General features: G+C 39.7%; 4 protein-coding genes across 10 annotated transcripts; 2 read left to right on the top strand and 2 right to left on the bottom strand.

Annotated features, from left to right (window-relative positions):
- Nucleotides 1-18,219: 18,219 nt before the first annotated feature.
- ddb1 (damage-specific DNA binding protein 1) lies at nucleotides 18,220-76,553 on the bottom strand. The gene is made up of 27 exons (XM_031290035.2): nucleotides 76,336-76,553; nucleotides 75,201-75,349; nucleotides 74,325-74,441; nucleotides 72,019-72,240; nucleotides 70,529-70,643; nucleotides 69,901-69,998; nucleotides 63,423-63,581; nucleotides 60,694-60,777; nucleotides 60,226-60,342; nucleotides 57,139-57,241; nucleotides 56,360-56,435; nucleotides 56,158-56,266; nucleotides 50,406-50,584; nucleotides 47,528-47,691; nucleotides 44,989-45,096; nucleotides 43,375-43,582; nucleotides 42,081-42,176; nucleotides 41,517-41,628; nucleotides 40,073-40,196; nucleotides 37,597-37,761; nucleotides 36,966-37,060; nucleotides 31,922-32,092; nucleotides 28,189-28,298; nucleotides 27,243-27,412; nucleotides 24,107-24,209; nucleotides 22,947-23,070; nucleotides 18,220-18,925 (listed from the first exon to the last, which is right to left on the bottom strand). Exons 1-27 carry the CDS (start codon nucleotides 76,394-76,396, stop codon nucleotides 18,842-18,844), a joined length of 3,423 nt encoding a protein of 1,140 aa, XP_031145895.1. The 5' UTR covers nucleotides 76,397-76,553; the 3' UTR covers nucleotides 18,220-18,841.
- An 893-nt stretch (nucleotides 76,554-77,446) lies between these two features.
- On the top strand, nucleotides 77,447-94,788 carry cfap70 (cilia and flagella associated protein 70). Of its 4 annotated transcripts, XR_004896928.1 has the most exons (28): nucleotides 77,447-77,629; nucleotides 78,686-78,872; nucleotides 79,624-79,719; nucleotides 79,866-79,930; nucleotides 80,503-80,589; nucleotides 81,041-81,232; nucleotides 81,527-81,709; nucleotides 82,081-82,175; nucleotides 82,582-82,666; nucleotides 82,914-83,051; nucleotides 83,242-83,397; nucleotides 83,612-83,701; nucleotides 83,953-84,044; nucleotides 84,743-84,803; nucleotides 85,426-85,608; nucleotides 85,812-85,943; nucleotides 86,061-86,189; nucleotides 86,719-86,852; nucleotides 87,388-87,503; nucleotides 87,780-87,992; nucleotides 89,016-89,161; nucleotides 89,530-89,682; nucleotides 90,125-90,286; nucleotides 90,759-90,848; nucleotides 91,606-91,707; nucleotides 92,851-92,898; nucleotides 94,004-94,154; nucleotides 94,195-94,788. XR_004896928.1 is itself a non-coding variant. In XM_031290086.2 (27 exons), exons 1-27 carry the CDS (start codon nucleotides 77,558-77,560, stop codon nucleotides 94,100-94,102), a joined length of 3,300 nt encoding a protein of 1,099 aa, XP_031145946.1. In that variant the 5' UTR covers nucleotides 77,447-77,557. The 4 variants fall into 4 exon arrangements, 3 of the variants coding, with proteins under 3 accessions (XP_031145946.1, XP_035855668.1, XP_035855669.1); XM_031290086.2 differs by lacking the exon at nucleotides 94,195-94,788 and having other exon boundaries at nucleotides 80,509-80,589; nucleotides 94,004-94,102; XM_035999775.1 differs by lacking the exons at nucleotides 80,503-80,589; nucleotides 94,195-94,788 and having other exon boundaries at nucleotides 94,004-94,102.
- Nucleotides 94,500-99,812, bottom strand: LOC116043433 (transmembrane protein 138-like). 4 transcript variants are annotated; one of them, XM_031290089.2, is made up of 5 exons: nucleotides 99,497-99,812; nucleotides 98,001-98,531; nucleotides 97,035-97,206; nucleotides 96,832-96,907; nucleotides 94,500-95,010 (listed from the first exon to the last, which is right to left on the bottom strand). In XM_031290089.2, exons 3-5 carry the CDS (start codon nucleotides 97,158-97,160, stop codon nucleotides 94,898-94,900), a joined length of 315 nt encoding a protein of 104 aa, XP_031145949.1. In that variant the 5' UTR covers nucleotides 97,161-97,206; nucleotides 98,001-98,531; nucleotides 99,497-99,812; the 3' UTR covers nucleotides 94,500-94,897. The 4 variants fall into 4 exon arrangements, with proteins under 4 accessions (XP_031145949.1, XP_035855672.1, XP_035855671.1 ...); XM_035999779.1 differs by lacking the exon at nucleotides 99,497-99,812 and adding an exon at nucleotides 98,669-98,950; XM_035999778.1 differs by lacking the exons at nucleotides 98,001-98,531; nucleotides 99,497-99,812 and having other exon boundaries at nucleotides 94,500-94,846; nucleotides 94,878-95,010; nucleotides 97,035-97,416.
- Nucleotides 99,813-102,947: 3,135 nt separating this feature from the next.
- Nucleotides 102,948-129,895, top strand: LOC116043429 (CD151 antigen-like). The gene is made up of 8 exons (XM_031290081.2): nucleotides 102,948-103,190; nucleotides 106,292-106,376; nucleotides 113,183-113,374; nucleotides 123,413-123,487; nucleotides 127,142-127,246; nucleotides 128,093-128,251; nucleotides 128,456-128,542; nucleotides 128,666-129,895. The coding sequence occupies exons 2-8, from the start codon at nucleotides 106,293-106,295 to the stop codon at nucleotides 128,723-128,725; spliced, it is 762 nt and encodes a 253-aa protein (XP_031145941.1). The 5' UTR covers nucleotides 102,948-103,190; nucleotide 106,292; the 3' UTR covers nucleotides 128,726-129,895.
- The last annotated feature ends 1,065 nt before the right edge of the window (nucleotides 129,896-130,960 follow it).

Raw genomic sequence — 130,960 nt, 5'->3', positions numbered from 1 at the left:
CTGAGTCATTCTCCACCAGAAATTACCAGCAGCATATTTCAACAACTGCCTCCATTTTTCTAGAACATGTTACACCAATGACCCTATGTGGAAACCTTACACATACTAGTATACACTGGGGCTCCAAGTTGTATTTGTCATATCTCAGGCATCAGTTTGGCTGACGGGCCTGAACCCTTTGACTTGCAACTGTGATAACAACAAGCTTATATTTTTTGCTTACAGATGTCCACAATGAAGTGTGATGAGATGTAGCCTAAAAATACAGACAGATGTAGGCTATTACCTCAGACCCCATTAAACCAAACCAAATACCTGCTATTTACACATTGATGTTGTGGTGTTTAGGTGTGTGTGTGTATATATGTATATCTCTATATATATATATATATATATATATATATATATATATATGTACAGATCCATATATATATATGGATCTGTACATCTGTTTTCATGCATCGCTTCAGCGTTCTTATTAGGAAATAACTCAAGTTGTCAAGTTTATGTGTACAACCTTCGAATGCAGTTACAGTTTCAAAAGGCTTCACTGAGCTGGGATTATGAAACACAAAATTAAAACGATAAATGAAAATGACAATCCACAATTTTCGGCCTTCATTGAGAGCTGAGAAGAAAAGACTCATTAAAACAAATGTGCTCAAGCTTTTCACATTATACAGTAGCATGTGCCAGCATCTAATGTTTAGAAACTGTGATTCTAGTACAACAGCTATGACATAGAAAATTACAAGCTATTGATGTGTTGATGTGACCTTTAAAACATGCTGGAATTTATTTATTGAGCATATGATGAAGTTGAAAAGTAAGGGTACACATTGGCCTGGATTAAGGTTTTTTTTATGTGTGTGTGGCATTTTAGGCCTTTATTGGATAGGACAGCTTAGACATGAAAGGGGAGAGAGAGGGGGAATGACACGCTGCAAAGGGCCGCAGGTCGGAAACCGAACCCACAGCCACTGCATTGAGGATATGGGCGCGCACTCCACCAGGCGAGCTAACCAGGCGCCCTAGATTAAGGTTTTAAGAAAAAAGCTTTAAATAAAAAGGGGGAGTCAGGGTCACATACAGATTACAGAATAGGCCTACCAGGCAGATGCTGTTTTTTTCTCTTTGATCAGCAGTTGATCAACTGACCTAAGAGAATGGGTTGGTGTACAAGGGTGCAAATGGATCCTAAAATGTATGGGTAGCCAGTGGAGTGAGGCTAAAATGGGAGAAATGTGCTTGTGTTTACGTGTGCCAGTTAAAAGAAGCGCAGCTGCGTTTTGTACCATCTTGAGATGGGTGACATAGGACCCACTAACCCCCACATACAGTGCACTACAGTAATTCAGCCGAGTGGTGACAAAGGCGTAGAGTGCTGCCTCCGAAGAATTAGCTTTATTTTGCCTCATTTGACTGCTATGATTGGACTGTTGAGCTTAAGGTCAGAGTGGATTTTAACCCCTAGGTTTGTGATGGTTGACTTGATGTACTGGGCCAAGGAACCCAAATATACATGGAGGGTCCCAGTAGAGCCACCAAAACCATCACTTCTGTCTTTCTTTCATTAAAACTTAAAAAGTTAAGAGCCATCCAGGCCTTTTGTCATCAAGACACTTGAGTAACGGTCTGACAGAGTATGTGTCATTCTTTTTAAGAGGCGCATAAATCTGGCTACCGTCCACATAACAGTGGAATGACATGCAATGTTTTACCAAGCGGGAGCAAATATAGAGAGAAGAGAAGAGGGCCTAAAACTGAGCCCTGTAGGACCCCAAAAAAGAGTGCAGCAGAGGAGGACACAGAGTCACCAGAGCTGATACAGAAAGTTCAATCTGCCAAGTAGGACCTGAACCATTTGGATGCTATACCCTAGATGTCCACCCATTGCTCCAATAGATAAAGATTTCATGGCCCATGTGTCCAATGCAGCAGTTAAAAGAAAGAAGCACAAGAATAGCACAGTCACCGGAGTCAGTAGCTAAAAGGATATCATTAAAAACTCTAAAAAGGAAAAAAAAGAGCTGATTCGGTGCTGTGCAGGGTTGACCACAAAATGACCACAAAGAGATGCAAAATGACCACAAAGAGATGCAAAATAATCACAAAATGATCACAACGAGATGAAAATGAGCACGAAGAGATGCATAACGACTATATAGAACCACGAGGTGCAGAACAACTACGAAGAGACACAAAACGACCATAAGCTGGTGCAAAATGACTAAAGGAATGCAAAACAACCTAAAACCGCATGTGATGAAAAAAGATGCAAAATGACCACTGAAAGAAGCAACCCGTTCTCACCATAGACAGTATATAAGAATGGACCAACAGATCCCGTTGCTCTGGACGGAGACCAGTGAAGGATATAAGAAGCACTTTTCCGGTGAGCGCTGAGCGTTACTGAGCAACCTCCAACTGAGAGAGACAACGTAAATGTGACGTGAGCAACCTGTCTGAAAGTTGTAAGTCTTCTGGTAGCTGTGCCAAGAGAAATCTCAATCATTCCCAATCTTGCAGAGACGGAGAGCGTAGGTATATGTAAGGAGATAACATAGGCACAGGCTAATTATTGCTAACTAAAATGCTAGTTAACATTAGTAATTAAACTTAAACAGCTAATGTAAGTCGAAATTGCCTGCAAGCTTCTCCTGTACTATACGGTAATTCCTCTACTATGCGACATTAAGTCGCGTGGTTATGACACTATCGTTAGCCTATTTTTATAAAAACGTCTGCTACGGAGCCATAACGTGAGGTACAAGGTAATGGAGCTTTTTATACATTGTCGTGTTTCTTTGAAATAAACAGTGGACAAAAAAAGTCTTTAAACGCTTTTCAGATGTAAAGTTATTCGCTGTCAAAGTGACGTCAAAATGAATGGCAGTCAATGGAATGCTAACGTCGGGTGATCGTTTGGTAGCATCAAAATGGCGCCATAGGAGGTTCGAGCTCTGAAGCGAAGCTTACCCCCTTGGTTCTCACTCCGAACACGTTTGCACAGTGGCTGTCAGCGTCTGAAGTGACGAAAAAAGCGCCCTTCATGTTTGTAGAATGTACCAGGGAGAGCAGCAGCTACACAACGACAAAGGCACCTGACCAAGCATCCATATTTTACGAGATGGGAGTGAAAATGTGTTGCAAAGAGACCCACAACAACCACAAGAGATGCCAAAATACCACGAAGAGACACCTGATGACAAAAAAGATGCAAAATGACCACTAAGAGAAGCCAAATTACCACAAAGGGACACATTACTACAAAAAGTTCCAAAACAACCACAAAATGACAGTTTTCTGACATTTTGTCATTTAGTGTTATTTCGCACAGCTTACACTCTGGGTGTCTGCTCTTAAATAGTTAGGATAGGGGGCCTGTCTGCAACAAGGGGCCTGTTATCTCGTAATCCATCCACAGTTAGAATGGAACACCCTGCATGGAAAGAAATGTGATTTATCAAGAGTGATCAAACCATTAACCTGTAATCAGCTTATCAACATGCAGACCTCTCACAGGTGTGTGCACTAGTTCAAACAAGCCTCAGATGCCTCGTTGACTCCATTAGTCTGGAAATGTAGTTGCTTACAACACAGACAACCCTCTCCAAATCTCTCCGTCCCCTCTCATCCCTCTGTTGCCTCTTGAATTCACCTCACCACTTCAGCAGATCTTTGTTTCCCTTCCACCCATCTAATGCATTATTCATTCTCATGTTCACGGCTTTCTCCCTTCTTGTGCCTGATCAATAAAACATACCTGTGTGCTTGCTCCCTCACCTCCCCATCCTCTTGTCTTTGTGCTGAAGCCAAACCATGAGACCATGCTGAGCTGATAAAACAGCATGGATAGATGGCCCTTTCAAACTGGTAGAAAATGACTACATTTCAGGCCATCTCTCATCTGCGTGAGTTGTGTCTCTTATTTGGGTAGTGAAAGGAAAGCGCTGTATATGTCACTCTCTTGACCCCCAACCCACCCCCCCCCCAAAACCAAATCCAGAAAAGGTGTCTTCTCAAAAAACGCTAGAAACATTTTTTTAATCGTCATTTAATATAGGTTACTGACATACAACCACATCGCGCAATGTAAAGTTATTTTATGAATGAAATAGACATATTACATACCTGAGGGCCTATTCAGGGACGTTTTTGAATAATTTACAATCCCATAATTGTCTCCATCTGTTGATAGCCTGACCGAGTGTGACTCGAATTTCGTCTTTTGCTTTCCCTTTAAGCTCTTTTTCTGTGATGGCCCTGCCCTAGTAAATATTTTTAGGCCTACATAAAGACATCTCCTGCTGCTTTTTACCTGCATACTCACTAACACAGGCTTTTTCCGGTGTTCAGCCGAAATCTGTGACCCGTCCGAATGTGTTACTGTAGCGCCATCTACCCGCCGTAAATCATTTTGCGACTTCGCAGGAAAAATCGGACCCGGGCAGAGGCATTAATAAAAAATATATAAATATAAAACTATATAAATATTTAAAAAAGCGTTCTTTTAACTGTTAGTCTCGTTTGCTGTTACAAGTCATTTATGATCATCAGGTGGAACATTTTACACTTTCAGAAACATTTAAAAGTTACAAATAGTCACTTTAATCTCAAATAGATTTAATTTCATTAAAACAGAATAGAACCACATATTCTGAACCACTCATAGTGGAGTCCACATGGTTTATACTCCACTTGAATGTCTGAAATCATTATATGGACTTTGTTGGAACAGGAAAGGGTCACTAATCACTGATAGTGGCTCTTATGATTAAACTTTATCGTGGCTTGGACTTAGAGCTTAGATCGGCCCAAAAAATCAAGCCCGAACCTGCCCGAGCACGTTGTGTCCGAGCCCGGCCCGGCCCGACACATTAACTGTAATTATGAGCCCGAGCCCGATTTAAACCCGACAATTTTTTAATACGTGGGCCGTTATAACTGACGTTCTCAACTACAATTCAGAGTTGTTTGAACTGCAGAAATCTGTTTAGAATTATACAACAAGGAGGAAGCATGTAAACTGCGCTGTTTGTTTAGAATGGAACGGATCGCAAGTGGATCCGAATGAAGAAACGTAAAAAAAAAAAAGAAGGGTCCGGCCCAGGCGCGGTCCGGCCCAGGTGCGGTCCGGCCCGGGCCCGAGGATGTGGCGGAAAATAACGGCCCGAGCCCGACCCAAGGTCCGGTCGGGCTCGGGTCGGGCTCGGGCCGAGAATCTAAACTCTACTTGGACTGATGAAAACCCTTGAACGTTGAAATTCCTCATTACTTTGATACAAAAGCAGAGACTTCAAATTGAAAAAAAAGCTACACTAACAGCTGCCTTGACTTGATCAGGGGCCTGTATACTCCACAAAAGTGTTTGGTTACTCAAACATTACAGCTGTATGTGATTGTTGAATATTAATTTCTAACACCCTCCACTCTCCTAGGAAAGCTTTTCAAGAGATTTTTGGCTGCAGGGATTTGCTTGATCTGGCTCAAGTCGACGTTCCAGTTTAGCCACTTTACTTGAGGAGGCCCAAAAAGGGAACATAATAGTAAGATAATCACAATGTAATGTCATCATTATCTACTACATAGTTCTCATTTTGGAGATAGTTCTCAATTAGGAGATATTCAGTATTGTAAAGTGTTTATTTATCTGCAGTCCAGTTCTATACTGTAAGTTTGAGTGGCAGCTGAGCTGTGGATTTCCACTTCACAATAACAGAACTCACAGTTGACCGGGTCAAATTTAGCAGATCCAGCAAACCTGCAGTAACTGATTTATTGGAAAGATAGCAACTTATGACGTTACGTTGACAGTTATTGAGCTTTTCAGCATGACCCATTCTTTAGCAAATGTGTCAATAGACCTTTTTCAAAGCAGACAGTTTGGCTTGTCATGTTAACAGCTGGTATTGTGCATGCTGGCTCACTGTTATGGCTTACTGAAACACTTGAGGGAACGGAGCCATCGTTCACATCGTTCACTTGAGCTTTTTCTGAAGAGGTAAAACTCCAGCAACACTTATAGTATGCAAAACAAAGTTGTTCAGACTTTTTTTTCCTTCTGCATGCACATTGGAAGTATAGTGAAGTTGTGCCAGAAGTCCTTACTCTACCTGTGCTTTTCCTGGTGTGACAAGCAAAACTGTCTGACTGTGAAGATGGTCTATAGAGGCCTATAGATGCTTGATTGCATGAATCTGTAAGAAATGGCAGAAGCCGAGGCAGCTGAACCTACTAATTACAACCAGCCATATGGTACACAACAGAATAACAGATTTAGGCTGTAGTTTACTAACTTAACCCTTGTGTTTTCCTCCCGTCGACCATGCACTTGTTGTTCTCCCGGGTCAAAATTGACCCGGTCTGTTTTGCCAGGTTATAAAGCATGAAGTATAAATTATCACCCAATTCTGTGTTACATCTTCTTAGCCAACTTCTTTCCAACCTATTACCACTAGTTTTACACTTATTGTTTTAATATATGGTCAACAAACCTAATCTATATAAAATTATACCTAATTTCTGAGTTAAAAAAAGATGAAATTATGAATTATTTTGACTAACAGTTGAGATCAACAGGAACATATGTTGATGGATTATCACAGACTGGTATAAGTCAAAGTTTAGTCAGGATAATGTTTTGAAACCATTTAAATTTTTTTAATGGCAGCCAATAATCACACTTGTTGTCCTCCCAGGTCAAAATTGACCCGGTCTGTTTTGGCTATTAATAAAGCATAAAGTATAAATTATCACCCAATTCTGTTTTACACCTTCTAGACAACTTCATTCCAACTCATTACCACTAGTTTTACACTTATTTTTGGAATTGATGGTGAATAAACTTCATTAACATGAAATAATACCTAATTTTGGGGTAAAATAAGCATAAATTATGAATTATTTTCATTATAGTTGAAATCAGATGAATGTATATTTGTGGATAATCACTGACTGGTATATGTTAGTGATTTGTCAGGATATGGTTTTGAAATAATTTTATTATTTTTAATGGCAGCCAATAATCACACCTGGTGTCTTCCCAGGTAAAAAGTGACTTGGTCTGCTTTGCTTGTTTATAAAGCATAGACAATTATACTTTATCACTCAATTCTGTGTTACAACTTTTATCTAACTTCATTCCAACTCATCACAACTAGGTTTACACTTATTCTTTTCTATTTATGGTCAACAGACCTCATTTACATGAAATTATATCATATTTCTGAGTAAAATGAGTTGAGATCATTAGTTGTTTTGGATTAATGGCTGGTATGTGACAATTATATTCCCAGGTTAAAATTACAGTTCTTTACAATCGCTATGACATTTTTTTCAATACTTTTAACAACTTTTCTAAACTCTTAACGCACCAACACACCTACAACACACAACTGGCAAAACAGTTAATTTCATGCTCAAAATCACACATTGAAAACTAAACTCCAACACTAATTTTCAAAATACAATAATACACTAATACAATACACTGTCTACCAAAACAATGCAAACATGTCTCAAAATCAAATAATTCTTCCAAAACACTAACACATGTTCTCTTCCAACAGGAACATTTAGTCAATCATAGAACAATATCATACAAAACACTAACATCACATGGAATTACAGAAACTGCATTATTTGATATGTGTCAGGTCTGCCCTTAAACAACAGACAATAGTATATTGTATTGACCATAGATTGTGTTTTGCACTGCAGTTTCTCTTGAAGCCTCTCAACATTTTTACATTTTTGTGTTTTACGTGTGTGTGTGTGTGTGTGCGTGTGTGTGTGTGTGTGTGTGTGTGTGTGTGTGTGTGTGTGTGTGTGTGTGTGTGTGTGTGTGTGTGTGTGTGTGTGTGTGTGTGTTTGGGTGCATTTCCATGTGCTGGAAAGCACAATAATGTGATCCATTACATGAGGTAGTTCTCAGCTGCTGTTTGTATGAATGTGTGTGTTTGTGGTGGGGGGGTTATGTCTGTGTGTGTGTGGGTGTTTGTGTGTCTCCGCTTGTGCATTTATGTGAGTGTGTGTGTGTTCATCTGTTGTAAAGCGCAATAGTGCCCCATTGCACCACCAGGTCAAAATTGACCCGGGAAGACCACAAATGCTATAAAATTATGTCCTGGCTCCCAAATGGTGGAACGAGCTCCCCATCGATATCAGGATGGCCGAAAGCCTACACATCTTCCGCCGAAGGCTAAAAACACATCTCTTCCGACTACACCTCGGATAAAAAAAAAATAAAATAAAAAAAAGATTCTTGAACATGCACTTTCGAACCTGCACTTTCATTTGTCTCTTTGTAGCTTTGCCTATTTAAAGCTACTGTATTTGCACTTACTACTTGTGGTCTGGAGTTTGAACCTTCACAGTTGAAAGCACTTAATTGTAAGTCGCTTTGGATAAAAGCGTCAGCTAAATGACATGTAATGTAATGTAATGTAATGTAATGTAATGTAATGTAATGTAAAACACCCAAAATTCAATGAAAGTAGTGATCATTAATTTTACTTGCGAAGAACATCATTGGGAACCACCCATGTTAATTTTGGTTAATTTGGTTGAAATAAACCCATATTTCTGATAAAGAAACTTTGAAACTGGGTCAAATTTCACCCGAAGACAACAAGAAGGTTAAAAAGAAAACCTCCCAGTTTTCAAGATGGTTTGGAAATTAGGGGATTACATATCTATCTGATAATCAATTCAAAGAAGTTTCCAGATCTTCCCCGGTGATTCTCTGTTCCAAAATAAAGTTTTACAGTGAAAACAAATGCGTGCTTGCTTGGTTTGACTTTGTACTGCTGACCATGTAAACTGGAAGGTCGCACTGCCTCTCCTGCATGTGGCCATCCATCAAACTCTGGCTGGGTTTGTTTAAATCTCCACCAATCAACTGCCACAACAAATTACAGCACAATTTGTCAGCAGCAGTAAATAATTTCTACCTGAATAAAGTTGTAAATTTTTCAGGATGAGAACTAGAAAACATAAATGACAAACTACAGTACTGACCATCTAAATACTCCTCTAATTGCTTTTCCACAATGTGGCGCTTTGTGTAACCACTGATTAACAATCCAAAACCATTAATTCTCTTTTCAGTGTGATGCCAACATTGATAACACTGTCCTGATACTGAGCTCAACAGGGCATGACTGCAGCCTGGCAAGAAGTGAATAGACATTGCTCCTTTGGCAAAACCTTGAAGTGTCAGTGGAGCTTCTCTTAATTAACAGATTTGTTTTACGAAGTATACTGTTACCTTATATTTTCCTAGGTTCTCCCGTGAAGTTCTGTTTTGTGCCCTAAACCATTCAAATCTTATGATTGAAAACAAATGGTAAGGCCAAATATAAAAGTTTTAGCCAACAAGTGAGGAGAAATGTTCTGTATTGTATCTTCTTTAACCTCACGTCTGATTGGTTGTGTTAATGCAATAAATTCTCAACAATCTACAAACAGTTTGTGTGATATCTTATGAAAAGTGATGCACACTCTTTGTTAATGTCAATGTTTGTTAGCTAGCTGTTAGCTTGCTGCTGTTGGCGTTAGTTAAGTACGTAAGTTACATAACCAGTTAAAAGTTGTTTTCTTTATCCTGGCTCGGAGGGCTTACAGTAGTTTTTACTTGCTGAAACTGGTGAAATTGTTTTACAGAAATTATAACATCCATTTTATATCACCTTAGGTAGTTGCCAGCCTTCCTTGTTAAAACACTACAAGCTTAAATATTAATCCACAAACAACAACAAGAAAGGTTGGCTGTCAGCTGAGGCAACAAGTCCTGTAAATTGGAAAAATGAATCATGCAATGAGGTGTGACGTAAGACTAAACATCACAATTAACCCAAATTATTTTGTCATGGGTCGTTAAAACATTTTTTAAACTACTTTGTGGCTTTAAATGTTGCTGTTGTCACAACTGTGTTTATTAGCTTGGAGATGTTTTATGCACAAGATCGGTAGACTCAGCATACCACAACATCACTAGTGTTGAATGATTTAAACTACCTCAAAAAAGTAGCTCAAATCACTTTAGAGAAACCAGCAGGATGTTTAATGACCCCCAGGTCCATGTCAGGGTGGAGTGCCGCCTCAGGTCTGACATTAATGTTTTAAAGACATCCTTGAGTTGAGGGCCTGTAGGCCATGTGACAGACTCACATGCACACTTAATGACCTGATTTTAAATATTTTATATATTCTTGAGCATGAAGGGCTCGTGGCTTTTGTTGCAACAAATAATAATATAATATGATAAAGCATGGTTAAAATTGTGCTTTTTTAAGCTTTAGTGCGTAACTATTTTATGTTAATGGATGTCCGTTACATTCAAGTCATTGCCAAATGAGTTAATAGAAAGCTTCACAAAACTCTCTCTGTATTACTTAGGCTATGGCTATGTTTACAAAATGGTGTAGTCCAGCGACTTTCGCACGCAGAAGCTCAAGTGAAGATGATTACCTCTTCTGAAGAGTCTATTATGTTTTTTTAATCCTCTGTGCCCTCCTTGGCTACAAGCAACTGCGTGGAGAAGGGGTGGGGGTGAAGCACGATCACGGAAGGCTTGTGTCATGTGGATGCAACGACAGTGTTGTTGTCATTACTTAGAATTCCTCATGGCGGGGGGGGGGGGGGCGACTGAAACTAAGCACAATAGCTTTAATAGTTTTCGGCCATGCAAGTGTCATGGCTCTAAGAATGTCAGTTGGTCAGTTTACCACTGTTGTTCAGACTGAAATATTTTAGCAACTGTTAGATAGATTAAGATTAAGACAAATTTCGCATAGATATTTATGTTCCCTAAAGGAAGAATCCTATTGATTTTGGTGATCCCTTGATTTTTCAACATGAGGTTGCCTTTTTGTTAAGTGCTTTTTATCAAATATTAGTACGCTAAGAAGCTAATCTAAGATGGGGAATATTGTAAACGTTATACATACTGTATACTGATGGACGATGTGTCTCCACCACTTCCTCCCCACTGTACAAAAGTGAAGCCAAAATATCCCAGATACTGCCATCTTGTAATTTTGGAGCCAGAGTCTGCACAGTAGAGATCAGAACCATATCATTCTTTATATACAGTCTATGGTGGTGATCCCTGCTGGTACCTGTTCTTATAATTCACTTCACTATTTGGTTTAGGCTACAGGTCGGTCATCAGTGCCTTCACTGGGCCCAGTGTTCCCAGCCTATAAGATCTGGAATCTGTTACTCACTCTCTTTTTCTCTCTCTTATCTCCCTGCAGGTGGTTATGTGGCAGCGTTAGTTCCTCCTTCGTTTTTTTGCATTTCATACACCATTCTCAACTTCAACGCACAATGCTGTGTAGTCTTGTTTCTATACATTTAAGTAGACAGAATTGATTTAGAAGATACATTTGATTATTATCATCATTACAAACTCCACCAGAGACAGCTGGGCACTTTCTCTGTTCAGATGCAAAAGATGCTACATCCTGAGCTCAGTGTTTTGTCTCTTTGTTGTTAACAAGCACTTTTAGCTACATGTTGTAATTAAACAACACAAGAAAATGTCGACATCCTCCCTCTGCAACATAATTATATGTTTGCACAACCAGATTAGCATCTTATCATGGCGATCAGAAAAATGCTGTGTTATCAGACAGTGTTATCGCCTCCAGTGTGCTAAAAGAAATTAAGATTCATTGCCTAATGTAGGACACCTCGATTTGAATATTTCATGCAGTATGCCCAAGCATCAAACCATTCCCATTTTACGTCTAAGCTAATGTGATTAGAGGTATTACATTATTAACACAATTGGGTGGAAATGATTCCAGAGAGTGTACATTATAAAACAGTTTTACATCATATTTTATCTTCACAATGAAGTGTGATTTCATGGAAGCTCTGGTCATTTCTGTGTCTACTTTTAAAGAGAGATGGCTGCTCTTCTTATCGCTTCTTCCTTTTCAGTCGGACCATCATGTGTTTCATGCATTTGAGTCAACCCTGAAATCTCCACATCACTGTCAGCGCTCACATTCATCTTCATCCTCCTGTGTTATTATGGACAATTATGGGATTGGAAAGGCAATAGATCCTTTAAGAAAAGCGACACTGCAATCTTCTAGTAATCCAATTTCACAATAGTTCTGCGGGGTGTTAAAGTCTAAATACATTACTGCAGATATTCTATCATCTTCTGAATGAAAAATTATCTTAATATTTTTCAAAATCTCTCAAAGTCCGAAGGGGGAGGAATGCATTTCATGAAAAAAGAAAATCCTGCAAAACTGGTAAGATCGGAAAAACACTTTAAGCAGAACAAACAAGACAAAAAACAAACAAAAAAACAGCCAGGACCAGATTTACATTGGCTGGCTCATAGACTTGCAGAAGGGTACAGCAACCGGGGCAAGGCTCCCCCTCAGCTGCTGCAGGATGGGAATGGCAGAAACAAATGATGTGCCAGAAAGTGGGGGACCCCTGCCAGGGCCGAATGCATTAGCCATGCTGTTTAGACTCCATAAAATAGTCCACTTCTATCCTGGGGCGAAAAAAATATGCAGTTTATCTGGGGACAATGTGGAGTTTCACTTGCTTGAATCAGAGACAAAGAGCTCAGGTTTTCTTTGGGGAGACAAGTGAATCCAATGAAACACACAAACACACTTTCAGTAAGTGCTGCAACTCTGAATGGGGAATCAGGAGCAGACAACCGGTGGAAAACACGGGACGTTTTCATATGAAAATTAAATGGCCATTTCATTTAGGCGGCCTAAAACTGGACTGGGTCTAATGCAGTGGTTCCAAACCCGGGTGTCGAGACTTCCAAGAGATCTTAAGATAAAGCTGAGGGGGTCGTCAGGTTCATGACAAGATAAGAAATTAGATTTTTGTTTATTTTTTAGAATTTGACCTCTAAAAACTATTTGAAGAAGTACTCCACTGATTTTACAAATCAAGATCAGTTTGCTTATCATGGTTAGTCCTACTGAACAGTTGTACTGTATAATGTCTTCTGTGGTCCTGTGGGGAGCTTTCATAATGTCTGATAATAATAAACAATAACTGTCTGCAGCATCAACTTTGACCAATAAAAAAAACTATAATAAATAGGAAACTAAACCAAATAATCAAGTTTTTTCTTGTATGCTGCGCAGTGTTAAGCCCTTTGAGGCAAATTTATGATCTGTGATATTGGGCTGCATGGATACATGGGACATTTCTTTTGGGGCTGAGTGCCACAAACAGGGTGGGAAAGTCAGAAGGTGTGAGACTGACTAACACATTGTTGGTTTGCACTTTTCATGGGATTTGTTGACAACAAGTAATATATATAATTATATCCCTTGCGGGTTCAATAAAGTATATCTTAATCTTGCTATATTATAAGGATAAGGCCAGCAAAATAATACTATATATTGTCAAGCTTGCCTACGCTGAGCAGTGTTCATTTACCTGGAAATATCTTCAGTAATATTAGAAACTTAAATTGTATCTGTACACCCTATGAAAAAATTTTAGGAAAATGAATCTCATCATGTCTTCTTCAGATAGGCCTAGAGACACTTCTGTTAATGAGCTGTGTCTTAATATCACTTTTAAAAACAATGCAGTGAAGTGCTTTTCTTAACATACACCATAAAACTGGCAGAAATTGATCAGACAGGAGTAACATCACACTAAAACAAGCACAGATAATAAAGAGAAAGACAAATTAAGAGAAAAAGAAATGGAATCAGAATACGACAGTGACTGTGGCTGCTGAAGCTCTCGGGGACAGGGTGTTTCAAAGCTCTGGGGCTCCAACATCAAAGACCCAATCACTTTTCGTGCTGGGAAACAGCCAGTAGGGTGCTCTGGCACCAGCTCGGTGGGATTAAAACATGTGAGAGATGTAGCTGGGAGCCAGATCAGGCTGAGGTGCACAAAAACACCTCTCAGTGAAACCAGTCAACCAGCCAAAACAGAGCTGACTCTCTGACACCTGTTTAGACTCAGTAGATAACCGCCCGTCAAACAATCTGAAGTGAAATTATTTGCTTCAGCCTCCCAGCTGCTCCGGTGAAGCTGCACGGTTTAATCAGTAGCCTGCAAGACTGTGGTTGGACATTTCCCAGATGTGGTTTTCCATGTTTGACCTTTCTTCTCCCCTTTGAAGTAAGATCCGCCCTGAGAGCCTCTTACATGGGAAGTTATTACCCATTAACTGTGATGTTCGGTGCCTTGCAGGGCATGTTTTAATTAGTTTTTTGGTGTATCCTGTTTGAATTGGCTTTTCCTTGTTATAATAAACTAATTAACTGATTTCCTACAGTATGTTTCACATTGTTGTAGTACTCGAGATCGGTCTTGGTCTCAAGACCAGTTTTTGAAGGTCTCAGTCTTGGAATTGACTGCATTTTTACTCGGTCTTGTCTCAGTCTCATATAAAGAGACTCTGGATTTTATTTCAAGACCGGTCAAGACCACAACTGCCTTTTGATTATTTTATCAAGGCATTTCTCATGATACACATATAGCAATACAAGAGGTGAATGAAGGGGAATCTTAATTTGTTTTCTGTGGGTGTTTTTTTTTGTTGGGAATGTGGATCTTTCAGATCAATTGAGGAGTGCCTATGGTTAGCACATGTCTTGACTACAATACTGATGTTTCAGGAGCAACCAGAGAAGATATCTGAACTTGTATCCTACTTTGGGTTATAGTACACAGTATGTGTAGGTGGAAATAGCTAATAAGTCACACAGCTAACTCCACATTCCCCTTTCTGTTGGCTGTTTTGAATTCGAGTGTACTGTACATGATGTATAATCTGAATAAATATAATTTGAGTTCACACAAAGGTCTTCTGCATAGAATATATATAATTTTTTGTATTTGCTCCAACATGACACAACTACTTGGAACACACAAACAATGCTTGGGCAAGGCAAGTCTCTGAATGCTTTACTTTATTTTTTTTAGCTCGGTTGTGTTTTTTGTAGTTGAAAGCACATTGCACAAGCACAATGTGCCATCGAACAGATCAGAAGGGAAAACAATGACCGCCCTACTTAGTGCTTGGACAGATTCATTTTAAAGGTTTTTCAATCCAAGAAATTGATATTAGAAATAATCAATGTTTCCATTATTGTCCATCCTCTGAGTCTGAAGGTGATGCAGACAGTGCTGTTTGGCAGAACACAAAAGCCCAGGTGTAAATAATAACACTATAACACTAATTATTGCTGTAATCCACTGATTGACAATCAGTGGGGCTCAGCCATCATTAATATCATTAGTTAAACCTGTCCTTTTCCTGCTAAGACAAGTCAAAGTCACTCCAGTGAGTTTTTTGCTATACATAACCATAGGAATGCTTAGGTGTTTTTGGCATGATTTACACTGTAATGTTGCTGCTTTGGTTTTGTTGAACTGTGGAAGTTTTTGTAGAAACTGGGGGAATTATTGGGGGCTTGATCAGATATATATTTGATCATTTAAATTACCTGTCTACTCATGTATATAAATAATAAGAAATAAGCATATTTATTTGTTTTTAAACTGATCATACTTGAAAATATAGTCTGTTTTAGTCCTGACTTTACAGACATTTCTGATGTTAACAAATCTCACAGTAAATGCCCTAAAAGGTCCTGACAACCTATTTCCCCCCGTTAGATTTCTATTATGAATAATTGAGTCTACATGGCCACAAACTTCTCTGCTGAACTTTTAATACTTTCGGTAATTTCAGTTTAGAAAACCTTTCACACCATTTTTTGAACTAGTACACATATTAAGTGTCTTTGAATCCCAACCTAACCACCCCAACACTGATGAAATTTGCTGAGTAACTTCGATTTTTGTATTTTTTTAGTCATTAATATTTAATGTCATAGAGAAATACATTTGAAACCAGGTTTTGAACAGCTTAAAACATTAAAGAATCCGAGTGTAGGGAGCAACAGCAGAATATCCACGTCGTGGATATAGACAAGGAGCAAAATGATGGGTCAAAACTCCAGAATCATCAAACTTGTTATTTTAAATCTGAAACAAATCTCTCAGCAACATTGCCTAGAAAAACAGGTGAATTCTTTTCTTTTACATATTACTGACATCAATGAAAAGATGAAGATTTGACTATTTCCTTCATTCACAGTCAGTCAAGTCACATTTACTGTTCATTCCATTTTGGTTTTCAGTCTTTATAAGTACAATATATTTATAGAATATAATGATGATTGGCTGTTTCACGTATAGCTGTTTTATTTATTTAATTAAAATGAGAACAGGTGTAAATATGATGAAGGGTGAGAATGCAAACAATCCAGTGTGAATGGGGAATTGGGTGAAGGGAAACCAGAGCACAACAAAGGCCTGTATGCCTCAGGGTGGTAGCAGGATAGAAATAGCTCAAGAGAACTGGCAGAGGACATCCACTGCCACTTTCTGTCCAGTTTGCTTCAACAACCTCAGTTAAAAACATTCAACGGTGTGGAGAATTCACCCTGCCAGTATTTCAGTCTGTCAAGACCTTTGATATATTTGACTGAAAGAGCTGGTATATCTTCTATTTCAACACTGTTTACTGTAGATGAAAAGAAATAGGAATACAACAGAAATTAATGAGGTGCTTGCCACACAAGCCACAGTAAAATCCAGCATTGTCGGCAGGTCTGACAAATAAACAAGAAGGAACACTGTGTGTTTAGCACAAAAACAGATTCACTGATGTCTAAAGATACAAATAGCAAGCACGGCTGCATTAACTGTAAACCAGACCCGAGATGCTGTTTTAATTTGATAAACGAGGTCAACAACAGCGATTGTGGACGGCATCTTGTGTTACACAGTCGTTATTAAAACGGTTATATATAAAAGCAGTAAATTGCTCAAATCTGCAGTCTAAATGCACACAGTTCAGCCTGAATAAAGAGGCTTTACATTCAGTTATTTCTATGGAAAGAGAAACACCAGCATTGGCTAACAATTTGCTTTGCCCATGGTCAAAATACCCCAAATATCTGGAGCAGTTCACATCAAACTCTGCTGCAAATACTCATTTTCGTTATCAAATAACCTGTCAACTATTTTCTTGACGAGTAGAAAATGTCAATCACAAATTCCCAAAGCTAAGGATGGCATATTCAAATTGCTTGCTTTGAATACCCAAAATGTATTTAGTTTAATACCTTAGTAGAACCTGCCAGAAAATATTCACATTAATAAACTGAATTAATAGGCCAATGGGAATTTCATATTGTATACATTTTCTTCTTTTGAAACCTAATGATGGGGATAGATGAAGATCAGGGGTTTAAAGTTAATACAAGTCATCCTCTGGGGACTGTGAATGTCTGCACCTAATTTCACGGCGATAAAATAACTGTGGGGACATTTACATTAATTGAAAAAAACAAAAATGATGCAAGGAAAAGTCAAGGAATCACCAAAGTAAGTAGGATTCTACAAAAGTTTAAGATAGTAGATATTGAAGATAAGATAGTTGCACAGTTGCACATCTTCACCTGCACTGCTTATCCGTTTACGCTCTTTTGCACTAATCCATCTGCCCTGGAATGCTCAACTGTTATTCTTCCCACCTTTATTGTCATACAATTTCTGCACATCTACTGATCTACTGCACTAACTAGACCACAATTTGCACTAACTGTATATTATGTATATTGACTCTTTACTACATTTCAACATTTATATAGTGTCTATTCATTTATAGTGTTATTACCATATCACTTTCAAATATCCTTCGACTTACTTATACCTCACTCTGCGCCGGCTTGTAATGCCTACTTAATCTGTATTTTATGTAGCCTATTGTATTTTGTATTTTTGTACTGTATTGAATGTAAAACTGTATGTTGTCTTGCACGTTTATGCTTTATTCTTGGCCAGGTCGCCGTTGCAAATGAGAACCTGTTCTCAACGGCCTACCTGGTTAAATGAAGGTTAAATAAAAAAAAATATATACATATATATTTCACAGATTTCGTGAAAACTTCTACCTGCTGGTGGCACTCGACTCTGAATACAGTAGCACAAACATTTCATGGCAATCAAAAACCAAAGTGGTAAACCGACCAACATTGCATACCTCGAGCCATGCTGCTAGCGTGGCTGAAAATGATGCAGATTAATTGTAAATAGTTGCCAATTATTTGTAATTGGCAACTATTTGTAATAACAGCAGGATCCTGATTTTGAATAGAGACAAACTGAGACACAGGCGTAAACAGTACTAAAGCAAAGTTTATTAGAATAAACAAAGAAAACATCACAAAGACAAAATAGCTATAAATCTATCATTTTACCCATTTTCTTTTTCATACAGCGTGTTTACTCCAGACTTCAATAATAAACTTGAAAAGTGTAAGCCAGTCACATTTAAACTGTGGGGTGTAGAGGATCTTCTTACTGCTTCGATCTGCCTGCAACGGTCACAAATATATCCCAGAGAATGTTTTTGGTGAGGAAAATCTCTCTTTTTTTTTTTTTTTTTTTTTCCTTTTTATAGTCACACGTTATTCCACACAGACGCAATCACACATGCCCACACACACTCAAACACACTCAGACCAATGTCTTTACTTTGGTCTTTTTATTGTCCAAACAGGATGCTACGCACTTCGCCCAGAGACTCTTGTCTAAATAAAGAATGCTACACTCATCGTGCAGCACCTTTAGGGCCTCAACGGTTGACAAATCATTGAAGTCTAAAGGACGAACATGCACAAACTGTTTATTTATAATTATTTACAAATCTGCAAAACCAAAACCCTTCCTCGGCGTTTGGACCATCGCTCCTCCTCGGGACGCTCCTCTCACTCAGCGGGCGTCCGGATGCCGGTCGGGGTTAGTGGATCCTCGTCAGCTCCTCCACAATCTTAATTACCTCGTCTACTGTGGCTTCACGTTTCATGCCGCTGCCGTCATCGATCTGAAATTGAGCGACAACCAAACAGTGAGCCTCCGCTGCCGAGAAAACCCCCACCTGTGCCACTTACGTCACACATTAGATGATGTACTGATGAACAGATAAACAGGTACATGGGTAGAGAGGAAGGCATGTGGTATTTTTCTCATTTTTTCATTCTCCACCATTTCCACCATTCCTCTTTTTGGCATTTTTTGCTTCAGTTGGTTTGAGGTAAGATTTTAGAAACTCCTGGGAATCTTTCATCTTGTTCGTTCTGATTATTGACGACATTATTCATCCCTGGTCTTTTAAAAAAAAAAAAAAAAATCAGTGTACTTTTGTATAACTTTTCTTCTGTATCTTAATGTGATGTTAATGAACTCAGCTAAAAAAACGTGACCATCATCAAGTTATTTTTTGTTTTTTTTTCTGCTGAACACCATGCCCCTTTTCAGTGGGGTTTTAAGGTTTACGTTTAAGGCTTTTTTGGTAGAGCTGCAAAAATAAGTCAATCAATCAGATTTAATTAATAAGCAATTACTCTGATAATGAATTCATAGTTTAAGCTTTTGTTATGCAGAAATGTCAAATGTCAATTTGACAGTTCCATGTTCTCCAATGTGAGAGTCTGCTGCATTTCTTTGTCTTATGACTATAAATAGTAAATTGAATCTCTTTAGATTTTGGGATCTTGGTCAGACAAAACAAGACATTTGATGGCATGGTCTTGGGCTCTTGGAAATTACGAGGGGCATTTCTCACTGTTTTCTGCAAGAGATAATGCAGAGCGAGCAAGTCATTATCAGGAATTAGAACCCCATGGGTGATGCAGGGGGTCTTGAATCAGCCCGAACTAGGCCTGCACAATAAATCGTTATAAAACCACGATCTCGATTCACCCTGTTCACGATTTAATTTTTAAATGACTTTGATTCAAATAAAAATGACAAAGCGCCTTTAAGTCACCTGTTTCACTCGTCAGTTCAGGGCTTCACCTTCAGCCAATGACAAAGCACCTTTTAGTCACGCGTTACACTCGTATGAGCGAGCGCGGTAGTTCGGAAATAAACCAAATGGATATTGATGAAAATCCAGGTACTAGTGACGAGAATCAGCCAACCACTCAAGTCTCAAACCGAACTCGTTCCGAAAAAAGGCTTGTATTCAGTGGTGTGGAAGTATTTTGGATTCAAGCAAGACGACAGGGGTCAGTCTGATGTGATTTACAAGGCATGCTTTGCCCTCATTGCAGCACCGCAAGGTTAATGCCACAAATCTTTACCAGCACCTCAAACGTCACCACAAATTTCAATATGATAAAGCCGTACAAGGCAAGAGGTCAGAAAGACGTTTCAATTAGCCTATTTACAGCCATGTTCAGGGCCATATTCAGCGCAATGCGTTAAACTTCTATTTTTGGTAACCTACTTCAATGGCCAGTTGAATGTTAATTCTATAAAAGCCAAGCAGTTAAAGAGTGTGCTAAGAAATCCTTCTGTTTTTAATACTGTTTTTAAATTGGCAAAAAGAGACTGAAGCTGTAGCATGTTGATTGACATGTTTTAATTATGTAAAGACATGTTCAAGGAGTTCAGATAGAGCCTGTATCCGTGCCATATTTAGTTCAATGTGTTACATGTCACTATTTTTGGTAGCCTACTGTACTTAAATGGCCAGTATGCACTTTATTTTCTTTATTCATTGAAGCCTCTATGTTTACAGGTTTGTGGTGATGCGTAACGTGCTATAGGTGCCAAAAGAAATATGTTTGGTACTGGCAATTTCTTTTGTTTTGTCATGGTTCATGTGTGCAATAAACAAATCGTGTCGGAGAATCGTGATATCAATTCTAAGCTAAAACATCGTGATTCATATTTTTCCCCGAATTGTGCAGGCCTAGTCTGAACTGCATATTTTCAGTTACAAAAGGATGCAAGTAAGCAACAGATGTTGTAAGATATTTTATTTTTAAGTAGAATCGTAGCTTTCAACAGGAGTTTCCTGGCAAAGAAATTGTCCAAATGTGTTGGACTGTCTTTATCAGCTGGTTTTATGAGGGAATCAGGGAATAGTCTGTTTGTGAGCCAACAGTGTGATCTTTTTTTAAGTACCATGAGAGTAAAGAGACACACAAAGCAGAACATGTTTATCTGCCAAAAGTGATTTTGCCACCTGTTCCTGCCATGGAAATGATTCCCAGTTGCCACTCACAAAGCACAGGAGCAAGTAATTAAATTGTCTAAAGGGTCTTTTTCTTCTCAACACTGCTTTAAGCCAAATACAGAAATGACTAGGGCTGAGTATGGCAAGAATCTGCCGATACAATATGTATCATGATACAGGGGTTACCATTCCATATATTGCGATATATTGTTACTGTAGGCAAGGTGATATATATTGTGATTTAAAAAAATATAATTTTAACAAAACTGTCATAGTGAACAGTGAGGTCAAGTCATTGTCTCACTACAATGAAATGACTACGATGGGGACAAACATTGTCACACATGAATACAATTGGGCTCATTGAATCCAAAAGAGTCTCTGCTTTCCAGTCAGACCCAATTTATGCAATTCCAAGACTGTTTAGGGACCCCATTATGCAGAAATATTCAAATACACCATTTTAGAATAGGTGAAAATAACACATGAATAAATAAACAATTTGCCCCACACTGCATGGGATTAGCATTAAGTTTGCATGTCTGAAAAGGGGAGACTCGTGGGCACCCACAGAAGCCATTTCTTTTCCTCTCGCCAAAATTTAGCCTAACTTTGGCGCATTATTTAGCCCGCTTCCCGACAAGCTAGCGTGACATGGTTATTAGGGCTGCACGATATGAGGAAAAGCTGCGATGTGCGATAACATTGTTGCGATAAATATTCAAATGTGAATGTTAGCTATACTGTTCCCATGTCTTAGTGCTTTAATAGGTTCTTTGCGAACCTAAACATTGAATAGCCTATTCCCACTGAATAAAGAAATCAAATAGATAATTTTTGACATGCTTTTTTTTGAACAAATTACACATAAATGAGGCATTATAACTATAAAGAAATTAACGTTCGACGGAAATCTTTTAAACGGACCTTTGTCGATCTGAAATAAAGACAGATTCAGCAACTGCACGGCCTATTTCTCGCTTAAAATGTTTTCAGAAACACGTTTCGGTGAACTATTTTAGTACAATGTGAGATCGTATTCTGAACGAGACGCCATGACAGTCTGGCTGTGAATTTCCGGAGAAAAAAGAACCACGTGACGCGTTCGTCCAATCAGCTGCCGGTTTTCATTTTCTGTGAAATAATCAGACTGTTAATGGAAACAATACAGAGCAGCACCGCCTGCTGCTATGGAGACGTATTACACTTCGCGTCGTCTCAGTTTGTAAACTGTTTTCCCTTATTCATTGTGTCAGGCTGTCTGTTGCGATGTGTTCATCGCGCTAGTTCATATCGCGATGACGATGAAAATTCGATGTATCGTTCAGCCCTAATGGTTATCTAGTTTCATATAATACATTACCTCTAGCCTTAAAACGAAGCCTGCTACAGCCTCTTAAAGACAGAAATGATGGCCCGGACTGCTGGCGATCTCGAATTAATTAAAAAAAATCAAATGAGTTTTTGAGAATTGATCCGGTATCACGAAACATAACATTGTGATACTCAAGTGTATCGATATTTTCTGTTAGAACAGAGGTCCAGGCTGCAACAACAATCTTATGTCACCGTGTTATTAAACTAACTTTCATATTTGGGTCTATTAATGGGTCACAATAAGCTGTGCTAACAGCCTGGCAATGATCAAGCTGTTGAATAAGCTTTATACCACAGTGCTTAATGTCCTTTAAGAGTATGAAGCATTCCAGTGTCTTCACAATAGTCCAAATATAATTTCTTTTTAAATTTATCTTTTTTTTTTCTTCATATATGAATGTAGGATAGTCAAAAGATGCACAGAAAAAGTAAGAAAGACATTTCATCTGGTTCAACGTATGAAACTGTAGAAGTGTAGATGTGGATGAAGATGAGCTCCTACCTGTAGAGTACTGACGACCTCCTGCATCTTGGCTCGACCCAGATCCAGGAAGCTCTCAATCAGATCCCCGTCGATGAATCCTGTGGCTTGCTCTGTCTTACGCTCCGTGTGGAAGGATCTCCAGGTGCCGCGGAGTCAAGGAAAATCAAAGCAAGGCTGCTGCCTCGGCTGAGGATCGCACTTTAGGTACAATATCACATATTTTAACTCAGGCACAGTCAATAATTACTCAGAATGATGTGTAGGAAGCACTGTTCAGAAGACCAGACAGATGGCCTTGTCAGTCAAGCAGAATCAAGTATTAGTACTGTAGAGAACTGGTATTTTAACTTTTTAAAAAGGATTTTAATATGGGATGTATAATACAAAACCCCCAGTGTATCTGGGTTGCAAGTGCAATCACCCTTGACTTTCCATTATTATATCAAATATCATTAAAATTACAGAATATCTGCAACACATGCTTCTGAAATTATATTTTTAAATCGCTACATTTTCGTGGCCGGGTAGAGCAGGCGCACATATACTGAGAGGTTTATGCCTCGACGCAGATGTCCAGGGTTCGAGTCCGACCTGTGACGATTTCCTGCATGTCTTCCCCCTCTCTCTCCCCTTTCCCACCTAGCTGTCCTGTCAATTAAAGGCAGAAAAGCCCAAAAAAATTATAAAAAATAAATACATGAATAAATCACTACATTTCATCACTACAGAGTTTTTTACTGGTCTGTACAAATAGAGCTGCGCCTAACAACTTCTATTAATAATTATTCTGACAATTGTTTTCTTGATGAATTGATGAACCGCTTAGCCTAAAAAAAGTGATGTCTTCAAATGTTCGGTTTTGTCTGACCAGCAGTCTCAATGCTATATATATATATATATATTTATTAAGTTCATTATTGTAAAAGACTAATGAAACCAGCAAACGTTCACATTGGAGAAGCTGGAACTAGTGGCATCAATCATTACATCATGATTATATCATCAGACCTTCCAGTGGAGTGGCCACATACAATCTATTCTATGCATTTGAAGCCAATTAAAAACAACTATTATCACTTTGTCACTTCACTCTCTGGGTTTACTGTCTACAGCCACACCGGTCAGTGCAGGTTGTGACAGATGGCAAGCGCACGTATGAACATGTAGAAGAAGGATATAAGCTGTGCTCGATCTTGCCCACGCTCTTGATGACCTTGTTGAGGCGGGTCTGCAGATCCAGGAGAAGGCTGTACCAGCCCTCAGACAGGGACGTCACCAGACCTAAACACACACACGTTTTTTGTTTTTTTTAAGGCGTAATATTCAAAACAGATTTGCACCTTATTGCGGCAGATGGTAAATACTTTTGATTTCTCACCAGCGAGAAGGAAGGAATGTTTTAGGACTGGATTCATAACAGGACTCATAAAAGCCTTACAATAAATGAATTAGAAGATCATTAGTGTGACTGCAATCCTCCTAATGCAGGTTTCATGCTGGTATGCTGGGACCATGTTGGGAGTAAAGTATTTTAATACTTTAATTTAAGACCATTTCCAAATTTCTTGAGAAATCGGAGAGTCGCAGAGCTTTGAGGGAGTAGCATGCTAAGTGTATTAACGTGATGCACTGTGTGAAAATGCAATGGAATTGACAGTATGCTAAAAATATGAAGTCATGAAAGTGTCGGAGTGTTGGGACAAACTGCAAGGAGCAGTTTGATTATTATTGATTATCTTCATTATCAACTAATGTGCTGATTGTTTTCTCGATTTTATGGATTTGTTTGTTTTGTCTAAAATGTCAGAAACTTGGGAAAAATACCTGTCACAAATGTTGGATCTTTCATATTACACCGGTCCATCATTAATGTGAACTCCTTTGTTTTTTCACATCTTTTTTAAAAATAAATTGTTTTGTCTGAGCAACAGTCAAAAACAGATGATTAATTCAAAAAGTGATACAAAACAGAGAAAAGCAGCAAAACATCACATTTGAGAAGCTGGAACTAAATGTTTGGTTAGTTTGATGTTTTTGCTTAGAAAGACGATTTAACCCTTATATTGTGTTAGGGTCAAATTTGACCCGTTTACAAGTTCAGATGTGTAAAAAACACCATTTACTTTTTTTTTTTTTTTTATTGGAACAAGACTTCATGATATCCCCAGACATCGCTTTTCTAACACAACAAACGATGTTGTGAGAATTTTAGTAAATTGTAAATTGTGTGTTGTTGTTGTCACTGCCAGAAGACACATTTTGTTCCAAATGAAGCTGGAGGAAGCAAAACAAAAAACACAGCTGGCTAAACTATTTAAAAATGGTGGGTTTGTTCAGGGAACCCCCCTCTGTCGCTTTCACGTCATCTTTTGGTATCGGCTCAGCTCGCTTGGAACCTCGACTGAGGTGGTACTAAAAAAAGTACCCGTTAGCAGGTACTTTACTTTACTTACTTTTTTTCGTAATGGAAAACCAAAAAAGACGAGTCGAGTCGAGCAGGTACCATGTAATGGAAAAGCGCCATTAGTAAATAGTAGCACCGTTGAAGCTTTTTTGAATACAACCAAGATGGCCACAGCTGATGTGGAACTTTCTGTTGAAGTACAATTTTAAATTTCTGATGGCAAAAACAGCAACTCACATGCTGAGGTTACTACATCACAGCTCATCTCTGCACACTGTAGTTTGTCTGTGTTGTTGTTGTTGCTGCTCAGTGCTACGTCACGTTTCGTTGTTCTGATTGGTTGTAGGTGCTATGCAAATGCAAATGTGAGATAAATGTGTAAATTACTGCTGTGTCCAAATGATGTGCACTTCCTATTTTTCATCTCTGACTCTGCATCTCTATAGCCAGCCTGAAAGTTCAAGTGTTCAAATGTGAGTAATGAGGTGTAAAACTATGATTTCTTCTCTCTTTCTGAAATGGAAACATTAGCGCTGTATAAATGGTTTTGACAAACGTTTGTGTCCTCCCTAACTGGTTTGAGGTATCCTTACGGCAGTCAGCTAATTATTGGAAAAACTGGAAACTGGTGGTGAACTATTAAACTATTCAAACTTAATGCTCATGCTGATGTTTACTTGTGAATTTACTGACTGAAAGTAACGTTTTTCTTGAGATTTTTTCAACAGGATTTTACCACCAAATATAAAAACATTGTTAAAATTGGTCAGTGGGAACTGTGAACTATTTTCTACCAAAAGTAACACACAAACTGCTCTCAGAGATGTCTGTGGATTACCTTGAGGAACAGGGACAGTGTTTCTGAAGGACATGCTGGAAACATAGGCTGTTTTTGTGATTTGACTGACCCTTTTTGGATAAAAAAAAGTGAATGAATTTAAAAGGTACAATTCGACATTTTGGGAAATACACTCATTGGCTTTCTTGCCGACAGTTAGATGAGAAGATTGAACCACTGTCATATCTCAGGCCCCGTTTACACGACAACGCTCACGGGTGAAAACAACAAAATATTTTATCAGATGTGCCTTTCGTTTAGACGGCGACGGCGTTTTTGGGGTTTAAAAATGCAAAAAAGTGGAACCACAGTCCAGAGTGGAAATCTTAAAAACGCTCCACTGTCGCATTCCCGTCTAAAGGCTAAAAACACAAAAGTCTGCTCCACACCAGGCTCTATTGTTGTGGTGGCTGGCGACCCACCCCATATTTCGTTACATAAATCAAAATATAGAGTGATTACTCGCCCATGGCCACTCCGCCGTTGGGTATCCACAGCCTGCCTAATTAACATGTTACATCTTGTTTGTTTAATCTGTACAAAAACCAAAGTGTAAAGAAGACAATTTAGGATTTATGGAGGGTGACATGCCAGACTATTTCTTGGCTCTGATCAATTACCAGGTAACCAGTAGAGACTCCAGGAAGTGATTGTTTTCCAGCCAAGAAATAGCCCAACAATTTAGCATTCCTATAAAACCCCAAAATCTTGTTTTTACACTTCGGTTTTTGTACAGATTAAACAAACAATTCACAAATATGTTTATTAGTGAGCTTTAAAAGGTGGTAGGAGGTGGATTGTGTGTTATCTTTCGACGGAGCCAAGCTAGCCATTTCCACCCTTTGAGCTAAGTTAAGTATTCGCAACATGTTGAAATATTCCATTTGAACAATTCGTCATTAAACGGGTCGTATTAAACCCTTTAAAAAAAAAAAAAATCAAAAACACATAATAAAAACATTTTTGTGGTTCATGAAAAGTTGATATTTAGTAGAGCACGGGTTTTACCTGCAGCAATATTTTGGTGTGTATGTGTGTGTAAATGCTTCTGTGAAATTGTCCGTGCACCTACCAATCATGCCGTTAACCGTGCCAAAGAGCACAGAGCCCTGGGTGGGTGTGGAGCTCTCGCCCAGGTTCTGCAGCACCAGCGAGCCGTGGCAGAAGACATTTACAAACTCCCCGAGGTGAAAGACCCCCACCTCCTGCAGGTGCTGCCGCTCCTCATCTGTGGTGGCCGCACTGACCGGAGAAAGGAAGGTAGTTGAGAATTACAAAGAGGGGAGGAGGGGGGATTACAAACATTAAAGGAAGGATAATGTGGGAGGTAGAGGGGTCAGGATAGGAGCAAATAGAAAGAGGAGCGATCAAAGAAAAGTGTTAAAAAATGTCAAAGGCAAAGTCAGAAACTTTGGAGGGCAAGCATGATCGATTAAGCAAACGAAAAACAAGAGGGGCAGAAATATCAGAAGTGTTGGAAAAGGTCAGAGAATGATAGCGCAGTAATGGATAAAAGGGTGAGGAAAAGTGGAGATGGCAACAGAAAAAGAGATGTGATACAAAAATAAAGGTCAAAAGCATTGAGTGGTCTGATCTGATGTATTAGGTGGATAATAAGTGGTGGCATAAATGTAACACACTCACTTTAAGACCACATCTTTCTTCCTTTCCCATGAAATCAACACTTGTCTAATAGAGAAAATGAGTAAAGTGGGAAATGAAGCCGAGCGGCTAAAAGCTCAGTGGCGAGATGACTCATAATTTCCAAAACAAATGCAACGACAATGCTGCTGCTCTAAAAAAAAGCATCACGGGACCCAGTGTAGAAAGAGCAGCCTCCTAATGACAATGTTGATTTCAGTGGAGAGAAGAAAAAAAAATGTTAGGTAATTAAAAACGTTTTGGTTAGAGAGGAGCAGCTCAGGGGACTATAGCGATTATTGGAGAGGTTAAAATTCATGTGCAGTAAATCTTACTGCACTTCATTTATATACAATAAGATTTGATGTTTTCCTCACCTGTCCTTCTGGCAGACAAACAGATTGAATGCATTCTCTGCCCCCAGGAAGTTGTCGTCGTCCAGGATTTCCACAGCACTCATCCAGTTAGGATTAAAGTCACGTGCAATCTGACCAACAACAAAAAAAAGCAAGATGTGTTAAGCCAAAAACAGTAAGGTTCTTGCCTCCGAGTAAATACATTATCTATGAGCAAGGAAGTGCTGACTGCACACAAGTGCTGAGATACAAACACAACACAAAACTGTATGTTGCAGTATAAGGGCAATAGACTCTTTAAATACCATTGAAGATGCTCACATACCAAAAAAGCAAGAAAATACAAAAAAAAACACCCAGAACACCTGTTCGATCTATGCAGACCTGCATATGCATGTGATGGATGCTCAACCACTCTGTGTTACCCCGCTATACCATGGTATGAAATTTGACGGTTGTCATATCACGTACATTTGCTTATCTACAATACTGAAACAAATATTTTATATATTTTCACAGTATGCAGGTTTTTACTAGCCTGGTTGACACCAGACCCTTCTCAGTTGTAACTGAGAGTGGGTCTTGAATGGGCTCTTGGCCAGACTGACTTGCAGAGCAAATCTCAAATTTGCCAGAAGTTCATCAGTTTTCCCAGGCTAGGTTTTTACACATAATTCCATTAAAATGGTTTCACTTTCAAATTATAAAAGAGTTTGTTCAATCAAAAAAAAAAACAACGTCTGTTTTCATTCCTTTAAGGGTCATTGTAACTGATAATGATAATTGTGTAATACCGTATACCTTGAAACCAGAATATTTTCTGAGACGGTTATCGAATTGTGAAAATCTCATACCATTGCAACTCTACTCTGTATTGTTATATTTAAAAATACTAAAAACTCTACTCTACTACTGTAGCTTATTGCCTCACATTACTGACAAAAAAACGACAGCGCCACCTAAATATATATATTGATGTGGTATCAATATTCTCATCTAGCTCTCGGCAAGAAACCTAATCCTTTAACTAGCTTTTTTCGTCCCTTAGGGGCACTGGAAACATGTTGTAAACACAACACATACTATCACCATATAAAGTTGTTACTGCAAACTTGTTAACAAACAGCTGTCTAGCATTTTGGGAAGTTATGTTCTTGACCACCGGATGAATATCCACTCTCTCTTTAAGCTCTGTTTTTGGTCTCTACCAACTCCTGAAGGAAATATCTGGCTTATTAGCAGTCAAATGCTTTACTATGTTCACCAGCTAGTCTCTAACTGTGACTGTCTGCCTTTTGGTGCTGAGCAGGTAGTGCACAGTGGACTTTTAGCGGAAATCAGCTGTCTGCTGCTTCTGGAAACCAAAACAGTAAATCTGCGGGCCGGAATACCAAAACAACAAGCTAACGGTTCTCCAATTTCCCCATAGAGCTGAGGGGAACGGAGTCGGGTGACAATATTCTGTGGGTTTGTCACTTTTTATGTGATCCACTGTTGATATACAAATATTCATTATTGCTACTTCAAGGAAAGATTTGATTTTTCAATAGTCACAAATTACTACTTTCAATCTAACATTTTGAGGTAAGTTGTTCTGTTCTGAATAAATTCAAGTCTCTCACACTTATTACACCGAGCACTGCACCACAGCATGCCTTCATAACAGTATGCGTGACTCATCCTCACATCTCTTCATCTTTCTACCACAAATCAATTTGAACACTCCATTCTTCAAAAGGCTGAGAGGTATATATCAGCTAGAATGCTTGGTAGAAAGAGAAAAGAAAACATTCATACACCAAAGAGACGTTAAAACATGCAAGTGTGGATAAACTGACACCAACCTCAACCCAGATTTGTATTTAAAAGAACGGAATAGGAAATACTCAATTGTCTACTTTTTTTGCATGACAAAAAGGCAGACAATTGTCTTTGGTTTGCATGTGCAAAATTGCTATTACAAAAGGGGTACATTAAAACACATCATCTCACATCCGGACAGGATACATTTAAACATGTTTACATAAAAACACAATACACAAAAGAAGATACACAGGAGCACCAGGCACTCGATAGTGAGGACTGAATCAAGGTTTAAAAGTGGCTGTTCTTACAAATTAAAAAGGGCGAACTATGCAGTTTTTTTAGCTTAATTTACCGTAACTGAACGGCTTCGAAGTCATTGGAATGGTTATATGACTTTTTTTTTAGTTGAATGGTGGCCGTCTCGCTTCCCCCTAGCACCTGTGAGTGGAAAAACCACCCTTGCAACTTTGGGCAGGCGGCCTCAGCGTCAGGAAGTATCGCGTGATTTCAGGTCTCGAGATGTAACAAATTGCTTTACGGCACTGCACACATACAGGAAGCGGCTAGCTATAAGAACAAGGTAGTGATGGAGTTTTTCACACTATCGTCATGGCTGAGCCGGCAAAAAAGAAGCAGAAAGCATTGTCGGAGGAACAGAGAAAGAGGAAGCGGCAGACTGACCGAGCGAGGAGTCAGACACGAGTAAACATCGGACCTGCGTTTTCAGAATGACGAGAACAGAGACAAACAGAAGCCTGCAAATCCGATGCTGACCTGGCGTTCTTGCTGTTGCACTTGTACGTATCTTTGGGATAAACTCTGTTTAATCTTTGTATTTCTTGTTATTGTGACCTCAGGATGTTTGCTATTGTCTGGAAAGGTTTTTATTACGATTGCTGTCTGTTACGGGCTTACTAGCTAGCTTACTAGCCTACCTCAGTGGACATGGCTCCGTGCGTTCGCCGGTTTCTTTGAAAACAAATGCACTTGACCAGAGGGAGAAGATGGGAGGGGGGAGAGTCGCCAACGAGTTTTTACAACAGTGTTGCCAAATATCTATTCCGAAGCTGTAGGGGGAGCTCTATAGAGAAACCTGCGAGCACAAAGTGAGAAAACAGCAAAGAAATTGCCAAAACTGCACAGCGCCCCTTTAACTCCGGATTTCCACAGGATGCAGAACGTCTGCGACCGGCTCCGCTGACGGACGGCTGCGTGCTCCGCCGTCCGTCAATACCACTAGGTCCGGATTTGTTGCGGCCGTTCCGCAGTCAGTGGAAATACACACATTGACTTTAATGGAAACCTAATGACTCTGCCGACGTTCCGGAGCGGATCCGCGGCTGTTACGCATCCAGTGGAAATTGCCGGTTAGATATGTTATGGCAACAGGGACCGAATAGCTGCAAGTAGGGTTGGGCATAATTTGGATTTTAACAATTCTGATTCCAATTCCGATTCTTCCTTTCAATTTCGGTTCTTATCGATTCTCGATTCCGATTCTTTGAGGGGTGGAGTTGAAATGGGTCACATGCCTATTTTCACAAATAAGAGGAACGCTTTATTTTGACTCAATGGTGGTTTGCAGTTTTACAGGGCCTTTTCAATGTAAAATAAAGCCAGACTGCTTACTGTGCTCCAAGGCTGCAACACAACAAGCGCCTGGCCGCCAAGGAAACCAAAACTTGTGCATATTAAATTGGGAAGCGATGATCGGATGTGAAACCAAATCCTCTAAACGATTCCAATAAAGAAACGATTCTACTGGAATTGTGATTTTTTAAACGATTCCAAGTAGGAATCGGTTCTCAATGCCCAATCCTAGCTGCAAGCCACAGGTCAGTGACAGCATCGCGCCCCCCGAATCAGACTCTTTTAGTACAACCACATACAATCCTAAACTAGTTTGCCCTTTAGCGTTCTTATGTTATCTTCTCAAAAGCGTTCTCACCTCTTCAAAGTTTCCCTCCATGGGTTTGTACGCCAGCAGCAGGACGGACCTCATCAGGTCTCCCACCAGGATGAAATCTCCTTTGGTCTTCAAGTAAAGAGCCATGATATTGTTGTAGTGGTTACACTCGGTCCTCAGCTCCTTCTCAGCCGTCCACTCGTACAGACGGACCTGAAACAAACAATCACGCTGAGTAATCCTTTGTTGTCACACAAGCTGCCAAAAGGTAGAGGATCGGCAATGAGCTCCAGCAGTATTTGATGAACTGGCTGACATTTTAGCTCAACGTTGCCATCACTCTGAATATGATGTGCCTCAGTAAGTGTTGATTAACGGTGTGCGTTATTAGCTGCCACATTACATGATCGGTTAACGGCTAATTACACCCACCATTAACACGATCTGCACCTTCTAAATGGTTTTGAGGTTAGGGATGGAGGGTTGGAGGAGTGTCTTTGGATGTAATTACCATTCCCTTGATGATGAGTGATGTTGAGAACACCTCCAAGAAGGTACTATGGCATCAAAGGTTTGGCTGCTGCGAGAGTTCAGAGCTCAGCAGGGTTTGAAATAATGGCATGGGTAATGTAGCTTTCATAAGTTATACTTTCTTCACATGGCTTTCACATTTTTATTCTTTGATTTTCTTACCACTCTCCCTCTCTCTCCTCCCCAAGTGGTTTTTTTTTAACCCTTTATCGTTTCCTTGTTTACTTTTGTGTCCGTTTTTCTTTGTTCTAACACTCTGAACACTTTGTTTCTTCATTTTCCTCCTTTTAATGTGAAGCACTTTAGGCTGAATATTTGCTTGAATGATGCTGCACAGAATAAATAGTTTTTTTTAACAAGTAAAAAAAGAGGGACAAATCCTCCTAATTTCACTGACTATTTATATTAATATATATATAAATCTACTAGCCTAGAAATCTAGACGCACCCTAGCAGCAGCAAATGTAATATGCAGCCAGGGTCAGTCTAGCAACTCTCCGTTGGCTTGCGAGCCAGAAAAAACAAATTCTGGTCAGGCCAATCACATTGTGTATAGAGTCGGTGGGCGGGCTTAACATAAGGACAGCAGAGTTGCGACGGTTCCGCGTGAATTGGCTGCAGCCTGGAGCGTCACATGTCAAACCGTCCCGTCTCATGCCGTTTCGTCTCATGCCGAGGCGTGTCCAACGGTAAGTTCAGAGGGTCAAAAATACGAAATCGAATTATTTTCCAGATGGAGATACGGGTAAGTTCATGGGCGTCAGTTTGGTTTGAAATGTGTTGGTGACAGAGACGCAAATTTGGAAGTACATTTCCAGAAGTGCTGGGTACAATGACGCATTAATTTTTTTTTTCTCTTTCGAGCAGGTCATGTTTGAAAGACGCTGTCCTGTAGCTAATGAATAAAAACGTGGTTTAATGTACGTAAACAATGATCAATGATTACCAAATTTCTCTCTCATATTGCTCCTCATAACCACTGAAAACTGTCAAAAAATCCAACCCAAAGTGCAATTATTATGGAAGTTATCTGACGTGTTTCTGCTTCACATTTTCAGCAGGGCAGTGGAGCGGCTGTGGGTTGACTCCCCACGGTTCTCATGGGCTTTATAAGTCATAACGTGTAAAAGCTTAACGTGGTTTAATGTACCTAAACAACGATCAATCATTACCACATTTCTGGTTAGATTTTTTGACAGTTTTCAGTGGTTATGAGGAGCAATATGAGAGAGACATTTGGTAATCATTGATCATTGTTTAGGTACAAGCTTTTTCCTCGCCATAGGCGCCAATGAAGAAAAAAATGTTAATGTGAGAACTTAATCGTTGGAATGTGAGAACTTAATCGTTGGATTTCGGTTTAGTTCTTTTGACAGGCTTAAGTGTTCATTATAAGATATGGCCATGAGAAATTTGGTGATGATTGATCGTTGTTTAGGTACATTAAACCACGTTAAGCAGAATGTCCCAACAGGCAGCGTTGTGAACAGAGATGCTTGCAGCCAGCGCAGCAGCAGAGTGTGTGTGTGTGTGTGTGTGTGTGTGTGTGTGTGTGTGTGTGTGTGTGTGTGTGTGTGTGTGTGTGTGTGTGTGTGTGTGTGTGTGTGTGTGTGTAGGTGCCTGTGTGTGCCTGCCCTGTGGGGATAGAGATTGCTCTGGATTTTTGGGCATCTGTCGCTCAAGAATTATATGTGTTATGGACTTTTTTTTTACCTAAATTGAGCTAGAGGTTTTCAAAAAAAAGTGGTGGGTACAAAATGACTCATGACGAAATCTGGTAGGTACGCGTCCCCACTGTCCCCACACCGAAATTGACGCCTATCAATTGAAAAACGTTTAAACTGTTAAAGTAACAATTTTAGCCATACATATAGTTTGCTGATTTCTGGATGTTATTGTTGTGTCCCTGATGTTAACGTACATTTGATGAAACCTGCATCAGCGTTGGTTGACATTGTTAGCGAATATTATAACTCTATACCTAGAGCAATTTATGGTTGCAGACAAAGATGGTTTCTTTCTGTGATTTTCCTTAAGGTACACTCAGTGTCTTTAAAAAATAAAGTATTAAAGTAGTAAAGTAATTTATTCCAGACGCCAGCTTTTATTTTGAAAAGTAGAAGCTCGGGGACGGCACCAGGCGGGACGGCATGAGATGGGACGCTCCAGGCTGCAGCCATACAGTCTTGTGGAATTCCCTGCTACTTGAAAACAAAGAAGATGGCTGCTGCTGGCAAACAGCGGTCTTTCGAATCGGCTTTGGCCGCGACTCTGGAAGACTTGGAGTTAAGCACTGAAGTCATTCTTAAAAAAGGAAGATGTGTTTGGAATTTTGCCGACCAAATACGGCAACAGTTTAATCTATCAATTAGTGCTGCTCTGGTTGGCTATGAGTGCAGAGGGAATTTGAAAGACAACCGTTTATCCCGCCCCTCGGATTGAGCCCTGCCAATGGGGAGTTCTCAGACCCAACACCTTGATGTGGGTCTGGCTTGTCAGGCTATCAATCTACCTCATCCAGTGACCGGCATTTAATCTATTATTACGCCTACGCCCCAGTTTGTCACTCCCAAACTGAAATGAATACAGTGTATTTCATCAGCCAATTTTAGCAGAGTCAACAGACTTGTGAAATCTAAAGCAGCAACTTCGGCTGGAAATGACGTTGTTGTGTAAAACTTCTTCATCTATTTGTTCTCCAGCTAGGGATTTTACAGACGAAGAAAAAAAAACATTTCACAACCGTCATATTAATGGGTACTGACATAAATATAAAGTTCTTGCAAGTGACAGTGATGAAGAGTTAACCATAACCACCAGCCAAGAAAATGTCAGAGGAAGGGAGAATAACACCCCAGTTGTCCAGTTGATGAAATTATTAAAAAAGTAATTTAAGAAGGCATTTCTCAGGCCGCTAAAGTCAGATCTTGTCACTAAGTTGTATTGTGTTCTGCTGAGGCTGCTATCAAAGGGGAAAATGATGAATTAGTCCTCAAGGACTGTTTACATTTGGTGTGTAATAGTGAGTTTAGAGGCAAACATTTGCTCTCTGATGCAGAGAACATAACATAAAATACACCATAGTTTGTGACTGATGTTCGAAATGAGATGAGTGAAACTGATTAAACTTTGATGTAGCTAAACCCAGAAATGCAAGGTTAAGTCAATAAAAGCCATTTTGAAATATTACTCAAGTAATTAAATAATTCAAATAATAATTGAATAAATAATTAAAAAACTCAAATTCTTTAAAGTCCAAGCGTTTTCTTTCTCACTGTATGTCAAGTGATTTCACAGAGAAATCCATATGGGATAAATCTATTTAGATATTTCACTTTAAAATCTTCCTGAACCGATCACAAGCTTTTAAACAAATCAAAGAAAAGGAAAGTAAATCTCATCCAGAGGTTGACTTGCTGGTGAAAATAAACAAGTGAGGTGTTCAACTGAACACAGTGAAGGTCTTCTGGACCAAACTGTTTTCTGATCTAGACAAATGTTAGAAATAACTGAAAATAGGTATCAAAGCTAGGTATCAAACCTCAATACTTTCATCGAACAACAGCATCAAATGCTTGGTCAGATTCTGTCATTTTGATAACTTTTAAAGCGACATTATGTAACTTTTTTTTTTTATCTTAAAATGACAGCTTCAAATCATGTTGATGATACTCTTACTTGTAAAAGGGAGAATGATGCTTATGTTACTCCTGCAAAGTTCTCGCTCTATCTAACTGGTTGGTCGGGTGCTATCTCTCGGGAGAAGTGCATGGCCCTTATGGCGCAACCACTGATTTTGGTGAAACTGGATCATATTTCATGAAGAAAATTATTCTGGTTTTTCTTTTGATGTCCTCCAACTGCTCTGCCTCGACTCTCTGTGATATACAGAGTTTCTTGATGGGCAGAAAGCTTTACTTGTTGCTAAAGTAACGCCAACTGCAGCTAACTGTAGCTGCTGTCAACTAGTCAGTCACTAGCCAGTTAGCCCGCTACGGACATCATGGCAGAGGCTATGAGACCGAAAAGAGAACAATGTAGGAGGAGAGCATTTGCAAAATAAAAGGCTGCAAGACAGATGGCGAGCTGGCTATCTTGCTGTTGGACTAGTAAATAATATTAGCGGGCTTATGTCTTGCTTGGTCAAGGAATTGAGTGATAGCCTCCCAATAGAGAAACTGGGCTTTAGCAACTGTAGAGTGTGTCCAGTTATATGTATCGACCTCCAGTGTAAACACAATCATATTACAACTGACAGTTCTCTTGACATACGGGCAGAAAACAGAAGCAGAATTGAGAGACGCTGGTAATAATCCCTTGGCCAGATAAGAGGCACTTGGTCAGCACCATCTTAGGGCCTGAGTCTTTTTGACAGTGAGTCTGAGGTAAAAATATAATCTGACAATTTTACTTATTACAAAGTGTACATGAAGCAAAGGTAATGTTCAAGCTACATTTTTCTGCAAGTCTCCAAACGTATTGTACATAAATTCAAGTGCATTTTTGCACCAAATGTCAAGTGCTTTGTATGTCTTCATCATCAAGCACCACTTACTGTGCTATTGATGCTGGCCAGCAGTTTGCCATTGAACTCCACCATAGAATAGACAGCTCCTTTCACCTCCTTCTCAGCCACAGTTTGCAGCTTACCTGCAAGAAAGAGAACAATGTCTGTCAGAGTGAAGTTAACATTATAAGTGTTACATGCTCAATGTCAACCTAAGCTAGCACCAACAAGATTTTTGTGAAGCTGATATAAACCGCTCAACAACTGTGAGAGATGTAGCAAAAAGTGAAAGAGTGGGTGAGACATTCACAATAAAGACGATGGTTAAATGAAAGCTAAAAGGAGGACACATGAAAGGCAAGCAATGCACCTTACGAGTAACAGAGTATGAAAGAAAATGAGGGGGGAATCAGTAGTGGTGAGAGGAGAAAAGTCTGATATGAAGTGATAAGAAAATGATTAAGTGAGGAGGGAAACAAGAGCATGGTAGGACAAAGTGTCCGTGAGTGGGAAAAAAAACCCAAACATGACAGAGGGCAGGGAGGAGAAAATTAAACCGGGGGGAAGGATAAAGAGAGCAAAATTATCTGGATGCGAAGACAAACACCAAGGTTGACAAACAAGAAAAGTGTTTGTTTTCTGGAAACGGCGAATGCTGAGGAAGAGCCTGGCTACTGACCGTCAGTGTAGTGGAAGACAATGATGCGTCCCTGCTTGGGCTCAGCCTCCTCTGGGTACACCATGGCGGTGCCGACGATAAAATACACTGACGGGTCTTTTCCCAGACGACATGACACCATGCTGAGAGCGTACTCGCTGGGGAGGAACTGATGGGCATGGAGGACTGATAGAGATACAGAACACAAATACCTTAGGAAACTGAGTGTGAGAGCAACGCAATACATCTCTCTTTAAAAGGATTTTACATGTATCTGTTCTTTTTTCATGACTGTCTGTCGGTATTAAGCTTTAAAAGTTTCAATTCAGTTGATTCTGGTTTATTACAACTGGAGCGTTATTTTCTGGGAACATGCTAACATGAAACAAGGGAAAGATTGAGTGGTTAGATACAGTTTAACCAGATTATCTAAAACACACAAACAAGTGAGCACACCTGACAATGTCCATTACAAACTGTGTACTTACACAACTGGCAAGTATGCTATGTGTAAGTGGAAGTTGAATCATGAACTTGGTTTGTAAACATGGGAGGTTTACTTACAACTTGTATGAGTGTCTGACTGCTCGTTTTTCTTGCCCCATTACACATCCTTTTAACATTATTTGCCACATTTACAGTTAACTTAGCAAGCACAATGATGGCCAAGTCTATGCATATAATGTAATAAACTGAAATTATCCATGTACCGCATACATAGTGCAAAGACACAGGGGTTTTCAGTTGCTGTATTTAGCCTATATAGATCTGCACAGAGTCATTATGTATTTATCTCCCTCACTCTCCTCTTGGTTTTATGCACCTTCAGGGAGGACAGCTTTCATATTTATCACCGGTCTTGCTCATTGTTCTTATCCCAAGCACCTGGGGCTTAACCTCTACCTAGTCAAATGCAATGGATCACATGCCCCATGACATCAAGAAATGCCGTTAAGTTATGCATCCATTAAGACATATTTGACACAGCTAATGTTGAGTCCACAGAATGCAAGGCATTGAAGTGGTGTGTGACTAGAGCAGGCAGCGCTCATTAGAGACCAACCCTAACAGAAATAACTGCAGATTTCAGTGGCGTAGCAGTAACTGAATAACTGATTACACTATGTATATGAACCCCACATTTCTTCTTAAATAACTGAGTACCAGTGCAGTTATATGCACCAATGGACTCAATGATTTATAGTGCACTTAAAAGATACGACACTACTGCATGACAATGTCTCCACATCAGATCGATGAAAATCTTGCATCAAAAATGAGCAGTTATCTGATCACATATTAATACACTGAAGTCAGCTGTGGACACTAAACAAGACCCTTATTTACATATCATTAACATATAACATACTCTAATGTATGCGGGTGTGGTCACTCTTGGGTTTTTAAAAAGGGAAGGCTTGGCGCAGTGAAATTTGCATTGCAAACCAGAATGGAGCAAAAAAAACTGGCATGACGCCCAACATGTTCAATCATCAGGTTATTCCATAAAGAGTGAGTGTGTGTGTGTGTGTGTGTGTGTGTGTGTGTGTGTGTGTGTGTGTGTGTGTGTGTGTGTGTGTGTTGGATATTGTTGGTAATAATAGCAAATCTATTGATAATGAGTAATAATAACAAAAATATAGTTCACGAGGCACCTTTCTCAACACCAAGTGTAAAAGAATACTATTCATTTAGGAGACAAGATATAATTAAAGATGACGACAATGTTGAAACTGATAAATACAAGCTTGATTGGTAAAATGAATGTGCACCTATTTTAAGATCAGATATGAGCATAAACAGGGTTTCTGCAGGTTTCACCAAGTCAAATTTAAGACTTTTTAAGACCATTATGAATGAAATGTTAAGAAGTATATCACAACATAAAAAAAGGCTGGAGACTTCAGATACTTGGCAGAACGGACTGGACTGATGGCTGTCGTTTGCTGGAGACCCTTCACAGCAGTACATCGTACACCCATCGTTCCCAAGCCAAGTATCCCTAAACTTGCACCTCCCCATAGCTGAAGAATAAAATCCGTTTAGGTCTGTTGTACAATCCGAAAGAGACTCGCACCAATAACACAAAAGCTGATTTGCTGCAATATAGTTGCACGCTCGCCTCATTTGGAGTCGTATAAAAAAAAAAAAAAAAAAACATTCTCCTGCGCTGCGGGAGCATTTCAATGAGCATTAAAAGTAGCGTTACATGGACGTAAGAAATTGTTTAATACCTAGAACACAATACGTCAGCGAATTTAAGAGTTTTTAAAGACTAAAATTTAGATTTTGAAATTTTAGACTTTTTAAGACCCTGTGGAAACCCTGATATAACAGCTCGATGAATGAGCGTCAGGATCAGGCTGTGGAAAGAGCTTCCTGCACTGACCTGGTTATTCTCCAAGCTGAGCACTATGTTTTACCATCAGAAGCTCCATATGAAAGCACCAGCTTTGTGAGATCAAATGGAAATGTATAGTACAGCCGGCTGTCTCACCTTCAAAGGTGTGCTGATCCACGACTAGCAGACTGTGAACCTCCACCTCCTCACCAAAAGAGGTCTCGTGGGGAGAAGTGCTGCTGGGGAAGAGCTTGCTGGAGCTCACGCTGCTGGAGAGAGCCTGGAAGGATGTAGATTTATGAGACGGGACAGGAAGACATGTAGACACAAGAGAAACCTAATAAAGGGTATACAGCTATTCAAATCTCTATTTCTGTGTGAGCTCAACAGCCCAGACTGTTGCCCATCTGTAGCACCAGATGTGCAGCATTTAAAATCAGGTAAACGTGTTTCTGGTCATCATGTGTAAGATGATCTGGCTCGGCTTTGTTTCCACAAAGTTCTGCGCTGCAGCAATAAATACAAGCACAAATAAAAGTACACACCTGTCCCCGTGGGGAAGCTATAGAGCCAGGCTGAGTGGACACCACACATGCTGTCACTGTGAATCTGGCTGAAAGGACGTTTTGATTAGCTCTCCAAGTACAAATCTCTTTTAAATCTTGGCCCTACTATTCTTTTTTCTTGGCAGCTGAATCACCATTGTCAGTATTCCTTGACAACAAATCAAACAAAAGACGATTGTATTTAATGTAGCTTAAACTTGTTTTGAACTCTTGCAACAGCTACATTTAGAGTAGGGGTGCACCGATCCGATATTAAGATCGGATATCGGTCCCGATATTGACAAAATAGCTGGATCGGGGATCGGAAAAATTAACAGATCCACGGGCCGATCCAGTTTTGGTAGTTTTTTTTCCCCTCTGTTGCACGTGTGTCGCATGCTGGAAGAGTTGAGTGTACAAATAAATAAGAAGTCAATACATTACATCTATGTTATTTTGTCTTAGTTAGGAAAGTCTGGTGCCTTTAGTTCCTTCCACATGGTGGAAAGGAAGGTATAAGGTGGAAGGTATACAGTTTATTATTAATTCAACAACGGTATGGGATCGGTATCGGGTATCAGCAGATACACAAAGCCCAGGCATCAGTACTGAAAAAGTCGGATCGGTGTATCCCTAATTTAGAGTTCACTTACAAAAAGGCCTACTGTCTTCATTCTTACTAACTACATGTCTCTGCAGCGGCGATGAAACCAAAAATGGAGAATATATGTTGATGAATTGTGATTATAATTAAATTTTTTAGAACAAATATTTTAAAGTGGCAAATTATCAACTAAAACAATTGGAGAGAAAAACCTGCAGGTAACAGCTTCAGTTATGCTACGATTACAATTCTTAGACTGTAAAGGTAAATTAATCAAATCAGAAGGCAACAACATTACGATTTAAATCCTGTTTTAACATTTGTTGTCCTGACAAGCTCCCAGTCTCACGTTATAAATAATGTTCTTAGTCAGCGCACCTGGTTAGATAAGAGTGCAAAACAAACAGCCCTTGGGTGTTTATTAGCCAAACATCACATAGAGCCACAGTACCTGAGTGCTGGCACTGGGGCGCACAGCAGATGTGGTGCCGCTCACATCCTGAATCTCCACCCTGCTGGATAGAACCCCGAAACACTGGGAAACCTCTTGGTAGCAGATCCGCCTGGCGGGGGGGGGGGACAGAGCGAGAGAGAGAGAGAGAGAGAGAGAGAGAGAGAGAGAGAGAGAGAGAGAGAGAGAGAGAGAGAGAGGGAGAGAGTGAGACAAGGAGAGTGAGACAAGGCAAAGAGGAGATGCTCGCTGGTAAACACGAAAAGAGCAAACAAGGGTAAGCTAAACAAAAATAGGTGGCCTGGGAGACTGCTTTCTGTTTTCTGACTGGATAACACAACAGTCAACTTTTAATAATTGATTTAACAACCTTGAGTCATAGTTGTTATTTAAACGTTTGAGCACAAAAGAGAGAACAAAAACATATTCTGCAGCTGTATAACAAAACCCGACAGGAGAATGTAGCTTGAATTAGAGCAAGCAGGCAAGGTCAGTGCAAACATTAGGAACACACAGCATATTTGTAAAGATGATGGATCTGAAATGTTCCATTTGAAGACTGACCTGGGAGACTCATAGAGGGGAACGGTGCGAATGTGGAGTTTCTGAATCTCGTCGATGGTACCGATGGTCAGAGTGCTGTTGTTGGCCAGAGCCAGGCTGTAAACAATAACGAGGTATAGCATTAGTAAAGGGGAGACAAGAAGAAATACACCTACTTCCTACAAATCAAAACCAAGTTTGACTGTATGCATTTCTGTAGTCAACAGAGAACCAAAGGTGGATTGTAACTAAGTACATTTACTCAAATACTGTACTTAAGTACACATTTGAGGTACTTATACTACTTTTCTTTTCATGCCACTTACTACTTCTACTCCGCTACATTTCAGAGGGAAATATTGTACTTTTTACTCCACTACATTAATCTGACAGTTTTAGTTACTAGTTACTTTATAAATTAAGATTTTTGCACGCCAAACACATGTAGTTTATGAAACACAATGTTTTATTATAAATTAAACTACCCAACAATATAACGGCCTACAAGGAGAGCTGAAATGATTAGACCATTAAACACTTAGTTGACTGACAGAACTGTTTTGATCGTTTCCAGTTCTCAAATGTGACTGAGTACTTTTACTTTTAATACTTGAAGAACATTTTCCTGATGATACTTAAATACTTTAAAGTAACATTTTCAATGCAGTACTTTTACTTGTAAAAGAGTATTTTTACAGTGTGGTGTTAGTACTTTTACTTAAAGCTACATTGTGTAAGAATTTCTCCCATCTAGCGGTAAAATTGTATATGACAACCAACTGAATATTACTTTCTAGCATTCCTCCTAGGGTGGCCGAACCCAAAATTAGCTCTCTCCATCGTTTACACGCAGCTGTTCTAGCCACTCCAATATTAACTTTGGTCTTTGCGGAGGTATGTCCCTCTTTGGCTACGGTATTTTAAAGATGGAGGCGCTACATGGCTGCCGTCATTCGAGCGAGTCGCTCGTATGTATTCTGAATGATTCTGAATATCAGTTTCTACGCTTACGAGAATACTTTAATTAGTTGGTGGAAGTAATTACACATGAATGAGCACATATTTGTGAAAGCACAAAAGGTTTTTTTGCTAAGCTAAAAAAAATAACACAATGTAGGTTTAAGTAAATGATCTGAATACTTCCACCACTGCAGAGAACACATTGGAGCCAACTTTGTTGCTCAATGATCAAAACAAAAGAAAGTGGAGTTTATGAACTCTTCAAAAGCACAGAGAAAAGAAAAGACAACAACAGTTTCCAATGAAGCTGCTGACTGTTAAAAAAAACCTGATTAGTAAAGGTTCTGCTGCTGACCTGTCGGGATAACCCTCCGAGTTGAGTGGGCACATATAGTTGACCTCCTTGAGGTTGACGTTGGAGAAGACCAGCTTGTGGTTGGAGGAGTAGATGACAGTGGGTCGGTCGGAGCAGGCGAAGACGTTGGAAGTGGACAGGGACCTGAAGGTCCTCAGCACGGTGGGCTGAGTGCCGAGCGTGACCTTCTTACGCTCGCTCAGGGCGCCTGGGGGAGGGAAGGAAGGATGGGAACACAAGTGTAAGTCCAGTTTGAAAGGTCGGTGTACCAATCGTTGTTTGGACTCACTTGCCAAGCGCCTTGAGCCAATAAAGTTCGTCCTTGTGTGCAGGATATCCATCTCCATTTTTTATGCTCATAAAAGAATTCAGTGAGGCCTTGAGCCTTGCATGGAAGCATCCGCCCTCTTTGTTTCTATCCACTCATTTATTCAGGTTTTTCCTTTAATTTGTGAACAACTAATAGTCCTAGTAGTAGTATGCATAGTTTGCATAGGCTTTAGCTTTTAATACTCTTGTATTTTTGTCCTCTGAACACCGTACTACATATGTTATGACTATGAGCTGATCAAAGACAAATTAATGAGGACATTTATATGCGCACTAGTATTCTAGTTAATCAAATTCAGAACAAGATAGATTAGGGAACATAGAATAAACTGATTATACTCATAGTCCTGTGTACATGATAATAACATCCAGGTTTCTTAACACTGTTTGCAGTTTGTTCAGGGGTTTCCTTCACTGCCATGGCACTGGTCAGTTAACGTATAATTATTCTGATACTATTTTCATAATTGATTTGTGGATTTTGTTCAAATATGTAAGTACTGGAATAAAAATAGCTTTAAAATCCACAGATTTTTGGAACATATAGCCTCATAAAGGTTGAATAAACAAGATTTTCCCCATCTATGCATCTATTCAAAGGTCAAAAGAGAGACCTTAAAGTCAGCTGTAGTTAGGCGAGCAGGCAGGCAGCCTTCAATAGTGCAGTGATTAAAGGGCTCTATACAGGGAGCACGACAGCCTGTAAAAACCGTAGCATTGTTTTCTGTGGCTCTTGATTTGCTTTTTTTGTATTACTTGAAATGTAATCCCTTGTGTGTCTTCACCCAGTCTCACACTTGGACTGAACACTTTTAACAGCAAGACCTTAACACAAACAGGGGGAGTGGACTCAAACAAAAGGCACTTTTAAGCTTTACCATAGAAAATGTAGGATCATGCATTTTTCGGAGCTTGACCCATTGACTAAAAGTCAGGACATCAGCCTCTGCTGCTTCCATCTTGACCAGCAATACAAGACCAATAACAGAGCTAAAAGAGAGTGAACACTGGCTTTATATTCGCCAGGGGGCTACAATCACCACTCCACATGAAGGAGAATAATGCTCCGTAACAGCTGGATGTGTGAATAAGCAAATGTTGGCTCACAAGTTTCTCCACCATTACACACAAATATAGTGCTGGCTTGGCAGTTATGTAATTCTCCGTGCAATTACATTCTAAAAATGTTTTCAGACAGCTGCCTGTGGCCCTGCCTGGAGGCCCTGGTCAGTCTGAGAAGCTCTCATCTAACAGTTGTAGTGATTTTTGGTGTGAAAGACCTACCAGTCTGCAGGTCCAGACCAAAGTAGAAGAGCGCTCCGTCTCCCAGCGCACACAGCAGGTAGTAGCTGCCTTCGAAGGTGGTCATTAGGATGGAGCGAGGGATGATCTCTGAGGACACACACAGACAATTTCATGGATGAACACCAAAGTGATAAATGTCTGCAAAAATGTCGTCAGAAAAATCAATATAGGGTTATCCGCCAGACTGGCTGGTTACTTTTGAGAAAAAAATTACTTTTGAATTCTGCAGGGTAAATATAAAGTCTTGTCTTTTCCGTTTACCAAACATCAGTTTCTCTGACTGTAGGCCAATTACATCAAAACAGCATTGGCTGTGATTAAATGCTTGTTGGATGACTCACAAAGCAGCAATGTTAAAAAAAAAAAAAAAAAAAAAGTCTGCACAATGTATCTACTTCAGAGGTTGCATGTTTCCATTGTAATGTACATCAACTATTTTAAGTTAGCGGGCCAAAATGTTAAAACACAAACACAGGGCTGTGTTTAATTTAACAGCTTAAATGCAACTATACAATGTTGCAGTGTTGAAATGCACTGCTTCCAAAGACATAATCATCATTAGAACAGCACATAAGCTTTTCATTTGAAAATGTCCTGTTCATAACTTAGTCTGCAGTCAGACTGTCCTTGTTAGGGGAGTCAGCGAGAGAGAACACTTTTTTTTTTTTTTTAGAGTTTGTGCATCGAGCAGCTGTCAATCAAACACACATGGAAAATAAAGTGTGACACTGCGGGGAAGAGTGTGGAATCATTCTTCATGGGTGAAGCATTCTAATTGGAAAGTAAGAGTCCTGCTTGTGCCGGTTTACCACGTTATGAAACTTTGTCTCCAGTGACTGCTGACTTTTTGATAAGTTTAACCAAAGAATTAGTCAAGTCCTCTCCTGCATACTGAAACATTCTAAGTTTAAATACTTTCTAAATGCGTTTAGAAATCGCTGCACGGAATGCACTTGGGTTGGCAGCATAGTTAATGTTCAAGTACTAAAAAAGGAAGTACTTAATGGGAGATGACATTTACATCTATTAATGAAACTGGAGATACAATCCATTTTAGCTACTACTACAATCTAGACCCATTCCTCGGACTTATTTTTTGGACCTACTAAAAAGGAATAGTTTTACAATCTGTCGACTCCAAAAGGTAAGAAAATCTGCTTATCGTCACCTCTAAACCTCACTAAAAACACGTTTGTTTAAGCGGCACAAAAAACCCTAAATGTCTCAACAACAATTCACTGTTTTACAGGGGGTTATGTCAGGACTATTTCTTGGCCGGGGGAACTCAGGGAATATACTGGTCCAAACAACAAACAAGATATAATATACATGAGCTTTGGAGGTGTTGGTAGTTGAAATTATTAACCTTTGAACAGCGCGATTCTGGCCGTTTCCCCCTATTTCCAGTATTTATGCTAAGCTAAGGCAGGTAGCTCTAGTTCCACATTTACCGCACAGACGTGGAAAAGGCATCTACCTTCTCGTCCAACTCTCCAGGATTAACTTCATTTGTAGTAGACCAATCACACTTCTGAGTTATTATCCCATTTTGTATTTCTACTACCTGTCACCACCATCTGTTTACTATTAGTAATTACCTTTTCCCCACCTTTAGCCATCTCTATTTAAATGTCCTCCACCAATGCAACTGCTTCTACCTCAAATGGTTCATGGATAGGTGGAATTGATTTTTTTTTTTTAAACTTATTTAATTACCAATTTATTTGTATATACTACTTTCAACAGTGTTAAACACAATTTCTTAACCTGTTCTCTTTAACATGTATTTTTTCGTTTATGTCCAGCCCAGGGTGTGAGGACTTGATTATTACCCAACATTAATTTTTCATTTTTATATGATTTCATGTAACAAATAACAGACTGATTGATAAGGACAAGGACATACCCAAAATTAAATGGTTACTATTATTGAAGTTTTTTTTTTTTTTAAAGGTGCTCTAAGCGATGCCACGCGTTTTTTAGGCTACAAACTTTTTGTCACATACAGCAAACATCTCCTCACTATCTGCTAGCTGCCTGTCCCCTGAACACATTGTAAAAAAACGCAGTCTCTGTAGACAGCCCAGGCTCCACAAACGCCAACAAAAACAAACTGTGCCAACCTGCACCACCAAACAGCGTTCCAGCCAATAACCGACAAGAAAGATTTAAGGGTGGGGGTTGTGGGGTTAGTGCGCGGAAGCACGGAAGGGAAGGAGAGAGGACGGGATGAGGAGGAGGGAGGGGCGAGCTAGCCTCGTTTTGTTTGAAAATACTTTGAACGTCAACAAGAAGTAACGTCACACAACATCGCTTAGAGCACCTTTAATTAAAGTCGGCTTTTGTGTATCTGTGAAACCCACTGAGGCATCGTATGTGCTATTGGGTTTTAAAAAAAAAAAAAATAGAAACTCCACTTGACGTGACATTATGTCTGTGTGTACCTATCTCTCTCCACAAGTCAGTGACAGCTTATCTTCTCTCCTGTCAGTTGCACCCTGCCCCTCTTTTCGCTTACCTCCGCCGAGCATTTCCTTGTGCAGGGCTGTAAAGCAGGGCAATTTGAGCACACGGGCTGAGATGTCGGTCCAGAGTCCCACAGCGCAGAGTGGTGACTCACCGCCACCCTCCCCCAGAGGTGTGATGTCCAGGCAGGCCACCTCGTGCTCCATCTCCGTGGTACTAAGGAAGGTGTAAAGTTTGTAAGACAAACAGTAGCAAGCTGCCCTCCACATTGTGTGAGTGGGGACTGTGCATGACAAAATTGGCCACACAGCGGAACACAAAGTTTTTCTCATGTAAAATGCAAATTGTCATCTGTGAGTGCAGGCTGTCTTAAGTTGCCAGGTGACCATTATTTTCCTATAAAGCTGTGGTGGGATCTCATACAATGTGACAGGCAACAAGATTTTTGTCCCCAAATTAGTTGACAGCTGGACTTTTTGGTCATTAACAGTCCCTCAGATTTTTGTGCAGGAATATCAGGTCTTAGGAACAATTTCTGAACAAACAGTTGCATCCATCAATAGGTCAGTGTTATTCTGGGAAATTGATCAGAGCAATCATATCTTTAATACTCTGGCTATCTGTCTTAACTCGTCAAAGCAGCACAAAATTAGCCAAGACTTCACAATTTGCCATTCTGTTCACAATGACGCTACTACAATGCACCTAACGCCTCGACATTTCAAATTTAGTTTGTGAGTCCATATGCTTGTTTGGGATATGAATTACATACAAAATCAATAAGAATACTGATTATTCTCAATTTATCTCATTATCACTCAATATACAGTATTTTAGAGTAGGGCGGCAATATCACAATACATACTGTGAGATGGTATAAATCTATGTCTAATGTCACATAGTTTGGTAGCTATCCTTATAAAGCTATCACATAGGCTAACATACTGTATCTGGTTGTATAAGGTCATTGTGGGCAATGTTGCAAATTATGGACTAAGAATATTTTATGGCAATATTGGATTTTTACATCAATATGACATGAAGTGTCTTGATTTGTCAGGTATTTAATTCACTAGATTAGGAAAGAACAGATATTTCTGCCAGGTTATTTTATCGACAAAATTTACAATATCATAAAATATATCAATATTACAATATAAAATGTATTACATTACATATACCGTAATAAAGGATCTTATCTATACTGCCCATATGCTTAATATGATAAAAAGAGTTAAAGGAATAATACAAATGAGCATGAATTGAATTGAATTTAAAAAAATAAATGTAATTAAACCCGCCTACTCAATAATGCAAATAAAATGTAAGGATAATCGCTGTTTGGTGTGCTGAGTACTTATGCTTTGACTGCATTACAGAAGAGCATTTCAGCCATGTAAACACCTTTCATTCAGCTATGACTATTTACAGATTTTTTTGCGACTCACAAAGCAAACCAGCAGCTTATTGATGTAGGCCAAACATTATTTCACAGCTCTGGTGAGACACTTCACTCTCTTTCACTGTTCCTTCTGTTAGAACACTCTCAGGGCTACAAACAAACACTTTGTGCTTCAAGCGGGCCTGGTGGCCATTTTTACAAGCTATGTGTCTTTCTATGAAAAAAAAAAATATCCTCTACTTTTTTTAAACTACTGTAAAAATAGTGACTCAAAGCAGTTTTATTGCAGTGGTGGCACAAAGTCGGCCACGAGGGTAAACCACAGCAGCAATGTGAAAGAATATTATAAAATGTATTGGGAAAAGGAAGGTTGCACCTCAACAAAGGGATTCTCAGTGGAGTGCTAAACCCAAAATCCAATGAGCATGTTCCAAATTCAAATATCCAAGTCGAGGAGGACAAAACACTCACATTTCACTTGTCTATTTGGCTATAATATGATAAAATGCAAGACCCTACAGTTCTACTGCAACATTGATTTCGGACTTTAAAAGGAGACGCAAATCCCTCATCACAAACATTTCCGCAGATCAGAAAAGAAGAAATAAAAATTACAGTAAGATAGTGCAGGAAAATAATAACATGTAACTGTGAGTCAGAGTTTGGTAAATTACTGGGAAAATAGCAAATTAATGTTTGATTAATTCAACTTCCAAACAGCAGCTCAGCATTGTGTATTTAGTGTATATATATGCAAGATTCCCTTCTGTTGTATCATATCAACTATTAATTTAACCTGCAACTCTATTAGTTTGACTAATTTGTTAATAATAGTAAGTTGGAGTACAAAATCTTGGATTGATGAAGAGCCTCTACAGTCGATTTTATTACCTAAAAATTAAGTTACTGGCACGCTAAAGGGCATCTTTATTAAGATCACAGCCAGGAGATAACTGAAGGATTTTTTTAATTATTATTTTTAAGCTTTTCTGAATTTGCAAGCTGACCCAGTTTGTAGGCATCTCACCATCAAACCCACACAGACAGACACGACGGGGTTTATAAGAATTGTTTGACATTTTGGGGAATAGGCTTATTCACCTTCCTGCCAAGACTTAGATAAGACGGCCGATACCACTCTTGTGTCTGTACGGTAAATATATAGGGTATATGAGTATACGGTTACCGGCTGCTAGTCTTCTTATCTAACTCTCACCAAGAAAGCGAATCAGTGTATTTCCCAAAATGTCAAGCGATTCCTTTAAAGCATGTGGTAGATGTTGATCTTTTTGTAATGTCATACCAGGAGATCTCCAGACATTCAGGAATGTAGGAATATGCAGTAGATGTATATATAATGTAGTGTAGATATTACAAAGAAGCAGCTCTGGGTATGATTCAAAGTGCTTATAGCATGGCAGTGATCAACTGTGTTTGTAGTAGAGGAGGTAAGGTGCATGTCAAATACCGCCTGAATATCAGTAAACTGACAATGGGTGTATCCCTTGTGTCTGTAGCCATGTCCTACCTGATCTGTTTGAGCTCTCCAGCCAGGATCTGCAGGTAGTAGAGAGCTCGGCCCACGGCGAGCACCACCTGAGTGTGGTTACAGGCAGCCACGCTGATGTTCCTGCCCTGTGGCTCCTTCCATTCACTCACTAATGCCTTGCTCTCCTGGAGCACCAGGCGCACAGAGCCCGACGTGATCTGCAGGCACACAGAGTGTTTCCCTTTTAAAATGTTATTTTGCACAGTATTTCTGGGAAGTGACAGGAAGGATGCTGTGGAGCCTAAATGTGAAGCACTTTCAAAGCAAATCTTGTTGTTTATACATGTGGTTATGTGCCATGTTTGTTACTGCACTTTTTTTTCAGTGACTGAAAAGAAATGATTAATTGCAAAGAGAACTTTTCTACGATTTACAAATGTGATGAGACTGTATTTTTGATGGTTGAGGGAAGATAAATTACTTTCCATTTAATCGTCTTGGGTTATTTAACATAAGGTGCATGTATCAGTTCCTTGAGTCCTGAGATGTTTAAAAACAAACACTCTCAGCAATTCTGATGGAGACACTACAGACGTTAAACAGAAAATGAAACGAAGGTTACAATGACATTTTGCCCACCATTATTTCAAGAATTATACTGTATTAATGGAAAATACAGCAGTTCAAACACAACACAAATGGAGTGAAAGGAATGAAGGATAAATGGCCAGCTTTTTTGATTACAGAAATCCCTTTCATAAAACATCAAAATAAGATGTTTGTGTTTTCAAGACCTAATACTAGAATTGTATTTGTATTAGGGCTGTCAGCATTAACGCATTATGTGATTAAGGGCCGAGCATAATGCGTTCATTTTATTTTATTTATTTATTTATTTATTTTTTATTTTTTAAATCGGATTAATCGCATGGCGCCATTTATTCATTTATTTTCACTTCACTCAGCTTTGCGTCGTGCCTAACAGGCTACTATTTTGCCGTACTTCCTAGTAACACATCCTGCTGCTGCAGGAATAGCAATGCGGATTTCGGTGCCTCATTCTGGTGCCACTGATATGTCTGCACTTCTCTCTGATGCTCTGAAACAGACGTTACAGGCAACAGAAACATCGCTGCACGTGACGCTAGTTAACACTATACTTGACAGCAGCTAACGTTAGCCTACCGCTAGATTAAACACAGTTACAATGCTTACAGCTAACACTAAACGGTGTAAAGTTTGTCTATATTTCACTGTAGAGGATTCAACACCGGGATGTAACAATCTGCAGCTGCTGTTGTCGGAAAAACACAGACGGTGCGTTCAATGAAACTGGTAATTTACAGCCTCGTGGTGCATTCAAAGTTGTTGTTAAATGCCCTTTTCCCATCTGGTGGTTGTTTTTGTCATTCAAAAGCTATTTACTAGTGAACTAAGTTATTGTTATAGTGATTACATTATTATTAAACATTTAATTTTGACGATATGGCCTTAGCAATAAACAAGCCATTCTTTAATGTCGCCAACTGTTTAGTACCCTTCTTTTTTTTTCGGTTCAGGCACCGTTAAGGCACCGGTACCATTTTAAAAGTACCGCTTTAGCACCGGTATCCAAACCAAACAATACCCAACCCTAATATTGACTCTAGATTCAAATGTGTGACTAGATTAAATATATAATAAAAAAATACAAATCTTAAAATCAAGTTCATAAAGTCACTTTCTTTGCATTCATTTGATTCCCAATCAAGATACACTGGTAAGAATTGCTTTCCATTGTTAATATATACTTAAAAACAGTTCTGAAATGCAAAATAATAGAATTTTAATCATGTGATAATCGCGATTAACTATAGAAATTCAACGATCAATCGCGATTAAGAAAATGTAATCGTTTGACAGCCCGAATTTGTATTGAATGTACCAAAGAGTCTTGTGAATACCTAGTAAAGGTCCCTCAGGTTAAAGAGAAATACAAATTGAATATTACAATTCGAATAACAGTGTTTCCCACAGATTAGAAAGCAATTTGTGGCGGGGGGGGGGGGGGTTGTGTAAAGGTATTCACGAGATAGATACCAACCTTTCGTGAACTTGTGAATTTCGCTAGCCGTCTTCTCTCCTTTATGGAGACAGACTCTGTGTGCACGGTGGGAGGGGCTGTGAGTGTGTGTGTGTGTGTGAGAGAGCAGGGAAAGGAAATGCAGCTGAACGTGTTTTAAATAGCGTTAAAAAAATTTTTTTTTAAAAAGAATAATGAAACGCAATGTGCGGCGACAGGTGTTGATTGTGCGGCAGGTGTTGATAGTGCGGCGCACCGCCACACATTAGTGTATGTGTTAATGTGTGGGAAACACTGAATATTGTGATGGGGAGCACCATAGAGCATTGAAGAAGCAAGACAAGACAAAAAAAGTGCTGAAGAAACTTCGGTTAACAAATACAGCAGGTAGAGCTGGGCAATATATCAATATTATATCGATATTGTGATATGAGACTAGATATCGTCTTAGATTTTGGATATCGTAATATGGCATAAGTGGTGGCTTTTCCTGGTTTTAAAGGCTGCATTACAGTAAAGTGATGTCATTTTCTGAACTCACCAGACTGTTGTAACTGTTCTATTATTTGCCTTTACCCACTTAGTCATTATATCCACATTACTGATGATTATTTGTCAAAAATCTCATTGTGTAAATATTTTGTGAAAGCAACAGTCAACACTACAATATCGTTGCGGTATCGATAGAGGTATTTGGTAAAAAATATCATGATATTTGATTTTCTCTATATCGCCCAGCCCTAGCAGCAGGTACAAACAACAGTCAGACTATAAATGGAGGTGTTGCACTGCTGGGGAGCACACATCATATGGAGATGTAATGAGATGTGAAAATACAGCATATATTCGAGAAGGAATCCAGAAGCAGTGATGAAGATCATATTCTTCAGTTTCTGCAGTTTGTTTATGTTTGCAGTGCAGTGCAAATCACAGCACATTTAAAGAAACCAAAACAGTTTAAATTGAAGTTCTGTATCAGAACACACTGTTGGGAAACAGCTCGTGTCAAACAGGACTAATGGCTCATTTATTGCCGCAATATTTGTTAAAAGGCAAAATATGTGTCAAACCATTCTAAATGAAGTATTGTGGGTATGCCGAGATGTCCTGGGCCTACAAATCCCATCCTACAGACTACAGAAAACAAACTTTGTTTGGTACAGATTCTTGCAAAAATCACACTACATGACTATAGTACATTTTTATTTGTGTTTCAATAAAAATGAGAACGATGATCCAAAAAATTGATCATTCCCTCCAACATCGTGAATCATATCGCAATCGCAACATCAGTCAAAATAATCTCAATTTGACATTTTCCTCATATCGTGCCGCCCTACTGCTAACATAACGTTTAGCAGGTATTATGTTTACCATGTAGTTTAGTAGATTCTATTGTTATCCCGCAGTTAGTTTAGCATGTTCACATTTGCCAATTAGCACTAAGAAAACCAGTCAGGGGGATCACCAAAGTAAATAGTAATTAGTCCATGGCAATTCGTCCAAGAGACGCTGCACTAAAAAAACTAAAATATCATCTCATGGTGCAAAAGTGAGGGGATCCCCAAAATCATTAAGCCCAGTTCAGACCAAAGATTCACGACAAGACGAGTTGAAACTTGCAACGAGCCAGTCTGCAATGTTCGGAAACCTGCCAGTTCACACCAAATGTGACGAGACGACTCACTTCTGTCTATTTCCAACTTTCAGGCTTTTTTGTAGCGTCTAAATACAAATGTGGATAACAGTAGTGATAGTGAGATGCTTGCTACAAATCGCATTTCTAGTGATGAATCGGCGAAAACGTTTTATTTCTCCGATTCACTGCTTTGTTTGCAGCTCACTCTCTTCAGTCACACTCTAGCTCGCTCGACCCCTGTGCTCGCGGGCGGTCGTCGAGACTGTCTAAAACACGGCCATTTCCACCAGTTGACAGTTCGTAACAAAAATAAAATGTATTATTGATCATTTTATTTCTATAGTTTGTAGCTGACTTTACAAGCTGACTTCTCTATTGGCTGTTAAAACAGGTGATGTCCCTCACGTTCGGAAACCGGCCTCTGCGACTTGACAAGCTGAGTCGCAGGCGCCACTATCAGCCGACTTGAGTCGAGCTGAGACGGGCCAGTTCAGACTGCTGCAACTTTTCCCTGCGACGCTCTAGAAGGGTTTTGTCTCATCGCAAATCTTTAGTCTTAACTGGGCTTTAGGATTCATCCTCAGGAACCGACTGGCTAACACTGCCATCCCTAATACTTCATAAAGAAATGTGTGACCAAAGAACAAATGCTCCAAAGCAAACTACTGTATGTTGGTGTGCAGGCAACACAACTATCGCTTTGGAGTTGTGTTTATGGCCAACTGTTAAATCCTGTATCCATTGGTCTTTTGGCTCTGGCTTGGTCTCCAACTGTCCCTGAGAAGAATATCTGGGTCCTTCTAGATGCTCAGCATTGTTTACAGAGCGCTTCTTTAGATTTTTGCAATTTGGTGCTGGGCAGGTATGGCTTGTCGGATATGCTGCCTACAGTTTTGTATTGCAGGGTTAATTAGAGCAGCAAAGCTCAATTACACAGTCTATGTGTGGGATGGAGGAACAAATTAATGAGCTAAAACAAGGCTAAAAGAACTGTAGTCAGGCATTTATTCTTATTGGGTTTAGCACTTTGAGCAACCCTTTCATGTAACAATGTCGCTGAAAATTGGCACAGTCTCTCTGTTCCTGCTTTCAGTCCATTCATTTGAGTGACCCAACCATGTCCACCACGGTGTAATTTTTGATAAAACCATTGAAGGCCAAAGTAAAAACGCAACTCTACAGCCAGTTTAAGTGCAACTACCAACTTCAATCATTTGAAATGACTGTCTTTGCCAGAAAGCATGAGAAAGTAGAAAAAGCTGAAAATACATGCTATGTACTTCTTTACAGATGAAATAAATGTCACCATGTGATGTGCATTCTTTTGAGAAAACAATTACTTATTAGAAATGCCTCATGGTATATTGTCTCAAGAAGTGTATTATTCAACTTTTGTTTTCGTTAAAGAAGGAAAAGCAAATCGCAATACTATCGAATCGTAATACTTCCACAACCGCAATAAATGAAAATCGCAAAACAAATCAAATCAGCACAAATGTATTGTGAAAGAATCGAATTGGGACAAAAGCATATCGTCCCAGCCCTAACCGGCGACCCTCCGGTTCCCAACCCAACTTCTTACGGCGTGAGCTACTGCCAGCCCAAAAGTGAAAATGTATTCAGTGTAAATATACCAACTCTGAGGGGCAGGAGAGTTAGTAAAAATGTCCCTGCCTCAAAACACAAGCAGTGTTGTCATAACAACCTAAAGATGTATGGTTGAGGATCTAACAGTTGGCAGAATTCCCAGCAGGTTTCATCCTCATTTAAAAAAGGCCAGCTAAAACTTGAATTTAAATGAAGTGCAATATTCATCTCAACCAAATGTAAAATACATGAAGTCCTTTTTGCGCCCTTCATATTCTCAACTCCCCTTTCAATCATGTATGATTCAGCTCCAGCAAAGTATATTTCATTAAATGGAGGAAAGGCCACGGTTGAATAAGTTATTTTTTATAATTAATTTAGAGTTTGTGAAATTAGATGTTATTTCTGCTTTGAACTAGATGTCGGTGTTATTCTAAACAAAGCATGTTCTTGTGAAGCACGCTGACAGCACATGTAACAGAAGTGTGTGTATGTGTACAAACTTGAACGAGTTGCTGGTGAGCCACGTTGCCACAGTAAAATGTCTGCTGGTTGTCCACAAAGCCGGGAAGTTCAGTCTCCTCGACTTCCTCGCCACTCAGCATCAACACTCTAAGGAAAAACACACTCTAAAGTTTAGATAAAAGGCATTCGGAATGGACTCTTATCTACACTTATCTGGCATGCTGTACGGCAAACACTCACCGTGTTTGTCCCACGAAAGACAGCACCAGCATGTCATCTGTCTCTCGGCCTGCCTCTGAGCGGAGCGGCCACAAGCCTTGAAGGGAAATTGAGAGAGGGTGTTAGAAATAAAAGTTACTTTATGCACCATTCTGCAGAGCAAGAAAAATGCAATGTCCAGCCAAAATCCAACTCGATCTTTAAACTGTTCCATCTGTCAAATTGTAACTTGTTGGAAGATGTACAGGTTACAGATCCCTCTCAGAGAGCTATTGATTGCTTTAGTGAATAATTGTCTCTCATCAAGAGGCCAGGGGCAACAGGCAGCATCTGAGGCGTTTAGGGCAGAGATGGTCAATAAACAGCTGAAGCCTAACAACCTAACCTGTGTGTCTCATTTAAGCATGAGAGAACAGTCTTGGGAGAGGAAACCTCATTTTCTGGGAATAAGAGGTCTCTGCCATTGTTAAACCTAATGGGATTCTTCCACTTGACACTTTACTAATGCAGACATTGCAGTGCTCATTTGTATACTAAATGAAAACAAATGTTTCCAAAGGTTGGCAATTTCCCTGTTTCTTTTGAAAGTACTGACTGAACCAAGACCTAGGACATCTGAGCCATCTGCCGACGCTCGCATGCGGAGCTTGGGCGAACAACAGTTGGCGTCTTGGCCAGCCAAGGTAAACAGATGTGCAGGTTGAAGTGAAAGGAATAAGGGCCAGATAAAGTCAAGACTTGAGAGGGAGGTGGTGGAAGAGAGAGACACACACACACACACACACAGAGAACACAGAAACCTTTGATTCCCGGAAGGTCAATGCTGGCATGCTCATGAATCCCAATGCCGTTGCGAATGATCCGAAGGGAGCCCTCCTTGAACGCACCAGAGCACGTCACCAGCTGAAAGTGGCACAGAAAGACATAAAGACATTGACTGAGATATGAGGGCTGTGATTTCCCTACTATTTTTAATAGGGTTTTTGATGTAGTTGATCCTATAGTTACTATTTTCTCTAAAACATCTGAAACAGGGGCATGTTTGGTATTTTTGCTTAAAACATTACTTAAAATGATTAATCAATTATCAAAATAGTTACAGTTTGATTTTCTTTTGAGTGCCAAATTGTTCAGCTCTTTGTTATTGCCATTAGTACTAGTAGTAGTAGTTATTATATCCAGCTTCAGTGGTGGTAGCAGTAATAGTAGCAGTTTATTCTGAGATTGCCAGTTCATACATGGCAACAGCGTTGAGATCCAACACCCTGAAGGGGTCTGTACAGTGAGACTAGAGAGCATTAGAATGTTATTCATTCATCCAGTCACAGCACACTAACAGGATTAATACCAGAGGCCATATAATCTCAGTGTCTACCACCTGCCACCCAAAGGCTTCGTTCTAATGGAAAGAACCACAGTGAACCTGGCAACCCACCTAACCCCCCCGAGAGTGTTTTCAAATGCCCTCGGTCACGTTATTTTTAATCTATTGATTTGTGTACACGGACATGTTCATCTCGTTTTTTTCGTGGTGCTCAGCACGGAATGGGAAGCATCCATATGGAGGTTGGGTTTAGGAAAAGAAGAACGGGGAAAGGACACGTCACACGCCGGGACACGACCCGCGGTCTCTGGGGGACGTGCGACAACAACGGGACGGTTGTGTTTAGGAAAAGAACAACGGGGAAATAAAACGCCACACGCGGGACACGATCCCCGGTCTCCGGGGTAAAAGTCCTGTGTTGTTGTCATCCACCACCCCGACCAACCTCCCTATGCGGATTTTCGGCTTTTCATACTACTCCCTACCGTAGTCGTGCTGTCATCACAAAATATGCTCCCCATTGAAATACATTACAACAAAATTCGTGCTCACCACCACGAAAAAAACGACATAAACGTGTCCGTGTACACAAATCAATAGATTAAATAACGTGACCATTTCACGAACTGCCGTGAGACTGGGTTGGACTAAATCCTGATAATCTGCACATAATACATGCTGTTTGTGTATTTGTTACTATTTTTATTATTGTATTTTATCCTTCATAAACCCCAATCTGGTTTGCAGCTGCACATCTGTGAATACAATCATTTTTCATGCTTTTTCTGAGAGGGTCCAGTTATTTTTTTTCCCCTGCAGCTTGTGCATCAGTCCGGTCTTAACTGTCTTGGAATGTGTCCGCACCAATTAACCAGGTCAAATACTCTGTGGATTTAGTGCAAATGGCAAATTAAAACAATTATTGGATTTAGCTCTGGGCCCCAACAGATTAAAATGAGCTTGAGTGTGTGGATGAATACAGTCAGTGGCAGACTGTGTGCTGGTCTGTACCCAGAGAGTGGCTCTGAGCTCTAGTGGACCGCTGCCTTTGGAACCACATCAAGAACCCTGAGGCCTGGTGTCAAACCCTGCCAACAAAACCTTCTGTACTGTATCTCTCTCGTTACTTCACCGTTTCATCTCCCTCTGCCTCACTGATTTGATACAAAGAAGGACAAATGTTCAATCGAGCAACGCTTTTGTCAAACTGTCATATTGGAAATATGTATGAAGAATGTGCCCAAAAACAGACCGATTCATTTTGCATCTGGTTTCATTTAACATAAAGAAGAAATAATAATATGATATTACAGGAACAAGATGAAACTCCTTTGCTGGGTAGAGACATACAATTGTGTCTTATTGTTGGCTTTTAAACTTGACATTGCAATATGGGTTGTCACATTATATTCAGGTAAGCAAACCTAAGTACTAGGGAAGGGCAATATATCGATATCATGATATGAGACTGGATATCGTCTTAGATTTTGGATATCGTAATATCGTGATATGTCAAGTAGTGTTGTCATTCCTGGTTTTAATGGCTGAATTACAGTAAAGTGATGTAATTTTTTTATTTGACTGTTATATCTTTTCTATTATTTGCCTTTACCAACTTAGTCATTATATACACATTAATGATGATTATTTATCAAAAATCTCATTGTGTAAATATTTTTTTGTAAGCACCAATTGTCTACCCTACAATATCGCCGCAATATCGATATCGAGGTATTTGGTCAACAATATCGTGATATTAGATTTTTTCCATATCGCCCAGCTCTACTAAGTACACAGAAGTGCTAAAGATGATTGTTCAGACACACACATGCAGATAGGAAATGACTGCGACGAGGTCTTCACTGTCAGATTTAAAATGGTGTAAATATTATTAGAGGAATCTGACTTTTTTTTGCAATGGACCAAGAAAGCCAATTTAAGTTTGTGTACCAGAGATGAATTTTAACATCAGGTTTTACTGCAGTGCAGCTAAATTATATCTAGATGCAAATAGGATACCAGGCGCGCATTACTCCAGACGTACAGGGACCACCGTCAACAAAAAAATAGACTAGACAAAAGAAGAACACCCAGACTGCCTATAAAACAGGCACAGGAAGCCATGCATTTGATGTCAGCAAGAATACTTGCACTGGGCTATTCTGGCCAGTGGCAGGTTTGTGCTGTAGTATGTTGCATGTTTAATTCTGCTGACAAAAACACTGTTAACACGACGCAAGAAACGGGCTGCATTGGCGGTATAAGCCCAGAGTCCCTGGAGGCTGTGACAAAGAGGATGATAGAGAGAAAAACACAGATGGAGACTCACCATAAGCTATAAAGTGCATCCAGTGACTGTAAAGAGGGTTTTCGGTAATCACCTCGTCATGTTTACATCCTCCGGCGAACGCCCCAAGAAACCTTTTATTTTATCTGAATGATTTGCTTTCAATATGTAGCTGTGATATAGCATGTGTTATGTCTCTTCTGCTTTGCTGGTGGCAAAAAATACATCACTTTTTCCACAGAAATTAAAAAGGATTCAGCGTTTTGTGGCGTTTACCTGGCCCTGGCCCTGCCTCTCCAGGTCCACCACACACATGTCCACGATGGGCCCCAGGTTGGTGAACGTCTCCATCACCGCCACATACGAGCCCTGTTCATTGCTGTCCACGTTGAGCTGCAGAGAAACAAAGAGAACCCTCTTTACAAATCACTGAGAAAGGATGACAGTACATGGTGAACATGGTGATACATGTGATGTGTCATTTTGTATGGATTTCTGTTGAAGATTATCAAAAAGTTAAAAGTTCTAAGATACCAAATGCAAACGTAACATTGTACTTCAAAACAAATGTCAAAATAATACAGTCCAAAGGAGGGACCAAATACTTTGCCATACTCCATCCCCCTTCATGAAACACAACAGGTTTATGGAACGATTTAAAGATTTTAAAAAAAGGATTGCATTTAATGATGTTGTTGATTGTTGTTTGGTGTGGAACGTGTGAAACTGTCTCTTGCTGCTTACCTTCACTAACTGGGAGTCGCCCAGTCTGGAGCCCACAAAGACCACGCCGTTATCCAAGTAGGTCAAACACTCAGCAATGGATGTCTGTCATTGGAGAGAGACACAAAAACATCTCTGAGGCCATATCCACCCGATGGCTGCAACTATGAGTATTTATTTATTTATTTATTTATTTTTTTTAAGCAATGCCATCTGCGTGGTTCAAGGGATGTCACAGTCCATCTGTCAGTCTGTAGTAAAAAAAAAAAAAATGTCTATCCCAATTTCCCAGAGCCGACGGTGATGTCTTCAAATTGCTTGTTTTGTCCAACCAACAGTCCAAACCCCAAAGATATTCAGTTTACTATAATATGAGAAAAAAAAAAAAAAAAGCAGCTGTTACACCGCCGAACGGCATGCTGGGTACCGCTTGCTACACTACTAGGGCTGGGTGATATGGAGAAAATCATATATATCACAATATTTTTGACCAAATACGTCAATGTCGATATTGTGGCGATATTGTAGAGTTGACTATTGGTGCTTTCACAAAATATTTACACAAGGAATTTTGATAAATAATCATCAGTAATGTGGATACAATGACTAAGTCAATAAAGGCAAATAATAATAAAACAGCTAGAACAGTCTGGTAAGTTCAGAAAATTACTTCACTTTACTGTAATGCAGCCTTTAAAACCAGGAAAAGACACCACTTGCGTCATATCACGATATTAAGATATCCAAAATTTAGGACGATACCTAGTCTCATATGTCAATGTCGATATAATATTGATATATTGCCCAGCCCTATACACTACATTCAAGAACAGAAGAAGAAAGAGAGACCGGAGAGGTTACATTGTAGCAAACTAACATTTCAAGCTTCAGAGACGTAACTTTCAGAAAAAGCGCTTTTAATCCTTGAAATAGCCTGATCCCAAATAGCTAGCTGTAAGCAAATGACGCTTATACTCTAGCATTGCTAGGGGACGCAACTATGTCACAGTAGGTGTGTTGCTTAGGACCCAGTGCAGTGTCAAGTGTGAAGTTGTTTGGATTAGCGGTTCTCGAGAAAGCTGCAAGTAATACTGGAGGCAGCGCAATCGGCCCGTTCTGATCAGGCACGCTTTGAACGGACACTGTCAATCAATGACAACTTTTACAATAGATTTGTTTGTTTAATCGTTTGAGTCATTTAAAGCAACACTAAAGATTCTTTTGCACCTTAAAATAATGTTTCCAAAATCGTTTCAGTGGTTCATCAACTCGTTACAGGGTGAACGGCACTTCTGCATTCGCTTTGCGGCTCTCTATCAGCTAAAACCGCACTATGCAAGTTTGCCAGATCGGGTATATTGACAACCAACTGAATATTACTTTCTAGCCCTTCCCATTCTGAGCGCGTTTCAACTGCTACGGTGGCCGAACCCGAAATTAGCTCTTAGTATCTCCATCGTTTACACGCAGCTGTTCTAGCCACTCCAATATTAACTTTGGTCTTGTTGCTTTGCCTGTCACGTTGTCGTTTTAATTCTCTTTTTCCCTCCCGGCTGGCATTCGTCGCGGTGCCACTGAGCCTAAAAGTGCGAAATGCGGAGGTATGTCCCTCTTTGGCTAAGGTATTTTAAAGATGGAGGCGCTACATGGCTGCCGTCATTCGAGTGAGTCGCTCGTATGTATTCTGAATGATTCTGAATGTCAGATTCTACGCTTAAGAGAATACTTTGATTAGTTGGTGGAAGTAATTACACATGAATGAGCACATATTTGTGAAAGAACAAAAGGGGTTTTTGCTAAGAATCAACTCAAAAAATTACACAATGTAGGTTTAAGTATAAACACCAAAGCTTTGCAAATAGAAGTATTTGCTTGCTGCCCTTCACGTCACAACATTGAAGACTGAATTATTTTGCTTTTACGGGTGGTCAAACAAAATGAGAATTATGAGAGATCACTTTAGGCTCTGGCAATTTCAGATGGCACATCATTAGAATGTTTGACCTTTTACATGCTAAACCATTAATTGAAAAACATTTTTGACAGATTACTTAATAATGATTTGCAGTCAACTTTGCAACAACAAAAAGGTTACTGAGGACAATTCTGTTCAGCTATATAGACACACAAATTAAGTATTGACAAAGATGGCAAATAATTGTGTTAATGCACATGTTTGTTGTTTGCCAAATGGAAAGTAGGAAAATGAAAACAAATCCTATTGTTCTAAAATTTTACTTTAGAAGATTCTCCTACTTCGAAAGCTAAATAAACAATTTAAAAAGCTTCTAGTTCCAGCATCACTCAGCCGCATTTTACCTTTCTATTCTCCTTGGCAAGTCATTAGAAGACGTTGCCACAAGCCGAAAGCTGTGTGCCTTTAAGATGAGATTTAGTTTGAGCCCAGGATTGATATAAAGTCATTGTCTAAATCAACTTAAAAGGGAACTGACAGCCTGGCAAGCTAGCAACAAAGAGGTGGGATCATTTTGTCCTCATCTTCCCTACAAGTGTAGACTGATCCTTTAGCTACTGCCAGGTCTATAAACACTTAAAAGAGTCAATCGTAACAAAGAGGGTACTGAAAGGCGAAAGGCAGCAGGAGAAAAGAAATCAACAAGCCACAGAAAGGGTGGTCGAGCCAGGTAGAGAGAAACAGATGGGAGAAATGCCAGAGGATAGGCAGGTGGATAAACAGTGAAGACAGACAGAGAGATAAGGAGACATAGAGAATAAGATAAATAGAGGACCTCTCCGAGCAGCTCCACATGCAAGTCTTTGAGCGCCACTGTGCCATCCATGAGCTCCTCCTTCTCCAACAGCAGCATAAACAGACGTCCCTCCATGTCCCCCAGCAAGTAGCGAGAGCCATTGGGGTCCACCCGGTTGTGACAGACAATGGTGCTTTGCTGTAAATGAGAGTGGAACACAAACAAATCATTAAAATAACACTTGCAGTGGAGGAGCTGCAAGAGCTTGTGGAATTACACCGGTACAGAAGAAGTCTTCATGCTCACCTCATGCATTATCCATATAAATGATATGAGCATGTCCAAGTACAGGCACAGAGGCCTGTCATCACAAGGTTTGGTTTGTTCGTTCTCATTAAGAAACCATACCGCTTCCCCAACGTACAGCTTAAATCTGACTCACAGAGCTACAGACTGTTCAAATTTTAACTGACATGAAAAGCACAGATTAAACAAGGAGGCCTGCCTTCCTGTCAGGACCCTGAATAGACGACCGGCGGAGCAATACAAAAGGTCCAGAATTATTTATTCTTTGGTTCATGTTTGAGAAAGTACAATTTGAAAGTTGATTACAATATTACGATTACAATAGGCACAGGCATATTAATATTGATACAATAATGAATTAGAGCACAACTGATACTGGATTTTTTTTTAAGGGCAATGCTGATATTAAGGTTTAAAAGAAATATGAGGATACACTGGCAGATATTCATATTTTCACATAAGCACATTACATAAAAACGCATGTTGATAAGATTCCTTCAATTTTATGATTGAAGCATTATGAACCAAAACATGTATTGATCAGGGCATTTTACAGTGGAAAAATAACTCGTCACCGCTCTCTGGAGGACAACTTATGCAACAGCAACAATGTTTCTAAAGTACCTAAAAACATATCATTTGGTATTTCTGTACTGCCATATCTTGTGACTTATCAGCTGACATATATGCTAAAACCAATATATCTGAGATAAGCTAATACTGGCTTCTAATAGCAACCTGGCTGGGATTTATTTTAATTTTTGTGTGCTCAATGCATGTTGGCATTTTATACAATATTATATAAGATATGCGTCCCAAATAAAACTGCATAGCCACTTAAAGGTGCTGTAGGTAGGATTGAGAATATCCAGGACATCAACAACTTCTCAGTCCCTCCCCCCTTTCCACTAAAGCCCAAAACGGTCTCCTAAGCCCCTCCCTCCACAAGGGAGAATGAATACGTGTGCATGAGCAGTGATTGACACGCAGTTAGACACCCCCCCCGGCCCTGATTGGTGCATCTGAACAGGGAGCTGTGGATTTTTGCAAATCACAAATCACAAATCACAGGTGGTGCCAGAGGAGCTATATTTTTTTTTAAATGACCTGCTTCATGTAGTTCTACTGGAACATAGGGTCAGTTTCAGCAAATATGACAGAAAGTTAGTTTTACAAGTCTTACCTACTGCACCTTTAAACAGAGTGAAGTAAGAAAATTCTACTGAACCACAAACTATGACAGGAGTAAAAAATAACTTCTCTTCTTTTGCTTTCCACTTGAACAAATTCCCTTGGGATATTGTCAGAGTCACTCTCAGCTTTCAGTCCCAGTTAGATTTGGGCTGCCTGACAACGCAAGCCTAACCCGACTGGCCTGACATGTTTGGGAAAAAAAGCTTTAAGCTTTAAAACTGGAGTTCCTGTCTCCACTATAAGCTGGCTAGAACAGTAGTCCTGATTAGAATTGTTATAAAAATCACGTAGTGTGACTGAGCTTCCTCTACTTTTCCTTCAACAGAAGCTAATGTTATTGCTGTTGTCTACAGTACAAGCCGAGTCAATTTCTCACTTGAACGAACCTTTACAAAACTTCACTATCCTCCTGCCTGTGGTATTGTTAACATCTTCGGTCAAATGGTGGATCTACTTTTATTTTCCCAAACCTCTAGCATCCCTCTCTCGACTGAATGGCAGGTAATTTAGCTTGTTAGATTCAACAAGCGAAAGCAGTCAGCTAGCCCAACATAGACGAGTATTATATGAATTCAGACACATTCAGCAGACCTCCACGCTGGCAGAATGTTTGGTGTCTCACATTTGTTTTTCATTTCTGCGCTCGTGAGTGACAATTTATTAATTGACTGCCAAAAAATTTTGTTATACATCAAAAGAATATGATTCAGTTTCCTTGACACTGCAGAAAAGAGTGTGTTTCAGCTGAATACTAATGTTACATTAGGTGTGGGGGGGAAATAAAAACTTCAGCTTAAGTAAGAGTGGGGTTTCATTAGTCGCATAGTAGTCTCGCATTGCCAGACTAGGGCTGGGCGATATGGAGAAAATCAAATATCACGATATTTTTGACCAAATACCTCGATATCGATACCGCAACGATATTGTAGTGTTGACTATTGGTGCTTTCACAAAATATTTACACAATGAGATTTTTGATAAATAATCATCAGTAATGTGGATATAATGACTAAGTGGGTAAAGGCAAATAATACAACAGTTACAACAGTCTGGTAAGTTCAGAAAATGACATCACTTTACTGTAATGCAGTCTTTAAAACCAGGAAAAGACACCACTTATGCCATATTACGATATCCAAAATCTAAGACGATATCTAGTCTCATATCAGGATATCGATATAATATCGATATATTGCCCAGCTCTATGCCAGACTTATCTTCACAGCGCTGGAGTATGGCCTGGCTGCATTTCTTTAAACCAATCACAACCGTCTTGGGTGGCGCTAAGCCATGGACGCAGTGACTTTGTTTTTGGCAAAGAGATAGCAGAGAAAGGGAGTTACATCCGGAGCATGAGAGACGTGCTGGATGTCAGACTTTATCCCAGCACTGTACATCCGGTAGGCCGGACTAGTCACATAGCAACAACCGACTAACTCTTTCCCACCTCCCCAAGACCTGCTGAGCAATGATGTAGCAATGCTACTGTGAAAGCAGAGTTGTAACCGAGACATGACAGCTTGCAAGGCAATCGTGAGCTGGGTTAGTACAGGCAGGCAGTTTGGGGCTTTTAATGACCAATCAGCAGAGAATCAGTAGGACACAGATATGAGCCAGGAAACAACAGTGACATAACAGTAGGCTTGGAAGCATTTCAAGCAGCACCTACTTCTGTTGCAGCTAAACAACACGCGACACTTGATGGGTGCTTAGTTGGGCTGGGCGATATGGACCAAAAATCCTATCTTGGTATTTTTTCGGCTGAATGGCGATACACTATATGCATCTTGGTATTTTCTGCAAAGTGGGCTAAGCGAAGTCATAGCCACATGTGAGACGTCACACGCACTTTTATTAAAACATACTGTGATCAAATATCAAACAGGTGAAATGGATAGAAAGTTGGATATTGAATTCCAAAATGACCAAGTCAATCAGAAGAAAAAGCATAAATCAATCACCCCTATATCAGACTGATGTTAGTTATCAACACAGCCAACAACTCTAGCAAAGACATTATTTTTTTTATCATGAAGACATAACAAAGCTGTGTAACTCTAAATCAGAAGCTATTACATCTGAACAACTTGAAATGTTCTTTCCAAAATTTATGAGCCCATGGTACCAAAAAGCAGCGCACAAACAGTGATAGAACATTCTCTAATTATAGAAGCTGCCTTGAGATTTGTTAAATGTGAGAGGAGCAGTACAGCAACTGCATCTTGAGCTAAAGTCACCATCACAGCAGTTCTAAACCTGTCTTTCAATGTCCCTTTACAGTAACACAAGGTTCTTTACAAATCAACTCTAAGAAGTACACCTCAGGGTCTCGCATAATAGAAATTCTGATGGCTACTTTTGCTACCACCATTTTTATTTTACTTCATTCGAAGAGCTACGCACCTGGGACTTAGTTTCCCACAAAACCTCTGTTTAACTTGACAAAACTTCACTGGAGCTTCTCATACTAACAATTCACTGCTAACTTTGCTTTGTATTAAAATGATAAAACTCGGATCCTAATGACCAATACGAAACATGGCAAAACATGGCAACATATATACGAATAGAAACAAATGACGGTGCCTTACCTCAACTCTGCAAGTAACATTACTTTGTTTCTACAGAATTGTTGATATAAGTTGGGACCCAACAGTATGGAACGCACTTATATAACGAAAATGTTCATTGTTATTACAAACCCGTTCAATCATCATGCCAGTAGGATGCTTTGCTTTAAATGAAGGTCATGTACTTGTCTCTATGCAGCCTTCCCTGCAGAGCTGGTAGCTTTACATGAAATGGGGCTAAAGAGCTGTCATTTGCTTTACCTCCCAATTACGAAAGGAAAAAAAACAACAACATTGCTAACATACAGTCACAATATGATTACACTATGAAAGTAATATTCTTGGTGTGTTACAAGACACAATGTAAATCAATTCTACACTATAAAATATTGGGTTACACTTTACTTGAAGGTATCTACGTAAGAGTGACATGACACTGTCATGAACGTGTCATAAACATTATAAACGAGTTATAAACGTTTATGACATAACGCTTCTTTTAGTAAGTGTCATTCGGTTTTTGTCATGACAAGTTAGGGTTAGGGTTAGAGTTAGGGTTAGGGTTCATGTGTCATGACTAGCGGTGGTACGATTCATGAAAAAACATCCGAACCGCTCGGTTCGCATGTCTCGGTTCGGAGCGTGTGTGTGTGTCGCACGGTTCGTCAGTACACTGTTAATGTGCACTAACCACTTACTGCCGTAGTGCCCACTTTCGACACCTATGTTAAAACACTTACTGGAAACGACAAGGGGGATGAGCAACATGAACGCAACACATGGCAGCTGATTGGACGAACGCGTCACGTGGTTCTTGCTGCTCCCGAATTTCAAAACAGACTCTAATGGCGTCTCGTTCTGAATACGATCTCGTATTTTACGAAAATAGTTCACCGAAAAGTGTTTCTGAAAACATTTTAAGTGAGAAATAGGCCATACAGTTGCTGAATCTGTCTGTTTTTTTGATTGACAAAGGTCAGTTTAAAAGATTTTCGTCAGATTTTGAGAGGCGCCGAGCCAACCGCTCCTCAGGTGCAGTGTGGAGTGCTGCAGGTCACGTCACATGCAGAAATGTCAAGTGGGAGAGATAAGGAAGGCTGCCCGGAGTTGGAGGATGCGCCAGCGTCATATATAGTCTGGTGTGTGGGAACATTTTGGATTTCATGTTACCTATGATGACAGCGGAAATAAAACAATACATACAGTCATGTGAAAAAATGAGGACACCCACGCTAAAGTTGACTAAAAAGAGGAATACAAAAATCATCTTTTGGAAATTGATCTTAATGCCTTAATTAAAAAAAATTGGAAAAATCCAATCTTTAAGGACACCAGTTTTCTTTGTGAATGAATAATGTATCGTAAATAAATAAATGTTCTTCCTTAAAATACAGGGGGCATAAGTAAGTACACCCCTATGTTAAATTCCCATAGAGGCAGGCAGATGTTTATTTTTAAAGGCCAGTTATTTCATGGATCCAGGATACTATGCATCCTGATAAAGTTCCCTTGGCCTTTGGAATTAAAATAGCCCCACATCATCACATACCCTTCACCATACCTAGAGATTGGCATGGGGTACTTTCCATAAAATCATCTCTCAATGCAACTCAAACCAGCTATTAGGCTAACTGAAATAAAACCATGCCAATCTCTAGGTATGGTGAAGGTTATGTGATGATGTGGGGCTACTTTAATTCCAAAGGCCAAGGGAACTTTATCAGGATGCATAGTATCCTGGATCTATGAAATAACTGGCCTTTAAAAATAAAAATCTGCCTGCCTCTATGGGAATTTAACATAGGGGTGTACTTACTTATGCCCCCTGTATTTTAAGGAAGAACATTTATTTATTTACGATACATTATTCATTCACAAAGAAAATTGGTGTCCTTAAAGATTGAATTTTTCCTAATGTTTTTAATTAAGGCATTAAGATCAATTTCCTAAAGATGATTTTTTTATTCTTCTTTTTAGTCAACTTTAGCATGGGTGTCCTAATTTGTTCACGACTGTAGAACTGCCACTGTGTGCATGTATTGTGCAATATGCATTCAATATGCTAATTTTAGCTATATATCATATGCTGAGGTATATTTCTGGAGTGTTAATGATATAAAGAAAGAAGAAATAACAAGAACCGTACAGAACCGAAAACCGTGACCCTAAAACCGTGATACGAACTGAACCGTGGATTCTGTGAACCGTACCACCCCTAGTCATGACTGTGTCATGACAGTGTCATGTGTTCATGACAGTGTCATGTCACTCTTATGTAGATACCTTCAAGTAAAGGGTTACCAAATATTGCAACTGAATGACTGCTGAATGATGAATAATATCGAAAGCGGGAGGGTTTAGAAAGAACAACTAAATATTCTACTTTTTAAAATGAGACCGATGACAAAAACAGAGCATTATCAACAGCCATGATATGATGTCTTTACCTTGATAGTAGGTGGTGCAATGGCCAAGTATTTATCTCCATTGTGGTAGGTGATGGACTCTTGTCCTATGATTATAGCTCCACCAAATGGCTCTGGCACTAAAATACAAGCACAAAAGCAAGAAAGTCAGGACTAGATTTGTACAATTTCAGGAGCAAACATATGACACAGAGTATGTTCTAAACAGGTATGAGCAGTGCTGAAATAAATACTATTTTCATAATCAATTCATCAATTACATCTATATTTTCAATTCATCTACAATACAGTGGGTGCTGAGAGGAGAATAAAGCATCAAATATACATTAAATAGGTTTTCTATTGTGGAAGACGTATGTGCTGTGGTTTAGAATGTTTTTAATAACTCTTATCATCTTATGCAAAAGATAAAAATCTAAATCATCCCTTCATAACTGCTTGTTTTAGTTTGATTAATGGGTAAAACTCATTTGTATCAGGTCTTTCTTTAAAATTAAAATAAATGAGTGAAATTCAGATAGAAAACAATTCTACTACTAAAATCCAGGTAGAATTCAGATGATCAAAATATCATTAGCAGTGCTTCTGTTGATTTACTAATTGATGAATTGATTATGTCAGTAATGTGTACAGTATATGCTCCGATTACCCGGGATGACCATAGATGCCTCAGCTTCCACATTCTCCTGTTTCCAGGGGCCCTTGTTGAACTCCTTCTCCCTCAGAGAAACCTCGTAGGTCTTCACATGGCGTCCCTGGGGGTCCTACCATACACAACAGGACACCATGTTACATTTTCAAAGAAATGTCTTGAATGAGGGGACAATATGACATCAAGTTTAGGTTCCCTGTGGAGTTTTAGGGCGTTTTCACACCTGTAGTTCATTTGCTTTGGTCCGAATCGGTTGGTGAGTTAGTAAACTTGGAGCGATTTGCCCTCGGTTCGGATCGGTTTGGTTTCACACCTGGAAAAATCCAAGCGTACCAAAATGCACCATTACAAATCACGCAAGAACGTCCACTCCTCTTATTGGTCGGATGTGTCTGGGGGCGGGAGCAAGAAAGTAAATAGAGGAAGGAGGACCTGTGTTCTGGACTAGTGCATATTTCTTGCATCTCCATGGTCAAACCAGCTCATTTCATTAAAATGATTAGACATTGTTTTCGCGAGAGACGTCTGCTCTGGTCACAGAGACTTTGCTCTGCTCTGGCGGCGTCTGTCTCCAATTTTAGCGGCAGCTGGTTTGACCACGGAGATGCGAGTGTTGGACGGCAAGCTTGACCGCAGTCTAGGTCTGTGATAGAAACACTGCAAGCTGCTACAGTTTGCTGCTCTGCTGCATCGCAGAACACAGCTGACTACAGGAGACACTAGCTCAGACTTGCGGAGTAGGCTATGTATAGTTGGTGCGGTTTGAGTACAGATCACGTTCTCACAACAAATGAACCGCTCCTGAGTTTGATTGAAAGCGTACCGAGACCACCTCTTCAAGCAGGTCTCGGTATGCTTGTTTGGTCCGCTTTTGGTACGCACCCGAGTGCGAATGCCGCGTTCTCACCTGCCATGACGAACCGCACCAGCGGGACAAACAAACTCTAGTGCGATTCAACCGAACTAAAGGCTGTCGGTGTGAAAACGCCCTCAGACTTAGAAGCACTATGGGGCATTTTTTTTATGTGCGGGTCTGTTTTTTTTGGGGTTTTTTTTTTTTAAAATCGCGTGCAGGTGACAGATTCCACTGATCAAGGGGCAGTAACACGGCAACATATGATGTAATGTCCCAACAAAGGCAGAAGAAGCCTGCAAACCAGTAAACATGGAACAATGCTGGATTTTAAATACTTAAAAAAAAGTTTATGTGGAAGGAGACGAACTTGACACATTTGTTAGACCTGAAGGATACACACAATGCGTTTTAGTGAGTAGTACAGAACGTAAACACAACATGTGATTGCTTACAGGAAAACTCCACAGGGACAACTATAAAATTGGCCGTTAAACTGCTGTCATACAATACTACAATACAATATTTTACTATCACTATGGGCTTGAAAGAACACTTGAAAAATGAAAACATAAGTCTCTCCTATGCCCTTCAACACACAATCCCACATCAGGTACCACTCCTTCTGCAGTACCTGGTAGATGAAGCAGACGGTTGGGGCCTGGCAGCCATACAGGAAGTGAACATCGATGACCTGCAGCTCCTCCAGTCTGATGTTAAAGGCCTTGAGCTCACGGTTGTCCCGGTCCAATGGGATCACCTTGAACAACCCGTCATACAGCCGCAGGCCAATCATACGGCACTCTGGGTCTACAATTCCGATAATACCCGTTTCCGATGGACGCCCGATACGATCCTGCAAAAGAGCGTTTGACTTAGAAACGTTTGAGGTCAGCAGGACACTTCAGACAAAAATAAATAAATCACATTTGGTGTGTTCTCAGGCTGCTGTTAAATAGCTAGTAAACCTTTATCAGCTCTTTATACTTTGAAATGAGACCTACGAATTCCACAACTTTGCTGATATAAACCCTGTTAAGGAAATGAATGCAACTGACATGTTAAATAAAATAGTCTTGCCAATTTAAATTACAGCATATTCTAATAACATTTGTCATAAATGCAAAACGAGACTGTGCATAGCGTTTGTCTGAATTTAAAGTTTGATTAATGAGGGTGTTGTATAGATATCAAGAAAATATTTATTGAGGAGATATTAGAATACAGCGAATTTCAGGAATCATATTTCAGGGTTTGTACACCTTTACCAAGGTCAAATTCAAGCACTTTTCAAGCACTTTCAAGGTCCATTTTAATGCTTTTTCCAGCACCTTACACCACCGTAAATTACATATCAATACACAGTCAAAATTATTATTTAGTGTTTTTATCACATTAAAAGAGATAATGCCATAAACAGCCACAATTGTGTTTCGTAACAGCAGAAGGATCAGATATTTAAGCAAAACACAAGTTTTATTTTTCAAAATGTATCACTGTCTAAGTAGACTTTGCTTGCTATCTAACCTGCCTGAGTCAATGTAAAAACAATTACCCCAAACAAAATCACTCGACAGGTTCACTTCACTAACCCTGAATTATCACCTTTTAAAATGTTTAATCTCTTCATGGTTCATAACATAACATACAGTAAGACAGCTAGGGAGAGGAGCACTGAGTGGGAGTCTTTTCACACTTTTTTCCAAATCTAGGGCATGCCATACAAACTTGTAATGGTTCAGTCATATTGACACGTTTGTCTTCCACTCTACAAAGTTTGGGCTGCCTATGAAAAATACTTTTCATTATATTAATGTCCAAATATTGCTTCCCAGATAATGTGATTTTCAGGCTGTAAAACTGAAGTAATTTCAAGGGCTGAAAATATGAAGATATAGGATTTGAACAGAAATATTTTACAGGCCTTGGTTTTGGGACACATTCTTGATGAGACATGGTTTGAACAAAATCTGAGACAGTGCAACAACAACAACCTGTAATGACATTTTAACACAGAAGACTGACAGTGCACAGGCGCCTGCCTGATAAATAGCCTATATTATGTAATTGAAAAAAAAATTGTATTTCATTGCCAAGATATATATTTATCTACTGGAATAGAGCAGTGTAAATATTGCATAAGGCCATCCTCAACCTTACAGTAGGCTACTTGTATCATTGTATGACACTCCATCTGACACGATTTCTGTTCAGCAATCAACGATTGTTGTTATGCACTGGGCTAACGTTTGCAGGTTTTAATTTCCGGGTAGTTAACGTTACAGTTACTGTGATGTAACTTTGGCTATGTTCACTACATATTCCACAAAACGAACGTGCCATAACGGACGCAATACTAATGTAAGGTATTTTATTGTGTAACCTCCCAGTTGAGGCTTAAGAGGAAGTTACAATAAACATAGAGCTTTTATTGTGACGGGAAAAACGGAAGTGGATAAAGTGTAGTATTTTCTGACGTTTGACTGTGTCAGGGACCAGGGTTGAATAAAGTGAGACGTGCAGTGCCGTCTTCGTTCCAGCATTGGAAGCCCGTGTCTTTATTTTACAGCCAAACCTGAGTCTAGACAGTATAAGAAACCCTCGGTTACACTAACATTACATTATCACACCAAGTACTCTCAGTCACTTAGCCTGCGAATTACTAGTGTAAACAAATAGGCGCTAACGTGTACAGTAGGCTATTTCAGTTGGCTAACTTGAAAAGTCTATGCGTTACCCTCCACATTTTATTTCTCCATTTAATAAACAAACAATTTAGTCAGATAGGTATTTGTTGTGAAAGAAATACAGTTACAATTTCAAGCATTTTATCCAAAATGTAAGCACTTTTCAAACCTTGAAAACACAACATCAAAATTCAAGCATTTTCAAGGCTTTCAAGCACCCGTACCAACCCTGATATTTGTATTGCAGGCTCACCTGGACATTGCCGTGGGCACGAGTGATGATGTCAATGCTCTCCCCGTTCTGTTTGTATTCGAGGATGCAGGCGTTGTACTTGGACGTGAGAATGAACAGCAGGTCCTTGCTCTCACCCTGAACAAATGGAAGAAATTTTCAGCCTAATTAGTAGGGGCAGCATGACCAGCCTATGAATCCACTGTTTCCACTGTCTTTTTTTTCTAGCCAAGATTTATAATAACGACTTTTCAGGAGGTGTCCATTTTTTCTTTTTCAAATTTCTGTTATTAAGATAACATACTATTGCAGTTTTTCCACTGCGTGGTACGGTATGACTCGACGCGCTCTTCTTTGGTTTTCCATTAGCAAAAGTTGTGGATAGTACCTGGCACTTTTTTTGGTACCACCTTGGTCGAGGTTCCAAGCGAGCTGAGCCGATGGCGATCAGTTTAGAATCCCGCCTACACTGTGGGGGTACTATCGCAGTGGGAAATGAAAGAGAAAAGTACCGGTACCAAAAACGTGAGTCGAGTCATACCATACCATACAGTGGAAAGGCAGCATAACTGGCACAGACATCTGCCAGGAACAACATAGAAGAACAATTTTCCCAACTGTAAAATGTCCACCTGAAAACAAAATTTAAAGAGAATTAAGGAACAAAATAGACTAGAAATATATTTAACATGTTTTGGCCTTATTTCTTGGGGAAATGTATGTGCATTCTGCCTCAAATAAGTTTTTTTAAAAACTTGTCCACGGTGCAACAAAAAAACACAAACAGATCTTCAGTGAGACAAACTAGTTAACCAGTTATCCCAACAGCCCACCAACTAGTTCATTTTAAGAAATGTTTACACATTGCTACTGACCGCACACACCCACAACCCTTACCTTTGGCCTGAAGAGCTCCATGACAGCAATCTTTCCATACATGCCCACCTCCTTGACGGGCCTCAGCCCCTCGGCTGTCACCACATAGATCTCCAACCGTGTGTTTTTAGCTATGAGCAGATTGAGGTCTTCAGCAGAGGTGAAGTGACCTGGAGACATATCAACATTTGTAACATGTTAATTACACGGTTGATGAGGTAAGAGCAGCGGAGTAAAAGATGACTAAAAAGCAGGGGTGTTGAAATTAATCATTGCATCGATGCATCGCGATGCAGACCTAGGCGATTCTGCATCGATGCAGTGACAGACCATAATCGATTATTGCCTACTGATGTTACTTGTTGATTTTCCAGTCACTCCTGTCTGTTGTGTTCAGACTCCGCTACATTCAGGAAGTGTCTTTTTTTAAGGGCAGATACAATGAAAAGGGAAGTTCATTCTTGAATTTGTTGATGAAAACCAGTATATAATAATATTGATGAGGTGATGCACAATCAAAAATAATAACCCCCATCATAAAGTACCTGAGGCCCTACCTGTGATGTATTAAAATAATCTTTTTTTGTCCAAAATTATTATATTTACTATACTATTCTACAATACTATAATGATGTGAAACAGAGAAAAGCAAGACAATGTTCACATGTGATAGACTAAACCAGGCTCATTTCACTCAACTAGATTCATGATTGAAGATGCTTATTGTCACTCCGGTTATACCAGATTGCTAAATAGCCTTTGTATGCATGTATCACGCAGTTTGGAATAGCTGCGCCGTTGTATGTTTGTCAGCAAGAGAAAACGCATTTTGACCTGGGGTAACGAGAACCAAACTAGGCACGACAACAGCTAACGTCAGATCCAAAAGAAGAACTGACGAAAGGTTCACCGGATCGTTACGTGCGTTAGAACAAACAAGACATGAACAGATAAGAGACGTGTGTGTCAAGCCTTGCATACAGACGAGTATGCCTAGAATAGCAAGTAAACATTTGACTTAGCAAAACAACAGCTAGCTGCTACTACAGGCCTGTCTGGAGCACTTTACTTGCAGCGCGGGAGCACAGCTAGCACGCAGGTGGCAAATGTCCAACCACTGCACAACTGCAAAGAAAAACAAACAGCGGATATTTACCTGTGATGCAGGCATTGACTGCCGTAGGTTTCTGAGCTGTTACCACGTAGTTGTACGACATTTTTTTTGACAACAACAAAAGACAAACACCAGAGTAGTGTTTTAATCCAACACAAGTGACAAAATCATTGATAATAAAACTTCCGGAAGTAGTTAGCTGAGCCGTTTAGGCATAGGGCATAACGGCAGCGAAAGAGCGGATACTCTGAGTTAGAGCGCCCCCTTTGTCGCGGAAGCTATAGGTTTCAATGATTAAACTACTCGGTAGGGGAAAGTAACTCAGTGCATTTACTCAAGTAGCCTACTAAGCTCAAGTATAATTCTGAGGTACTTGTACTTCACTTGAGTATTTCTATTTTCTGCAACTGTATACTTATACTCCACTATTATTCAGACGGAAGTATTGTGCTTTTTATTCCAATAAACCCAACAGTCCTACAGGATTTTCATCTTTTCCAATAGAAATCTTTAGGATTACATTCCTATACATTTCTTCATGTCTTTGAGTTGACCTGTTAAGGATTACACTCTTAACTATATTAAAATATCCAGTAGGCCTACATACTTGGTTGAATGATTACTACAATTTAATGTTCACAATGCAATTATAATTCATTAATATCAGGAAAGTGTACTTTGATAGAAGGGCCTCCTGCTGCCCTACCAGCACTGTTACAGAGCTCAATATTTAATTTCCCTGAATACAGTACCAGGAGAAATGCTACTATGCATTTAGTGAACAGAGAGGGAAACCAGTATGTATGACTATATTTTATTTCTCAATTAAATCCAAGATGAAAAACTAATTGCAGCAATATTTTCCTTCTGTAGTGAAAAGCACTATAAACAAGTATATACAATTACACATGTCATGTGTAATTGTTCTTAAATAACTGTTACTGTTGAATAAAAAACGTTATTAAAAGGGTAGAATCTGGCAACAATGAACGCAGAAATAATGTATTATGCTATTTTGTTTGTTGCTTTATTCCTTCGTTTTGTTTGTTGTTATTTTCTACTCCTAGAAGGCTAGTGTTATTTTATTGTTTGTTTTATCATTTAGTTTTTTTTACAGTAACCTGAAAACCATTTAAACTGCTGCCTATTTGAGACTTGAACGCAACACCATATATAGCGCTGTTGCCATGGAAACGTGACTCTGTGGCTGTGGTGGATCCAAAGAAAAAAGCTACCAAGGCTCAAAACATTACAAGTCTACACAATGGAGACTCCTGAAAATAATGCAGAAACAAGCTTGAATATAAAAATAACTGTCATCCGTGGAAATAACCTGGTAAGCTCGTTCAAAGTTAGTAGCTAGTGTAATAAAAGTGAAGAACTTCACACAATTGCTAGCTAGCTAACTAACGTTAGCTATTTAACTTAACGTTACCTTGATTTACGTGGCTAACCAACGGCTAGAGCAACAGAAGTGCGTTTAACGCGTGTTGTATGAATGTGCATTTTATCTTTAAGTTTAACAAAAACGGCAAAAAGTTAACACCAAATGTCTCAATAATGCCATGAGGGATGGGTCATGTTTAGCTAACCCTCCTGTTGTCCTCGGGTCGAATTTGCCACATTTTCAAAAAGTTTATTTCAACCAAATTGTAAAAAAAAAAAAAAAAAAAAAAAGTGGATGGTTCCATACAACTAGTAAAGTAAATTATCAATTCACTACTTGTTGTATTCAATTTTATGGCATTTGAAAAAAAAATGACAAAAGAACGTTGAAAAAATCGACCAAAACATTGGAAAAAGTGACAAAAAACTTGGATAAAAGTGAGAAAAAAACGCTGAAAAAAGTGCCAAGTAAAGTGTTAAATTTTGATCCAGAAAAACTAAAAGTTGCTTGTTGGTCGACGGGAAGACAACACGACGGTTAACCTATGGGGTTAACGTTAGACACCACAATTAAATGATTAACGTTAATTTTTTTAATTATTTTTTATTTTATTTCGCAAAGACTTAAAAGACTTAACGTTAGTTAGGGTAACGTTATTAGTATTAATTGTATTAGTACATTTACCAGTGGGGGAAAAAAAAAACTACTCACAAATTTCACTTAGTAAACGTTGCAAATGCCACAGTTGATAAGCACTCAATGAAATGTAACGCTAAGTGATGCATTCAAGGTTTTATCAGGGCAGTCTTACCAGTCCTAGTGGCCTGAGTGAGGGTCCTGGATTGTTTTTTCTAACTTTAACATAATAGAAACTTTTGGGTCAATTGACTGCATATCGGACCAGGGGCAAATAAAACTAGGTTGGAAGACTAGCTCTGAGGCTGAGAAGGTGTGTGGATGACAGTATCCACCTGATGTTATTATTCTGCTTTTTTCTCTTTTCAGCAAGGGAAAAAAGCAGACAGCTTCCAGAGTTTTCTGCAGGTTGAAGTGGATGGAAATGTGCTGAAAGAGTCAGATAAGAAGCAGGTCGACCCTGTGGAGCAGCGTGTTGAATACGACTTTGCCTGCAGCTTCCACTGCCCCAATAACACTCAGGCTCTCAGTGACATCGCCAATAAACCCATCATATGTAAGTTGAGTTTGAAAATCTTGTTCTGTCTCTTGATATCTGACATAACTGACAGTGGAGCTAACCAGCATCTGTACAGTGTCTGAACATATAGTTTCACTCTGTCTCATCTTTAAACTTTTTTGCTGTGGCTCCCTGTAAATTGGCCACCAGCATCTCTCTGATAGCCACACATACTGTAGCTGTTTATGTCCACATGATACACCAACAAAAAATTGGTACACATTCAAGAACGATGAAAATACTTCCATCATGGCGCGTGTGCATGTAAGTCCATGTGGCTGTGACAAATATAATGTAATTGAACTGAATTATTGTACGTTTTTGTTGCCCTGGCTAGCTATTTTCATTTATTGTTGCTGTTATGTTTCAGAAGAACTGGCTTAATTGGGAAAAATATCCTTCAAACTTTAAAATTACCAGATGTTGCTGCAATTTTGTTGTTAGGCTATGGTGACATTGATGACAGAAGTATTAAAATGTTTGTCAAATGTCAGAGACTTATTCTGTGCAGGTAAACTGCCTTGACACAGCAGGTCTAGTCCCCTGAATCACCAAAATAATATAGAATATTGTGACAAGTCTACTTCAGCTTAGACTGAAACAATTATCACTAACTAATTTAATTACACTGGTGGTCATTTCCTCACTGGTGAACGAACAGAGAGGAAGACCCAGAGTTTTCATGGCTGTCAGTACAGCCCTTAGTTTTCACAGCACTGTTTAAAGTGAATGATTTTGTTGTGGTCAGTGACGGTGAGAGAGTTCCTGCCTGAGGAGAAGAAAGCTGAGGCGAAGACACCAGTGCTGGGCCAAGCTGTGGTCGACCTACTGCCGCTGCTACAAGGTACAGTTGTGTCAGAAATCATATGTTTTTATATTGTAATATGACAATGTGTTGTGCGAGGTCAGATCAACAAAAATTGACTTCAAAGAGCTTTCCTTACAGGGCAGGACTTTCACTGTTGGAATGATTTTCTCTTCTGTCTTCAGGTCAGTGCAGCTTCTCGTCAACAGTCCCACTGAACCCAGTGACCTCCCAGGACTCCAGCACCAAGGTTGGTTGGTTATAATGACATAACAATAAAATCATTCACTTATTATCAGGGGCAGTAGTCTATATCTACGACGTTTCATTTCCGGGATTGTTCCGGTGCCGCTGGAAATTCCGGATGTCTCCCGGATGTCCCTCATTTTTGGCCGGATGTTTGTCACCCTCTGCTTTCTTTGTCTTGGCATTTTAAACTCCGGTGGATTTATGAGGACTATGGTTAACTGCTCCTCAGATCTCTGCATGGTAAATCCAGACAGCTAGCTAGACTATCTGTCCAATCTGAGTTTTCTGTTGCACGACTAAAACAACTTTTGAACGTACACATGTTCCACCAAAACAAGTTCCTTCCCGAGGCTTTTTTGCTGAGGCACCGTTGCTCCGTCTGGCGCTTAGCGCCACCCAAGACGATTGCGATTGGTTGAAAGAAATGCCAATAAACCAGAGCATGTTTTTCCTCCCATCCCGAAATGCTGTGTGGCCTAGCCAGACCCTCTTCTGCTGCTCTGTGGGCCGCTCAGACCCTAAATACATGGTAGTTGTTTCTTCCAGATTTCTTAATCAGTGAATATTCTACAATCACAGAACAGCCTGAATGTGGTGACAGCAGTTAGAACCAGACAGAAGCAGGTGGCCAGCCAAGTCATTTTAAAGTCGAAGAGGAAGGTAATCCCATCAACTCACTAGGGCTGGGACAGTTTTAGTTTGGGTGAATATTTGACCTCCAAGATGTCAGCAAGTGACACCTTTTACTGTCATATAGAAAAGCTCTCCAGGCCTCTAATCACACCTGCTCATAGTGGGCTGCAGTGCAGGTATCTCAACCATATCATTTGGCCTTTATGACAAATATGACAAATATTAAAGTACTTATAGGAATTGTAAAAAGAAAGGCAGCACAGGACAACAATCATTGACTAGAGGCCAGTATCTTTGAATATGGGCAGTTTTTAGACCAAAAACAAAATTGCTCAATACTTTCCCACCAGTGTTTGAAAAAAGTACTTTGAACATCAGGGCAAGAAACCTATGGCACATTTTACAGCCTTTTACTTAATTATGGCATTTTGTCGGAAAACGTACTGAAACAGTTGCCTTATGATTTCACCCCCTTTAGCCGCCGACCCTGGATGTGTGTGTTAGTGTGTCCAATCCAGTGCTGTCTGAGGCTGAGCTCTCAGCCTCCAACCTGCTGAGGGTAACCGTGGAGACAGCCTACTCCATCCCTGAGTCATGGATGCTGCAGTCTGGCCCTGCCCCTACTCCCTGCACGTTCACTGCTGCCCTGGAGGTCCCGCTTGATGCACACGTGAGTGTTAAACTGTGCTCTTCATGTAGCTTCTTTAAGCTATTTTACTGAACAGAACCAATGACAGGCATATCATATTTAGTTTGTACCTTTTTTTAATAAAAAAAAAAAAAAAAGTAAAAACATTTTAACCCATCATGATCTTAAGATGTTATGCTGTACAATAGTACTAGCAGTGTTAAATCAAAATGAAACAGAAAACAAATGCTGCCCCATTCAGACCAGTTTCAAATCCGAATCTTTCCGGAGTGAAGGATTTTAACAGTGTGGCTGTACAATTCATCTGACTCCCAGAACAATCAGGTGCTGGTATTCTGTGAGGGGCAGCTGAAGGCAGGGGGGCAGAGGGAGGAAATAGGCCGACAGAAGAAGAGGCCCCATCAGGCCCTGCTGGTCCCAGGGAACCACTTCCTGCCTGATGCCTTTTTCCAGGCAGAGTCCATGGAACAGGAGGACGGTGAGCTGACTGGCTTGGAGGTAACTGCAAATGTGGCCTGCACCTGCTGCCAATTGTGTTAGCTGGAATGCCTTGGTGCATTGATAGGTTTTGCAGTATGGCACATTACTGTCACTAACTATGAAAATATGAAACTGCGTGAAAGTGAGGGATGTCTAATGAATGCCTTTTATTTAATAGATATGACCAGACTTTAAGGTAGACGGCAGTAATTTGACACACGGGCTTAGCTAGTGACTAATGATATGAGAAGTTTAAGTGCCTTAAAAATATTCAAAGTAGGAAAAGTAAATTGACCTTAGTAGCATATGTCATACTGTTGAAAATTGGAACATTTCAAATTATTCAAATTTCTAATTACACAGGGCTGAAAGTCTCAATGTTCCTACAGGACTGGGAGTTTCGTAATGAGGCAGAGACCACGAAGAATAGGGTGAGCTGGGACACAGAGATGTGCTGCTTCCTGGATGCAGGAGGAACTGCCAGGTCAGCTACACACACAACCCACTCCTCCTCCTCCTCCTCCTCCTTTCTGACCAGTGCATTTCAGGCCAAATGGAAAGGAAATCAGGGAGTCATGGAAGTCTGACCTTTTTACTAATTTGACCTCAGGCCCATGCAATACACCTGGGATTCTGTGCTCTGTGTAACTCTGAAGTTAAACAGGTTTTGATGTTTAGAATAACTGTCAAATCCCAGTGAAGAAAACGGGTTACTACAGCAACAAATAATTGCTTAGGAAAGATGCATGAGTTATAGCAAAAACCAAAATAAACATACGTAGAAGAACATCAGAATGTTTGTGAGTGTATTGCAGTATCCGGTGTTTAAATAAAATACAGAACGAGAGATACAGAAATAAAAATCTGAAAATATGTGTATCAATATTTAGGCTGCGGCAGAAGATCACTGAGAGCAGACTGTGGCCAGTTGAGATAATGAGGGCGTTGGCTCCGCTGACAAAGGAAACCAAGACGGTGAGGGAGCTTTGTAATCGATAACCTATGTTAACAGAAATGTCCCCTCTCTGTACTGTATTGGCCCTACAGTGTTAGCTCTTTAGCCTGAACCAAATTTAAGAAATGGGGGGAAAACAGAAACAATCATTTCAGGCAAAATTGTGTGTGTGTGTGTGTGTGTGTGTGTGTGTGTGTGTGTGTGTGTGTGTGTGTGTGTGTGTGTGTGTGTGTGTGTGTGTGTGTGTGTGTGCGCGCATGTCTGTAGCAAGCCGAGGAGAACCCAGAGATCCCCTTCCACGGTGTGGCATTTGTGGACATGGGGCAGCTGCTGTATCCTGGAGTCAGCCGCATCCGAGGAGCATACAGCATTCAGCCCTTCTCCGAGGCTGAGTTGCTGAAAAAGGTCACACAAATATACACATCTAATTTGCTTTAATTTCTGTTCATTATTCATTGTTCTTGATCTGGGTCTGTATTAACTGGATCAACTATCACATAATGTCTACCGGGAATGACCTACACAAATGGAATTCCATGTGCTTTTTAAAGTAACGCACTTTATTCAAGTCATAATCTTGTACTTAACTGTAAAGGCCAAGCGGAGTGTCAGTGTGTTAAAGGAGCAGGCCAATGCTGCAGCCAACCAGGCCAAAGCTTGTGCTGCCTCAGCTGGAGGCTCTAACAAGGCAAAGGCAGGGAAGAACTCGGATGGAAGGGGAGCAAAGGATCCCAAGGATCCAGCTAAAAAGGTTTGCAGGGTTGTGATGGTTAGAAGAGATGACTTTTGACGTGAAATTTTAGTCAAGAGAATTTCCAGGGGCTTGGAAAATCATATATATCAACTTGAGAAAAACCCAGTGTTTTTTTTTTTTTATCTCACAGAAATTGAAAGTCTTTAAACTTTACATATAAGTTGTGTTTGTTAAGGCTGGACCCTAACGTAACCTGTTTTCATTATCGCAGCAACCCGGTAGCCAGAGCAGGTTGGCTGCAGCCGACATCGTCGCCGACAGCGGGTCCGAAAATGAGCTGAACGTCAATACCGAGGGAAATGTAAGCTTCCACTAAACAACAACACAACTCTGTACAGTAATAAACAGTTAGGCATCATTTACTGGAAACTGTGGTTGTGGTTACAGTTAAATACAGATCCAGTGGGAGCAGCAGCAATACAAACTCATGTTGTACAGTACATCCTTAATACTGTAATATAATATAAACCTTTATCCAGTCTAAATGCTTGCTGTTACGTAATATTTTGGAAATCCTCTAACATATTAACACCTCATTCCTGTTAATGGCAGATGTATGTGGAGGCCAAAACTTATATTATCATTGAGATAGCCTTGGAGAAACCGCTGGTACCCAAAACATCTCCAGAGGAGCTGTCCAGAAGGTAATGTGTTAAAAAAAATCTTCCACGTGTCCCGTGGTCACTTAGTTTTGACCTGGTTGTATTGGTGATACTGTCTTGCAAGATTGTGGTCTGAGCTTTAAGAACTTACGAGCTATCAGAAAAATGTTAACTTTTTATCAAAATGAGCTCTTACTCATTTAAAGGCACCATTTCTATTAGTGGCAGATTTACACCAAATTGCAGTCTGGTCTAATACATTTAGTTGCTACCCCTTTGTTTTCTGTGGAACACAAATGGGTGAGAATGTGCTAAGAACAGCGTTCATAGGTTTTGAAAAAACCTGGAAAAGTTATGGAATTTGAAAAATGCAAATTCCAGGCCTGGAAAGGTTTTGGAAACAAAAAAAAAAGACGCAGAAAGTTTTGGAAAAATCATGGATTTTTTTTTTTAACACAGCATAATAATATGTGATTAATAAATGTATTTTCACGTCGTCTTAACCTCAACGTTCTATTCAGGGTGCGATATTACAAATCCCACTATGAACCACATAAATTGTCATTCATTTTATTGTTAAACCTCTGAGGGTAAACTTTAACACAGATTTTTATTCTTATTGTATAATGTCAACTGACATTTTCAGGATTACATAGTCATGGAAATTTGCCAAAAAGTCATGGAAAAGTATTGGTTAAAATGCGTGTGAACCCTGTAAGACGTGTCTCTATTTCCTTCAGGGTAAAGGCGTTGATCCCACCCAGAACTCCACTTCCAGCCGGTCCAAGCAGAGCAGAAAGAGTAAAACAGTGATACAGTTACAGTGTACACACATATATATACAGTGTATATTTACATATATATATATATATATATATATGGTAACACTTTACTTGAAGGTATCTACATAAGAGTGACATGACACTGTCATGACACATGAACCCTAACCCTAACTCTAACCCTAACCCTAACAATTACTAAAAGAAGTGTTATGTCATAAACGTTTATGACTTGTTTATAATGTTTATGACACGTTCATGACAGTATCATGGTACTCTTATGTAGATACCTTTAAGTAAAGTAACCATATATATATATATATATATATATATATATATATATATATATATATATATATATATATATATATATATATATATATATATATATATATATAAAATGCTTGCTCTTGGGGGAACTATTGGAATTGTTGGGGCTTTATAGAGTGTGGTCTAGACCTACTCTATCTGTAAAGTGTCTCGAGATAACTCTTGTTATGATTTGATACTATAAATAAAATTGAATTGAATTGAATTGAATATATATATATACACATAAACACAAATAACACACACAATGAACCACACACCACTAGACAGTTGCTTACTTGCTGCTTTCTCTGCACGGGTGTGTGCTCCTGCAGGCAGTGCTGGACTTCCACAGGCAGGTTGGCAACGTGGTGAGCCATGTTTCGGACCAGTATGAGGAATTGTTTGGAGCAAGATGCAAGCCATCTGGAGACTGCAGCCGGGAGCAAAAAAAGGTTCAGCTGATGGGAACGCTCAATGTCTCTGCGAGATACTTTACCTTTAAGGAACAGATGAAGGTCAGAACAACTGCACACATTCTTGGCAGATGGATAAACTAGTAGTAGTAGTAATCTGTAGCCCTTTAGGTTTTTTTTACTGGTGGTGGTGGCTTCTTGTGTGTGTGTGTGTGTGTGTGTGTGTGTGTGTGTGTGTGTGTGTGTGTGTGTGTGTGTGTGTGTGTGTGTGTGTGTGTGTGTGTGTGTGTGTTTCTGGTGTGTAGCATGCAGTGGTAAGGATTGTACGTGACAAGATGCAGCGAACAGAGCCATTCACTGACCCTCAGGAGCTAAAGGCTTTTGTCAGCAAGCTCTATGTCTACTTGGTGGACGAGATGCACATAGCTCTCAACAAGGTGATGCACACACAAACACACACACACACACACACACACACACACACACACATATATATACATATATATATATATATATACTGTATATATATTTTACTTTTATCCTCTCCTCACCAGATTTATTCAGATGGCGTTGATGATGACTCCCTGAATGAGATCCATTTGACTTCTTCTCAGCTCAGCCACTTTGCCAGAGAGGCTAAGCTTACTGGGGATTATCAACAGGCTGTTCAGTACTACCAAGAGGTACAATAAAGCATACAATAGCACTTTCATTTCCTGGTACTTCTGCTCTAAACTCATAGTAAATGAGGAAAAGAACTTACTGAAAACCCCATAAAACCTCATAACTATACTCATGAAAAAGATTTATAAACAGACGTCCATTTATCCACTCTTTTCAGACCTATAAATTAATTGGTAGTCACAAATACGCCTTCAATTATTGTACACACTGGCTTCCGTTTGTCTATTATCCTTGGAGCATATCAGTGTTTTTTTGTGTTTGTTGTGTGGCCATTATGACTCTGGCTGGTAAAATAACTAAAGTGTCAGGCGCCCGGATAGCTCAGTTGGTAGAGCGGGCGCCCATATATAGAGGTTTACACTTCGACGCAGCGGGCCCAGGTTTGACTCCGACCTGCGGCCCTTTGCTGCATGTCATTCCCCCCTCTCTCTCCCCTTTCATTTCTTCAGCTGTCCTGTCAATAAAGGCCTAAAAATGCCCAAAAAATAGCTAAAGTGGCCACTGCATTTTGTATTTGCCTCCCTACAGCTGGTGGTGAGGCACCCAATGGAGCCCTCTCACAAGTTTGAGTGGGGAAGCCTTTACATGCTGACTGGAGAATACATGAAGGCTAAAGAGTGTTTCCATGACGCCGTGTCCATCCAGCAGGCACACCAACCCAGGTTAGAAATACTCCAGTAACACTGTAAACATTAAATATATATATATATATATATATAAATAAATAGCTCAACACTGAAATCCTGAGTCTGTATATCGTGATTATTTATATATCACTGAGAATGAAATCAATGCCAGGTGTCTATTGGCATTGTGTAACAGGACACCACAAACATAGCTCCAGTTCTCCAGTTCTTTGCTCCTAATCAACGCGTAGTAACATAGCAACAGCGTTAATGGTTAAACACTACCAACTCATTAACTTTACTTCCTGTCGTGATGTTCTTCACCTCCACCTTATCACTTGTTGTCTATAGCTAGACGTGTCAAATCACTTGTCATTTTTCTCAACGGTGTGAGACTATAACTTTGCATCACAACCAATACAAAAAGAAAAGGTAGAATCAGGGGCAGCCCACCATTGGAAGGTGACTCAATGGTTTAGTTTAAACGAGCAGCCAAATAACCTGATGTAGGCAAAAAAAAAAAAAGTGAACTGGGAAGTCAGGACCTGTGTGTATTCTCTTGTTTCTCCAGCCTGATGATGTGTGGGGTCTTGGCAGTGATGTTTGAGCATTATGAGGAGGCCCAGACCTTCCTGGAAAGAGCTGCCAGCATAGAACCGCCCAGTGTGGTGGCCTGGGTGCTGCTGGGTGAGATGAAAGTTTGTATTCCTACTCACTGTTGTCAACACAGAACACATACAGACTGCTAATACCGACACGCTTTTATCAAATATCAAACATTAGCCATTCGTCATACGTCACTGTTGTCAACCCCCAATATGACGGAGGTTCTTGTGACGTTACAGCTACACAAGGCACTTTGAATGATATTGTCTATGTTTATTTTTTATTAGTTAGATTTCAGAAGAGATACATGCTGGGAATTGTATATTCTCATTTTACGTTTTTGGCTCTGCTATCTAGGTTTGCTCCACGAGAGCCAGAGCGAATCCATCTTGGCTGAGAGGGCTTTTCTGGAGGCCAGAACGCAGCTGAGGGCAAAAGAAGCAAAGAAGCAAACACTGAGGGAGGAGGAGGAGGAGAAAGACAGGGAGGACAAAAATGAGAAGGAGAAAGACCAGCGAGAGGAAGAGGAGATGGCCACGCCTGCATGTCAGTCTACCACTGTTAAGAAAGGTGAGATGCAGTGGGATTAAAAGCATGTAATGTCTCTTCATCTGAATGAAGTTATGTGTTAGTTTTCTCTCGTCACATGAGGGCAACCAGGCAGCAAACATAAATGCCATTCTTGGAAAGAAAAGCAGGAAAAATAGTAGTGAATGTGGTGATATCTGTATGAGGGGTGACCGAGAAAGCATAATTTGGGGTTTGGTTTGTACTGGAAGTGTTTCTGGTTCCAGTTCTCTTAGATCTGCAATGTTGAAACTCGACTCACATCTTTAACACTACATAGAGTACATGATGAAACACACTGAGATGCATTAACATTCAAAACATTCAAACAAATCCAAAACCCCAAATCCAATTTTTCATTATTATTGACATTTGCTATAAAATCTCAAATAACAGGAAAGGGTGCATTTTCAGTGTGAAAAGGACAAGTTGTCAGTTAGTAATTGATTGTAGTTTTTGTTTGATCTCTATCTTTGTGCACTTAATTTAATTGAACATGTTAAAATAAAGAATGTTGATACACAACATCACCTATACATTTTTAGATGAACTCTGTTGGCAACAGTCACCTATAAATAAGACTTGTCTAATCTCTTCTGTCTGTGATACGCTCATTGGACTTAAGTGCACTTTTTTTTTTTTTTTTTGGGCATTTTCTGCCTTTATTTTGACAGAAAAGCTGAAGACATGAAAGGGGAGAGAGAGGGGGGAATGACATGCAGCAAAGGGCTGCAGGTCAGAGTTGAACCTGGGCCCGCTGCGTTGAGGAGTAAACCTCTATATATGGGCGCTTGCTCTACCAACTGAGCTATACGGGCGCTCGATGGTGTTTTTTTGCCTCTAACGGCGCCTTCCAGGCAGCTAACCCTAACCTTAACCCTAAACATAACCATTGCTGTGCTGCCTGGGAGGAGACGTTGGGGGCAAAAAACACCAAAGACCGATACGGGCGCCCAACCTAAAGGTCTTTGGTGGTGACTATGGGTGCCAAATGCTACCTGACAATGTTGCTGTCATTTCTCTTAGACCCAGAGTGTGGAGACCAGGACTCAGAGGTGCAAGCAGAGCCTCCTGCACAGAGTATCAGCTCCAGATCAGCTCCAGCTGATCTCTCCTCAGAGAACATTTACACAGAGACAGTTCAGTTCCTGCTGCAGAACATTGCCCTGCAGGTAAAAACACACATAGTGGCTGGTGGTTTGCCAAGCTGACCAGCCAGCTGCACTCACAGTGGTCAAATAGGAATGAAAACAACCCATAATGTACGATTCACATAACATCTGGGAAATGACAGCTGTGGAAAAGACATATATTGTGGGAATCAAAACACATTGTGGAAAAGGGCAATATGAACAGAGAGAATCTGCAAGTTTTTTTTTTTTCATATTATACATTTATTGTACAAAGTATTTATAACGGCACAGTAAAATCAACAATGGCTACTATTGTCAGCAGTAGAGGTTCAACCAAAATGAAACAACAACATGGCCTTGTAGTGGTTGCTAACAGTTATCAGCAGTCACTGTTGTCCTGTTGTCAGATGGCGGAGCGTGCTCTGTCCCTGGAGCTGCTGTGTTCAGCTGGTGGTCGCAGTGTCTCCTATCTTCTTCATCTGGCGCAGCTGCAGCTGCTCAGAGCTGACTACTGCAGTGCCGCCGCCAGCCTCAAGGAGGCGCTGTTTCACAGAGACCAGGTACTCACACTCTTTACTTCTGGCTGCAACACTGAGTAAGGATTGGGTGGAAAATGTGACATGTGCAGTATGGGTCACTGCTTCTGTTTGCAGCAAAGATTCACATTTAGTTTTGGATTTATGAACTTCTTTCACCCCATTGTTGTTTGTATACTATACTATATATTTACTCTCCTTCTGTAAGGCCTATTGGCAAAGTAGATCAATAGATACATCAGAAATGTACTCTTTATTGGTAGTGGTATGTTCATGGATAAAAGACTCATTTTGGATCATTCTTTTCAGAGGATATAGGGACTCAGTTTATTTCACTGCACAACCTTTTTAGTTAGGTTTAGTCTGTTAATATTCATGTGATGTGACCACACACGCAAAAGCACCTGATTAACTAGCATCTCTTCTGAATCCCTGACCTGAGAAGTGTTGTCCACCCTGTGAGCAGGATGTGGATGCGTGGGCGCTTAATGGTCACTGTCACTACCTGCAAGGGTCGTTCAGTGATGCCCAGGAGAGCTATGAGCGGAGCCTGAACTTCCTGCAGCTGCCATCAGACGCTCACCTTGTCCTACTCCGCCTGGGATCCATCTACCTCCAGCAGGGGAAGGTCAGACATTGAGACAAGCTTCACTGCTCTCTGATCAGTCAGACAGTTTACTCATGTGTACTGTATCTGCTGATGAATCAGCCAGGTGCATTTCCAGGGAAGACTACACATTTTACCAGTCATTCTTAAACTCTACCAGCCACAGGCGGGGCTGCCACGCATCTCGGAAAAACTAGGAACTCTACAATACTGTAATAAGGCATTCTAGTCATAGAACATTTTTCTAGAATAGCAAAAAGTCAGGAACAATGGGTTTTTCTGGACACATTTTAATTTAACAATTATGATCAAGTTGCTATTGTATTGCTACACGTGAATTTCTATATCAATGTGAGTGTGTCATAAAAAGAGAATTGTGCTGTAGAAACCAGGCAGTTATTCTTATATTATTTTTGACATTGTAAAACATACTGTATGAAGCAACTAACTACAGTGTAATTAAATCTCTTATTCTTATGTTTTTAACTTTCAGTTTGAGCAAGCCAAAGTTGTCTACCTTCAGGCTTGTGAGCAGTCTCCGTCCTGCCTGACCTGGCTGGGCCTGGGCACCGCCTGTTACCGGGTAAAACTCCACCTCCACCTCCAGAACAATGAAGGAAACCTGGAATTATATTGAAATCCAGTTAAAGTCTGGTTTTGAATAGTCTATATCCTTGACGTTCCACTTTTGGTATTGCTCCGGTGCCGCAGGAAATTCCGCCGGATGCATGTCTTTTCGCAGTTTCCTTTGGCTTTCTTTGTGTTAGAATTCTAAACTCCGGTGGATTTATGAGGACTGTGGTTTACTGCTCCTCAGATCTCTGCAGGGTAAATCCAGACAGCTAGCTAGACTATCTGTCCAATCTGAGTTTTCTGTTGCACAACTAAAACAACTTTTGAACGTACACATGTTCCACCAAAACAAGTTCCTTCCCGAGGCTATTTTGCAGCGGCTCCATGCGGAGCTTATCGCTGCCCATGACGATGGTAATTGGTTTAAATGCCAATAAACCAGAGCACGTTTTTCTCCCATCCCGGAATGTTGTGTGGACTAGCCAGACCCTCCTCCGCAGCGCTGTGGAGGAAGGTCTGGCAAAGCGAGACTAGGTTTTGAAAGGCTCCAAAGCAGTCTGATTAATACATTGTATCTTGTGACATTACTGTGTTAAAGGCAGTTCATGTTGATGTTATTTCTTCACCAAAACAGCTGAACAAAGCCCAGGTGACTCTTGGATCTACTGTATAGTTCTCCAACAAGACAGCTGTGGAGCCTTATTTTTTTTCATTTACTTCATAAAGGAAGTGACCCTTGTTGTGTTTGTGTGTATCTGTTTGTGTAGCTGGATGAGCTGTGTGTAGCTGAAGAAGCTTTGACTGAGGCCAATCATTTGAACAACCAGAACGCAGAGGTTTGGGCTTACCTGTCTATGATCTGCCTCAGGGTGAGTGGAGACAGCGCTCTGAAAACACACCAGCTGTGTCCCAGTTCAAGCTCTGCCTCCCTTAAAGGAGAAATCCGGCGCAAAATTAACCTAGGGGTTAATAACACATGGGCACTGAGTCGACCGTTCTCTGGGATATGTTTTGATGCTAATCGAATGTGACCAGTTTTAGCGCAAACCGCTAATTAGCTTATAACGCTAGTCGTCTGGGCACGCAGAAATAAAAAATAAATCACTATTTCTAACTTTTTAAGTGTACAGACAGTTTATTAAAAACAGACAGTATCGTTCATGTATACAGGCAGGCACCATCTTGGGAAAACAGTCACGATTAGTCGAACGACGAACGCCGTGCAACCAGTAACCAGTAACATAGCTCAAGCACGGCGTTCGTCGTTTGACTGATCGTGACTGTTTTCCCAAGATAGCGCCTGCCTGTATAGTGAACGGTACTGTCTTTCTAAACTATCTTTTTAATAAACTGTCTGTACACTTACAAAGTTGTCAATGCTTCGGTTTACATGTAGGGACCCTCATTATGCTACAGTGGAAGTGTGGTGCTATTTTGAGCCTTGTTAGTGGTATAGAAATAGTGATTTATTTTTATTTCCGCGTGCCCCGATGACTAGCGTTATAAGCTAATTAGCGGTTTGCGCTAAAACTGGTCACATTCCATTAGCATGAAAACATATCCCAGAGAACGGTCGACTCAGTACCCATGTGTTATTAACCCCTAGGTTCATTTTACGCCGGATTTCTCCTTTAAGGGCTATATTTCAAGACAGAAATGAGCCAACACTTTCCCCTTATAAATAATCCCAAAAAATGTAGGCTTTCTTTACCCAAACATGAGTTGCACATCTGGTAAATGGTCTTTAGTATCCCATGATCCATTGTTCACTGATCACAAGACCTTGTCATATTGCTCAGTGAGCCTGGACTTCATTTGAGGAGGAAAAGCAAGTTCTGCTTAACCCTCAGGTCCAACCAAGGACACACCTTTGTGACCTATGTCATTACAGGAATACAGCCTCTGAATTGGGACACAGTTCAACACAGATTCACTTTTTCACTGTCTGCAACTGGATTTTTCGAGGCCTACAGAGACCTGAACTAACCATGTAATGAACCTTTTGTTTTCAGTCTGGCAGACAAGAGGAAGCAGAGCAGTTTTATAAATATGCAACAAGGGTGAGTTGGTCTAGTGTTTTTATTAGTCATTTAAAGTAGGGCTGGGACCAGTTATGGATTTATTGTTGAAGGACAAGTCCGGCACAAAACAAACTTAGGGGTTAATAACAGATGTGTACCCACTCAGTCGTTCTCTGGGACATGTTTTCATGCTAATCGAATGTGTTTGGAGCTTGAAACAAGCTAGCGCGGACCGCTGATTAGCTTACAACGCTAGTATTTCGGCCACAGGGAAAGTAAAAACAAATCGCTATTTATACCACTAAAAAGGCTCAAAATATCACCAAACTTTAACGGTAGCATAATGAGGGTCCCAACATGTTAACTGAAGCATTGAGAACTGTACAGACAGTTTATTAAAAAGATAGTTTAGAAAGACCGTAGCTCCCAAGACGGCGGCCGCCTGTAGACGAGAACGCGACGTCTTTCTAAACTATCTTTTTAATAAACTGTCTGTACAGTTCTCAATGCTTCGGTTAACATTTAGGGACCCTCATTATGCTACCGTTAAAGTTTGGTGATATTTTGAGCCTTTTTAGTGGTATAAATAGCGATTTGTTTTTATTTCCCTGTGCCCCAAATACTAGCGTTGTAAGCTATCAACGGTCCACGCTAGCTTCTTTCAAGCTCCAAACACATTCGATTAGCATGAAAACATGTCCCAGAGAGCGACAGAGTGGGTACACATCTGTTATTAACCCCTAGGTTCGTTTTGCGTCAGAATTGTCCTTTAATATCAATAATGCCGCAAAACAGCAAATAAACCTACAACTATTTCATTTGTTTCAGTGTTACATAAAACACAGTGAAGACAAAGCTTTTTGATTTCTTGAGTCAGTCAAATATGTAGCATTTTTAACTGAAGAGAAAATACTTTCATATAGATTACTAGTTTATACTAGTTTGTTTTGTTGTCACATAATCCAGGCCTCAAGGTATTTATCCTTCATTTTGTCACAATGTATTCATTGGAATAAATGATATGTAACAAATTTAACAAATAATACATTAGTCCAAGATCTTTTGAAAAGTCATACCTCTGTTTTCATTTCTCATAAAGAAACTCCCATCTAACGAAAACCTGTTCTCTTTTCTTTGCGGACAGTTCAACCTGCAGAAGGAGTCACTCTTCAAAGAGTTCACTGACCTGAAGGATCAGCTCCGCTTCGCTCATCTGGTGCCATGCTTTGGAACAAGCTCATAAATCATTTGACCAAGTACATTTCATACACACACACACACACACACACACACACACACACACACACACACACACACACACACACACACATCTTAAAATACATTTTATTGTATTTTAAACATTTAACACTTGTGAAAATAAAACACAGCCAGCTCGGACGCACATGATGGGTCAGATTTTACACAGTGGAGATCAGTAACTGTTTAAGTCATAATAAAGTTAAACCCTGTTCAATATCGACACAACAAACAAACTCAAAGCAACACAAATAGTCTGAAATGTGTATAAAACAACTGCAGTATAGTCCTTTTTAAAAATGTAGAGCATTAACAAAAGAAAAGAAAAAGGGCTTGTGGTGACAGGTATCAACAGAATATATTAAATCATCTCCCATTTCATGTCATTTTTACCATCTGACCAGCAAAACAAGCCTGATGAGACGTTCTAAAACGTCTTACCAGATTTTGGCACAATCCTTTGAAAGGAAATGCTATGTGGAATAGATATTTTGGCTACAATTCCTGTCAAATTGTTTTATAATATATGTGTTGCAACAAATGCATTTAGGCCTGAATGTATTTCTTATTTTAAATTTGAAAATGAATGTTCCCAGAATGTAGCTGGTACTGTGATTGGAAATGCATTTAAAATACACTGTATTAAAGTGGCCATTTTGTCCCCCATTTTAAGTATGGATTTCCAAATGCACACTTTATTATAACATTTTTGGTTTCCACATGTATCAATCTGTTTTTAGTTCTGGCCTCTGTGGCATCACGTGCTTTTTTTGCAGCAAGATCACTGTCTGACCCGAGCGAACAGTTCTCGCAGCCACGGTGAATCCTCGTAGAGGCGAGGGTCACCCAGATACTCTGAGGTCCTCTTGTAAAAATAGTAGTACAACACAGAAGCTGTGAACAGAAAATATATGTGAGGTTTTATCATACAAAAAAAAAACATACAGAACATACATTTCCACATTTTAAATCAATTTCAAGTTGCTCAGAGTGAGACTGTCCCGTAGCACAAAATTGAGTTGTTGATAAATACTGATGACTTACAGTACTTTATTACAGGTTTTGACATATCTGCCTTCATAGCTTGTCCAATTCTCAACTAACAGAGGACAGTGCTTTCAATAAGTAGTCCCGGCGGCAGCACAACACATCCAAAACAGCTAATAAAAAAACAAATGAAATAAATATATTTTGTGGAATCTCTAATAAGCCAGTTTAGTTGTTCTGTTGTGAAGTCAAGAATCTTTATTTCACAGAACCATGCTAATGTTTTGTCTGGTTAAAACGATTACTACAAATCATGCATTACTTTCATCACTTCAAACTCTTGTTCCGACTTGTTCTTTTTTTAAGAATTCATGCAAACGCTGCATCCACTTTCAATCTTGTCGTGAAAATCAACTTGCAAAAACTTGAGACTCGCTTCAGTTAGGTAAATCATCACACCGAATTACTTCAGTTATTGTCTGAAACCAATCTCTATTACCAGAATAATAACTTAACGTTTCAAATGTAACTGCATAAAAAGGTGAGAAATGTCATTTGTGTAAATAAATACATCAATAACCCTTTTTAGTTGGCATAATCCATCAGCCATTTCCAAGTGAGCGGCTCCTATGTCATGACTTTGAACAATGATTCAGGTTACTTGAGAGATAATACAGTCTGTGATTGTACAGAGACAGAGGAATGGGAAATCCCCACCAGCATTTACAACTACAACTCAGCCCAGTAGAGTTAACAGAGTCTTAAGGAAGGTTCATAATGAAAGAGATTTTGTGGTGATGCAACACTGAGTCACACACTGAGTAACCGTCTGAGTGGGTCTAAAGTAGCAAACGGAACAGAGAGAAATAAAACATGGCTACAGTCCGTTCTCATACTTAATAAGGATTCACCTGCAGGGAAGAACTAGACAGTAAATCATTTTATCCACTTATGAGCTTATACATGTATGAAAATCGCACCCACAAGGCGATGTGAGATCGTTGCCTGCAGCCCGTCGGTAGAGAGGAGGGACTAGCACACTCTGAGAACACTATAAGTTTTCTGTCAGTAAAACTCTCCAGAGCATAAAGAGTGATGATCACACTGAAATGCCCTGTCGTTCTATTTGATGATTGATTAAAAAAAAAAAATGAGAGCGGATTCAGAGGTCTGAAACCAGGTTACATAAAAGCAGTTCATGCACAAGGGTGTGATTCGGTAAGGTGGAATAGTTACGGCAAACTATGGGTAAGAGGTAAAGGGAAAACTCAAAAGGTGGGGGAAATGATGGTACAGTTTACATAGTCCTTCAAATACAAATTATGTTTCATCTTTGTACTAAAAAGCAGCATTCACTCTCTTAAATATTAAGTAAATATTCTCTGAGGAAAAAATTCCGATTTATATTCAGCTGAGAGAAAACACAAAGCTCTGCTGTATTCTGATGTAATTTCTCGCTTATTCTCCTGCAACTATTGCTCTCTGAGCATGTCTCAAATCTGAGATATAATTCATATCAATAGTACCGCCTTGATTGCGTCTCTGGTTTCATTTGCATGTCAATTCAAATAAAACTCATGGAATATGCAGTGATAAATTGTAGCTCCTTTTTTTCTGAAAGAAGACATATTGTTGACATTATGAACAAAGCTCTAGAGACAACAGTAAACACTTCAAATAAATGCATTTGGCTGCCATTAAAGAGAATGTATTAACAAGTCATCTTACCGACTCTTTGGAACACAAACAGCACCTGAAGGCCGTCTGTCCAAATAAATCTGTTGATATTTAGCCAACGTAGATTCTGGAAAGAATAAAACACTGATGTCATTTTGTCTATTTGGTTCGTAAAGTAATAAACAAAGTAACATTCACAAGGACTTAGATTTGAATACATTGCTGCCCATGTGTGCGTATACAGCAGCACATACCATAAGCCAGGAATGGAGTATGATACTGAAGGTCAAGTAGAGAGCAGAGAGAATTAGCAGAGCTCTAAATCTCTCCAGCAGTATGGCGACCAGGCCGACCCTGAACACGTAGGTGTTAAACAGCATCAACAGAATGATGATCAGGTTGAACAGGATGGCAATGTCCTGGATACTGTTGAGGAAAAGCATACAGGAAAAGAAAAGCCACGAGAGAAGGATTTGTGTGAGCAGCAGAAACAAAAAGGGACAACAGGCTTACTGTCTTTGTACAGTGCTATTTAAAATCATTCCAGCATCCCAAATGACTCAGTATAGACAACTAAAGTGTACTAATTTTTAGAGCCTGACCGATAAAGGATTTTTTAAGGCCGATATCAATACAAATATTCCGATATTCCGATATATTGGCCGATATATATTTTTTTTTAAATCGAGAAACGTGTAACAGAACATAAACAGATTTCCCTAACATTAGTTATTTGTAGTAATTTATGAGTCCTCACTAACATTATATGATAGTGCAGTTTAAAAATAAACTTGTTTGTTTTATTGTCACAACAGAACAGAGGAACATCAAAATATATTAAAGTTCTGATAAATAAAATGTATAAAAATACAAACATAAGATATGAAATTTAAAGTCCTTTGAACAAAAACATAATAAAAAAAAATTAAAAAAAATCAAAGTTACCAGTATTAATAGACTTGGTAAGCTTCATAAATATAACTTTGAACAAGACTGAAAAAAGAAGAAACAACCATGTTAACACTCATAACATGGTTGAAGGGTGTTTCGTCCTTTTTTATTTTATTTTTTAAATATTCATTTATTGGCCACTATAAATGCGGATACCGACAGTTTGGAAAATGCCTAATATATCGGTCTGGCTCTACTAATTTGATCTTTTCCCCCTCGAGCCAGAGATCATGTTTGGCTGCTGAAACAATGAGGAAACTCTTACTCACATGAAAAGCACCAGCTGGACAGCCGGTTCAGCCCTCAGCAGCTCGCTGAAGGAGTTAACAAACAGGTCGAAGGAGAGCAGGCTGAGCTGAATCAGTAACACCAGAGAGTAGTTGCTGGTGTGGAGCGTCTCCGGCCCGAAGGCTGGGCGCCCGGGCGCACTGTGGTGGTTCCACGATGGATCCAAGGCTGCACTGCACTCGCACACGCGTTACATAGAAACATCAATCCACTCACAACAGTCCAGACAGTTTGGGGGGCTCAGTGAGGCGTTCAAATGGCTCCACTCTGAAAAGTGTGATTGAAACATTTAGGGCTCCATTTTCTGTTCAAATTAGTCCCGTTTACTTGGGGAAAATTGAAGTCCTTTCAAAATGGGAAACAGTGTCGGGTATTGGGATGAGCTGCGTGGAAATCACGGATGTCAACATGTTGATTTTTCCAGCTCCAGCATAAACAGATGTGCTGCGCAGTTCACTGGTGTGGTAAAGCATCCACCAAGTTTGAGCACCAAAGTAAATCCAATAGAGACTCTGTGGAAGGAGAGACAGGAGAGACACATTAGTATTCTGCTAAAAAAAACTGTGTTCACTGTACAGTGCAACTCTCATTATGTTGCAGATTTACGTATGTGCACTTGACGTGTACAAGACTATTGTTATTTTCCTACCAAATGTAAGAAATTGTAAAATGAGTCCATTTAACTGCCTCGTGTTGATACTTCTCTAAGAGTGTTGGTTCTCATATACTGTGATGGAACTTTCCACCTTTTTGACCTTATTAACACACAGCACCTTTTGGGGAAAAAAACAGCTGAAAAGTATCAAACATTTGGTCACATGCAAAAGGATTAAGAGGAAAGGGAGGGACCCTGTGGTTCTAGCAGCAACTGGCGCATCAGTGACTAAAGTATGAGTAACATGGGCTGCTTTCAGGCATGGGCTAGCATGTTGATGAGTACATTTCACACAGTGTCAATACGAGCAACTACTGCATATAAACTGCTAAGGAGAGGCTGTACCTGCCAAATGATTAGGACTGGCCTGCTTGATCATTTTTTAGATACATCTCACCTCCAGTTGTATCTATCCATGCAGATAGTTTTGGTTTTAGTTGTTCACATTTAAAAAAAAATATTCATCCACACTTCAGCCTCTCCGCTTAAATGGGAAATAGTCCCTCGGAAAACAGTGTTTTCTGTGAATAATCCAGAGTGACAATGTTTCTGGGACGATATGTTATGTTTTCGTACAGAGGGCACCAAAATGAAAATCTATCCATCCCTCAAAACCTGAATGAAGAAAATCTATCTACACAGCTAGATGCTAATAAAGGCAGGTGACACACTGACAAAAGATTACCTTAAATAATACTTTGCAAATATCCAGATATAGCTAGTCACATTTCAAACATAACAAAACAAGCCCCAACATGGATTAAGATTAAATGAAATTACAGCTAATTCTACACCAGGACATTTAAATGTTAAATTGTTTACCGTTGCGTACGAGGCAGCTTCTCTCTCAAAGGAGCATTCTTTTTTGGATGGTGTAATGATATCCTAGAAATACAGAACAAGAAACAAACATCCTTCGGGTAACTTGTCATCCATTTCATTAAAACAGACAGTTTCTTCACTCGCTTGTTGTAGATTAAGAAAACAGGTCCTCCTATCAACTACACTGTTGTTGCCACTGGGGTGATAGTTAAGCAGGTACTGTAAACCTTTGCCTTGGCTCTTCTTATGACACAGGATCCCTATCCAACATGGCTCCCTCCCACTGTCACCAGGTGGATCCTCTTATTACCCCCATATTTATAGCTTGGCATGTCCGTGGCAGGTGTGAGGAAGATTAGGACTACGACTGAACAGTGGAGCTTTGACCAGAAGACTACTTGAAAGCTGTCCCACTGAGATTGTGGGACAACCAGTATAAACAAAGGGAAAATAATACCAGACAAACGTGTTCAAAGTTTTAACATCTTGTTCAAGGTTTTTTCCAGTGCTATGGATCCACATCAGAGACTCAGTTTCTGCTCTCTCTTTTTAATAAAATGTAGGCTAATCAAAAATGCATCCGTTTTTGTCAGATATTTAGTTTTCCTTTGACAAGGAATAGTGGTTTCATTTAAAGCCTTCGTTGTTGTTGTTCATGTGCTCCCATCTTGATGTTCTTAGTACCATTTAATCTTCTTAGGAAACTCCCTAACAGCTTGTTGCTTTAGACAGAAGCGATACATCCTCCCTTTTACTATTTCAGAATCTCAACTACTACCACCAAATTGCTGCCAAAACAATAAAAGTGTATGTACCTGTAAATTGTTGATTTCAGAGGCTGGAGTAGTATCTGTCCAAATGATGCACGTGGCTACTAACAACTCAAGTGTGCATCACAGATTGGCAGCTTGTGTCGTAAGACACAAGCTGCCCCCCACCCCCCTCTCCCCACCTCTCTAATAGACAGGCACAAGATTTTTGTCAAGACATTTTGGTTAGATTGTTTGGATGCACCTTAAATTAAAAATTGTACTGTGATATGTTTTCTTTTCACTTTATTGTGGACAAAATGTTTCACTTCTGTGTGTGCTACTTTAGTTATTTTTTTTTTTATCATATTATCTTTACAATGTACAAACCACAACAAGTTAAGGCTGTATACGTTTAAGCAACCGATTAACAACTTTTTCATGGTCACATTTCCATCCAAGATTACAGTAATGCTTCTAGAAAGGATATTTGGAGTTCAGCCAGAGAAAACACTGTCATCTAGTGGTGAATGTGCATAACCACACACACAATGCTACACCATTTACTTGTAGGAAAGTAGGGCTGCTATAACTTTTTGGGGATTTTTTTTCTACAGTGCGTTTACTCAAGTACTGTATTAACAACTGGGTAAAGTGGGCAACTGCCCTGCAGCCATGAACCAATGGAAACCAGCAGTGTAAATTGTTTTTTGATAATTAGATGAAATCTAATGTTTGGGTATATGAAATGTAAATGTCCATAATCGAGTCATGTGTAGTAGTAGTAGTAGTAGTAGTAGTAGTAGTAGTAGTAGTAGTAGTAAAGTAAAATGTTAATGCTTCCTTTATTCAGTGAAGTGTTTAATGAAATCCTTACGTAAGAAGTGTGTGTGTGTGTGTGTGTGTGTGTGTGTGTGTGTGTGTGTGTGTGTGTGTGTGTGTGTGTGTGTGTGTGTGTGCGTGCGTGCGTGCGTGCGTGTGTGTGTGTGTGTGTGTGTGTGTGTGTGTGTGTGTATCATCATGGCAAAACGTGGTCCTGGAGACACCTACAGCGGGAACTACCACAGAGATGGTTTTGAGTACTTTGCCAGGTGTTTATATGTCTGTCTGTCTGTGGCCAGATTTTGTCAACATGATAGCGTCACTACCATGCAAGATGCAGTCACGAAACTTTACAGGTGTGTAGTTGAGATCAACATGAAGGACAAGTTTGAATATGGGTTTGGTCCGAGCAAAGGCGCCGGAAGCAGAGGGGTAAGAAGTAGGGAAGGGGCCTTGGCCCCTCGCTATACACATATGTTACATATGTAGATTTTTTTTTTTTTAACACAGGACCTCTTTACTAAAGTTATAATCTCTTTTTAAGATTTGAGTAATCTACCATTCCCAGTGTATAACTAATTGTGTTGCAAGCGAGGTGCTGAGCCTGGTGGGATTTGTGGCTAAAACACTTCACGAGTGAAATACAGAATACTAAAGGCTCATATCAAGGTTTTAAACTTGTGTCGAACTGATTTATGAAGGCCAAAAGGATTCAATTATCCTGTAGGAACTCTCTGCCTGACAAATGTTAATGTTCTACAACTTGTTCTAGAATAACACTACAGAGATGTTAAATAAATAAGTTACTCAAGAGATAAAAATAATGAAGTAGATGTATCATACTGTAAACTACTATAATAATTCCTAAAATACGACAGGAAAATCACATAATACATGATCACGTAATTCTGCATTTCCTATACCCTAACCATTGGTTTTGAATTAATTTCTCAAACACCAGTTCTGACCACTTATCTGCAATATAGAGATTACAGTGTAGCATAACTGTTCTTCTTTACTGACTATTCAACAGTCATAAGATAATTGTTGAGTCTTCTATTTTACTATAGTTTTCTCAGGGAAAAACTGAGTGGGCCTACAGTATTAATCTCCAGTAGCAACCATAAAAGAGGATATGGTTCATATCCACTGGTGGAAAATAACAGTACATTAACTGTAAAGAGGTACTTATACTATTGAGTATTTCCTTTTTCTGCTACTTTATACTTCTACTGCACTGCAAGAGGCAAACATTGCATTTTACTCCACTACATATATTTGATATTTTTTACATAATACAAAATATAATCACAAATAAATGATGATGTATTATCATAGGTGAAGATAAGACCTTAGTAATTCACAAGCTTGATCCCCCGCAGTATATAAAGTAATTTAAATTAGCCCAACCTTTACCAGCTGCAACATTAAAGTGATGCACACTAATGCATCAGTATTGATAGTTGATAATATAATATGATATACATTCTTCATGATGATTACTTTTACTTTTGGTACACAGTAGGCTATATTTTGATACTTTTGTAGGCTACTTTTCTCAAGTAAAATAAATGCAGATCGTATAGTTGTAACAGTATTTTTTACAATGTCGTATTGCTACGTTTACTAAAATAAGTAAAATATCTGATTAGTCTACATTTTCCATATCTCATATATGTCCATATCTCAGCCTTTTGGAAATGTTCTAGCTCAAATGTAATAGGAATGTTAATACCTACTGGCATGAAACATCTGTCGGCTACTAGGCTAATATGCTGATGGTGTGGATAAAAAGTCCTAATCAATATAACTCTGATTTGAATATTCTTAAAATAAACATAAATCTCTCCTCTGTGTATGTTTACATCACAGAAGCATTGCCCCGGGACAGAAAAAAACACACCTAGAAACATGAAAGGTGGCCCCGGCCGGCCGGCTGGGTGGAGTCAGCAGCAGCAGCAGCATTCAGTGCGTGAGCTCAGCAATTTGATTTTTGTGACTCCCTATTCCGCTGTCGGAGAGGCCTTTATCTGAGGAAAGTGGAATGAAAACAGACGGCATATAGCAATATTTCTTACACATTTCATCGCTTTATATCGATAAGAAGAGCAAATATACGGAAGGTAAGTGAAAGCAGGAAGTGGTCGGAGAGTTGTTACGTTAGCTCCACTCTGCGGTGTCGCATTGAGCAGGCAAGGCAGGTTTGTCGTCTTTTTACGATACAGCCGAAACATTTGACAGCTTTCTATGAAAGCTCCGATACTAGACATGTTTTTACTATGTTGTTGGGCACTTTTTAAAGTAGGTCGTCTCGATAAAATAGGTGTTTTTCCCCCCCCCCACAGCAGCCCAGGCGTCAGTGAAAGCTTTAGCGTTAGCTCACACCGGGCGAAGAGATGCGCTGTGACGTCAGTTGAAAACCACCGATGAAGCAGAAAACTGTGATTTTAATGTCTGCGTGTAACATTAGTCCTGTAGATTAATTAAGAGGTTACCCTTTCGTTATTATAACAAGGTTTATATGTAGATATTGTGAACTCAAACCCGTTACAAAACTCACAAGAGGACGTTACTTTCCAGTGGTTTTAAAGCTGAGACGTAGGACAGTTTGTAATGGAAATGTTTAGCTAACTTTTCCTTGGACTCAGTGCTAGCTAGGTGATAATATACTCGCTATGGCCAGTTTTATTATTTTTACTGTAAGTTTTACATAGCAACTAGTTAGACAACCTGCTTTTTTCAATCAGCTAAAGGCCACAGGTGTGATTAATATAGCATTAAACGTGCCTCATCTAATTAGTTTTTAACATTAGTTTGTCGTAAGATGACTTTGGTTTGGTTTTTAGCTATATAATTCTGTAGCTTCCCATCTGTTCCCGTCCGGGTTATGTATTCAAATCCAAACATTTTCATTTTGGTCGAAGTAGGTTTAGTGTCATAATCATCATATCATAATCAATCATAGAAATAAATATAAAAAAATAAATAAAAAAAAGTTACAGTCCGGTAACTAACGTTACATTAACAGTCAAGTCAAAATATTGTATTTGAGAATTAAATGGGATTTTTTTTGGTCTGAATATTGTGAAATGACCCTAATTACACATAATTACTCATCGATCATTTCTAATAACACATAAAACTAACATTGACAACTTGTTGATGAAAATCAACGTTTTTGTTAAATCTATGTCTCCACACTAAGCCTGCAACATCTATAGCACTTAAATACATTTATTTGCTTATACAGATTTAAAAAAAAACAACCTGGACCTGTTCCAAGTACAGTATTTCACCACTGTAATCTCTGAGGGTAGACGAGACAGCCATAATCTTACTCAGTGCAATATATGGTGAGTGTGGAGAGAGAGACATATCTGGGCTTTATTCACCAGGCAACGGTCTTGTTTAATGTTCCCCTGAGTAAAGATAGCACATCCTGGAATAAACTAAAGATAATAAGATGCATAATTGTGGAACTCTATTGTTCTTCAATGCTAAACATTTTAAACCTCTGTCTTGACTCAGCTGTTTCCTAAAAAGTAAAACAAGGTAAGGCAGCCTTATTTGTATAGCACATTTCAGCAACAGGGCAATTCAAAGTGCTTTACATGAAACAATTAAAGAGCAGTTAAAAAATGATTAAAAAAAAACAAAAAAAAAAACTATATACTATATAAAATAAAATTGCAGCATAAGAATTTGACAATTTTTTAAAGAAATGCAACATCAAAAAGAAAGGTCTTCAGCCTTGATTTAAAAGAACTGAGAGTTGCAGTTTTCTGGGAGTTTGTTCCAGATAACAAGGAATTGTCAATTAAGTATTGTTTGAACTTAATTCGCAAGATCACGCTAAGTGGTCTCGCTATAACAGATGGTCACCAGACAGAGCCCAGCCGTACTCACTCATCCATGCAGTGCATTAGTAGTAGTAGATGTGGGGGTGGGGATGCAGACGGGAGAGTCAGGAGGGTTTGATAAGAAGCAGTCAGAGGAGGGCGAGTCTGGGCTTGACTGGCAAGCGAGGCCAAGAAAATTGTGGGGTTAAGGAAAAAAAAAAAAGCATGTGAGACTAGGGGAACGAAGGTTACATGAAGGCAGCCAGTAGCAAGTGTTGTTCTATGATGGGATCTATAAATCTTGCAAACTTCAAACTCAAGAGAGGTGTTTGGTGTTGTTGTGGTTAAAAAACACGGTCAAATTTGAATACAGTGTTGATTACTGTGGTTTAAATACAGAGATTGTTAGGATAAGCTTGAGTCTGTTTTCATTTACTGCTTAAAATAACCAACGAGTGACATTTTTAACAATTCAGTGTAAGTACAGGTTAATAGCTTAAGGTGACATTCGCTTGTATTATGAAACACACCCTGCTTAATATATACTGCTGTTAAAAGTAGACGTCTTTGCTGAAGCATTAGATGTTGGCTCCTACTCAGTGCTTAGTCATGGATCTCTCTGCATACACATGTAATAACTCAGCTCACTGATTCTGCCTACACTGCTGATCTAATGCTTACTCCCCCATGTTCTGCATTAGCCCTGTAGCATCTCATTTGTTAAAAGCAGCTCACTATAAAAAAGGATAGGTTGGCTTTTATTTTAAAACTGTAATTCCGTATCCTCACTGCCAACTACTAGCCTGCGTTGTACTTTGAGAGTTGTTTCATATGACCATGGAGTCACTGGGACATCATTCAATTTAGAGCTGCAGCAATTAGTCAATCAACAGAAGCTCTGTCTGCAACCATTCTCCTAATTGACTAAGTTGAAGTTATTTCTAAAGCAATATTGCCAAATATTCTCTGGTTTCAGCTGCTCACATAGTACATTGTACATACAGTACAGTACATTGAAAATATTTAATTGAGAAAATAATCAGATCAATCAATGATTAAAACAAAAAAAAACGTTGATTGCAGCCCTCATTCAATTTGATATTCTCGACTTTACGTCCTTCAACAAGCTAGTAGGCTAAGCCTTTTAACATAATCTGTTATCTCTGAAATCTGCGGCGTTTATTTGACTTTTCAAAGTAGGATTGGGGTATCAAATCAAATCATTTTTTGCTCAAATGCTCACTCTGATTTGTACAGTTTTTCACTTATGCTTTGATTTTTGTTGAGCTGATTTAGCAAGTGTTAGTATGTATTTATGAGTATGTAAAATGACTCCTACTGTTTGTAATTGCCATAACTGACCTGAAATCTGCTGTCTTTTGCAGCATGGGGGTCTATGAGGAGAAAAAGGAAACGTGTGGAACCATCTGCCTGAAATACCTCCTGTTTAGTTTCAACTTTCTCTTCTGGGTGAGTTTCCATTCTGGCGTGGTAAACCCGGAAGGAGGGATTCAGTTGCCAAAGTGCTTGTGTTGGTCTGAAGTGCTTCTCAAACATCTGCGTGCTTTCCAAAATGCAGGCGTGTCTTACAACTTTTTTGATCGGAATACCTTTTCACAAATCTCTTTTGTCTTCTGGTTTGGCCATCATTTTTACTTGTTATAATAACATTTTACTCACCAAGATAATTGCTGAGATGACGTCATGACATGTGAGGAGTCAGACGGGGGGGGGTAAGAAACACAAGCAGTAAGACAATCATACATGTGTTAAAGCTACATTGTGTAAGAATTTCTCCCAGCTAGCGGTGAAATTGTATATGACAACCAACTGAATATTACTTTCTAGCCCCTCCCATTCCGAGCTCGTTTTAACTCCTACTGTGGCCGAACCCGAAATTAGCTCTTAGTATCTCCGTCGTTCACACGCAGCTGTTCTAGCCACTCCAATATTAACTTTGGTCTTGTTGCTTTTCCTCTCGCGTTGTCGTTCTAATTCTCTTTTTCGCTTCCCTGGTGAGTAATCTCCCCCTGGCATTTGTCACTGAGTGTAAGAGGGCGAAAGGCGGAGGTATGTCCCTCTTTGGCTAATGCATTTTAAAGATGGAGGCGCAACATGGTGGCCGTCATTCGAGTGAGTCGCTCCTATGTATTCTGAATGATTCTAAATGTCAGATTCTACGCTTACGAGAATACTTTGATTAGTTGGTGGAAGTAATTACACATGAATGAGCACATATTTGTGAAAGAAGAAAGTTTTTTTTTTTTTGCTAAGAATCAACTCAAAACATGACACAATGTAGGTTTAAACAAACCCTTTGGTTGGTCAAACGTCCTGTGTTTGGACGAGAAAACAAAGGAGAGCTATAGTATGATTAACCAAACTCTTCATTGTGAGCATGCATCACACTTTACAGACCTGGCTCCACTTTGAACTTTTGTACTTGCCGTAGTTTTGCTCTCACACAGATTTCCTGTGATGTTTCAGGTTGCATCGCTTCGAGTTTGACCTCCAATTAAAGTGGTTTAGATAATCTGTCAAAGTTGTTTACAACCTGCCTGTTTGTTTGTCTGATCGTTATAGTGGTTTTGTCGTGTTCTCAGATCTCAGCAACTACTTTGGTGAGTATTTCATCACAACGGACAACTGAAATGATGGCCAAAACTAAGTAAAATCCAAATGGTAATAAACCAGATTTCCCTTTAAACGGTATGATGTCTCCCATCAAGATGGGTGCAGGGATGAAGTAGTATTTAAAGGTCCCATGGCATGAAAATGGCTAGAAATGGTGATAGGTGTAAACCGAGCTCTGGGTATCCTGCTCTGCCTTTGAGAAAATGAAAGCTCAGATGGGCCAATCTGGAATCTTTCCTTTATGATGTCATAAGGGGAAAGGTTACCTCCCCTTTCTCTGCTTTGCCCGCCCAGAGAATTTGGCCTGCCCATGAGAAAGAGAGAGACAACATGGCCTGCAAATGAGCTAAGCATGGCAGTTTGTCCAGGCCCCCCCCCCTCTCTTCTCCTCAATAGCATTTAAAGCTACAGACACAGAAATGGCACATCCTAAGGAAAGCTCATAGTGGGACTGGCTCTAGTGGCTGTAATTCTGCACCAAGGCTGAATTTCAGGAAAGAGACTTCAGATACAGTATTAGGGGACCACTAAGGCCTATATAAAAGCATCCAAAAAGCAGCATGTCATAGGACCTTTAAAAACCAATCAGACTGCTTTTTAGTCTGAAATAAAAGGCCCATCGTTTGATAGGTTTGAAATGATGAATTATCCTTTTCACTTTACCATTCGTATGATTTCAAAATGACGTACCCAACCGATCAAATTTCATTCATGTGGAACGTGAATAGACTTCATGGATTGTTTGAGGTGTTAGCTTGATGCATTTAGCATGACAATGTTACCTAGAATGTTTTACCTCATTTCCATTCCTGTGTGTCTGTGTTGATGTGAGATGTCAGCATGACTTGACAGTGTTGTCAGTGGTTCTGATGTGTCCTAAAACCCAATGAAAACAAATCCGTTTAACTCATGCGTTGAAGAAGCCAGGGGGATCAACACAGAGGTCTAAATTATTTATCAAAGCCCTGAACAGGCCAAACTGATATTGATTAAAGTAGAAGCAATTCAGACAACACATCCAACCCTATTCCTGATAAAGATAAGGAGAGGATATTTCAAGTTCTAAAATGGTATATTTCACAACAAAAGGACAGTAAAACACATGCACACAATATGTCCTCGTATCGACATGAAAATGTGTTTTTCACATGGCATACATAGGGAGAATTAGCTGATAAAACTCTTTCAGAACCCTCCAACTAAGCCTTTTTTTTTTTTTTGTTCAGGCAGCAGATGAATGCCTGCTGCTATTTCACTTCATGGAATCAAAGCCAAGTTGCAAACTTTTCAAGAGGACACAGAGGATGCATTCAAAGCCTAATTCCCTTTCCAGTACTTTCCAGTATCAAGAATGTGGTGTTACAGGAGGAAAGCACTACAAATAACTGATTTCACTGACATTTGGATGTTCTGTGTGAAATAAGAGTCAAACATCAGCGCAGCAGCAGAAAAGGAAGAGTGTGTCTCTCATTCTGGGCTCTGCCCATATGTGGTATAGTCATCTGTCTGCCAAAGCATCAGATCTCTGTCAAACTGGCAGACAAAACAATACTGAACCTTTTCAGTGCCAGACTTACAACCATATGGATATTTCCGGATATTGCAGTTATTTCCATAGACTCTTGTGATTATTAAATTAGTGAAAAGTATTATCCAAATACATGCATCGCCGCTATTGTACACTGTATATGCAAAGTATTTCTGGACTAAACTCCAGACAACCTAATTAACACACTTCGACACTATATCTAAAGTATTTTTGCTGAATGGCAGCTGTCCATTTACCTCAGGTATGTCCTGTTTTCTATTGATGTACTGTCAGCGTGATAGAATCTTTGACTCAAGACACCAAATGGAGTAAAAAAAAGTCAATGCTTAGGCATTACAGGCGTTTCGGCAAGATGAGATGGATTGTTGTTCGTCCTTCTGTTTGTCTGCCCTTATTTGGGTTGTGGCTCATGTAGGCTGCTGCTATAGGGATATTATGTTTTTTTTTTTTTCTCTGAGGAAACTTCAGGTCCTTCCTCCTCAGACCTGGTAATGCATTCAATAGTACAGTCTAGGGATGTCCCAATCAGGTTTTTTTGCCCCCGAGTCCGAGTCATTTGATTTTGAGTATCTACCGATACCGAGTCCTGATCCGATACTTCTATAATAATTCAACTTTATAATACCTCCAGACCGCAGACATACTCGCGCTTTCCGCTTCAAGCTGCTTCCGTGTTCTATTTTGCCGGCATTTAACCAATAGCGTCTCCGCAACAAAGTGATGTCATGCCGCACGCGTTGCTGTTTCTGTGTGGAGTCAAAAGGGTCTAACTCTGTGCCACCGCATAACTATAGATGTGTTAAAAAATAATGAGAATATATATACATATATATCCGAGTCCTGATCGGGAGGTAACGTCCGATTCCGATTGAATCTGAAAACACGTGATCGGGCCCGATTTCCGATCACGTGATCGGATCTGGACGTCCGTAGTACAGTCATGGATTTGTTTGGCTATGTTGGCTTTGGGTTCATCAACTTATCAAAACTATAAAGAATAAAACCTGAAAAATCAATTTAGTTTGTGTTATTTTCAATGTTTTTGTTTTTAAGTAGGGGGTTGCATTTTCCACCTTTTTGAGGTTTTATGTTGAAATTCTTTACAATTTTGGTTTTAATAAAACACTTTCAGAACACAGTCTACATTTCAGACATTTCATGCTCCAACAGCTACAGCACATTCCACATAAGTCTGACTTGAAGATGGAAAATGAACTTCTTAATCTGCCATGTTTGTGAACATAAACAGACCTTGTAATCTTCAAAGCCAAGAAGAAAATGTTGAGCAGTGCATTGCCATTTAAGCAGCAATGTTTTTGTTTGTTTTTTTTAAGATTATTTTTTTGGGCTTTTCTGCCTTTAATGGACAGGACAGCTAGGTGAGAAAGGGGAGAAGACATGCAGGAAATCTTCACTCAAGTCGGACTCGAACCCTGGACCGCTGCGTTGAGGCATAAACCTCGCAGTATATGTGCGCCTGCTCTACCAACTGAGCCAACCCGGCCACGTAGCAGCAATGTTTTTGATAATGGATATCATTATGGCATCAGTGATAACTTACACTGACACTGCATTAAAGATTAGAATAAACTGCAGAAAAATAATTAAATACATATGTAACTTTGGAGCTTTTTTGGACTTGATTTTATCATTACCCCCTCAGCTACCATTAATAGTTAAAGAAGTGCAAACAACATTTTTCTTCACTTCACCTTCAGCCTGTTTACCCGCTAAGAAAAAATAAATCCACCTGTAGGTTTAATAAATGGAAAAGTGCACTGACATGAACACATTAACTTCTTTTCAAATGTTGCAGTTTGTTCCTCTTTTGCCACTGGAGGCCGCCAAAGTTTAAATTACACTAATTCCTGTGCTTCACTGAGTTTTAACAGCAGGTAAAGCTGCAGCAAGCATCATGATGACTGCAAACACAGATTTTTCTGTGGGTAGCCAAGAGGATTTTTGGAGAATTGTGAGATGCTTTTTGTTAAAAACAAAACCAAAAAAAAACACTTAAATTGACAATTTACTATGACTGAAAATAGTGTTTAATCTCAACTTTATATGTCTTACATAAAATGATGAATAGTCTCTCTCTAATCAATCCCTTTGTAATAAATTGAAAGTCTCTTAAAGGGAATCTTCTCACCTGCAGCTGGTGACACGAGGTCATATGTAATTGATAAAGTGGTCATGAGCAAAAGAATCGAGAATCACTGACATTTGGTATGCACTTTATGGATAATCTTTATATATGTATATGTGTGTATGTATGTGTTTGCGCTCTTACTACTTTGAACTGCAACTGCTGCACAACAATTGCCCTTATGATAAAAAAAAAAAGTTATTATCTTTTTGGATGACGTTGAGTCTGTAGGCCTCTGACATCAAGTTAGTGGGCATGTGTGGACTGCTAAATGATCAGGTTGTGTTTTGAACTGCACCTATGAACTGTAATGGAAGTGAGTAATACAACTAAAATAAATGAACATATCCAGTGTTGTAATGGAAGCAACAGAACAGTACAGAACAGAATTCCTGCTTAAAGCCCTGTGGTTACTATTACAAACGTTTTAATAGTAAATAAAGAGTGTGTTGATTGAAATATCTTGCTCAACACTGTTGTTCTGTGTTTTCCTGCCACACTGTCTTGTCTCTGGGTGTGGTACAGTCTGACTCAGTGTCTCCGCCTCTGTAGCCATTCCCTTTTTATAAATGAAATCTTAAATTAGGCCGGATGTTAGATTGACGGCTTTGGCACTATGACAGATTTCTCTTGCAGTGCTGCACCATCCGCCTACTCATCACAGTGACATCTTATTGATTTCATTTCCCTCATATTCTTTCAAAGCGTTATTTTAGATAATTCTGAAGATGTCGGACTATGACAGTTATATGCTGGATTATTCTATCCTGTGGGTTTAAGGATTCACTTGATGGTTTATAATTCCTCAGACTTTCAACCATATGATTCCTCTGAAGTTGTTACAATCCTGCATCTGAAAACATTTTCTCCAACAGACAGTTATAAAATAAGAGCAGAGTTTAGGGCTACAACTATTATTTTATTTACAGTGATTATTCTGCCAATTATTTTTTTCTGAGTTAAGTCTAAAAAACAAAAAAGTCTTTAAAAACAGTGAAAAAAAATGCTATTAACAATTTTACGTAGCCCACAAAGATGTCTTCAGTTAGCTTTATTTGTCCGACCAACAGTTCAAAACTCTATTGGAAAAGAGATATTATTAAACTATTAAAAAGATATTAAATACACTGCCATATATCCCAAAGAAAAGCAGCAGATCCTCTCATTTCAGAAGATGAAACCAGAGCATGTTTTGCATTTTTGGTTGAAAAAAAATTAACTAAACCAGTTTACTGATTATCATAATAGTTGCAGATTAATTTTCTGTCAATCAACTAATTGCTGCAGCTGTAGCTAAGTATACAGTTTTTATCCGCTCCATTCGGCTTATTCGCAATTATCTTGCAGCATGAACTAATGCAAGATTAGATTATCTTGTGTGGCAGTGGTGGGCCGTTTTTATTAGTTCACATTCATTGACAGACATTCATTTCTCCTCCTTCGTCACTTTTTTTTTTTTTACGATGTTTTTTTTATTGATTTTGCATTGTAACTTTACATTACAACTTCTAACAAATCTAACAATTTTTTCTTACACCCCCAATTTGTTTTTTTAATATATATGTTAATCTCTCCATGGACATACATTGCGCCATATTCTTGATCCAAGCACCAATTGTTGGTGCCTCCATTTTCTTCCAGATGAGAGCTATAGTCCTTTTTGCCTGTAGTATAGCATAAAAATAAATACATTTATATTCTTGGGCTTTCAGATTCAGATTTGTGCAGCAAATTCATCTTAGGGTCAAGTGGAATGTTTACAGACAAGATGCCTCCTTTTTTCACCTTGAAGCCAACTTGGGTGATGAATAATTTAAACCTCGTTGTCACTCTCAGGTTTTGCCTCCTTTATATTCTACAGTGTGCCGTCGCTGGGGACCAGAGTCTCAGTTCTTTTGTACCGCTCACTGCCGGAGATCGGACTCTTACCATGTGCTCTTCTCCCAGTTGGCAGGGGGCGCCGTGATGGCGGTGGGCGTTTGGACCTTGGTTGAGAAGAGCGACTACATCAGCCTTCTCTCCTCCAAGACCTACGCTGCCTCCGCCTACATACTGGTCCTGGCTGGAGCCATCGTCATGGTAACAGGCGTGCTGGGCTGCTGTGCCACCTTCAAGGAGCAGAGGAGGCTACTGCGAGTGGTAAGAGATCACGTCAGGGTAGAGAGATGAGTGACGCTGCACACAACAGCACTTGTGTGTGAAAAGAAGTCACTTGTTCTGTGCGACCTAAACCCAATTCAACCAAACAGTGGGACAGTAAGAATTTGCGATATATGCATTCTTTTTCAGTGATTTTCTTTCTTGCCACCACCAACACCCCTCATTGGAGAACTTTATTTTATGACCAGTTGTAGTTTCACGAATGGCTCTTCAAGACATGGCAGAAAAGGAGAGAGCACGAAACGTTAGCTGGTTTTTCATCTCATCACGTGATCTGGAAATGAGAACTAATGCTAAAACTAATTTCATAAGGTGAAAATAAAAGATGTAACAATCACAGCCATAGTCACCATTATTGATTAAAAATGAACAACAATCTTTAGTTTAGACTTGAGTTGAGATAACTAACAAATATTGTAACTTGCCTGTCCGCTCACCAAGTCTCACCAAGTTTGTCCCTGCTGGCTACCATAGACCGCTACCTGCCCAGGGACAAAACAAAGGAAACACGTTCTGTATCACACAGGCTTCTTATTTGTCTTTTATTTGCCTGTTATTGTGTTGATACGTTTGATATGAAGCAGTAACTTGCACACTGGCAATCTTTCTGTCCTGTCTCCAGCCAGATGGCTAACTCCACATGTGGTGGTGATAATAAGCAGATGTGAAGCCTCCAAAGACTCAGAAATGAACATCCAATGACAGACAGACTGATTCTGTGCACACAATATCACTAAAAACAGGCGGGATGGCACATTCCTCAGTAGGATGTACATCCATGTATTTGGGCACTGTGCTCTTTATTGGCATGTGGATGGATTTTGTTTTTCCACCCTAGAATAAGCCAAAACGTAAATGTGGGACACCATATATAACTGCCAGAAGTAATAGGTTATTAGAAGGACGTTGTGGTGCCACACACACACACACACACACACACACACACACACACACACACACACACACCACGGCATTGGGTTCAGTATAGACAAAACAAAACTTCATACATTAGAGCGTGTGTGCCCATATTTGATTTGGCACACTCTGTACACAGCAGAGGGATTTGCCATCAGAGACCTGCATGGCACTAAACACCCAGAAACACTGTACTATTTACTCATGCACAAACTGTTCAGGCCCTCAAGCCACAAATTTCAACATGGTAAGTTTATGCATGCACACCACTGTGGGCGCAGCTCAAATGTTTGTGTCATATAAGCTTTGCAAGAACATCTGCGGCATTATCCACTTTTCAGCAGAGACGAGTCCACGAGATTTTGGCACAGCCCGATATCTTAAGGTTAAGCTAAGGCAGATGTCAAAATACAGCCATGTATTTACAGTATATGTAGTATTCATAAAGTAGCAAGACGTTCCTAAAAGCCAAGAATAGCATCTAGAACAAAGTTATGGTACAGACTTAACTTCTCACATAGAAATATGTTCAAATCACGCAACAACTGTCTACCTCATCACTTGTAATGACTGAAATGTTTAACACAAAGTTGTCGTAATTACGTACTTTCATGTAAGTCTGGGACACCAGCCCTACATTACACAAATACGTGTTTCATCCATCTGCTATCATTGCTTCTAATTTCCCTAGTTTCTGTGCCTACGCCTGGGTCAGAGTGTCCGCGGAGGACTGCACATTTTCCCGTCAAGTTTGCTTTTCATAAATCCCAATTCTTGCGTAGAGAGCGGCGTACGTCTTCTTTTGTGCGTACGCCACGTTTATAAATGAGGCCCCAGATCATTTTGTTTTGTAACTCAGCACTTGTGTGTAAATTCAGGATGCATTCACCACCTCTTGTCCTGTGTGTTGTGCCGTTTTGAAACGCTCGGTGCATCCGGAAGAGTTGAGATTAGGTCGATGAATCACAGTGACGGACTGAACTTGTCGCCAAGGAGAGAGGCTAGCGAGATTGTTAAAGAGGGCAAACATAAGGGCAGGGTGCTGGGGGGGAGAGAGGTAGAGTAATTATTTTCCTGTGAGTGCCTGGTACCTGTTGAGAGTACATGAGAGCAGCTGTGTCCTGTAACCTAAAGCTCACAAGTTGTAACCACACACGTACTGATCCAGCCATAGCATCACCAGGATATCTGCAGCGGTAAGGCTTAGATAAACTAACTGCAGTAGCCTTTAGATTAACCCTTGTGTTGTCTTCCCCGTTGACCATACAACTTTTTGTTTTTGTGGGTCAAAATGTTAAAAAAATTCCAGCGTTTTGGTCGTCTTTTTCGACACTTTTGTCACTTTCTTCGAAGTTTCTGTCAATATTTTTCTGCGCTTTTTTGACGTTTTTTTTTTTAAGCTTTTCCCATGTTTTTGAAGATTATCCTGATGTTTTTGTCACTTTTACCAATGTTTTTGTCACTTTTTTGTAACTTTTTGTCACTTTTCCCCACGTTTTTGTCACTTTTTTTCCACATTTTTTGTCACTTTTCCCAATGTTTTTGTCACTTTTTTCTGTGCTTTTTTTTAACATTTTTTTCCTATGTTTTTCAACGTTCTATTATCAATTTTTCTTTACATGCTATAAAATTGAATAAAACACTCAAATTCAATGAAAGTAGTGAACTGATCATTTATTTAACTTGTGAGGAGCGTTGTATGGAACCATCCACGTTATTTTATTTTCAAATTTGGTTGAAAGAAACCACGTTTCTGATATTGAAAATGGTTCAGATTTGACCCGAGGACAACAGGAGGGTTAAAGGGGAGGCCATATTTGTTAAGGCTGTTAGTGATGTTTGTACTATGCAAAGTATGAGCGAGGTCAGTAAGACAAAGAGAACAAGAAGAAATCTCTCCCACAGGAAGAGGGGTGTGGTGTGTGTCTGCAAACACACAGCTTCATTGTTTTGCGAGAGAAAAGCGACAGAACAGTGAAATGACTCAGGGAGAGGAGGGAGAAACCTTTTTCCTTCCAAATGACCGAGCCAAATGGAAAGCAGTCCTAACAGAGGCTGGATCCACCTGTGGAGAAACTGACTTCATGCAGTTTCATCAGCCATATTACAGGCTCTCTTTAGTTCTCTCTCATTCTCTTTCTGTCTTTCTCACTTTATCCATTTGTCTTTGCTGTCTTCATCTGCTTTTTGTCTTTCTTTTGTCTGTTTCTTTGTCCGCCCTCCTTCTCTGTGTGTCCCATTTAATAAAAAGATAATTTATCTGCAATAAAGTTACAAATTGAATTCATTATATTTACATAAAATAGGGCTCCAACTAATGATTGTTTTCTGAATTAACTGATTAATCGTTAACTCTATGAAATGTCAAAAACCCAAGGTGATGTCTTCACTTTCTTGTCCAACCAGCAGTCCAAAATCAAAAAGTATTAAGTTTACAATTGTATAAAGAAGAGAAAAGCACCCATGTTTGGGGTTTTCAATGTTCTGTCTGTCGACTGATTGTTTCAGCTCCAATTTAGGACCTAATAATACAGTCGGGGTACTTTACATTAGGTCATTTGCATAGAATGATAATAGTGTGTAGGATGTTGTTTCAAAAAAGTCACTAAATAACTGCATTTGATAACTATTTGTATCAATCAGGACATGGAAAGGACAAATGCTCAAAAGGAACACCACCACTTTTCTGTCTCACCATCTGTCTTTTCCTTGCCACTCAGCGCCTCTATTTTCTCTCCATTTCGCTTTGTATTTGTTTTTACTTATCATACTATATTTTGTGTTTCACTTTCTTTCTATTGAATGTTTATTTCTATGAGGCAACAGGCTGGCAGAGCTGCAAGCAGAAGCTAAGGTTAAAGAGATCTCTGCTTCTGTCAGGCTGCGTCGTTCGCTGTCTGCCTGTTCTGCAACCTGATGAGTCTTTCATGACTTAGTTATGATTATCGCTCATTTCTCAGGACAATCTCTTAGGCTTCAACAAGGGCAGAATAGATGGATACAAATGTCTGGGCACAGCAGTGAGTGTTGTGTGAAATAGGATATTAAAATACCCATTTAAATTCATTTCGGTGTTGAATAACAAACACAGTCAGGTTGACCGTGTGTGTGTGTGTGTGTGTGTGTGTGTGTGTGTGTGAGAGAGAGTAAGAGTGTGTGTGTGTGTGTGTGTGTGTGTGTGTGTGTGTGTGTGTGTGTGTGTGTGTGTGTGTGTGTGTGTGTGTGTGTTTTTTTCTTCAAAATCTTTTATTTATGAATTTCAAATCATCCATAAAACTGTAGCTGACATCTCTTGCCTGTATTCTGAATCCGACTTTATTTGATTTATTTTTTGTAATATCTCCTAACTACATTTGCTGGCTTTTATGAATTTTGTGCAGAGTTCCTTACTTGTTTTAACATATTTGCAACCTGTGAGCCCACAGTTAAATCTCATACCTAGTGTAGTTTTCTACCAGTATGCTGATATGAACGGTAGTATGCAGTATGTTCCAGGATCATTAACGTTAAATCCAGTGTTGGGAGTAACGCGTTACAAAAGTAACTACAGCAATTACAGTAATGTATTCCTTTCTGCTGTTCGCAGTAATATAACGCATTACTAATTACATTTCGGTAATATTATACTCGTTACAATCTCAGTAACGCGAGTTACAACGCATTTTAACGCAACATTTAGTGGTGCATTGTTTTTTTAAAGAATTCACCACATTTTCAGGAGTTATTACGCTGCGTTGAAGTGAGCTGTCCTGTTTCTGTTCCCGTGGTCAGAGCCAGAACAAGAGACGGTACGGACAGCATGTATGTCCCAACAGGTGACAGTACGTCAGCGGCTGACAGATATAAACATGTCGGGAATTAATGTTGAGGCTTGCTACACGTAAATATCATTGCATTTTATCAGCCGTGGAGAGTAACTATGCCTGTAGTGGAATGGCTTCGAATGACGACCAAAAGCGCTTGTCTTTTACTGTGACCATTTACTGTTCAATATGTTGCAGTTTTACAAACAAGAAAGTGAACAACTTGAGCCTGGCGGACATGTTGCATCTCAGTAAGCTAGCAAGAGTAGGCTACACAACAGACAACGTCCGTGTAACCTACTTCAAAATAAAAGCACTTCCTGTGACATTTCGCAGTAAAACTAAATTACTGTTAAATAAGGTTGTGTAGGCTACCTTTTCACAAATCAACTGTAAATCAAGTACTGTAAATAATGTAAATAGTGAGTTTTAATCACACTATAATTGAACATTTCCTTTAGAGTGTTTTAAACTAAACAACATGAATTTCTTATTCAAGTGCTATAAACAAACATTTTACAACAATGTCGTACTTTTAATTGAGTATTTTCATTTTCTCCTACTTGCCTGTTATATGTTTTGCTTATCTATTTTGTATAGCTTTAGTAACTTTGCATATTTATATTGATTATACAAAATATGAATAATCTATGATGTATTAAAGTGGATAAATAGGAGACTTTATTGATCCGGTGGTGAAATTCACAAGCTAGCTGCCAAATCAAACTTCCCCTGTTATTTTGGTGAAAGTAACTCAAAAGTAATGCAAAAGTAGTGTAACGCATTACAATTCAGAGACAGTAATATTGTAATATAACTAATTACTCTCAAATGACATAACTAGTAATCTATAATGTATTACATTTTGGAAGTAACTTGTCCAACACTGGTTAAATCTGACAAGATATGAATGTAGCATTAATATGGTGCGTATGTCTTCACCACCTGTTGAGAGGATTCAATGATTTTCTGTTTTATACCATTGTGTATAAAGAAAAAAATTGGATTTTGGACAAAACAAGCTATTTGAAGATATGATCTTGACTTTGACGTTAGAAAATTGTGACCGGCAGTCTTCACTGTTTTCTGACAAATTATAGTCTGAATAATTCATTGATTTTTCAAGACAATAATCAACAGAATAATTGATAAAAGTCCTTGCTTAGAAGTTAAGGGCACCTCTGTTAATGTCAGAAGAAATGAATCCAATTTTATTAAACATAACCTTAGGCTTCATAGAAAACTAGCAGAGCCACTAAGTAAGACAGCAAAGGCGCCGTATTAAAGCATCGTCTAGGTGATGAAGAGGTGATAAGTTATGACTCATCTCAGCAGGTGACTGTTTGATCGATCACACTGGTTGTTAGCTTCGCTGTAATGAAGATCAGCATGTTGCAGTGTCTGGGGAAAGGAAGTTCAGTTTTTACACTTTGTGTGAAGAAAACACACACTTCAATGCCAGTCAGACACCATGCTGAAGTCAGTGTGGTGATCACCAGCTGCTGGACACAGGTTAATAGAGTCTGCATCAGGTTGAAATCAGTTTAAAGTTCCAGTTGGTTAGCTGCATGTGGTCAGAGAGTTCAGCATACGGCCCAAAGGTTGTGGCTGTGCAATTAATCAAAATTTAAATCGCTACTGCTCCAAATAATCACAAAAACTGAAATCAAGGGGAAAAAAAAAAAAACATTAATTTTGCACATTGGGTTTTGCAAGTCAACTTTAATTTTGTCTTGTGTTCTGAATGGAGAAAAAAAAAAAAAAAAGTTTAAACAGGAAAAGTATGAAGGGAAATTTCACAGTTCAAGGTGTTTTCACTGTTGATTTAACTGTTTCAAGTTCAGTAAATGCAACATCTTTCCAAAACACGATGATTAAAGGTGCTCTAAGCGATGTCACGCGTTTTTTTAACATTATTGTCACATACAGCAAACATCTCCTCACTATCTGCTAGCTGCCTGTCCCCTGAACACACTGTAAAAAAATGCGGTCTCTGTAGACAGCCCAGGCTCCACAAACGCCAACAAAAACAAACTTCGCCAACCTGCACCACCAAACATAAACATTGTTCCAGCCAATAACCGACAAGAAGGATTTGGGGGTGCGGGTTGGGGGGTAAATACTTTGAACGTCAACAAGCAACATCGCTTAGACCACCTTTAATTGTGTTGAATAATCGTGATTTTAATATTGACCAAAATAATCGTGATTAGGATTTTTTTCCATAATGGAGCAGCCCTACCTTCAGTGTGACTGTAATTGTAAAGGCAGCAGTACACTTCTAATGAAGTCTGAAATAGAAACACCATCCACAACGGAGCTGCATACTGTATCCACGCTGCAGTATAATGTTGGTCCTTTATGTACACAAAAGGCCAAAGAAGCTGTTCAATATTTTCTAACAATCCCAGCAAGATAAGTCATGAGTCACAAGTGATGTTAGACATTTTGTAGTTTAGTCTGGAAGCCTGAAGCCAGTGCACGGCTTTTTGTACACATGGACCTGCTGAGAGTCCTTTTCTGCAGTAATTACACTGAGCCTTTGTGTCGCCCGGGAGAAGAATCGCAGCTCAGACGTAAAATGAGAGTAAATGGGAGTGTGCCTGAAATCATAAGGAGTCCTCTGGAGGCACTGCAGTCTATAATTTAGCCGCCTCTGTCTCTACAGCTAACAACAGGTTCCCTGTTACACCCTGAACACATCACTGTCCGTGTGGGATCAGCCTGAGAAGCATGCTTTTGTGTGTGAAAGAGAAAGCATAGTGCAAAGATTACAAGTATAGTACAGTCAGAAAAACTGACCTTCCACTAACTTAGTTGTCCTTGTTTTCAGCTTCAACCCCAAAGATTTGTCTGTTCAGATGTTTGCAAGACATTAGTTAGTTTGAAGAGTAGGGGTGTAAGAAAAAATGAGTACACAGTATTGCGATATTTTATTTTGCAATACTGTATCGATTTTTAAAAAGGCATTATCGATATTTTTTTTATTATTAAAAAAAAAAAAAGAAATCACTTTTTTTTTTTTTTCTTTTTACTTTAAAAAATATTCATGTAAGACAGCTATGCTGAGACACACCACTAGTGTCCTCGCCTAACAGTGCCTAGCAGTGCCTGACTTTTTGCTAGAAGCTAACAACGTAGCTATGGCTGAACTTTGGCCTACTTTAGCATATAAAAATGAGCTCACTAAGAACCTGTGAACCACAATCCCAAACTGGCAGTTTGATTTTCTGTATTAATTTACTACTGACCACCTGCTTAGATACGTTTCTGTTGAGCATCCATACCTACAACCACCACCACACACCACACTTATTAGCTGGTAGTTGTTTGACGTTACCTAAAGACAGTTTTGTCCAGGATACTTCAAATATTGTTATTAAAGAGTTGTGATAAAGACGTTTCCTAAGGCAGAACATTTTAACAGTAAAAAACTACTATTATCAAATATGACCGTAACGATGAAAAACTTGACTAGAAAAGTATCATATTTATTCTAAATAACTATTAATACAAAACAAAAATGTTTATATGGAAATATATGTATCAGCAACTTCCCCATATCAAATGTAATCAAATCATGGGAGAAGTGTAATTCACCGTATCTTGACATTAAGGATCCAGTATAAATTGTGGTCGGATCAAATCCTCACACACCTTGTTAACTGGCAAAAGCTCAATTGTTTAATCTGACTTTCTTATGTTTTCATTATCTATCTCTGTCGCCATGCTTCTTAAACCATCAACATAACATCAGCACGCATCTGTCTGCACAAGCCTGTTCAGCATTCAGGCTCAGAGCCACTCAGAGGTCTAATCAGCCAACGCTATCAAATCAAAGACCAAGTGCACTTTACCGGCCTGCTTTTCTCTCTCTGATAGCATCAGGCCAGAGGAATTTGGGTCAAGGTTGTTGATCTGATAACATCTCTTCTTGTCTTTCATTCTGCGGAAAACGTCTGCAGACCTTCTCTCTAACTCCCATGGGCCCGGTCACGAATCAGATAACCGCGATAAACTCTGAGCAGCACACCTCACAAAGAGTGTGAGATGTGCCACTGAGCAATAACTTAAAGTTTTGTAGTTTAGGGCTTTAATTAAAACAACAGCAGGAGCAACACATCACCATAATAAAACACACAGCACTTTTACTTCAATTTGCCTAGCTTTAAGTTTTGTCATCTGTTGTGAGGGCTGGCACGGTTGTTCACGTTTTATGCACTGCTATTAAACATCAGTTACACCTGTACAGTGCAGTTTAATCCACAACATCAGCTGGATGTGTAAATGAGGAACTGTTTGCTTACAAGTTCACTGTACCAATATGCGTTCACAGCTTGTTTCCAAAGAAACAAGTTTCAGGTTTAAGTGTTTTATACTAACTAATAAAAGACAGAAAGAAATAATACAGTACTTCAGACGTCACACGGTGACTGCCAAAAAATGTTAACAATGAAAGTTAACAAAGAGACAGCAACATGTTTTGAGCTGTTTGACGTCCTTGTATATCCTTATTTCTATCTGTGAGCAGCTCCTTCATTTCATTTGTGCTTTTGTGCCATCAGCAGGAAACCTAGCCCAGGCAGTCCAAATGTCTTTACGAGCATTGTCTGTTCTCACTTTCTCCTTACATCAAATGGCTGTACACACCTGCAGTGGACCAACTTTACCAATATTTTTATTTCTAATTAATATGGCTGGGTACTGAATTCAATACTTTTCAGGCACCGACCGAATTGCCTCTGAAGTATCGAGTATCGAAAAATGCCTCGTCATTCAATGCCATATTTCAATACCTAAGGAGTAAATCTCATCAGCGTCAGTGAGCCAATCAGCATGCAGCATGCTTCTACCAAGATCTAATAATGCTGCTGATTGGCTGTTGAGCGCTACACGTTTTAGAGGCAGGCAGAACAAACTCTGAGTTACACAGAGAGACGGGCTCACGTAGTAGGATTTGAAAAATAAATAAAAAGATTTGTGCCGTAATGTTGTAATTTCTTTTTGATTTATAGAATTGGTATCGAAAAAGTATTGTTTAGGAACCAGTATCGAATTCACGGTATTGGTATCGGTACCGGTATTGAAAATGTTTGAACGATACCCAGCCCTATGAATTAACAGCTCAATATAATTGAACTAGACCTCAGCCATATATGTTTCCCTTTTGTTCAAACTACCTCTCCTGCAGCGCTGCATGTGTGACTTTCCACATCAGACTTTGAAGCTACCTGTCGCTCCATCGCATAACCATCCACTAACTGTTTCTCTTCTCCTCTGTTGTTTCCTGTGTCCTCAGTACTTTGTCCTGCTGCTGTGTATCTTCCTGTTGGAGATCCTGGCTGGCGTCCTGGCTTATATCTACTACCAGCAGGTAATCCCTCTCAAGCCAATGAAAAAAAAAAAAAGTCCTTTCAAATGTATTTTACAATGCGCCCTGGGATTTGTACCGTACGTTAGGTCGTACGTGTGGAATGACGGAGGAGCGGCTCACCGATATGGGAAGACTTAAGGGTTTGTTTTAAGTAATAATGTAGTCGTAACTGAATTGTGTTGGGCGGATTACAAAAGGGAATCTCATGAGTACTGTTTTTTTTTTTTTTCTTCTTTTGATATTCTTATTTTTGATCAATTATCCAATTATTGTCACTGTAGTTAAAAAAAGTAAACCATGATACAGAAAATCATCATCTGATACTCTAATCTGATGTCTATGTGTATAGCAGATATGATGTACTAGAAAAATCAATAGAGCATGCTTGCCTCTTAATTGAGCGCGTAGTCAAAAGAGTTAATGAGACTGTTTCAGTTTCCATGACAAAACAAGCATGATAAATCAGATTGCTGGGAAGAAATATCAGAAAGCCCATTAAAAATAAAAATAATAGCATATTACTGAGCATATTACTCGTGGTACATTTAGTCCAAATGGAAGGGAAAATGCCTCCAGTAGTACACATAACAAGGCTGAATGCTCTGTGTCAGAATCATTTAGGAGCATTTTGTTATGACTTTGGATTAGACTACACTGAAACAGAGCTGTTCCTTCCAAAAACAAAGAAATGAAGAACTCTGCTGACACAGGTTAATGACTAAAGAGAGCTAAAATACTGCAGCAAGCACTACAGAATTAGAAGTAATTACAGAATTCACACAGTTTTACTTCTTGTCTTCCTTCATGTGCTGTAGTTGATGTAAAAACTAGACTAAAACCTGCAGTGTAGAGTTACCCCTATTTTCCACCGTGCGCGTCTCCGCTGCGTCCCGAAAGGCGCCGCGCCCCCCCCACCCCCCGAGCAATCGCTGCCATTCAAGTCAACGCTTGATATTCCACCAGCCGACCAACGGCGCGTCCCAGAAGCGTGCGTGAAGCGGCTCTCCGCTCCGCTAAAGATACACGCCAGGTCTACTTTCACGCAAGCCTCTGGGCTTTGGGTCAACCAGGCAGGCAGTGAAACAGCGAGACTATCTGGTCAATTTACCAAAACCTCCCCAATATCGTTCATGTCTCCTCTACAACATCACGGACAAGGAGAGATTCATCTTGGAGGTAGAAAAACATACAACCACATCACAGATCTATTTTTTTAAGGACAACACCAGAAGAGAGAAGGCATGGAGTTAAATTCCTTGTGCTTGGAGTGGAAGGTAGATACTAGCTTAATAAACACGTGATTGTTCTGTAAAGTACTTGTAGAGACAATATCATCTGCGAGTCGGGCAGCAAGACGCTCCGCTTCTGAGACGCTCCCGGTGTGGTATGGCGCGTGGCGGAGGACGGAACCAAACCGCAGCGCAGCCGGAACGCAGCACAGACCGGTGAAGAATCGGAATTATGACTGCCTGCACGGCAAGTGTTTTTTTTTTTTGACTCGTGTAATATTACCATGACTGATTGCTCTCCACCAGCGTCACTCCCGGCCCGACTAGTCTTAAAGCCTGGTGGCTTGTAGCTCAGCAACAGGACTTTTTTTTAACGTAGAGGTGCACTGCTTTCATTAGAACTGCCTCATTCATAATACACCACTCGTCTGAACAGGAGCAGCCGCTGAGCTCCACGGCGCTCTCCTGCTTCCTGAAGCTCTGACTCCTTTACTTGCTTCAAAAGATTGTTGCATTAATTACGTTTTGCTAAAATCTCCAAAGCCACTCTCCTTCCATCCCTCTGTTCTTCATCCCTTGTTATTATTCCTCTTTTTTTCTCTCTCTGGTAATCTGAGAACTTTACATTTGCTTTTTATTTCAAGATGCCAAACACCTTGTGGATCCGCCTTGTAATTGCTCACAGACTCACCTATTTATGTTTAGCAATCTGTCCAATCAGAGTTTCCTGTTGCACAACTAGAACACCCTTTGAACGTACACATGTTCCACCAAAACAAGTTCCTTTCCAAGGCTATTTTGCAGAGGTGCTGTCGTTGTGTGCAGGGCTTAGCGACGCCCAAGACAATTGTGATTGGTTTAAAGAAATGCCAATAAACCAGAGCACATTTTTTTCCCATCCCAGAATGCAGTGTGAACTAGCCAGACCCTCCTCTGCAGCGCTGTGTAGGAAGGTCTGGCAATGCGAGACTAAAAAGGGAAGTAACAGCAGCAGCAGCAGCAGCAGCAGCAGCAGCAGTTTAGACCTGCAGATGTAAACACATCAGTGTTGCCTTTCAGGCAAAGAAAGTAATAACTGCCAAACTTTTTTCCACCAATAAAAGGTAATGAGTGCTACATCTGCAATCTTTTTGCAGAAAAATGTTTTCTGAGATTAACATTAAGCTTTGTTAGGCACTTAATTAACAAGCTCAGTGTGTCTGTAGAAATAGTTACCTGTCCAAAGCAAACAATTTAACTAGCTAACAACAGAAATGCGATTGTTTTTTTTCTTTCTTCCTTCATATCCCATCCTTACGTTATAGTTTGCTTGTTTTTGGTCATAGTCAGTTTAAAAAGTCCTTCTTTCTCCAAAGTAACGAAAAGGACAGTTATGGTGAACTGAAGACACATTACGATGCTCTGAACGGTAGTATTCTTACCAGTGTTTAGCAGAAAATATATACTTTTACATACTACATACTTTTATATTTTGTATGTTTAAAATGTAAAAGATGTCAAAAACCAGCCATGAAAAAGAAAGATATTGCAGCTGTAGCAGTTGTTGCCTTCACGTGACACCATTGTCAAAACAGCAGATGCTGTTCAGTTCCTTACCTGTAGATGGCGCACCTTTTACATGTCAGTCTCTGCAGGTCTAAACGGCTGCTGCTGTTACTTTTCCTGAGCCGGTCCAGGTTGGGCTGGAACTGGTTTTAGTTTCACAGCCATCGCCTGAATAGATGCTTGAACTCATGTTTGCTTTGATTCGTATGTGGTTAATGGCCCACAATGCCGTTCACTCACACCCCGGCTGTTTTTACTTGTTGAGCCATTTTGAATGTTGAATTGCTGTTTTTACTTCCCCGCCGCCACAGTGTTTCCGTCAACTGTCAACAGGTAAAATATACAGCTACCTCCCCCCCATACCCCCCCCCCCCCATCCTCTCCTTTCCTTTTGTCTTCACCTTCCATGTCTCATCTCTTTCCGCCCCACCCTTCCTCTCTTCATCATTCATTCCCTTGATATCTCCTTCACGCTTTGATTTACAGTGGTTTCCCAGCTGGCTTGTTGCCATAGAAACTGAGCCCCCCAGACCTCGCGCTCCTCCAGTAAGCGTTTTCTGCCACTGGTCTAAAGAACAAAACAAAACAAAAGAAACGCCGTCTTCCTCTGCCTTCGCCCCGGCTTTGTCCTTATCTGCTCGTCTGTTGTTAGAACCTACAGTCCATGACATGTATCGTCAGGAGAGCGTTTAAACTCTGTGTGCTATAAATCTCATCAGTAGCACAGTCAACAGTTACAACTACTTTCATCACTTGGTCATCCATGCTCTGTGCTGGCCTGAGATTTGAGTGTTGCTATATGTATTGGGGCTGCTAGTGAATATATCTGTGTGTGTGTGTGTGTGTGTGTGTGTGTGTGTGTGTGTGTGTGTCCGAACAGTTGAACGAGGAGCTGAAGCAGAACCTGAGAGAGACCATGACCCAGAAGTATCAACAGAGCGGCCATGAGCACATCACCAGGGCTGTGGACAAGCTGCAGCAGGAGGTAAGTGTCAGCGTGCCAACCAGGATGGATAGATGGATGGATACATCTACCAGTTTTACAAGCCAGAAAGCCATACTTTTACAGTTAGAGTGCAGTTTTACTTTGACCCCCAAATACATTGGAAAACTGGATGTATTTGCATCCTCACTGTCACGTTATAAGTGAACCAGAGCTTCTAAGCAGAAGCCACATGGACTCACATGTGATTGGACAGTGTTTTGGTAACCTATCATCCCATCAGATTAGAGATTTTGGTGATGGGGGCGAGTCAAAACAAATGTGATTCCAGTCCCCTCTGTCTTCAGCTAAGCAGGGTGGACTTGCCTGCAGCCTGTGCTGTAATTTACCCTCTCTTTTGCTTATACCAGTTGACGGCACATGAAGGAACGGATAAATCTGAGCAGCAGTCGAGACTTCACTCTGTTAATTTTTTATGAGTATGAGATGCCCCGGGCTGTCAGAGGTCAACATTTATTCTTTGTTCTTTCTCCTCAACTTTCCCCAAAAAATAGTTTGGACTTTTCACAGATACACTTAACTCGATTTCTTGCCGAGAGCTTCCTGTAGCTTCTTGTTTACCATACAAATATCAAAGTAGTACTGGTATCCTCACATAACTATTGGTAAGAAAACAAAGAAGCCCAAAATCTCAAACCAGTCCTTCAGCAAATTACACAAACTTTTGCTCGTCTTTCTTTAGTGAAGTGCAGTATTACAAAATGTCATCCGTTGGTATACAGCAAAACAGACTTCTAATGTTTTATATTGAACTGTCTTTTTATACTTATTTGCTACCATCCAAATTCTGCCCTCTAAAGATAGAACGTGTGTCTGTCTCCCCGTCAGTTCAAGTGCTGTGGCAGCAACAGTTCATCCGACTGGGAAGACAGCGTCTGGATTCGCTCCCTCTACGCAAAAGGCAGGAAGGTGCCTGACAGCTGCTGTAAGACGCCCACTGAGCTCTGCGGCCTCAGGGACCACCCATCCAACATCTACAAGGTGGAGGTGAGAGGATGAAGGGTGCTGGGGGCTGTCGACGGGATTGACTTTGTTTGGTGAGGGTGGCTGGATCGGTATTTCTGTCGTGTCTCCGTATGTCAGCATTGAGACTGTGTGGTTTAAGAGTAGCAGTGAGACTCCAGCGACACTCCCACAGCAACTGATGCAACATGAAGACACTCTTTGTTTTTTGTTTTTTTTTTCATTTAGGGTGGCTGCATCTCCAAACTGGAGAAATTCATCCTGGACCATCTGAAGATCATCGGGGCGGTGGGTGTTGGGATCGCCTGTGTACAGGTGAGCATAAAAACTCTACCCTTTCAACAGTTTGCTTGCACATAAACAAAGAGGAAAATAAATGTGTATCCATGGAGTTTTTCCTAAATTATGTTTTCCTTCCCCGCCATCCAATCCCCACAGGTCATAGGGATGGTGTTTACATGCTGCCTATATCGAAGTCTAAAGGCAGAGCCGTACTAGGGGAAGCAGAAGAAGAAGAAGAAAAGTGGGTGGGTGAAGGAGGTGACTTCCTCACCACGTGCCATACTCAAATAGCCCATAGGTTCTGTTCTTTGCTTTGCAAATTTGGCACGCGATCAAATTTCACATCTGAGGATCTCATTTTGGTAAACAAAGGGTGGAAAAACACTCCCAAGGTTTCTTGAAGTAATTAGGCACTCAAATTGCAGTCTCAGCTACATCTTCAAGATCACAGCGCTGTGAGAAAAAGCCTCCGAGAGACACTAATGGGAATTTTAACGCAGATTGCGGAAATTAGTGTGGGACAGACTCCTTGGGACTAAAACATTGTAGTTTTTTTCCACGCCGATTCCCTCAATGTGCATTTGTTTGTGGACCAGGTGCTACACCCCACAGAGTGCTGTAAAGATCTGTGGACTAAAACGAGCACTTTGCAGAAAATGTCCCTCCTGGTCGCAGCAGCGTTCCTTTCCGAGCAGCGTGGTTTAACAGAGCCTAACTCTGGGGCCCTCCTCAACTGCAAAAGCGTTTGTTTCCACGTTAACTAGCCAGTCATGCATTTCAAATATTCATTCGATCGTGGCCTTTTAAAACTATTGAACTGTTAGTTTTTATATTTTGTAAAGGATTATTTTCTGTAACACTTGAGGCGCTTTCTTACGAGCTATTATTTTTGCCTAATCTGTCTTCATATAGTCGGTGTTTGATAATTTTTTTAATCAAATCATCAATTTATTTCTGTATGACCCTCTCTGTTATCTTGTTTGAAAATAAATACATATTACTACTGATACGTAAGCAGTGCCACCGATATTGCTCATAAGAAAGTGTTTGCTTCTTTTTTAAATAAGGGATTTATCCACTGATGCCAAAATTGTCAACCGTAACTTTGTGTAAGGACCTACTGTATCTTTTCCAGCCTTATTCACGTATCTACTGATGTCTCTCTTTTTTAGATTGTTTTCATGAATGAAGATTTTGTTGACTTTTCTATAATATGAATATATTATTGTATTTAACAGACGCATTGGTAGGAAATGATAGTCACTCACTATTGGCAATGATCTTTTCCTGTGTGCCTCAAAGACGACACTAAATGGATCTGCTGTATTTCTGTCTTGATAATCCAGGAATTATTCTAGTTTAAATAAACACTGATCACTAATAACACTTCTTCTGTCATGTTTGATTTCTTAGCAAAAGTCAGGCGGCACTTTGCAACATAAACGGTATAACAAGGAGCATCTCTATTTTTTTTTTTTATTCATTTATTCAATGTGACAGATTATGATTTGTGAAAACACCAACTAACAAATAAACCAAATATTTTATGAACTTTACTGCGCAAATGCTGAGCAATATCCACCTCACAGTTATCAGGTCATCCCAAAAAAAAAAACTGCCAAAAACAAATTATTGTGTAAAGACTACACCACGTGCCTGTAACCAGTGGCCCTTACACAATTGGCACCAGCTTACGTGTACATTAGTGTATTAACCCAAAGTCAATTCCCTAATGTTACTGTAGTGTAGTGATTTGGGATGTGAGCCATATTCTTGACAGCTGCTGCTGGAGTGTATTACCTATACTATGACAGCTATATGGTCTGTAATGAGAGTAATTCTGCTGTTCGGTGCAAGGCCAGCTCATTCGAACCCTTGTATTGTTGAGAGTGACTGTGCATCAGTGTTATTACTGCGGGCAGCAGCAGTTACTGTGTGCAAACACAGGGCGGCAGCACCCGTCAGGCTTTCACCACCACAACACCACACTGATGAAAACAGCTGGTGAGAGTGTGTGCAAAACACAGAGAGGCTATTAAGGATTAACCCCCCTCCCTAAACACACTCACTCTTTCATTATACAGAAAAGATAGAAAAGCTTTAAAATGGTTTTCCAAAAGATGAGGTTTTTTTTAAACGTGCACAGAAATGTCACTTGGACATATTGGACTTTGCCTGCTTGTTAGTAAAAACATAACAATTCATTCATGTAAAAAAACTGCTTCCCAGTGTAACGAGCTGAAAGAGAATCAAATGGCAACCGGTCGACTCGCAGCTACAGACGACTAATTGGTTTCCATTGGGATGGCCAACAATGGAAATTAAGCCATTTCTCAGTTAGTGACGATGGCAGAGTAAAAACATCTCCCCTCCGTGTAACAGGCGCACATGGTGAAACGAAACAACAGAAATCTATGTGAATTGTCATAGCGCCTCTTGAAGGGGCTCTCA

This window comes from Sander lucioperca, chromosome 3 (genome assembly GCF_008315115.2).
Source record: "Sander lucioperca isolate FBNREF2018 chromosome 3, SLUC_FBN_1.2, whole genome shotgun sequence".
Taxonomy (NCBI): domain Eukaryota; kingdom Metazoa; phylum Chordata; class Actinopteri; order Perciformes; family Percidae; genus Sander; species Sander lucioperca.
Note: the sequence above shows the minus strand (reverse complement) of the source record. Positions and strands in the feature narration are given on the sequence as shown.

Bases quoted from the DNA above. Each gene is read 5' to 3' on its own strand.
- ddb1 (XM_031290035.2), bottom strand. From the start codon at position 76,396: ATGTCGTACAACTACGTGGTAACAGCTCAGAAACCTACGGCAGTCAAT. The intron at 37,061-37,596 runs GTCAGTAGCCAG...TCTTTCTTGCAG, and splicing joins TGTCTTCCACTACACTGACG to GTAAGCTGCAAACTGTGGCT. The intron at 18,926-22,946 runs GTAGGAGCTCAT...GCTCAATTTCAG, and splicing joins AGGTCGTCAGTACTCTACAG to ATCGATGACGGCAGCGGCAT.
- cfap70 (XM_031290086.2), top strand. From the start codon at position 77,558: ATGGAGACTCCTGAAAATAATGCAGAAACAAGCTTGAATATAAAAATA. The intron at 78,873-79,623 runs GTAAGTTGAGTT...TGTTGTGGTCAG, and splicing joins CGCCAATAAACCCATCATAT to TGACGGTGAGAGAGTTCCTG. The intron at 83,702-83,952 runs GTAAGCTTCCAC...TGTTAATGGCAG, and splicing joins ACGTCAATACCGAGGGAAAT to ATGTATGTGGAGGCCAAAAC.
- LOC116043433 (XM_035999777.1), bottom strand. From the start codon at position 97,223: ATGCTTTTCCTCAACAGTATCCAGGACATTGCCATCCTGTTCAACCTG. The intron at 96,908-97,034 runs GTATGTGCTGCT...TATTCTTTCCAG, and splicing joins TACTCCATTCCTGGCTTATG to AATCTACGTTGGCTAAATAT. The intron at 95,011-96,831 runs GTAAGATGACTT...TTCTGTTCACAG, and splicing joins GTTTGTGTTCCAAAGAGTCG to CTTCTGTGTTGTACTACTAT.
- LOC116043429 (XM_031290081.2), top strand. From the start codon at position 106,293: ATGGGGGTCTATGAGGAGAAAAAGGAAACGTGTGGAACCATCTGCCTG. The intron at 113,375-123,412 runs GTAAGAGATCAC...CTGTGTCCTCAG, and splicing joins AGAGGAGGCTACTGCGAGTG to TACTTTGTCCTGCTGCTGTG. The intron at 123,488-127,141 runs GTAATCCCTCTC...GTGTCCGAACAG, and splicing joins CTTATATCTACTACCAGCAG to TTGAACGAGGAGCTGAAGCA.